Below are 142,450 nucleotides of genomic sequence, written 5' to 3'. Positions count from 1 at the left end.
CTCTACCATGATGTTCATAGAGGCTGCTATTTCCAATCCCAGCTCCCCTGGCTCCAGTTCGGGCGCCCATTTTGGCCCTTCACCTGAACTGCTGTGATAGCGATGTAAAAACCAACACTCCCCAGCAGTGTTACGAGCAGAGTCCGCTAACAAGTTGTAGTTATAGTTAGAGGACACTCTGAAAATAACAGTTAAGGGCAGAGCAGCTGGAGGACATCAGAGAGAAAACCAGAAAACATTTTTTCCAGAAACAAGGGTTGTTCATGAAAATTGACTGAAAAGATGAATTGGTTATCAAAATTGTTGGCAACTAATTTTCTTGTGATCGACTAATTGATTCATCGACTGATCGTTGCAGCTCTGTTTTGACTGTCAGTAAAAGTACCTTCATTTGACTCTGCGCTGTAGTAATGGTGCTGTAGCCCGAGAGCACATCACATAAATTAGCCTGTAGGTTAGTCTACAGGTAGGTTCTACCTGTGATGTTTCCTCTTATTCATTTAGACTCCATTGATATGTTTTCCGCTCAGCTATTTTTGGCATGTTGGATGTTGGCATGCATCATACCTTGACGGTCCCACAACATGACAAACTCCTGTCGACCCTCGTCACACCCACACAGGAAGCAATGAGTAAATAAGATGATGATGATGATGATGATGGCTTTGCTTCTGCCTGCCGGTGTTCTGCTATTCATCAGAACACATTTTTTAAACAGTGCTTTGGTTCATTGTATAAAACATGAGGGAAAGCTACATATTAGTTATTCATCATTTAAATTGAAAATAGTATTCTGACATCAGGGATGAGTGATTTCACTCTTCAGGGGTATATTTGACTACTAAGTACTACAGGGCAGAAGCCTACAGGGAGAACTGGTTACATTTCCATCTGTCATCACATTAAAGGTTTGTTGGTGTCCCTTTAGTGTTTTGATTTTTCTTTCTGTTTGCTAAGACACACTTTATTCTAGTTTGGGACCAGATTTAATGCATAAAACATGAAGGGAAAGTGAATAATAAAATGTGACTTGTCCTCATTCACACACAATGAAAAAGAGAAAACTGAACAAACTTAGTGTCACCGTTTACCAAAAATGATTGCTTCTTCTCCTGCATAAAAAAAAATCACCCCTGTCGCATATTTCTCCCTTCTGGTGGCTTTAATTTTACCCTTCTCTCTCAGAAAACTTCCAGAGACAATAGTATTCGGATTGTTTGTAATGCTGGCATATTTAGAAATTACCTTACTACTTCTATTAATTAAGACTTTTTCTCTTTCCCTGTCAGTCTTTTGTGGTAGTTGTAGACTCAAAAAGTCACCAGCAGATTTTAAAAAAAAAATATACTGGTCACGTCTCTTTTGCAACACATCCTCATACCTAAACGACTGAATAGGTTGATTGTCAGCATCTCCCAAATGACATATATTTCACTGTTTCAAAAACAACATGACCTTTGCAGTGCAACAGCGTCAGGCCACTGACCTCCATTGTATGGTCGCAGTTTGGTAAGGCTTAGGCACTAAAACTACTTGGTTAGGTTTGGGTATTAAAGTACTTGGTTAGGTCGCTTGTTTAACCCAACTGTCCATCCCCAACTTCCTCCCTATACAGACTTTTCACTTTGCATACAACTTCTCCTCACATCCTCCTTCCCCGCTGTAATAATTACTACAGCTGCTAGAGGGCGCCTAAAAACAAATGTAAAGACTAAGCCCCTTTCACAGTCGACCTATATGGTCGTTTTTCTGATGAAGACAGGTTGCTCTTTTAGCCCCAGCTGATTCAACTCTGCTGAAGGTGTTGAATCGAGCCTTCAGCCACTTGATGCTTATCATTTTTCTATCCCTAACGTGCAGGAAGACAAACAATACACCATCATCAGTCCTGGAGGCTGCAGCTCTGCAGGTTGGAGAGCAGTTTGGTGTTAGCAGAGGTTTGCGCTCAGTTGACTGCCTTATTGTTTAATCGTCAGGTAGCTTTGGGAGCACTCAGACTAAAACTAAAATATGCAAAATGTTTAATGAAACGCAGTTAGCCCATGAAATGCTAAACATAAACTAGAGGCTTATTTACATCTTTGTCTGATAAAAAATAAATCTCTGTGAGCCTTGAGGCCTTGAGTCTTGAATTGTTCTCACCCTCATTAATATCTCTTAACTTCTTTGAGTCCTAATTCATCCAAATCTGAAGGAACATACATGATTCAGGTCTGTCTGAATCAGTGCAAATGAAACTTTCCACATATATGAATATCTGCCATAAATCTGCTTGGAAATCATTGAAAATGGACACTCCTTATAACTACAGATCTTACTTGACATGCCTTGCTAAAACATGTGTAAAGGCTTCTTTGAATAAAGTGAGTAAAAAAGCCAATAATCATTAATAATCATCATTAATAAGCGCTAAATTTAAAGTTAATTAAACTTTGGTTCATAGTTGTTTCACTGTTAACAAATAACGAGATAAGTTTACACCCCTGATGTGGTGATCACAGAGGAAGGAGCTCAGACCTGCTAATATTTGCACTTGGCTCACTGTGAGGGCTTAATGTGCGCCCAGTCGTAAAAGATAAAGAATAAAAATTGATCAGCAATATTTTCAGTAATGGCTGCTGGCAAGAGAAACTAGTTGAAACATTTTGGAGCTGTACAGTAGAGTCATAAAACTTTACAGCAACATCATTATCTCTCTTCTATCCTCCTCCTCTTTCTCCTCCTCGTATTCCTTTCGTTTTCCTGCTTGACTTCCCTCACCTCTTCCTCTTTGCACTCTTTTCTCTCCCATGAATCCTCTAATCCTTGCTTCTTTTCTTCTTGTTTCTTATTCGTTACTCACTTTTTCTCTCGTCTTATTTTCCTTCCTCTTCCTCCATCACCCCTATCTCTGTCACAGTACTCTCTCCTCTCCGCACCCATTTTCCTTATCTCTTTGTCATCTTTTTCCTCTTCCCCTCTCCCTGACCTTCTTCCATCTGTTCCTCCATCTCTCTCCTTACTGACCCGTGTCTCCCTCTCTCCTCTTTCTCTTTCCTCATCTTCTCCCTCACTCCTTCTTTATTTTCCCTCTCATCCTCCTCTTTACTCTTCTCTTCTCTTGCCCCGTTTCTTCTCTTATGTCCCTCCCTTGTTTCCTCTTATTTTTTTCCTCCTCGTCCTTATTTTCCTCCTTGTCATCCTCATCTTTTACTTTCCTCCTTTCTGTCCCCGTCCTCCTTGTCCTCCTCATCCGTCCTGCAGGCTGTTGATGGAGAGGATTTCGAATGTCAGCCGGGACAGTGGTCATCGCAGGAGGAATTCTGGCTACAGTCATCTTACTGACCATCGTCGCTGTACTGTGTTTATGTAGGTTGCAGGTATGACTATTTTACTGTTGACTATTTCAGTGACTATGCAGCCTTTCCAGGCTGCTGAATGTATGTAACAGTAGGTTAGACTTTCATCCTTTCAATCAGAAACACCTTGCTATAAAAATACAAAAACACAAAGTACAATGAGCATTTAACTGAAAAGAGTCTATACCCATAGTCACTGTGCCTAGGCACAGCTGTGCTTTGAGCTCAATGCTAATATGCTCAGAATGATTGTCAGTGTTAAAGTGGAAATAGACAACTTTTTAACTTTCCCCACTCCGAGCATTTTCTTGTGGTATTACTGTTAGCGCTGCTGTCACTAACACATCGTTAGCAACATGGCAACAGCTAGTAGCCCGGCTACTGTCCAAAGCAAAAAACAACTGTAAGAATCCCAGTTTAACCTAGAAATCGGATCTCTTGTATCATTCAATATCATGTAGTAGAAAGAATGCCAGTTTTGAACCGTCTCATGTCCCACTGCTAAGGGGGAACACAGTGAATACCCGTCCTATCACTCGTGTTTTACCTCGATTTCTATCGCTCTCAGCATGGTTCTGTTTCTTTACCTGGGGATAGCGACTGGGGAACAATTCCACTTCCTGTTCTGGTTGTGCAATGGCAACGGCTTCTTTTGTGCTGTAATGCCACCTTCATTTCGGCAGGAAAAATCGAGCTTGGTGGGCAGGCCGAATAGCATTGTAAAAAGCGAGGTTTATAGGAAACCAATCTATATGCAGATGATGTCATTTTATTTACAGCCATAGAGTGCAGCAGGGATGATGTATTTTTGTAGGCTAACCTGGAAGTTAGCATCCCCCTGGTTCCCTCATTTATGATACCTACATGTTTTGTTCAGCAAGATAATCTCAATGAACACCATTTGAATGATTTTTTTATGCGTAAATGAAATCGCCAGAAGTAAAAAGCTAATGTTAGGCTACAAACAAAGTACACTGCGGTCGCATTACTTCAACGTCACCACCACTAAGTGTCTCACTACATAGCTACTACACACACTTTACTATACATTGACCAATCTACAAGTTGTAAAGTTAGTTAGAATAGTTTGTAACTAAAGTCCGCCTGCAAAGACGGAATAGTGAGTAGATGAGTCTCCATGTTAGGTATCATGACGACCTCTGTAGTGACATTTATCCACTTGTTAGCTTGTTAGCAAGCCATTTTTAAGACACGTTATCATTTTTTAATTTAAACATTCTTATTTCCGGGTTATAAGAATCATTCCTGTGGCACTATATTACTCTTTCCAATCAGTATTTACTTCAGAATGACAAGTAGCAGCATAAAAGTTGTCTATTGTCAGTTTAACATTAAAATAACTTGTCCTAACTTTGACAATGACTCTGACCTGCAGTTCTCTCTTATTGTGATTGACCACTCAAGTATTACTGCTGTAAGAGGGAGGAGTCTGAGAAGGGGGAAGAGGAGGAACCAGAGCTCGCCACCATGTCTCCGACCCGCCCTCTGGCTCTGTCCGCTCCCCCTTCGCCTCCGACGCCTGAGCACTTTGGCGAGGAACCGGAGACCTACCCCCCCACCTTCCTCACCGAGGCCAACGGGCCTGCCAGCTACTCCCCCACACCGCCGTCGCGCAGGTGCCACCGCTCACACGCCTTCTGCCCGTCCTGCGCCCGCTGCTCGCTGCCTTTCTACCTGCAGCACCCCGAGAGGCTGTGCAACGGCGGACGCAGGATCAGCTACAGGACTGTGCAGCAGCATGACCTGGATCTGCCAATGGACCTGGCCAGCTTCTACCACAAGCTCAACCTCATCCGCTCCGTCACCATGAGGGAGGTGTACACCCACAGTGTCAGCACCGATGTCTAGGAGCAGACAGTGTGGAAGCAGCGCCGCCCTTATGGCCCGGAGGAGAGGTTGATTAATACAAACTAACTGAACTAACATTTTACGTGTTGCCTGGAATGCAGCTTTAAAACTGTGCTGTACTGACGCACTGCAATACTGAGGGCTTTTGGGTGATGTAATCAATCCCCTGGCAGCCATATTGGAGGTCTGCATCTCCGGAGCAACTGCTAACAGCTGAATGCATGTCTGAACATAAACATTTGTTTCTGACAGACATGAAGAGACTAACTTTTGTCAGTTTTGACTTAAAACTGATCATTTTGTGACCATTACATATGACTTTGTGTGTAGATAATTAGCTAATTAGCTAGTTAAATAGCCAACCAATATATGTGTTTTAAAGTATAACAAAGACAATTAATAATTTGAGCGTTTGTGAGTGAATTGAACACAGGTTTTGTTTGTTTGAATGATCCACAAAAGAGACAGAAATGGATGGGGGGAAAAAATCACAAATTAAAATCAAGTTCAAATAGGCTGGTTCCCGAATGACACTAATGCCTAGTTAACAGTTTGTTCAGGCTAACTGAGTCTCTTTTAAAGGGTGAGTCTGTTCAAATTTTCAACAAATCCCATGTGCAGACCAAAACCATTAATGAATGTATCTATTAACGAGTACTGTGTGTGTATCAACTTGATATGTCTTCTTCCCCTGTGCCATAGAGCTCCATTACTGTCCAAAAACTATTAAAAACACATCAATGAACCACACTGTTGCACTGGGTGACATGTTCCTTCATTACCATGAACTCACACAACATAGTTTATAGTGTCTCAATCGCACTCGTCCTGTGTATATTTTATGAAAATTTTATGAAAATTACAGTGACCAGCTGTTTACGTAAATTACCGGGCGTTATAGTTGAAACTACCGTATGTATTTTTGAGGTGCTATATAGATTTATGTCTTCAGTAAGAGCCAGTGGGCTCAGAGGAAGTTTTGAGAGACAGGCCAACACATTATTGGTTTTGGTCTTTTCATGGGATTTGTTCAGAAGAAAAATATAGAGTAAAACTCACCCTTTAAGCTCCAAATCAAGAGAGCTTTGGAGAAGAAAACAAAGCTAAAGACACGTCTGTTTCCTGAGTCAGTAGCTTCCATTTGTACACTGTTCACATTTAATGAGACTGACCTCACATACAGTCACAAAGACCTTTTTTAATAGAAAACCAATATTTGTGCACAACCCATTCTACAACAGACCAGTACTCTGCTCCATACTGAACATCCAGTAAACAATATATGTGTACTATTATAGTGTACTTATAATACCACTTGACTGTGATACATTCATGCAGTGGAAAAAATATACAAGTGGATGTGCCCATAAACAAAATGTTTTTCTATTTGTTTGTGTGGCAGCAACTGTATAGTGTCCAATAACTGTTACGTTTCACATTTCTTTCTTTCACAGTGGAATTCGTTCACTTAACAATTCATTAGAGACAGATAGACTTTTTTAATATTTGAATGCAGGTGTGAGAGGCTTTTCAAGGTGCAATATGTAAGAACTGGCATCCTGTTGAATTCTCAAAACAAATAGGGGGCAGCGTATCAACTGAACAACTAACTGTAGCTAACATTAGCTAGTTAGCTCAGTTAGCCGTGCAGCTAGCAGTCCATGATGGGGGCTCGGAGTAGCGGGGGAGTGTTGCTGTTTTCACTGCTAGCACATGAGCTTTGGACCAGGATGGGCCAGGGCTAGCTGGTTAGCATGCTGACTTTTGTATATCACCGCAACGCAGTACATAGATGTCAAAAAGTCTGTCGATGATTTAAGATCATTTTTGAAATTTTTCAACAAAAATTCTTACATATCGCACCTTTAAGGTTTAAAATGAATGCCGAGCACATGAGAAGAAGAATTTTTCCTAGATATTAACAATTCAGTTTCTCTGAGTTCGGCAGGTTTCCTGGGGAATGAAAACTATTTTCTTACACAAATGAATTCGAGAGCAGAAATTACAAACTTGTACACTCATCAAAATATCATGCACATAAATGAGAATTTAAAGGGCAACTCCACCAAATTGACACATTAAAGTATGTTTACAGGTCTTGGGGAATACTTCTGCAAATATGGAAAAAGTACCAAAAAGTAAAGCCTTTTGTGCCTCTGATAAATTGCCTCCAGTAATGCATTATGGGTAATGTAGGCAGGTCTTGAAAAGGAACAATGCGTAGAATAAAAAGGGCGATATTTCTGGTTCTGCTGTATCAATTTAGATCATCTGTTTTCAAACTGTCCATAATGAGTCCAACAGTTTTATAAGTGTGCAATGCTAAACCAAAAGCAATGCTGCTTTTGGAAACCTGGAAACTCAGTGGCTAAGTAGCATTGTGGGTAATGTTGCTTACATTACCCACAATGCTACTTAGCCACTGAGTGACATCACTGGAGGAAATTTATCAGATAACATGCAGCTTCCTCTGGAGCCACAAAATCCTTTTTACTGCTTTTTCCACATATGCAGTAGTACACCCCAAGACCTGTAAACACACTTTTCAATGCGTAAAATTGCCAAATTGGTGGAGTTACCCTTTAAGTGCACTAAGTAGTATTTTGTGCCAGCACATTAGTTTTAGTTTTAGACACTTACCAAGCTCAGCATAACTTGTTAAAATCAGAATTTTTACTTTAAATCAACATTCAATATCAAAACATTTGGTCAAAATTTTCCATGACATCCAAAACAGGAATTTTGACCAAAGAAAATTGAATTATTGGTGTCAAGAATGGCATTTTTCATATTCAACAATTAGAATATGCATGTACTCAGCTTTAAATGATAAAAATACATTCCCCATTTGTTTCAAAACCAGGTGAAACATCATCAAGTCAGTAATTGAATGGATATCATCCAAAATTGGGCTCTAAAGTAGTTTTATCCTTGGGTCTATAAAATGAATGAAAAAAAAAAGGCTTCACACACAAACATTACATGAAGCTTCAGTTTAACTAATGTTTGTGTTCACTAAGTAGATTTGTCAGCACAACGCTGTATTTTTTCGCCTGTATTGATTATAATTGAGACGGTGGAGAGCAGCTGGTGATACTGTCAGTATGTGAGTGTTTCAGTGTGTGAATTCCTGTTTGTTTGCCACGGTGCAGAAAAACAAATAACATTTTAAAGGGCTTTTCTGAAGCATTCAATGGTCCAATGACTGTGATTCCTGGAGGACATTTATTTCCTGTTGTCACCCTGCTGTAGATAGACGCTGTGCTGTGGGCGACGGTTTGGGCTTTTCACCAGATATTGAGCATTTAAGACAAAATACAAAATAACTGATCGCACATTTGGGTATTTATTAATGATAGTACAGTAGATGAGTATTTGGTATTTTACAAATGTCACATCAGAAGAAAAAACAGCTTCTCCAGGAGCTGCAGATTGTTTTTTCCTTAATCCCAAAATGAACATTCAGATGGATTTAAAAATTCTCATTTGGAGCAAACTTAAGTTTAACATGTATGACAAAATAATACACTGCTTAAAAATGACATAAGCTCTGTTTATTGTTGTAGAATGTTTTTGTTTTTTTCTGTCATGTGAGATTTTTCCCTCTGAGTGTTTCATGAAGTTTGTTAAGCCTTCTGTAGCAACACGTCGTCTTCAGCTAACACTGATCACGAGTGTGTCAGATGGATGGCAGTTGGCGTGTCTGCCCTCTAAAGCTGGGAGGTTGTGGGTTCAACAAAGAGCTGAACATTAATATTTGTAAGAATATAAATGACTAACATCCAGTCCTGAAACATGACCTCACTCAACATATTGACGCTTAAAGTGTACCAGCTTGTTAATAAATTAAATCTCTGCTAACTAATGTTGTAATGTTACTCATGACCTCTGACCTCTCAGAGAAAAGAGGCTTTTTGCCTTGAACTGAGTCTTCCAGGTGGTGCATCCTGCAAGGCAGAGTACAGCCCTGAAAAATGTCTATCAATACAATTGTTGGATGAAAAGGAAATGGAGAAGGTGCTCAATGGTGTGAAAGAATACATATAACATTGGTGAAACAAAAGAGAAATGAGGTTGTTGGTGCTGTGAGGTGGAACTGTGTTTTTCTGTCTTTTTTTAGGCTTCTCACACAACAAGAAAGTATCAGTACCAGTGCCAGAATCATCCGCACCACATATTGCTATAACTGCCTGGTCTGAGACAGTGACCAACGTAAGAGACAAAAGCATTGTAGTCTGAACCCGCCATTACAGTGATGGGAAATAGAAAATGTATTTAAAAAATGATAATTTGGTAACACTTTCTACGAAGCTCGTGTTTGTAATGCATTATAATGTATTATGAACATATATATAACGTGTTATGATGCACCTAAACGGCTATATAACTGTAATTATAAGCTCTCATGAATTCTTTATAAAAACAACCATAACTCATTATCATACCAATATCTATAATGCATCATAAACATTAGTATAATGTATGTTAGTGCCTGTTAAAAATACATCATCAGTGTGCTTGAATCTATTTTTTTCACTTTTTCACTTTGCCAGCAACCAATAGCAATTTACCGTAACATTATAACATTAACATTATAATACATCATAACAGTGATTAAAATGTGTTATGAATTCATTTCATGTATTCTAACAAGGAGAAGTTTAATACACTGTGATCTTTGCAAAAATAGCGAGTGACCAAAAGTCATAATAAAATGCTTTATAATTTATGATTATTGTTATGAAGCATTCTCAATATATATTTATATAACTTATAACTATAGGCACACTATAACGCATTAAAAGTACGTTTCTGATACATTATAGACATTGCCAAGTCTCAAATTTTGAGTTTTCCCTTTACTGTTTATAAAGCATCATGAAAGGTGCAATGTGTGTTTTTGATTAAAGATTCAAAAAAATGACTGAAATTATCAACAGATTCTGAAGAAATGACAGTTTCGACGTTATGCCACTTACGTTTATGTATTGTGTATTGTGTTGCAGACAAATCTATTGAAGTTAGCATGCTAACCAGCTAGCCTGTAGCTATGGGAAAGATAGTGAATGACTCAGTCCATGCAGTCAGCTAATACAACCACTAGCTGCATGGCTAACTGAGCTTACTTGCTAACAGCAGCTACAGTTAGCAGCCGTTAGTGGTTATTCTGATTATGTGCTGCCCCCTATTTGTTTGGGGTATGAATTTGACTGGTAGCCAATTTTCACACATTGCACCTTTAATATTCATGAGAGCTGATAACAATGATTTTACAGCGCTATAGGTGCATCATAATGCATTACAGTGATGGGCTTCATAGTGTTACCACTTATTCTTCAGTTGAATGACTTATTACAGACATTTCAATACCTTGAACAGGACATATGTAATGCTTTATATTCTTTTCTTGTACTGCCTTCAGTGGCACAAAATTGGAGAGCACACAGTAACTTCAATATATAACCACAGAGATACGATCATGATTGGAGCAAACCACTTTATAAAATTGAGCAATAAGAATATTGTAACATTTGTGAGCTTTACTTGGGTATATTAAAACTTCTGTTTCTACTACACTTGTGGTGAAAGATTACCTTTTGTTTCTGGTCGTTTCCTTCTTTATTCTCCACCAGTCCGTATCTTAAAATACACAAAATGATGCTGCATGAAGTCAGTTATTTCTATCTCTTGACAATTTGATGTTTACTGCAATTTTTAGATACTAACTTCATGCTTCTACTGATCTTAGAGAGGACTTTGCGCTGCGCTCAGTCTACCAGGCAGTAATTCTGCTCAGGCAAAGTTCTGCCTGCAGCAAGCTCCGACTATTAAATGTTTTAGGTTACAGAAGTAGCTGGGGTTACAGTTTGCATGTAGCCACGGAGGAAACACATCCTGGGACTCCCAACTCAGGGCAAATAGGTCTCTGACATATAAATATCCACCCCACTGATAAGTAAAGCCTCAGACATGAATCCATTCAGGGCGTTTTGGGGGATTGAGCTGCAGGATCTACACTTTTAAAGTTCCTCAAGAAGAATGAGTGCAGAACCACTTTGTTATTCAGTGAGTAGACTGAAATAGCTGCATTTGTTTCCTCTCTGCTTCAGTAGTTCATGTGTTTCTGTTATCCTGCGGTTCATAGGACGAGAGGTTTGATGCTGTCACACTGGCCAGCAGGGGGCGTCAGCTGCAAACCTGAGTCTACTGTCGCTGCTCTGTGTGTGAAAGTGACTTCATTTACAGTGTTAATAAAATGATGCAAATCTCTTTGGTATCTGTGTTCTACCTTCTGGGGGACATTAAATAAAGAGCAGCAGAGAGGGAGTTCATTCAGGACAGATTTTGTTCTGTTTGGTTGTTTTTTTAATTTTCTTTTATCAGTTTCAACCCTCATTAAATTAAAAGTCAACTTGTTTGCATGAGAGGGAGCCTGGGGGAAGAGAGTGGAGGTCACTGGAGAAGGATGCACAGATTACAGTCATTACAGCGTTTTAATGGATTCATAGCTGTGATGCACCGCCACAATTATCTTGACATTTTCATCATCGCAGCCTCCACTTTCAACAGGAGCCTGAAGTACAGTTATAAAAAAATACATGACTGAATGACACAACACAATTTCATACTGTTTTACTTTGTTTATATGTGGCGGACCCTGCCACCTTTCTAGTTTCAAATAGTGTTCTGGGGACCTTATTTTCCTCTGAGTTTGAATTATCACCTCATTAATATTGTAACTATTATTATGAGTTTGAATTACACTACACAGTGCCCCTTTAATGTGTGTTTACAGGTCTTGGGAGTACTACCAGGGTTGAAAGTAGTTTTAAGTTCTTGCCAGTACTTCTACGTCAACCTTCATCACTTAATATTTGAAATAAGCCAATAATGTGTCAGTTGTTGGATTCACTGTTATTTGTCCTTTGCCCAGTGTAAATTACATCAATATAGTACTTTCAAGCGCTGTGTGTTTAGGGAGCAAGGATGCGAATGCACAGTTGTGTTACAGAACAACCCTTCAGTGTCACACAGCTTGTCTGACCTGCTGTCCGTGTTGTCAGAATAAAACAGAACATCATGAAACATCAGAGCTTATTTTGTATGAAATATTAGTAAGGAGATTTTTGCAGGAAAACAACCCCACAGCATTTGATATCAGACAGCTGCGGCAGTGTTGACATAAGCTAGCGTAACTACAACTAGTTATAGAAAAGCAGCAGGGTTCCCTCCAGCACAGATTAAAAACAAAAACATGGAGGGGGAGAAGCAATTTAGAATCAATGTATAAGGAAAGTACACGTTGTTTGAGTTGATATAACGTAAGCAGATGTGTTTTCTTGTTGGAAATGCGATCGTGACTGGTTTTGAAGGTGCACGCGGCCCTTTTGCATACTGGCACTCAACCTTTTAGTGGTACTGAGTACCTGACAGTACCAGCCTATTTTCACGCGAGTACTCCTGCATGTGTGAAAAAAGTGGTATAAGGCCTGCAGAGGAAGCTGCATGAAATCTGATAAATTGCCCCCGGTGGTTCTGTAAAGCAGTCCACTTGGGTAGCATTGCAGTCCTATAACACTGTCAGAGTCATTATGGACAGTTTATAAACAAATGATCAACACTGAGACAACAAAAGCAGAGATATCACCTTTTTTATTCAACAATTTTATTCTTCCTAATCAAAACCTGGTGCCTATAATACCCACAATACAATTAGCCACTGAGTGACATCACTGGAGGCAATTTCTCAGATTGCATGCGACTTCCTGTGGAGCCACAACAGGCTTTATAGGACTTTTCACTTCTACTTCTACTCCCCAAGACCTGTAAACACACTTAAATTGTGTTGAATTGGAGGAGTAACCCTTTAAGGGAGCGCTGGTGGCCTGGGCATCAGGGCGCCACACCCAGGCCTGTCATCTCTTTATTGTTTGCTATGAAATAGAATTGTAAAGTGCCCCCCCAAAAAATTTATATTATAATTTATATGCCTTTTGTGCCTGTTTTTCTGTTTCATTTGTGTTTTTTTGTGGTTTTGTCTTCCTTCTCCTCATTTACACTTCATTCTTTAGTGTCTCAGTTGGTTTGTGTATCATTATCTGTTTTCACTTTTCAAGGAGATTTACATGTCGAGAGCATCCTGCTTAAACAACTGTCAATGTGCCTTTGAGAAAGCATGTATGGGGTTACGTGATAAAGTTTATGTTTTTCTTTTCTCTGAATAAATCTATGACTTTATATAAAAATGACAGGGGCAGATACGTTCATTTACTGTTATTTAATTGAAATACAAGTCAGTACCATTAGGACTTCAGTTTATTATCAACAGTACACAATACTTTGTTTTGTACAAAGAGGTATCAGTTATATAAAAACACAGTACGCAATAGTTAAAAATGAGACATACATGTACACGTCTGAATACATTTCAACCATACTTCAAGTGTCAGGAATGTTTCTCTCTGTGTCTGTATGAACTCTCTCCTCCCCTGCCACACACACAGACCAGAGCTGGCATCAGTTGACCCGATGAATAACCATCGGCTGGCATCAGGAGCGTCACGATAAATGAAAATGTGCTATGACTAATAAATATGCTTCCATATCCTCCAGGCGAACTGGCGTAGCGCCAAGTAGCAGGGGGTGAAATGGAAATAGGAACTTTTTACATGCCAGACACCAGACTGAAACATAATTAAATAATATTTCATAAACAGTATCTGTATTAAATATTCTAGTCATGCAGTATATTCTGTTGAGAAATAATTTAATACATCTTGTCATTGCAGCGATGAACACAACAAGAGAACACTGTTAACTGATGGTGGGGGTCTGTAAGACCGTTTGAGTGTTGACTCCACTTTGTCTCCAACTCCATATGTTGTTAGAGGAAGATGAATGATCAATGACAGCTGATAACAACTGGTTTTATGGGTGAGACACAGTTAAATCGTAATGAGAATTGTGATTATGATCATGTTATACTTTATGATGGCGTGGAGAAGTGATAGGAGGGGCAGCTGTGGGGCTCAAAATGTGAATAGTTTTTAAGAAAAAAAAGTCATTTTCTCAACTAAATGTACAGTTTGGTTCCTGAATCTGTTTTCAAATGTTTCTGAGGTCTTGAGACGAAAGGCTGCTGCAGGTTTTTTCATGTTTTACTAAAGACCCAAACACACCGTTATGTTTAATATGTTAGAAATTCTCTCCACTCAAGAAGTAACTAATCAAATCTCAAATATCTAAACTGAGTGTTAGAAAAGTTTTGCTCAAAACGAAAACAGCTTTTTGCCTGATTCTCTATTTATTCCAGAAACACATCATATTCGGAAAGTTTGGAAAGAGAAAATGGAAAAGAAATAAGAAAAGGAATAAATAAATGACAAAAGTGTTTTTGTTTTATGTGTAAATATTGCAGTTAATGTTGCATAAACAGGACTGACTGACCCTATTTCATTTAAACTATCCAACTCACAAAGTCAGTTTCTTAAAAACAGGTAAGAGCCTCCAACTTTCAGCTTCCTCTCACTGTTTCATAGTGACTGTCGTACCACGTGCACGTAAACGTACCCATTTCTTTCCTCGTGCTGGAGTTAGAGCCGGGTGGAGCGGGGCAGTGCTGTCCTGAACTAGGAGATTGGAGGTCGTATGGCGCGGCAGGAGTGGCAGCAGGCCTTGCTGTAGTACCAGTGGCTGCACAGGTTGACCTTCAGCGCCAGCAGGCAGTTGGTGGAGGGACGATCCTGGCAGCTCTCATCTGTGACACAGTTCACAGATGGTGGAGCTCATGTTAGCAATTTAAATTGGTTAAATCTTAACCCAAGCTAGGTGAAGATAGCCAAAACAATACTGTTTCTGATTGCTTACCTTGTTCTTTTTAAAACAAAAGCCTTCATCATTTAGCAAAAGAAGCCAAAGATCTCAATCTTAAAGTGAAACTACACTACTTTTTAACCTGCATCTTACGGTGTGTCTACACAGGAGGCGTTACAGCCATGTTTTTTAGTTGTCCGTCTCAAGCATGTCTGAGGGAACAGATACAGATCTGTCTGCAGGGCCCAAGTTATGTTCTCATGTATTCCACAAGATGCGGGTCAACACAACCAGAAGCGTTTCAAGTCTATTTTATTCTTATTTTTTTACACACATAACTATAGTGATTATGTGTTGTGTGCTCTGAGTGCTGTCAAAACACAGGTAACCTACACTCAATACTGTGCCTGAACACATCCTGCGTAGACACAGTGTTAGTCTCGTATTTGTGGCCATTCTGACTATGATTCATGCTAGCTTTGCACTCGCCACCACAACTGTAGGCATAGACATAAACATCAATTTGACATAAATCTTTGGCTCCTGTTGAAATTGAACATAAATAAGCTTCCTGGATGAGCAACTGTAGCTAACTGCATATGGATCTACTTCCTGGGCAGGTTGCTGGCCAACCAAACCTCTTTTGACTGCACTTGGACTGAGACAAACTGACAGTTCACAGTGACTGATTTTCATTGGTGGCTCGAATAATCTGTTTCTGAAATAGGTCGATGCTGTTTTCTAATATAAACTAAAGCATTATGGAACAAAATCCACCAGTGTACAGTATGTGTGTGTTCCTGTTCCTGAGGTGTTACCTGGCGGCTCAGTGGGGCAGGCCTGCAGGGTGCAGGTCTGTTTGGCCACCGGTTTGGTGAGGGGGTCGCAGCCTCGGACCAGCTCCCTACCCTGGTAACACTTGACGTCCCTCATCCTCACACCCACACCGCACGTCTTCGTGCACTGAGGAAACGCAGGAGCAGAAACACAGTCTTTAAACACTATAGATGAGCTTTAATTTGTCTGTTCTACGTTGAGATTGGATAAACATAACAAAGATGTACGAACGCAAACTTAGAAGAGAGAGGGAGTAAGTATCATTTTGCGATGTAAACTAGTGATTTTTATTTTACTTGAACAAGAAGCTGACCAGAAGCCAGTCAGGATTTTTACTATTCACACTAGTAAAAATTGAGTATTAGTGACCAAAAACATTGACCAATATTATTTCCTAATAATGTCACAACCTTTCTATGCAGGCAAACTTCAATGGTGTAGAAGTGGTGTGACTGGTCCTGCATTCCAGTGACAAAAAGGTAAATATCTTTCAAACAAAAAAAACATACACGGCTCACCATGCCAGCGACAAACATAAACTATTTGGCCATAATTTGGTGAAATTCTGAGCGTTTGGATCACAGTGAACATACAGACATGGAGTGGATGATGCTGCAGCGATTGTTTGAAAGGTTTCTGTGGATGTTTTTGTACTTTTTCCTGTTTTTCTGAATCTCATTATTGTAATTGCTGCGGATCCAAGTCCCCATTAAGGAGCAAGATAACAACTTTGACAAAAACACCTGTCAAGACTAAAGGTTGTGAGTATTTGACACTCAGAAGATTTAGGTGGAGCTTTCCTTTAACATATTGAGCCAAATGACTCCATCCCTTAGGAGCAGCATGTCTTCACCCAGTTTTATATGGAAATACACAAGAGCCACTATCCATATCACGCGTGAAGGTGCGTGTTTTGCATCGACCTCACCTCAGACCAGGGGGTGGTGTACCATTTGAAGCACGGCCTCTCAAAGCAGGTGTTTTCCTCTTCAGGCTTCTCGCTGCCTCCACACGCCTCTTCATCAAAGATCTGGAACTTTCCTCCACTGATGCCGACACACAGGACGGTCCTTCGCTTCACGCCTCGACCACAGGTCGTGTTACACTACAGACGAAAACAGAGAGCTCCCTGTATTCAGCTCTGACTTTGTTTATATCTAGACAACTGAAGAGCCTTTCTGCATTTCAAGGTTTCTTCACAAGGCAGTTACCAGCAAAGTGCTCTCCTGCTGATGTGTCTGCTTTTGTTGTAGACCGATAAACAGTTAAATCTTAATTTCAGTACTGTGACAAAGCCTCACCATCTCCCAGTCTTGGCTCAGCCAGTGTGGAGCACAGTCTCTCTCCCCACAGGGGTGGATGGCCAGCGGCTTGTCCTCTGCAGAACACTGGTTCTCAGGAACCACGCGACCCTCCGGAGCCTTACAGTACACATGACGCACCATCTTGCCCTGGCCGCACGACCCCGAGCACTGCAAAAAAAAAGAAGTTCAAACTGAATGATTCATAATCAAGAGGGGGCGTTCCTGTTGTCATTACCGCCGCTTCAGCCAAGTCACGAAGCTCAGAGTCAAATGTGTTTGTCACATGAAGTCAGATCAGGTCGCCTCACATCATATTAAATAAAATAAATTTCACATCAAATGAAATGGCATCATGTCATGTCACCAAAATACCTCTGGTTTTAAGATAATTATACTTTTACATATCAGTGGATCTTTTCTTTTCCTCCACTGAGTTGTGTTGGAGGCAGAACTGTCTTTTAAAAAACACCTGGACAGATAAATTCCAGGTTGTATTTTAAATTGCTTCTGATGTCTATCCATGCAGATCGTTTTGGTTTTCTCTTATTTTTGTATATAATTTGATCAAACCGGCTCTTTAATGTTAAATCAAACAATGCATGTTCCTCGGTGGAGTAACAACACTCAAATGCTGTCCATCTTTGAGGACGCCGGTAGCTTAATCATTTAAATGAGAAGGTCATGATATCGCAAACACCTCTTGATGAAATAAATAGTAAAGCAGAGTACATTAAACATGCAAAGGGTACATGTGCTCACAGTTGGTTAGCCGAGAATAATACTTTTCTTTGTGCGAAGAAAATTTCCCATTCGTGCATATTTGTGTCTGGTTGGACTTTCCAGGCTTTAACTTTGGAACGTTAAGAACTACATTTGTCTGTACAACACAATGTCAACCATAAATTCACACTGTGGTACTGAGAACAGTTTCTCACTGAAGTAGAAACAGCTGGGACAGGCAAGGTGTTCTTTTGTAACAGCTAGATGTTTTTGATTCAGAGCAGGGATGGTGATAAAACACAAAACACACATATAGACATACTGTCTATGTTACTGTCACTCATGTATACTGACATGCAGTGGCATGTTTATGGAGAGTAAAGACACTCACAGGCCCCCACTCAGACACGGTCCAGTGGCGTTCGCAGGGTGGACCGGTGCAGTTTTTGATGTTTGGTGGTTTGGTCATCACGTCACACAGTCTGGTCTCATCGGAGCAGCGGACGTCACGTGTCACCTGGGCTTTACGGCCACATTTAGCAGGACACTGGAGAGGGAGAGAATCATGATGAACGTTTAACGACTAACAACACAAGTGACTCCAGATGTTTATCTATAAAGAATGTAGCAAGGAAATATACAGGAAAATGTATTAAAAATACTGCTTTAAAAATGCACTGAGAGCCGCTGATTTATTTGATTGTATAGCTGTTTAAATACTGTTATTTTCCAAAGAGGAGGAATGATCAGTGAGATTTACATTTCACTCATTTCTCTGTGTTTTTCAAAACCTGCTGGCTCAAATCACATCAAGGTTTTTTGGTGTCTGGAGAGTGTCACTGGAGAATCAATCAGTGACCACAATCAGACCACAAGACTGCAGCAGACAGCTGCTAAACCTGAGATTGACAAGAGCAAGACAGAGATGTCTGTCCTGCAAGAAAATGCGCTCTTGATGATGGAGGTTTGTCAAAAACAATTAACACAAAGAACAAAGAGAAAAGTGTGAAAAACTAAATAACTGACGGTTCAGTCACAAAACTTTATCAACTGTGAGCAGACAAAGCTACGAGGACTGTGAGAAACACACGCCTCCTCTCCTTGCAGTCTTGCTCCTTATGTTTTAAACGTTTTCTGTGTTTTATTCTCAGCAGGGCAAATCTTTACAGACGTCTCATACCTCGCTCCACTCGGCCACCTCCCACTGTGGGCCACAGGCGGGGCTCTTGCAGGGCCGTCTCTCCACAGGTCTCTCCAGGTCAGCCATGGTGCAGAGGTCACTGTAGACCGAGCTGTCCAGGCCCGGCGAGAGCATCTTCCAACAGCGAACTTGTCGAAACTGGAAACCCTCCCCGCAGGTTCTGGAGCACTCGCTCCAGCTGCTCGCCTCCCATCTGAAAGACAAGACATGCATTGCACAATGTAGTGTTACGCAGCTTGAATAATTTCGGCTTCCATGAAATGTTTTTCCAGTGGATCGTACCTGGGCTGACATTCTCTCCCAATACAGAAGTCGTGGACTGGCTCCGGTCGGGTCAGAGCATCGCAGTACATGTCGTGCACCTCGACGCCATCATAACGAATGCATGTGACAAAGGACTTTGACACTCCTGGGGAGTGAGCAACAAACAAGGCAAACTTTTTCAAGAACATTTGAAACATAAGAGAGGTGTTTTTTATGAATGAAAGAAAAAATGAAAGATGTTATTGAAGAAATGAAGCAAACAGTTAGATTGTTACAGCACACAAGTCTTTCTGATGCCAATTCCAGAAGAGTTGGGACGCTTTGAAAAATGTAAGTAAAAACAGAATGCAATCATTTGCAAGCTAACTGTGTTTACCAATATGACAGGTGGCTGTCAAAGAAATGAAACTTGTTTGTATGTACCTATAGAGCAGGTCATGCTGCAGGGCTCCTGAGAGGACAGTTTCCAGCGGTACATGTCAGCAGGACTCAGCTTCAGGTTCTGCTTCCTTTGATTTACCCTGTTACCACAAACAAAACATACAAGGAAAGGAAAAATGATACTGCAGGAGTGGTGTGAAAAGTTTCTGTAGAAGCTTTGATACCTTTTACACCAATAACATGAACTTAGTGTTGTGAGCAAAACCCTCACAGACTACTACGTTTTCTACAGATGCATTTTCTATAAAATATTCTTCAAAGGACATTTAAGGATACCCTGTTGTATAGACCATTTAACACACACACACGCACGCACGCACGCACACACACACACACACACACACACACACACACACACACACACACACACACACACACACACACACACACACACACACACACACTGTCTCCCAGGCCTCAGACGACCACAGTGTGACAGCTGATTCACAGCCTGCATCCTGGCAGACTCACTTTGTTTTTTCATCACATCACATAAAAGTCATGTGCACATTCTTGTCATAACACCGGTCGTTCCCTCCGCCTCGGCCAGACGTTTATTTGAAAATCACAGGCACTTTGAGTTATACCTCGCCGGCATCCCTCCATGTAAGCCAGACTGATTCCTGCACATTATTTTCTCCCCAGAGGTGACTCCAGTCTGACCGCACACTTTCCCCCCTTTGCATCATATTTTTCACTTTTCTTGCAAATACCTTGAATTATTTGTTTCTAAGTGTGGCTATACCCCCCCTCCCCTCTGTGCTCCTCTGCTCCGCTCGTTTCCTCTCCTCTCTCTGTCTCTCAGAGGAAAGGGCGTGTCATCATGTGTTTTATAGCTGCTGGCTACAGAACTGGTGAAGCCATGTTTGGACACAGAGCTGGGAAGCCAACATGAATTATAAATATGATGAATGCAAAACCTGCCAGGTCTACCTGTCTAACTGCCTTACTGCCTGTATACCTACCTGTCTGCCTGCCTTGCACCCCATATATCTACCAGTCTGCCTTACTGCCTGTCTGTCTCACTACCCTACCGCTTGTCACTTAACCTGTCTAAACGCTAACTGCCTGTAAGTCTGCCTGTCTTACTGCTTTACTACCTTTCCATCTGCCTGTCTACATGAGTTATTGCATGTCGGTCAACCTGTCTGTCTATCCACCTGACAAACTGCTTTATTGCCTGTCAGTCCTACTTTCTGCATCTTTATTTACCCGTCTAACTGCGTAACTGACTGCGTAACTGCGCCTAACTGCTTTACGCATGTATATCTACTGTCTGACGGCTTTACAACCTGTCTGTCTGCCTGTCTGTCCACCTGCTGATTCCTCTGGGGACGTCTTTAGAGGGAAAATGAAAATGAGTGTCCAAGCCACACAGCCTGCTTCTCATCCAGCCTGCAGTGTATTTACCTGAGCCAGCAACAGACCTGGGGCTTGACACTGTCTGAACATTCAGGCCCACTGTGACCCGAACCTGAACACATTCAGGCAGGACTCGATCCAGCCTGAGGGGAAACAGCCAAACCTGGCTGAAGCAGAGTGGACCTCTGCTGTACATCATCTTAAAATTAATTTGACTCATCTTACCTGTCTGTGTAAGTTTACCTGGTTCTGTTGGTGCGGCCGGTCGTCCTCCCTCCACCCTGCACTGTTTTGTTCTGGTTGGAACCATCTCCGCTGTCGTTGCGTTTGCGACCCAGTGTGAATTCCAGCGTATCGTTGAGACCAAACGACCCGTCTTGCTCCAGGGTGCTCAGGTCCACCTCTGCTGGTCCCACCTCTGATGAAAACAAACCGTCTCCCTCTGTCAGCAGCTGATTGGTTGAGATGTTGATAAGCAGCTCATCGGGGACAATTCGGCCGTCCAGCAGGACCCTCCAGATGAGGTTTGGGGAGTCTGGCCCCGTATCCAGGGGCCCACCAGCAGGGGCAGGGATGGCAGTGCTGCCTGGGTAGCTGCTGTTTCCTTCTGATGGATCAAAGTGGAAAAATGTTGCTATTCTTGGAGAGCAATTTATTTATTTTATTCAAGCACAATCTGTGATGGAGCTTTAGGTCATTTTTGCACATTTTTAGCTCAGATTGGAAAACTTTGCAGCCGTTTTCTGTGGGGATGAACACAAGCAAAATTCTAGTTTAAAAAAAAATTGAGCAATATAAGCATCACAAAGATAAGATTTAGACACAGGCTGCTGCATCCCGTTTACTATATTCAATGCAGTAAGTGTAGCTAAGCTGGCAATTCAGTGTATAGAAGGCAACAAAATGTAGCACTTCAGTTTCAGTCAGCGCTCAGTATGGGGTCTGTAGTATGACGTCAGCCTGTGCAGAAAGTGTATGTTGAGCCTCTCAACCACCTCCCCATCTCATCTCACCAACCAAAGCGGTGGTGTAATGGACTCAACAGTCAGCTGAGCGAGCCGAGAGCCCACAGGAAGGCCATTACCGCTCATGTTTGTGATGCAGCCATTTTTCAAAGGGAGAAAACACCACGAAACTCTGAATTTTTCATCTGCCGCTGATCCTCTTTATGTGTCTGTACCATGAATAATGCAGAGCTCCAAAGGGCCATCTCACAGACACACAGATAAAGAGAGCTAGATAGAGGATCAGCTGTAAAATCTGACCTATTTTGTCTCATCTGCCAATGGGCCACTGAACCACCTTCTGATTTATTCTCTATCTTACTTTCTCTTCCTTTCAGCTTTTTTTCCTTTCTCACACAGTTTATATCTCTCTTTTTCTTTCCCTTAGAGCCGAGGCATATGTCAGCATGGATGATATCATCCTAAATCAGATATACTGGTCTTGGCATACACATATGTCAGTTACTAAGTAATAAGAACATTTTTAAGGTAATTAAACATGTAAAAATCTGAACACAACTTGGCCACAAGTCTTAAAAAACAAACTTCATGCCATGGGTTTGTGTAAGAAAAAAGGAATCTGATGAAGACTGTTATCTAAGACATTATCAATATCAACGTTAAATCTCTACTCTCCTTTTTTTAATACGAACATTCCTGCTGTCTCCCTGTTACCACGAGCCTATAAATGTCATCACTTGGCAAGAGCAGAAAAAGCCACTATGGATGAAGAATGGAAAAATGTTTTTTCTCAGACAAAATGCTCCACTTTCCTGCTGTTTATTGGCCCTAATCTTCACTGTATTAGTATTCTGGTGTTACCAAGTATCTGGTTGTGTTAAAAACAAAAGCAATGACATTTGTGTCAAAGTCAGTGGGCTTTTGAATAGGTTTTCTGTTAGACGCCTGAAATAAGGTCTGTGGTTAAGAGAAGCTTCACACTCTGTGCTACAGTACAACACGAAATAAATCACTAAAGACCTTGCTTTTGAATTTTGAAGCTTTTACATGTAATAAAAAGTGTCTAAATGAGACTACAGAGGTTGTCATGGACATTAAACGTCATCACAGCAAACACAGAAACTCGTCTACTCACTAGTCCACTTTTATAGGCAGACTTTACTTGTAGACTATTGTAACTCAAACTTTCCAACTTGTAGATTGATCAATTTATAGTAAAGTGTGTAAAGTACAGTCTAGTAGGAGACTTAGTGGTGGCGACATTAAAGTCATGCGACCGCAGTGTAGTTCCTTCATAGCCAAACATTAGCTTTTTATAAGTTTTATAAACTCTTGTTTGTCACAAAGCTTATTTCCTGCAATAATCTGAAAGCCAATGGAAAAATTCCATTTGGCATCGAAAAATATGTCATCCTCGCCACACTCTACTGTAAGTCGTCTAAACAGTTGTAGATTCCTTTGGTCTAATCAAATGCGACTTTGACCCGGAAAATAGGTCATAAGTGATTATGAACAAAGACGAATATCTTCAGCTTTATCTTGACCACTGACCATCGGTGGGTCTATCTCAAGACTTCATAAACCTGAGTGATTGCAGAATGTTTGAACCGAGCATTGCATCACATCTTTTAGCTTGGGTTTGAAGTAGAAACATCTCCAATAGGGACTTTTCATATAGCACCATCTAGTCCTAAATAGACTAGCAAATCAAACAGTTAGTCGATTGGCAGGAAGTCTGATATTCAATTAATTGTTTCAGCCATTTTTCCAAACAAAATCCCAATGATTGTCTTATTACAGATTCTTGAAAGTGATGACTTACTGCTGTTCTGTTTGATATCATTGTAAATTGAATATCTTTTGTTTTTGGACTGCAGGTCAGACAAAACAAGAAATTAGAAGACATCAAAGTGGGCTCTAGGAAGTGCCATTGAATGATTAATCAATGAAAATAATTGTTAGTTGCTGCCCAGATCTAAGGTGTCACAAACAGTCCCTACCTGAAAATTTTGGGACAGCTGCTCCATCCTGGTCGCAGTCGATGGCCGCTGACTCCTCATACACCTCATTGGTCTCTTGGCCCTTCTGCCCCTCTGCACCTCCTGGCAACTGGCCCTCAGGGCCTGCCTGGTCATAAACGCTGCTGTTAGGGGCCAGCTGACCCCCGACCTCCACGGACACCTCTCCGGCTGAGGTGTCTGAACCGGTGTAGACAGGAGGAGGTGGGACGGGTGGCAGGGAGTCTCGGAGGACGGTGTATTCGTAGGTGATATACGGTGTACGACCGTTCTGGTTCCACACCTGAGTGACGAGAGTAGAGTCAGGTTAAGGCCAGGTTACTTTATACAGGATACACACAGACATAACCAGGAGGAGGATCTCTGTGTTCCAGCTGGCCTGTGACATCAACGCTGTTTGGGATTCATGGACACTGTCAGAACTCATGTCCTGTACTCAGTCAACCCGAATCTTGTTGGCAGGAACCACACTGAATGTCACCTCAGTGACCTTGGAATCAAACCTGTGATGTTGCGGTGAGTTTCTTTGGCCATTGCATGTATGATTATATACCATCCACATGCTATATAAAACAGTTACAGGTGAGTCTGGAGGAGAAGTTCAAATGAGAGAGGCGGATTGAGAAAGGCGAGTTGTACCAGAATATTAATGGCCTGGTCGATGGGACCTTTGGCGACAATGTACTCGATCCCGGTCTCGTACACATCCATGGGCCGGCGGTACTTGAAAACGGTTCCTGCTGCGTGGAAGTTCTGGGGAGTGTCTACTTTGTAGGCGCCATTAAAGAAGAAGTTTCCCGCCTGGTCGGTCACAGCTGGAGAACGAGATAGATTGAAAACAAAACACACAAGGAAAATTCCTGCAAGTTAAAGTTTCCATTAAACATTTGAAAGAGAGTTTATAGTTTGACACTTGTCTTTTGGATCAGGAGAAGAGGAAATACCCACCTAGAACATCGGCCGACTTCTTCCTCTCAATGATCTGGATGTCCCATGATCCTTCCGGGATTTGAGTGATAAACGAGTAACCTTGATGACAGGAAGTAAAAAGTAGTCAGTGTCACCTCATGCTTTTTTATTTAGCCTTTTCATTTTGATTTTATGTTGTTTATTTAACCAATAATATTGTTCTGATCAATCCTCACAACTTCAATCATTTCAATTCCTCAAGTTTTTGTGTTAATATCACATAAACTCATATGTAGAAATAAGACACAATTAGACAGCTGAACTCAGAGGCTCACCCAGAGTCATGGCCCCGCGGCGGAAGTTTCCGGTGACTCTGCTGCAGCTGCTGCCGTCCCCCTGACAGACCCCACACTTATCCAAGGTGTTGGAGGAAAACAGTACTCCGTCACATCCGATTGGCTGAGCAGCAAAGCAGGAAGTGGAAGAGGAAATGATAACATTTAGCAAAATCTTCAATAAATTAAATCATGAGTAATATGGTAATGATGCAGAAGCTAACAAATATCGGAGGTTCAGATTCTTCTGGTGGGTGATCCAAAAAAGAGTTAAGTTTTAATGAATTATCTATTTATATGATGCACTTATTCAAACTCATGTTTACCATCCACATTCATTTTTTTATTGGGTTTTAGTCCAATCCTCAATTCATTCATCAACCTTAATGTGAAAAGCAACAGTTAATGAAGAAGTTCCTGGTGTTACATCAGCGGTAACTACATTCTCTGCCACCTACGAACCTAAAAATTAACAACAGCAAAATCTTAAAAGGATAAAATGACTAATATGTTATGTAAAAATAGTGCTGATGGAGCACAACAACAGAAGAATTATGTGTCCATAAAACAAAACACTCATTTTCACAAGAGTCAAAAAACAGCAGTGTCCATTTACACTGTTTAGTGCATTTGAATTTGGAAATGTCATCGCCCTGTGGCAGCTACATTTGTATTTCTGGCTGAAAATGCTCAACACTAAGTCATTTTCATGATTTATTTTTTAACTTTACACCTCAAACACTTTTACTTTTTTTAAGAAAGTTGAGATGCTACTGCAGCAGCTTCCTCACTGAGGGGTTTGTCGTTCATACAAACTTGGTGCTGTCAGTGCTGCTAAAAAACTGATAGTGGAGTGAAAGTGTTTGAGGAGCAGTAAAGCAGGGATAAAGTAAAGAAGATGCTGGACTCACCTCACACTTACCGTCCACGCAGACACCGCGGTAACTGCTGTACTTGCAGGAAGTGCCGTCTCGTGCTGTCACCATCAGCTGCCTCTGGCCGTCAGTGGTGGTGCAGTGGAGGTCGCAGGGGTTACTGGAGATGTGAACGTAGTCGTCTGGAGAGGAAACAAGTCAACGGTCGCTGTCTCATAACCAATAACACTGGAAATAAGACAGTTTCTGCTTTTTCCCAAATATTTCTAATCATCATTATTTGGTTAAGCAACAGCCTTATTATAACCTTGTTTAGTTGTTGTGGTAAATGTCCAACAGCTGCTACCTGTTTTTGTCATTTGGTGCTGAGCAGGTATTGTACAGTGGGTTTATCTGAGCTTGTTTGTTGAAAACAGCTGCCTGCTGCTGCATGAAACAGTAAATGTGCTGTAAGACCAAACATTTGTGCTGAATGAAAAAGGGTTAAGCACTGTGACCACTTCCTTTGATTGTTGCTTTTAATGTAAAAAATAAATGAATAAATTAGATTAATACAAATGAACACATTAAAGACACTTCCAGATATTAATTAGGACCAGGTTTTAAAACAACACACTATATCAGAAGGGAGGTTACTTCTGGAAAGATTTGAAGATTTGAGAAACTAAAATCATCAACAGAAGGTGAAGAAATGAGTTTTGTCATCATGACATCTTTGTATTGAGTTGCAGAGACGTTAGCATGCTAACCAGCTAGTACCAGCTCGTCCCGTGCTAATGCTCCTGTGCCTAGCTGTGTAAACACCAACACACATCTGGTCCCTGAGCTCCCAGTAAGGACCGGCTCACTGAGCTAACTAGATAACAGCAGCTACAGTTAGCAGCAGTTAGCTGTTTTTCTGGTGCTATGCTGCCCCCTATATGCTTCGAGTATGAATTCGACAGGTGGCCAATTCTTACATATTGCACCTTTAAAGCACATCAAACAACAGCGTTTCCTTCATGAAGTCAAAAAAAGGATGCTACTGTTTTAAGTTTTACTGTTTTGAAGCTCAGCAGCTCACACAGCCAAGACCTCAGTCACCTCTGGTCTGTTTAACAGGGCAATGAGAAGTTGTTAAGGCGTTTTATGGGCGTCATTACCGGGATACAAAGGTTTCCAATGGTAGTTCCTCCCATTGTAAAGCTGCGAGTTGAAGGACCAGCACTGCTCCTCTCTGAAGCTCCTCCCAGTGGCAGGACATTCCTGCAGCGCAGAGAAACAGCACGGATCATTAAAAGAGCTCTGTTTCACACTTGTTAAGACTCGGTTTTAGAGTATGTTGTACAAATAAATTCTTTTTAAGCGTTTATTAGTGCAGGGATGGTCTTGTGAGAATGCTCGATCGTTCTGAGCCGCGCCCGGCTTCACTTTCAAACAGCTACATACAGTCACGCCTGGAGGCTGCCTGCCACCACCACAGTCCTCTACTGTCAGCCAGTCAGAGGGACTGTGTTTGTTTTAATAAAGATGTGAAATAAAATAATGAGAAATTAACTGGAAGTCTGTGACTCACTTTAGTGTTGCAGAGATGATATTTCTTAGCAGTTCCTGTACAGGTCATGTTGTCCTTCCCAGCAGCAGCTTTCTTTCTTTGGACAGAAAACAAACATTTGGACAACAAATTAAAAAAATAAAAAGATGAGATATGAATCATGATGAAACATAATAAGATATCAGGTGGAGCAAATATTAACCTACTAAATTAATCTATTATTATTACTATTCTTTGACTGCCAGCACAGGTTTGTATTTAAGCCTGTGCTGTTCCCTCACTCTTTGTTGGTTCGTCTGTTGCCCGACGCCAGTCCCTTGTCTCCTGTGCTCATTGTGTCCCCCGAGCTTCTGGTTTGTCCTTCTTTTGGTTTTTGATTTCTCTTTGGTTTTATTGTGGATTTTTGTGCCTGTTTTGATAGTTTAGTTGCTTGCTTTTTGGATTTTTTGTTGTTGTTTCAACCTGCCTGCCTGTTCGTCTGCATTTGGGCCCCTTTGTGTTTAATCTATCAGTCGTGAGGACAACAAGCTAGTCCCTACAAACCTCACCTGTCATCTGTTAGGGTTAAGACTTGGTTTTATGGTTAGAGTTTGAATGATTAGACCAAATAAATCATTAGAACGTTTAAGAAATACACTTTTTTATTTTCTTACTAAGATTTACAGTAGATGAGAAAACCTGTGCAAGCTCTTATTTCTCATAATGTCAAACGATTCCTTTAAGGAATAATCTATCATGTCGTTTGGGACTTTCCAAAGTTTGAACCAAGTTCAGGATTGGAGCCAAACTGCAAATCAATTCAGACTGGATCATGTGTCATAGAAATATATATTTATTTTATTCATTTATTTTTACCTTTTGCGAGTGTGACTGAACATGCTCACATTATTATTGGTGTGCTTCGTTAAGTGTTTGTGACACAGTTGCATATTGTGACACTACAGAGTTCCCATCAAAACTTACCTCAGTATCAACTCATTGTTCAGTAGATACTGATGCAGGTCCCCTCATTGCTCCACACAGATCTGATGTTTTTATCTCTTCAGCAGAAACTGAAGTGGACTTTAAAGTTGCATGCTTCATGTACCTCAAGATTTATTCACAGAATCTGTTTCCGTTGCACTTAGTCTTACTCTCTTCTTGTCACAATTTTTCCTCCTCACCTAAGCTAAGAAACATTTTTTGCACTATTTGATTTTTGTTCCAAATTTTCAGTGTTTCTTACGCCCTGGTGACAGAATATTGCGTTTAGTGTTAATTAAATGTAAATAAGTAACTCCACTTATACAATTGTGACTTAAACTTTACAATGAAGAACTAATGTGATACAAAGTGTGTATGCTGGACGGCTGAACTCGGACCTTCTATTCTGTTATATGCTCTGATGTAGATCCTAAAATGTATAGTAGTACAAATCTGTGTGTGTGTGTGTGTGCACGCAGACAGACTGACCTCTGCTTCAGGCAGTGTCTCTCCTGTGACATCACTCCCCCTCCACAGGTACGAGTGCAGGCTGTCCACTTGGCCCACTCCCCCCACCAGTACGTGGTCCCCTCCAGCTCCTCCTCGAGACTGTTGGACGCCACACCGTCCTCCTGAGAACAGACACACACAGACATTTGTGGTTCAGTTGGTACGTGTAGTAGCAGCATTAGTCATATTTATCAGTATTAAGACGTGATGGACAAGCAGTGGTTTGTGTTTACAGTGAATATGAATCTGCCAACACACCAAACTTCTTACGTATGGAATCAAATCAGATGACTGTTACTATTATACTCTTATCTTTCTCCATAGTTGTGCACTCTCAATTGTGATTTTGTGAGAAGGAGGTCATTAAAAAAGATTTTGTTTGAGTCCATTTGTCCCACACACCACCAGCGACTCTGTGATGAATCCATCAGAATGTAGCTGCGCCACCATGAGGTCTGAGGTCGGGTTTTACGTGGGCCACAACTTAGGCTTTCTATAACCAGGCTTGTTTCCCTCAAAGCAGATTACATTTGATTTGTTGCCTGTGGTTGATATTTGGTCCAGAACTTCAACACTGTTGTAATCCCAATAATAAATCTTACTTGCTGGTTAATTTCTTTTTTAAACCTCTATTTCTCCACTGAGACTTTAACTTCGTATTGAGTCACTTAGAGCCACATCTGGGCCGTACGTTCCTAAACTCAACCATATTTGGAACATCTGCCCAAGTGGTTACACAAGCTAAACACAAGCTAAAGTAGCAGTAGCATCAGAGACAGCAGCAGTTAGTATTTGTCATAGGATTAATGGGAGAGGTACAAATACAGTAGTGGTAATTACCTTTCGCCAGATTCTGTTTTTGCCCGTGTCTGTCTATTTGTTGGCTGGTTGGTTTATAACCAGCATTACGCAAAAACTAGTGAATGAATTTCAACAAATCTTGGCTGGAGGATGGGTCTCGGCCCGGAGCAGACCCCAAAATCTTTTGGTGTGGATTTGGATAAAAGGACGGATCCAGGAATTTTCTGATCACTTTCTTTAACATTGGGACATGTTTTTCGACATTTTTGTGAATTTCTCAGGGAATAGTACATGTTTTTAAAAAATCTGCCATAATAAGGTGGCTGGTACCTATAAGTGAGTAAAATTTGATGCACATCCAAATAAAAAAATATCCTAAATATGTTTTAATTGATATTGGATTAGGCTTGATTGAATTAAAAGGGACTGTTTGGCCTTGGCAGAGTTATGCACTCTATTGAATGCCATTCTACAGTAGTTGCAGCTGCAGTCGCAGGTTAATAGTCATGGACAAGTGATAATAGCGACAGTATCTGCAGTCGCAGTAACTGTAATAGTTTAAGTAGTACTGTTTTTTCCACTGCGTACAACTGCTGTGCAAACGATTTGGCTGTCAGAACCGAGTGCGTCAGAACCACATAGGATGACTGCAAATGAGCATCAGAGTGTTTTGCACTCCACCGTGTGAAGACGGTCAGCATTTCACACATTCCTGATGTGCAGGAGCAGCATTAACTCGGGCCGATGGCTGCGTCCCTTCATTCAGACAGATTCATCAGAGTGACTGCTGGAATGTGCACCGAGCGCCTTGTAAAGGTGTGACATAGAGCAGCTGTGAGAGAGGGCGAGAGACACTGGAAATACCAGACAGAGAGCGTAAGTGAGAGAGAGACAGGGAGAGATAGATGGGTACAGAGAGAGACAGACAGATCAGTTTGATAGCAACTTCAGAAAACTTTTTAAAGTTGGTATTTGCACTTTGCATGTTGTTTCTTTTTTAGTTTTAAATCAGTTATACTTTGGATCTTTACCATTTTTCATTAATTCATTTTTGTTTTGTGAGGGCAGTTTCATTCAAAAAAATTGCCAATTTTAGTCCTGAAATTGGCTGTGTTTGAATTAATTTACCATGAAGACATCACTGTGTCTGTTATTGACATGTGTCTTTTTAGCTTCATATACTTTATCTGCTGGGCAGCGGCTGAATTCCCCCCCAGAATCAGTTTTATCTTAATATTTTACCTTAAAATAAGAGATTCAAAATCATTTTCATTTCTACTAAATGCCCCAAATGACTGTTCTTGCACTACATAACTTTGGTGAGTGGGTATCTCCCATGAGAAGTGCGTAACGGTATTACGTCACACACTACAAGGACATTGTAAATCACCACTCCTACCTTCGACAAGCATCATCTGACTGATTCACTCCTAATCAGTCCAGTTAACAGTCCAGATGTAGTTGACTGAGTATGTCACGGAGTTTCTTTCATTAGTGTAATAACCTGATAAATATATATAATATATAAAATAGTTTTTTCTCTCTTTTGAAAGGTGTGGTTATGCCCGAATAATATTCAGTTGTCATGGTTAAGTTCATGTTAAGGAGGTACATTTGAATTAAATAAGAAGTTAAACTACAAAAATAATTTACAGTTATATATGTGCCTTTAAAAAGACATTTCATGGTTTGTTATGTATTTTGAAAAGCTAAAAGTAACTACTGTTACGTTTGAGAAAGGATGAAAGAGTTGTATTTCCGTTTCACCTGTCTGTGAAGAGGAAGAAGAAAGTGCGCTGCAGGAGGACGGTGGTGTAGAGCAAGAGCCAAGGGACAGACACATGTGAGAGTTGTGCTGTGTTTATCTTTTTTCTTTCCTGCTGGATTGTGAACTATTCGTTAGTTGATCACACGATCAAGTGAGTGAGTGTGGGACTGGTTGCTGCATTTATTCCTCTTCAAAGGGAGCTAGCTGTGTTAGCCTAGCTGTCGCCATCGTGGGACAGACATCGCTCGCACTCTTCCCCTGTATGGACTTGGATGGGTTGTTCCAGCTGCTGAGAATGGACTTTTCCTGCTGGTTTGCTGAGGCTGCAGATCCAGCTGCTCAGTGCTGTGGTGCTGCTTCAGACTAAGGGCGCACTCACTAATTATTCAAGAGAGTGAGAGTCATAGTTACCCTAAAGAAGTTTATTTACACTGAGATGTCTCTTCTACAATATGCTAACTTATTTGAGTTTTAAGGGGATTAATATCTTATTCAGTGCTACATAAAGTGAATTCATATTTCATGAGCCAATGGTGAAAAGGTTGCATTAGCTTTTGTAAAGATTTAAACAGGAGCAAGTGTGTTAAATTTGCTTATGGCTTATTTGCTGAAGCATCAACACAAATCAATGCTGGTAATTCAATAGTAGTGGATAGCAGTAATAGACACTAGCTGAGGACATGAACAAAATCCCAGTATGATGCTTTGGCTCTTCAGAAAGAGCAATGGGAAAATACTTCTATGTGATCACTCATTGGCTGTTGTAGGTCCTTTGGTTGGCATAGAAGCTCCTAACTGGTCAAATGAGGTGTCAATCGAACAGCTGCCATCTCAGGATCTCTGGTTTGGAGGGATACTGGCATTATGGATTGAATCTAAGGGGTCTTTGGACATAAAAAAGGCTATAAAAACGTACACATTTGAGTTTGTTGCTATTTTGTCGCAGTTAAAGCATCAAATACTGTGTTTTGGACTAAATATTTCACTGAAATGGATCGACTGGACTTTTGTGAATAAGAGAAGACTGAGATTGATTCAGTACTGAAACACCAAGAGGGTTCATAAGTGAGTTTCCAAAACTTTGTAAATGCTATGAGTTAGTGAAGTTGCTTAGCTGTGCTTCTATTGTCACGCGAATGAGACGTGCGTTATATTATGTTAATTTGGTTGGAAACACAAAGGTTTGAAAGATGTCTAGCCCACCTGGACATCAGGAGTTTTGCTGGAGAAAAGCTTTAGACCCAGTCTGCTTTCCTTCAATCATCAATACAATGCTTGGTGGGCTGATAAGACAGCAAACTAACATACTTCCCAAAATGTCAGAATACTAATTTGAAATAATGCAGCTCAGTCTGTCAGGTGTCATCATAATTCATGCTGAAATTTTGTTGGACAACTAAATACACACACTTGATGTGTGACGTGTACCTGCAGCCCCCTGGTGGACAGGTTCCCAACGGACACAGCCAGCGTCAGGAAGCCCAGCAGGACCACGCCAGTCTCCCCACACTGTTCCCATGACCACACCCTCATCCTGGTTCATCAGAGAGAGATAAAACAAGACAGAAAGACGGGTTTAATATCTGTAACAAATAAATATGTGAAGAATGTATACATTATATACTTATAAAGTATACAGTTATATAAAGAATACTATGATATAATTCCTGGCCTGAATTATAAGCAAAACAACCCTGCTGTCTTAGCAAAAAGTAGTATCACCCAGATTTCTACAGATTGCATTTGATTCTGGATGTGTAGTAGTTAGTTTATAAATGTTGGGAAAACTGCAACTGCAACAAATCAGCAGTCTCTAGTACTCAACACTCAATACGTGACAGTTTTCACCAAACACACAGCAGCCAACCTTATAATAAATCGAGGGAAACTGGGCCAGAAATCTGTCTCTGTTTCTAGATGGAAGCACCCAGCGAGGACTCTTTGACAAAGGCTGAAGAGTATGAAGGGAAATATCATGACCGCTAATGAGTTCTCGTGGCATCAAAAAGCCACGTCCAGGCACTTATGCGAATTGTGGATTAAAGCATATTGCAGAGACGTGTGGGTGTTTTTTCATGTCTTCTCCCCCTCCAAATTGAGGCCTCTCAGTTTTCCAACCCACAGAAGGGCCTGAAGTTGGATTGCTTTACACCACGAGAACACATTTGTGGTCCTAATATTTCCTTTCTGACTCTGCTGTGAAATCCCTCGCCTTCCAGAACATCTGTGGTAGTTTAAGGGGGATACCTGAAGTGCGGCTGCTGTCTTCCACCTTTGCACAGAGAGGAGGGTGTTTAACAGTAAATCACGTCAGTGCTGGTCCAAGATCCAACACTCAAGAGCACATAGCAGTAGTAACATAGACAATTTCAAATAGCAGAAAGTGGACACACAGCCAACACTTAATGAGGAGCAGAAAGCAAAGTTGCTGCATCTCACTTATTTTACGACATAAATTTACATTTTGGCGGCTTGATGAAGGTATTTGTACTGAAGCTTTTATATGGTTTGATAATAGCAATCCTCATGATTCACATTTAACATGACAACAAAAATACATGAAAAAAAATAACCCTGACCTTCATGAACAACTAGAAATAATTATACTTGATTTATTTTAGATGAGAACACGAGATTACTCTCATGTCATGTACTGTGCATTAAGTATGGAGCTTGAGTAAGGACATGGTTACGTAGCTTAGCATGAAGACTGGAAACGGGAAAAAACAGTTCAAAAACACACTACCAACACCTCTGAAGCGCTCCAATTTGTTTTACGTTGTTTGTTTGTTTGACCGTTCGATGGCTCGAGCTGTTTACTCCAACCCTTCATACTGAATCTCTGTACAGAGATTCTTCCTGTCTTACAGCGTCCTAAATGCATTTACCTAAACAATGTAAGTAAGTGTTTATAAAGCGCCTGCCTGACTCACATTTTTGCCTTAATCGAATTAGAGTTGTGTCTTGTAAGTGCGAATAAAGCCGGTAGCTTAAATATGTTCCGGATTACAGCATCAAGTAGGTCTGCTTCAAATGTAAACCAGTACGCTCTGTCACGTTTCCAAGCACGTCAGAGAAACGCCGGCTAAACAACAGCACCGACAAGTGCAAAAGGGCATTTTCTCAGACAATGCGCGCTCAAGTCAAAACCAGCGTGCCAGCTGCAGGTATTTGAATGTGCTGGCAGTCAGTGGCAGGCTGGCACTGGCATGTGGAGGGTGACACAGACAGGCTGTTGAGAGGCCACAGGTGTTGGAGACGGGAGTTGGACAGCGGAGGGGCCCGCGTAAAAGTTAAACAAGCCCCAATATGCTGGAAGGACGAAGGTAAGTTTCCTAGAACTTTACACAGGTAGGCCTTTGTTTGGCCTGTCAGACTATAAGGAAATGTAGATGTCTGTATGTAAAGGCTAGCATGAACAGGCACAGACACATAGGAAAAGGAGGCTACTTCAAGAACCCTCCTTTTCCTGTGGAGGGTAGTTGTATATATGACTTTAATGACTCAATGAAGCCTTTGATTGAAAGGAATACTGAACCCAAATCCTGGAGTATAAAACTTCTGAAGCAGCAGTCTGCAGAATGGCGGCACTGAAGAGTTTGTATCTTGCTCCTTAACAGACGCTAGGATTCGCTCCTATTGAACAAAACCAGCCATTTTATAGAAATTTTACAAATCCTTCCTGCAGCATAATACATTATCTTTTGTCATTTTGTGTGATCAGTGTGTGAAAATACAGTTTATTATCACTGTTAGCTGGCTAACTTTATCGCACAAAACTATATTACACTTATAAAGATACTATTTACCATCAGAAAAAAAAGATGTGCCGTTTCACCAGGATAAATATTTTAAGGTCACGGAATATCTAAAATTTAGGCCATCATCTATAAACTAAACTGATTTCAAGATGAGTTGCATCGGGATTTTTTTAGAGAAACCCTATAAATATATATATATATATGTGTGTATATATGTATGTATATACATATATATATGTATATATATATATATATGTATTGAAAATCCGGAGTGACATCAGGCAGGAATGACTTCAAGGTAAATCAACATATTTGATAACACATTAGCTTCTGTTGACAACATATAACGTTAGCATTATACCACTTCCTGGATAACATTTCCGTTTGATAGTATTCTGCGATAAGATAGGAAAAGCTTAAATTAATTCTATATTATCAACAAACATCTTGGAAACATTCATTTAAGCCTGGAAGTAAAACGCGTTAAACGAGTGTAACCAAACGGTAATGCTAGCTAGGAAGTGGCTGAATGCTAATGTTAGCTAGCAGGTTATCAAATATGCTTTTTTTTACCTTGAAATATGGCCGATGTCCCCCAGATTTTCACTATCCATCATCTTTTCAGTTCCTGATCGATCGGGAAGTGGTGAAATGAAAATGATTTGTCAGATTCTCTACGTTTATACGACTTGCAACCGAGAAAACAGCAGCATTACATTATCCCAGCATTGGAGCTTCCCATCAGAGGAAAATGCGCGGCGTGTGAAAATGGGCTATTGCGTTTATTTCTCAACAAATGATAAATGACAAAGCAAATATATTCTGAAATGGAAATTCCTGCAAATTTGATGAAATTAGAAAACACAAATCCTTTTAATATTCAACCTTTTTGAGTCAAAACTTCAGGGAAACACTCTTAGTCGCAATGTCTGAATCAGCAAAAGTCGTGAGGGCTAAATGATTTCTGGAGGCTCCATGCTGCACATATGCTCACATATACTTACGCACATACCTATACATGCACACACAGACAGAGCTTCTAGGAAAGGGTTCATAGTACATCCCGTGTCCTCAGGTCTAGTTAGGCAGCCTTGTTAAAATAAGCAAACAGCTCGTCTCGCCCTGTTTGCAGTCTGGCTTTCTCTGGCACTAAATATTGGTGACAGGTGTCTTAAAGCAGGCGCAGCAGCACCTGGACTTCATTATCCAACCAGACACAGCTGGAGCCCGGCCAGCTGCCAAACACACACACACGCACGCACACACACACACACACACAGGAGAGGGACACTCAGTCAGACACAGCTGCACATGTGTATACACTCAGCCAGTGGCGTGACTGAGCACACACACTCACACATACACGTTGCCCACTGTGCACACTCATGCTTAAGCTGGAGCCATGTGCACATACAGGTATGCAAATGCCCTTGCATGAATGTACAGACTCAAAAACACACACAGCCATACACTTGCCATACTGTTAACACAGAGACTTCTGTCTCTGCTGCTTACACTTGTATGACTATGCTTGAGCGCGCCACCATTGACACAATCTGATGCTTTCCCTGTCTCATAACCCTAACCAGGGCTGTCACAGGTGCCTTACCTGCGACCAAACCTCAACCCGCAACTGAGCAGTTGCCCTCAAATGGCCCCTCGACTGCGTGGACTGGACAAAATGTCTTTGATGTTGCTATAATGTCCTCTATTTGATAACCCACCTTATTCTGTCACTTGGCTGAAACATCATCATTTTTTACGCAATGTCCTCACTTTGTCTAAAGGTCCTCATGTTGCAGCAATGCCCTCACTTCACCAGTGTCCCCATTTTGCCAAAAAGCATTCTTATTTTGCCATTTTCCTCAATTTGCTTAAACACTGTTACTTCGGCTTATTGTCCTAATTTTGCTTTAATCACCAAAATGTCCTGACTTTGCCGAAATGCCCGTATAATGGTACAAATCTTCACTTTGCTGTAATGTCCCCACTTTACTAAAATGGCCTAATTTTGCAGAAATGTCTTCATTTTGCCAACATGTCCTTACTTGGCTGAAACTTCCTCACTTCCAACAAAGTTTACTTTGGTCAACTATTCTCATTTTGCCACGATGTCCTCATTTGCCAAAGTGCATTCAATTTATTACAATGTCTTCACTTTGCCAAAATGTCCTCACTTTATTTCTTTATTTTCTTCACTTTGCCAAACTTTCCCCAATTTACTACAATGTTCTTACTCTTCCAGAGTGTCTTCAGTTGGTTGAAGCATCCTGACTTCACCTAACATCCTAACCAAACAGTTTGGTCTCACAAAGACAGAAGGGCTCCCACATGTTGAAGCTCCTGCACCCAAAGCAAAACACATCCAAAACTTCTGCCCCTTTTTATCTCATGCTTTCTTTAGGTCTCTCTCTCTCTCTCTCTCTCTCTCTCTCAAACACACACACACACACACACACACACCAGAATCAGCCTGTTGCCTCTTGCTCGTCCAGACAGGGTCTTCCTCCTTCCTCCTCCCCTTTGCTGTCATTTCCCAGCCAGTCGGGCCGGGCAGGCACAGAGGACAAAAGTAAACACAGTCCCCTCATCCTCACTGTCTCCCTCTCCCTCACCCCTTTGCCGTCCCCACCCTGACGGCCCCCTAGGGCCCCTCGCCTCGCCGTCTTGTTTTTCTAGTGCTGGCAGCCTCTGCAGACAGACAGCAGTAGTCTGTCCCCTGGGAGGCTGGACTGGAGCAGAGCAGTCAGACCGATATATCAGACCAATACTGGACATTATTATCCAATACTGGATATCAGCCAGGCATGCTTGGCCATCTGTAAAGTGAATATCATTGAATTTAAATTAAAATGTTTTTCACAGGTTTAGAATAAGGTAGTGCTTATTTCCTACAGTGAATTTATCAACTTTGATGACAGATTCATTGTTTCATTCATTTTTCCAGCAAAAAAAAATGTCTGCTGAATCAATGACTGTATCTCAAATATTTTTCACTTTTGGAAAAGTGATCAGACAAAACAGGCAATTTGAAAACCTCAACCTGGACTCCGGCTGCTTGTGAGAGCTTCTTTTTTCAAAACTTGTTTTAACTTTTATGTTATCCATAAAATGATAAACAGATTAACTGATAACTAAAAAATCATTAGTTACAGCGCCACAGTAAGGCATCATTACATCCTAAAAGCTCACTTTAAAACCAGGTAAAGTGAGCTTTACAATTCACCTCTAATTCACCCATTCACACACTCACTCAACCACATATGGCAGCAAGCTACATTGCAGGTGCTGGTCTACCCGTCTGGAGATATTCGGGATTCAGTGTCTTTCCCTAGGACACTGACATGTGGACAGAAGTAGTCTTTGATCAGTGGACAACACCCTCTACCTGCTGAGCCTTGCCCCAGTGTTTCAAATTTGAGAGGCACATGTTAGCTCCACATGCAAGCCACAATTATTTAACATATGCTAAAGCACGTCCGATGGGATGAACATCACCTACACAGCTTTACCTCTATTCCTAAACAGATAACTACTGAAAACAAATTAGGCAGTTCACAGGAGGAAAGACAAAATGGCAGCCTTAAACCCAGGCGACTGCTGTCTCATTGTGGTTATGTAAAGACGCAATAGTTAAAAGCATAGTTTCATTTGAGAGATTGATGCTTAGATGGTTGAGACAATTTTGTTGATTAGATATGTTTGAAAACCACTACATAGTTTTAACTTTTTAAATATTTGTGACATTGAAAATTGGTATGACATATTGGTGATTAGTGTTGCTGCCTGCCATATCGGTCAAACTTGGAGAAGGAGTGTGGTGTGGTTGTGGATGTCTGCTTGTCAGCGGGCAGACTCATCCCTTCTGCCTTTTAGCTCCATCAGCCAACTCTCTTCTTTTTACTCAGCAGCGGTCCCCTATCAAGTACACATGCAAAGTGGAAAATGGATCAGGGCCCTCCTTGGCCTCTTGTATACTAGAAAGACTAAGAGAACAGAGGGACAGACAGACAAAGGGATGGAGAGTAATGATTATGCATAAATAGACAAGATAAGAAGGACATAGAAGCCAAGACTCAGTGGACAAGTAAGCAGGGCAGGCTGAGAAGAAGCAGAGTTTAGTTTGCCCTTGGGCAAACAGAAGCCAGGGTAGATTGCTCACACTTGAACCCTGACCTATTTATTGACGCTCTCCTCAGAGCTGGCTTTCCCAGGGAAACGACCAGGCTCAGTTCATCTGTATCACATTCACTCACAATGAAACAAAAAGTAAAAGACTCCCGTGCAGGTTTTTGTGAAGGCAAGTGAGCCCATTAGTGGTTTGTCTCACCACTAAACTCCTTGGAGCAAGTCTGTGCAGTTAAGAGCCACGCTGGTCAAGTACACAATGCTGCTGATGTTGCTAAGAAAGCTTGCTTTATCAGTTTCCAAAGTGCAAAATCACTGCTGTCTTTAAGTATATTCAGTATGAAAACGGTTTTGTTCACAGACATATGATGGAATCATATTATTGAGAGCATAATATGTAATAATTACAGACTTAATAAAGGTAAAGGCTTAACAGGTAAAGGGGCAGAACTTCAGCAACAGAAAATCCAAAGAGAAAATAGTGCTTCTGTCCTCTACATATAATGAATAGTTTCATACTAAAAAGAGTTTGGGTAGTGTATGTGCTTGGGATGTCAGAATAGCATTTGATTTACTTGGAAGTTCACCACTGTTTAATCACAAGTAGACCTAATAACAATTAATAATAATTAGACGCAGCGTAATAATTCAAAATGTTGCTGTAAAGTTTGTAGCCACATTTAGACTAGAGTTTGATCTGAGATATGGGACTGAAGATGACACTGAATCCCATGAAAAGACCTATCAGAGATACAAGCATACGACCATACAAAGTGTTTTGCAAATTGATGACCCAAATACAATTAATGCTGGAAAGTATGTGAATAAGCTGAGCAAATCCTGAACAATTCTTCAAATAATAATTGTAAGCCTCAAGATTTAAACATGATTATAAGTTCTGAAATGGTTCTGAATGTGTAAACTTTAAAATGACCTGACATGAAACTGACATCTAGGTCTCTAACAGGTGTTTTTTAGCTGCATTTAAATGGCTGTTTGTCCATTATATTTATATCAGTGATTGTAGAATAATTATTAGCAATGCCTCTCAGTATAATAGGGGTGTGGATTTCAATTCTAATCACGATGTGGACGTGAAAGCTTCTACATCGATGCATAGATGGAGCATAATTGGGAGTTTGCAGCCCATGTTGATTGGCCACATATCGGAGTTTATGAACTTGCAGGGAAAAAAAACAAACTGGACAACACTCACACTGTGTGTAAAATCTGCCTCACAACAATTACTGATGACGTAAGCCATTTTCACCTGAAGCTAACGTCTAGCCTTAAACAATGCAGCGAGCCCAGGAATCAGCAGAGAATCATCCAACTCAGAGAGGTGTGTGCAGCGGAGTCATGTTTTTGCCCTGGCCTAAAGCTGCTATGTAAAAACAATATTTTTACAGATCACAGCACACTTGTAAGGCACTCGACTGTAGACAGATTTATGTTTTGTTTTTGTGACGTTAATGTACTGAGGTGGGTCACACTGGTTCTGAAAATAGGTAACTTGATATTGTAGACTGGCTTTTTACATAAAAAGGGAATTTAGATTTATCTTGAAAATAGAGGATCAAGGATACATTGAGATGAGGATGCATCAAGCATCGTGGGCTTAATAAAATAAATACTCTGGAAATACACAATTAATACACTGGGCTTAATACAAGAAAAGACGCTGGCTAACTGTAGAACGCTGAGTACCGTTAATGTACTGCTAATACACACCAAACATTTCCTACAGCTGCAGCTTCAAATTTTAAGCATTTGACTGGGCGAAACACAAGTTCACTCTCATAATGAAGTAGGTGAGTCACAGGAAATGCAATGTGTTCAGTGAGTTTAACACTTACAGGGCAAAACAATGATCATTTTCGATATTTGCTGACAGCGGATCAGTTTGAGGTAACAACAAAATAAGTTCTACGATGAAGATCTGCAGGTGCTGGGATGCACACCTCCAACTTCTCAGTGAGGTAGCCAACTACATTTCCCTCATTTACATTATCAAGAACAGGATTGCATGAGGTTTAAATCTGAAATAATGGTTTATAGGTGCCAGGATGTAAGGTGTGTTCTTTACTGTGAACACAAATCCTCCGTCTGCAGCAGTTTAGAGCTGTAGCATCCGCCGTCCTACTAAACTGTGACACATGCATAGTAGAAGTAAAACATGTATAGACTTCTATTTTTTTAATCATAAATAACTACCCGGGGGCATTGCCAAGGTGGCGTCTGAGTGGCAAGACTGGCCTATAACTTTGCTCTACCACCAAACATCTCAAGTGACTCTACCTTTAATACTGACCATAAATGTGCCCGATGCACCACCAGGACTCCATCTGTGTGAGTAGATGTCTTTTTTACATTATTTAGAGTAAATTTAATGAGTTTAGAAAGTAAAACTCAACAGGCGAAATGTGGTGAGACACATCCTGTCATTCTCTGCAACAGTTTAGAGCCACAAAAACCAGAATCCACAGTTTGACAAGTAGCACTGGCACGAATGTTAGCCTCTACCTCACCAGTTTACATACACACACATACTCTCTTACCCACACACATCTCCCAACAGCTGACAAGTTTCCAGACAGACTGGCCTCTCCAGGCGCACACACACACACACACACTCACACACACATGCATGCCTGCACAAAAACACACACACTTCTGAGAGAGAGAGAGACTCAGCATTATTTTGTGGATTTGTTTTGGTCTAGTGCAAAACACAAGTCTCATTGGCTCTGGTGTACCTCGTAAAATACATACACACACACACACACACACACACACACACACACACACACACACACACACACACACAAAGCACATTGCAAACCACACCAGAACATGCAGACATGCAAACAGCCAGAACCCACACACACACTTATGAACACACATCAACACAAACTGAATCACAGACTACACAATGAAGCACACAAAAACTTAACACAACTTACACAAACTCTAACACAAGATTCTGTAAACACAGTCACACTCAAACACAGCATGCACAAACACACAAACATACACACACACTCACAGAGGAGGTTTCAAATATTTACCCACTCACCTCGCCTGCAGCAGTCCAAGGGCGTCTCGGTCTGTGTTGAGGATGCCTCTCAGTGTGTTTGTGTGTATATGTGTGTGTGCGTGTGTGTGGGTGTGTGTGTGTGCGTGTGGTGTGTGTGTGTGTGTGTGTGTGTGTGTGTGTTAGCGTGCCAGCGACAGCGGTGGTGTGTTGTGGTGTGTTGGTGAGGTGCTGCTGTTGCTGTGGAGTGCAGAGGGAGAGACAGACAGAGGGAGGAAGAAAGAGAGGAAGGGAGGGAGGTAAGGTGTGCTCTCCCTGCATCCCTCTTCTTCTTCCTCCTCCTCCTCCTCCTCCTCCTCCTCAGTCAGCAGGAGCAGCAGAGTGGCAGCAGAGGGAGAAGGTGGGAGGATCAGAGGAGTTAGAGAAAAAAAAAAGAAGGAGCAACCCGGCTGGTTGCTCTGCTTTCATTCTCTCTGAGCGTTTGTTTTCTCTAAATCAGACAGGGTTTATTACCGTAGCATCTCAAGTCTGCTGGATTTTAAAAAAAAAGTGCAAATATAAACTTTACATACTGATATTAAACCCATATCTACATTACACCTTCCTACTGTCTGCCTCCATCCTTTTCTAATGAATCTGCTGTTCTGGATCAAGAATATCACTCTGGGAAACAGACAAACAAATGGACAAAGACAGAGACAGACAGACAGATTAGAGACAGAGGGGAACTATAACCTATTTCCCACAGTGCTCTCCTCCCCTGGGTCCTCTGCCTGTACACTGAGCTGAAACATCAGTTTCCCAGAAGAAATGTCCTCATTCGTTTTTCTCAGGTTGGACTGGTATTTTTTTGTAATCTGATAAAGGAGAGTATTAATATAGTAGACACAAAAACCAAACACTCTAGTATGTAAGGGGAAATTCTCCTTGGTGAAGTTTGAGCGACTTGTGATGAATCAGATCTCTTTAATACATGCAGCATGGACAGAAGACCCAAGTAGAAGGTTCTCTGTCGACCATAGACTGTCTTGACTTATATACTGTCAGGTAACAAGAGGACAACAGATGCAGACCTCATGACAGGTGTTAATGTTTGGTGTTGATCACGCCCTCCCCAGTGCATTGACCCTTTGATGCTTTGCAAGACGATGATTGTCAGCTAATCTGACTTCCTGACAACACCCCACACCTCAGCCGGACAGAATTTCAACCAATACATTCTGATGATCGCAACAGGTGGCAGATGCAATCACAAAAAGAAGTAGGATTACTTTAGGTAGAATATACATGATTCACTGCCACTATATATCGCACAAGAGCACCAGCATCTCAGACCAAAAAAAAATCCACATTGGAGAAGATGGCATCTGATGATACACTGCTCGCGAAACTCTGATCAAACTATAAAATTAGCTAGCGCTGATTACATATCTCATAGTTGTTTGCTGCTGTATCGAACCTCAAACCCTTAACCTTTAAAGAGTAACAGAAGTGGAGTAAGAAGAAAGAAGATAGAGGGACAAGATGCCAGAAACAACCTGAAGGTGCTGTATTTTTCATGAGCTGAAAGCGATTATGTTGCCACTAGAAAAGCTACATCACAAGCACAAATTCGAAAAATATGCAACTATTTACGCGCAGGCGTCCACATGTTAATGCATACAATTGCACACAACATCACAAACACAGACCTCCATGGCATATTTCAGCCTCATAGATAGAAAGTTGCGGTTGCGCACACAGCTTTGTGGCCCACTGAACAGATGTGCTTAGTCCAATGATGAGCGTGTGTGTGTGTGTGTGTGTATGTATGGCTGGCAGACGAAGGGATGGGGAGTAATGATTATGCATAAATAGACAAGATAAGAAGGACAAAGACGCCAAGACTCAGTGGACAAGTAAGCAGGGCAGGCTGAGAAGAAGCAGAGTTTAGCAGCTCTCATCCAAGAGGTTTTCTTCATGAAAGTCTGAAACAAAGCCTGAAACAAGTCCACTTATATAGCATATAGAATTACCATGAACCTGGAAACCTGAGAGTCTTCACCAACGTTTTCAATACCAAGTGAAATCCTCCTTTAAGTGATGGTGAATCGGGATTCCTCCTTCTCTGAAACACGCTGAGAAAGACAGGGGAAGCCAAAAACAGATGGGAGGACAGCGATTCAGACAGAGGAATGAGAGGCGAGGAGAGAAGAGTGAATGATGAGAGGAGGACAAGCAGACGTCTGAGGACCACCAAGTCTGCCCACCATGTCGTCTTCCCCTCCTTTTCCTCATCTGTCTGTCTCACTCGCTCTGGCTTTAGTCAGATTTCTTCTCTTCTCTTGTGTTTTTTCTTCCTCTGCTGTTATTTCTCACCCCTCCCTCCCTTTCTCTCTGTGTTTCTTTCTCTCCTCTTTCGGTCACACTCCTTTCTTCACATCTGTCTGTTTCTACAGCTGTCTCTTTGCAGCTTTGCACTTGTTCTCTCGATTAGTCTCTCTTTTCTCTATCTTGATCTCTCATTTAATTCTGTTCATGTAAACTGCCCAGTACATATTCACACAGATTTAGTGTATCACGTTAAGGTTTTAATCCTTATGAACTCAGTCCTTCATGATTTGGCAACACTTGTAGTTTCTGGTGCATTTTAATAATCCAGGTCCTGGAGTTTCGCTGGAAAAGCCACATGTATCTCTTAGACTTTATCTCGTTCTCCATCCCTTCATGGCCTCTTATCCTCCTCCATCCATTTCTCCCCTTCTTCTAAGTCTGCTGCCGGTGTGTCTGTTGGCTACATTAGTCGTCGCTCTGCTCCATCGCCAGATTTATAAGCAGATAGACAAAGTTCAGGGAGGCTGCTAGACCAGGGGAATAAGGCCCGCCCACCACCACCGCCAATTAAAGCCCACCACCCTCCACACAACAACAGAAAAAAAAACGCTTTCTATAGAGAAAACGTGTTGCACGAGGACTACAACACTCCCATGGGTGTGTTTTTTGCTGGTGCCCATTTGCAGCACGCCAAACAAAGTCTGGAGTCATTATGGTTGGCACATGCAGACAAAAGAGCAATTAAAGGCGTTATAAACACGACCACAGAAGGAGGGAAAAATGAAATAAAAAAAGGTTCACTCTCGAATGTGTGAAAGAAAACATGCTTCTTCCTGAAAACAATTGGATGGAAAAACAGATTAAAAAAAATATGTACAGAAAGAGGAAAACCTGGAAGTTCAGCTGAGTTTGAGGCAGTATAGTAGAGTAGTTTTTCTCTCTCTCTAATGGGCAACAAACACCAGCTACTAATTATGTGAATATAAACACCAGAACTCATTGTTTCTATGTATGCACACACACCACTGGCGTCCTGACTAATCACAGCATCAGTATTTGATGACCTGGGATGAGAACGTGTTGGTAACTTGGTAACATCTATGGCAGACTACATCGACTCTTAGGTGTGTTAAGTGTTGCTCCTGGCTTTGGATGCATACATGGGCATTCAAACCTGACTTGTCCTCGACCACTTTGGGGTCCATTGTGAAAATCTTTTGTTTATTCTCCCGTAGATGAGTCAGAACACGCTAAACTAGCTCTGGTTTTTAAAAATGGTTGTCATGAGTAGTTTCAGTTGGTCCTTGGTCACAATAACCCTGCTCCCACTGCCTGACGTAAGCAGTTCTGTTTTCTAGCCCAGCAAAGTGTCGGTGCCACTCTGGAACATGTTTTCCAAATGCAAAGAACTGGTTCCAGAGTTGGCACTAGCTCCAAACCAGCACCTGAACCACCCTGGTCGAAAAGGGATACACACCACAAACGATGTTGGCCAAACCAGTTTACATTTTATGGAGAAAATGTTTTCTGGTTTCTCTGATGTCCTCCGGCCGATCTGCCTCAACTCTCTGTGGTTCTGATGAACAGATAGCTTTAATTGTTGCTTAAGTAGCCACTAATTGCTGCGAACCGCAGACTAGCTGACTCTGTCCGTACCAAACTATGAGCCGGGGGCACCGGGGTATTGCTGATGTTTACACTGCTAGCACAGGAGCTTTCAACCGCCGACAGGTTTTCAGGCCCAGAGCTGTGAATGCTGGCAGGAAGCTGCGCCGGAGCAGGCAATGGAGGCTCAGCAGCCGCTACGAACTTCATGACAGGGTCAAAAAGACGAAAGAGGACATTGACGCAACAGTTTGTAGCTAGTTATCTGATGTAAGTTTGGTGTAGCAGGGCCTTTAGTCTTTTATTTTAGCAAAGTATCTGAAAATAACTGATCACTGCTTTGGTATTTTGCTTTTGATATCATCACTGAATTGACATTTTGTACTAAAAATCTACTCACTGTACACTCTGCTAGCTTGTTACACTTTCTTTTTTACCCTCTTAAACTTTATTCAAATAACCAGGAGTTTGATGAAACACATCAGGTCCTGTACCGCTCAGAAATGTTCCTGGGAAACAGGGAGATTTTCCAAAGCATTAACAGTGGAAGACATCATGAAATGCAGCCCGGCTGAATCACTACAGAATGTGACTATGTGATCGATGCAAACTTTTTCCTTCGTCACCACTGTCACAATTTAAAACATTACTTTTTAATTAATTCTATTGCACTTTTACTTCATCCTGTCTCACTTTTAAGTATTCTGAATTAGCATGTTTAACTGAAGTAATATTTAACTAAAAAAAAAGTAGTATGTTATGCTTTCCTCGACCATACTGCAAATATTCCTTGAAAAGGAAAATATCGCTCTCGATGAAAGTATTACTTTGTTGTCAACACCTGAATTGACTTAACGTGCGACTTGATTTAGTCTTAATTTTGCACTAGGAACTGTTTTCTTTTAAAAACGTCTTAAACATTATCTCACTCATGTGCAGTATTTTTTTGTGCACAGCTGCTTTTGGTCTGAGAGTTTCTGAAACTATCCTTCAAATGACAGCATCCATGAGAGAAACAAGGCTTAGCTTTTAATTAAAGTTTGATGAAGGACGAGAACGGCCAAAAGTCTCTGAAAGGAACTGAAGGAAAAAAATAATTTCCTGCTTATTAAGTTGTTTTATATAATTACAAGAGCTAATAAGACATTTTAATCAAAACAAAGAATGGAAATAAAATATCTGATGAATTAAAAACAACAACAAAAATCACGGCCAAAATGACTTTTTACTGACGAGGTAAAATAACATCATAGCTGAGGTGAAGCGCTCCAGTTTGTCCTTGGTGACTGGCTGGCTGAAACATAAGCACTGCCCTCCAATTATTTGTGAAAGAAGGCCCAAGGGTCAGAGGTCACGGCTATTTATTACTGAATCAAAAGGAAGCCCAGTGTTTTTTCAGATGCATCCAGGAAGTCTGCTCTACATTCCCACACTAACCCGCCGTGTTTAGACTGAGGGGTCCTGAGGTGAAAGTCACCACAGGCCACAAACTCTCCTGGACAAGAAGAATCGAGAGGCCTCAAATTTCACACAAAATCCAGATTAGCAAGATGTACAGTGAGACTAAAAGCTGCACTACAGGAGCTTTTCTTATAAAAATATCCAAGATCTCTCAGTGACTGAGATGCTACAAATTAATTCACTGTCCATGTCTGTGACTGTTGTGGACGACGTTAGGGCCTTCTAGCCTTTCTCCCACTTTCACATGGTACATTCCAGTACAGCCAGGACCTGACGTCTTTGACCAGGTCTTGCAGGGTGAGTATGTGGGGTCATCTAAGGTCATCTGACTCATGCTGCCAATGACAGTGGTATGGATGAAGACTTGCTGACCTGCATCAGTTTACCTCACTGTAGCAAATTACTTTTCACCCACAGGTGGGGAGGACACATGCACATTCTTCTCACAGAAAGTGGCCAACCCCCTGCTGGGTGCTGTGGTGGGTCACTGACGGTGACCTGCAACAGTTACAAGAATGACACTTATTTCACTATGCTGAGTTAAGTGTTTTATATGTGCACGTTACATAATACAACGTCTTTACAAACTGTCTTCTTCTGCTATATGCAGCTTTAGATGGGAACAAAAAAGGTTTTAGACCCCTTTTGAACACACCAGCAGGGTTCAATCTGCAGAGGAGTTCCCGGCAGAGGGCGTGGTGAGGCCACGCTAGCGTTTCCAAAACCATCAGGCCTGAGAGTTTGTTTCCAGCCCTGGCCCCGGCAGCTCAGGTTACTGAAACACTCCGAGAATCTGAGGCGTGGGGTGAAACCCCTCAGCAATACTGCACCCTTTGTGCCATTGCCTCAAGCCCTTGAGCAGGTGTAACAGCTGAGAGGAGGGCAGAGGAGGGCAACTGCTGCTTCACCACCATCATGGGACCACTGAAGACATTCATACAGAGATCCTTTCTGGGAACAACAGTGTAGTGCAGAGTCAAATATGGTTTTTCTAAGAGGATACAGAGATTAGCCTGACATGGCACAAGAGCACTGTTTATGTAAAGCCTATGACTTTCTGCTTTGATTACACATTCAACTCACATACTGTTTTGACTCAGCTAAGCTTTAAAAAGCTGCTTGCTAACTGGTGGATCATCGCACCACTGCCAGTGATGCTGTTCAACATTTTTGAGATCTTATTTGGGTTCTGTCTTATTGTACTTTTCAAATCAGGTTCTTTAATTATCAGTTATTAATTTACCTACGTCAGAACTGAAGAGGTTTTCCACAGGTATTTAAGTCTTCTTTTATGTTGCCACAAAGATCATTTTAGTTCTATTTGTCCAGGTCTTGAGGGTTTTGTCACTGTAATACAATGGAAGTGAATGAAAATGACATCAAAAAATGTACTACGATGCGTCGCTCCAGACACAAGTTTCCAAGTTTCTCTGGGATGTGTGATGTGTAGATCCCTTTTTATTATTTTATTTCATATTGACAATCTCAGCTGTTGTACCCACACCTTCTCATCCCAGGTCGTCAAATACCGACACCATTTCGACACGCCCTCAGCCTCCCATATAATGTGCCACGCGCCAGAAAGCATGTGGTTGATGTGAAGCGGTACTTGATTAGGGTTAGCCAGTAAAAAACTACTTGGTTAGGTTTAGTGAAAAGATGTCTGCTTTCACATGGGACATGAACCCCAATCTCCTGGGTGATGGTCAAAGCTGACTAGAGAATAATTGAAACTACATAACTGGGCTGTCCTCCATAAGGAGATCACGGGACAGGTGTAAACAGCATTTTTGGATTCAGTGTCCAAAACACCAAACAAGCAGTTCACCAAAGTCCTTCAGCACTTCCAATTACATTTTCAAATGACCGTAATTTAATTATCATAAATGCTGCAACAGAAAAGTATTTTCTTTGGAATCCACTATGATAAAAGACATTGCTGACAGGACATCTACAACAACACGCAAAATCTTTGTGTTACATGTTTTTTAATCACCAACATGCATTTCAGAATCATTTAGTATGAACAAGCCAAGCATAATAATAATATGGAGACTGGACTGTGGTCAGTTTCCTGCTTAAGGCTGGATGGCTACAATATGGCATGCTTGCCCTTGCCCTGCCTGCAGCCCCTCCCATGTCACACTGGTATGCAAACAGCTGCCCAACCGTGACAGTGCACATACAAGCCTCCGTGGACCTGCCAGCCTGGGGGACATTTAAACTTTAAAGGGCCAAAAAGGACAGCTGGGTGTGTTCATGCAGCATGGGAGTGTATGTGTGCTGTAAAGGCATTTTCTAGCAAATCTACTCACAAGTCACACACGTTCAGGACTAAGGGGCCTGAGGACATCTACTTTCTAGTTGATACCACATTGTTTACACAGCTTATACTCTATCCTCTTTACTCCTTCATAAGATAATTTCAAAGACTGAGGAACTTCTGGAGCACAAAGGATAATTTCTCATCAATAAGCCTTCACTGTTTCTATTTGAGTTGTGTCTACTGGTCCTCCACCATGGGTGCGTTTATTGCCAAGATGCTGCTTCCTACAGTCAGCAGCCTCGTGTTCCTGCCTGCAGCCAGCGTGGCCGCGAAGAGGGGCTTCCACATGGAGGCCATGGTCTACTTCTTCACAATGTTCTTCACTGCGGTGAGAATGCACTTATGGTTCTGTTTTGATGTCACAGATTGAAAATGTGTTGCTTGATTGTGATGTTTGAGTGTTCTAAGTAACTGAACATGCAGGAAGCTGACAACATTGATGTTTCGAGTTTGGATCAGAAGATTATATCACTTTAAATACTGCTTTCATTTTTATGTTTTTGCACTCGCTGCTTTTAATTTGATCAGCATAAGTATCAAGAAAGTTGTAAAGAATTTATACAATCAGAAGTAAGGATGGGGCTCGATAGCATTTTAGTAAATATGAATGCACTATAAGATCTGTTTATATATCCTTTATTGAATCTATTTAAGCTTTGCTTTGACTTAATTGTAAGTAAAAGAAATTCTAAATAAAATCCTATCTAAGAGCTACCAACTCAAACTTCTTACTTGCTATCTCTTTAATTGACAGCATCTATAGTTTGTGCATCCCTCTTTGCTTATAAAAACTTTGACTCAAAGCTTTTTATAATTTGTCCGTTTCAAATCCAAACAGACAACCCAATTCACACATTGTGTTCTGTATATACTTATTTTAATCAAATCAAAAATGACCTATTAGTGATTACACACTTTCTATAAGCGCAACCCGTTGTGATATTAAAACTGGGACTGTGTGTAAAGGTCTTTAATAACCTCCCAGATACTCCTGCTGTCTGTTTGACTTGAACTTGTATGTCTTTCTGTAGATTTACCACGCATGTGATGGACCAGGCCTCTCCATCCTGTGTTTCATGAAATATGACATTCTGGAGTACTTCAGTGTTTACAGCACAGCTCTCTCTATGTGGGTCACACTTATAGGTAAGTACAGTCTGTCGTACTCTATATACAGCAAAAGCTTGTGATTCGTCATCTCGAACGCGCCGGAAAGACAGGGAACAGTAGAAGAACAGTACATACCGAGCAATACCGATCAGGCAGCTGACTAGGCTCAGACCACACAGAAGCCACAAACAACAGTTATTTTTTAAATATCTTTAACTTCAGTCTCTCATACTCAGCCCGGCTAAAGGTAGTGCTGCTTGACAGAGACGGATGGAAAGATATTAACACGCCAACAGCCTTAATGTCTACACGCGTTATAGCATAGCTCCTGAAAAGGGGAGTAAATTAGCATGTTCACCCAGATGTCGTGCCGTGCCAGAGCGATAAATACCCGTGTTTGTGGGTTTTGTGGCATCATTCCACAACATATTTTTTTCCAAAGGTTTTGTTTATCGACCTTTCTGAACAACTGGAACTTACTACTAGGGTGTAATTGTGTAAACTCAAACTAGCGAGCACTGGCTAAAAAAGAACATTTCATAAAAGGAAATAATGACTTTTAGTTCATACCTGACAATTACACTACCCAAGCATAAGTTTAAGAAATAAAAATCCAGCTCTGGCTGCAACAGTTGTTGATAGCATATGTTGTGTCTTTGAGTTCATCTCACATGTGCTCCGACATGCCTGCTCTAATATGATCACACACAGACACACACGTACACACACACAAATACATTTGTTCCTCTCCCATCTACCAATTTAAGCCCCTGAGGTTTTGCAACAAGGCTTTTAAATCACGTGCTGTGAGGGGCCAAATGCTTCGACAGCTGACTTTACTGATTGGTCTGCTCTCTTTGTCGGGTGGTGTAAGCCTTCAGGATATTTGGCGATGGCGATGGCGATGTGTGTCTTCCTCATGGAAGACACCAGAATGCAAACTCTGAGAAGGTCCTGGTGTCATTTTTAGCCCAACTGAAAACCTACAGACTCTCTGGCATTACGGTGGATTTATAGGATTTCTGAGTGCTTTTGGATCCCTGGATAAGAAAGCACTAATGTATTTTGGTCTACATTTAATAAAAATTAGCCTGCCTGTTAGAGTAACATAAATGTATGTGTGTCCTTGTTCCAGCTCTGGGCGACTTTGATGAGCCCCAGCGCTCCAGTATAACCATGTTTGGAGTGCTGACGACCGCTGTGAGGATCTACCAGGATCGCTGGGGCTATGGGATCTACTCCGGACCCATTGGATCAGCTGTCTTCATCATCACTGTCAAATGGGTGAGTGGCCTTACAATACGCAGGTTCCTCTCCATGGTCAGGTTAGAGTTGGTGTTAAGAATACGGTCATATATGTGGATATTTCTGTGATATCTGATCCAAATCCTGCAGTCTTTCATCTACTCCAACTCCTCCTTATAAACTTCCATCTCCTTCATAATATTCTTCTTTACCATCTTCTCCTTCATGATCTCAACCGTTGGACATTTTTACTTTTGTCGTCACCTCTGTTATCATCTTTTTGTTCTTCTGTTGTTTTCTGCACTCTCTTCTAATTTTTTTTCTTGTTAACTTCTCTTTATTGAATTATGTGCCTTATCTGTATCATTGTCATTTCAGCTGCAGAAGATGAAGGAGTTGAGGGCGGTGTATCCAGAGAAGAAAGTGTACACGCAGCAGGTCGGCCCAGGCTGCTGCTTCGGTGCTCTCGCTCTGATGCTGCGTTTCTACTTTGAGGTGACAATCATCAACATAAAACTAACCCAAACAAAGAAATATTAGAAAATTATCATTCGTGGGCAGTGAGATTGTTTCTTGCACAAGACTACATTACTTATATTTACTTTGTTTAACTAGTTCATCAATTTCTACCATTTTTGGTATCTTTTACACAATTTTAATTTCTACTTAGAGAGTCTGAATTTGATCATTCATTAATATGCAATTATTAAAAAAGGAGGCCAGCTGTCTGGTTACATATCTTAATATGTTGAAATAAATGAACATTATAGGGGCACTATGTCGTTTTGGAGAAGAAATTCAAACTCAGAATTTTAATATTTACAATATTAATGAGATAATAATACAAACTCAGAAATATTTTTTTGTTTTCATAACTGAATAAACAAGCTGTTCTCAGAGAAAAATAAGGTCCCTAGAACAGTGTTTTAAGCTAGAAAGTTGGCAGGGTCCGCCACATATAAACGAAGTAAACAGTATGAAATTGAGTTGTCATTTAAAGTCAGAATGTTTATTCGGTTATAGAGTGACGAAAACGAAGAGAGTTTGTTTATTTAATTTGTTTAGGCTTCCCCAAAACTACGTATTACACCTTTAATAAATGATATCAGTCTGAATAGAATGTGCTATATTCTCTTTACTGCAGGAGTGGGACTACGCCTATGTTCACAGCTTCTACCATCTGTCTCTGGCTGTGTCCTTCGTCCTGCTACTGCCAAAGAAGAACCGCTACGCAGGGACGGGACGAAATGCTGCTAAGCTCAGCTGCTTCACTCTCTGCTGCTGTGTAAGTTACATTTACTATATCTGTACAAGAAAAGGGAGCTGAAGCTGAAGGCAACTGGGCAGGTCATATGAGGGCAGGATAGACTTAGAGCAGTAGATTGCATGGACTAGAGAAAGCAAGGACTCCGGACTGGAAAGTGAAATAAAAATAATTTAGGGAGTAACCTGACTTTGTAATAAATCAGCATCATTCACTGTCAAGTCAAGCACCTTTATGTTGTCCTAATCCTGCTTCCTCACTGTTCCATCTCCAGTCAATGTCCCCTGCTACTTCTAAAGAGAAGAAAGACAAGTCAAAGAAGAAATCGTCTCGGACCGTGTGGACAATCCCCACTGAAAAGCTGTGGACACGAGGCTGTAGCACCCCCACTCTGCCTCTTTACAACCCCCCGCCCTCCACACCAATCAAAGGGCCCAGCATCAGCAAACTCAAAGAGATGAATGGCTGGAAGTGAACCCAAAAACATTGACTGTCAGGTCTAACGTAGGAGGACTTCATCCTGATGAACAGGCAGAGATAGTGGTCGGCTACAAGCGGGAAACGGGAAAATCACCAAATAACTGTCAGCCAAATGCTGATAAACTTGTATGTGGCTGGTAAGTTAATCTACTTCAGCAGGAAACCAACCATCATGTGGAAGTTCCTTTCTACTCCAAAAAAATCAGTTTTGGCTGGTAGAATATTTAAGGTCGGCAGCGACTTTAGGAATCCACCAGCTACTGTAGCCAGCAGGTAAAAAAGCAAAGGCACCCTGATGTGGTTCTAAACTTTAAGGACGGGAGCAAAAGGCGAATCAGGCCTCTGGTGCCCTCAAAGACCCAATAAGAACACAGCTGTCTGAAGCACTCGTGTAAAGTTGAGGACAGGCAGCGCGCTACGAAAGAACACACACAGCACGAACAGGGAGACGGTGGCTGAGACAAGCCAGTAAAACTGACTGGAAAATTTATGAGAAGAACAAACAGGCAGATGTTTTATCTCTCCAAAATATATAAATTGTCTTTAGAAATGTTCCTCAGGGGAGACCCTTCGTCTGCTCGCCTCTGTCTGTCCGTCCCCCCGCCGCTTGCTCTTTCCCGTCTCTCTCAGGGAAAGGAACCACGCGGCTGAATTCATTTATAAGAATTACAAGACTGTAAAGCAAATTTTACCGTTTTTATACGTCCTTGAGGAGCCAAATGTGTCATGTGGAGCATCAGACATTCGAGCGAGGCGAAACGGCGGCCGAGACGTCAGCCTGTAGCCCGACGGAAGCATCTTGATGTGTTTCAGGATCTGCAGGTGGACTCCTCTGTCTGTTACCTCTGGTTCACTGACAGAGCAGCTTTGGCCATGACCACTGTCTCTTTTGTGCATTATTCAGACTGTGTCATTTTCTGGTGAAAACTTTAATTTATATTGTTATTTATTGCACTATGAAAGATTATATATTCAGTACAGTTTGTATTTGTTTTTGATAATTTTGTAATGTTTTGAAAATAAAATGAAATGTTTTTGTGACCCTGTTTTTAACTGGTCAGTAGGGACGGGATGGAATTTTAAGAGTCCCGACCCTCCAAACCATTACCATAATGCAGTGATATGTACTTTGCAGAAGCCGACCATTGACAAAAACCCTGACTGGCACATACTTCAAGGCCCACTCCAGTCTAGCAACACTAATCCAATTCTAAACCCACATATCCCCTTCCACTTTCACTTCAGGAAGACATGGAGTTGTGCGTCCACGCACGTCACCTGCCCCGAACACTACCCAAAGACTACAAACGTGTTCTGCATATCTTAGACAAAACAATCTCCAGCCAAAACGTGAATGAACCTCCCCTCCACCAGGGAATGTTTTGAGTCAGGGCCAAGCCGCCAGCTCATGTGCCCAGAGAAAGGTGTTTTTGTCTGGCCTCAGAAACCTGGCTGGCTGGGCCACCAGCACCACCCGGCTGGCTGCGCCTCCCAGCCCTGACAGGACGGTAACTTGAGCTTTTTATTGCACAAGTGTGAAACACTTTTCAGCTCCTTTACGACCACTGTCTATCCCACAGCACTCTGCTAAGGGGCTAAAGCCCACACACATTTAGGACTGTATTACTATATTTGTGAAGACTTTCTACTGTCTGTGACTCCTGATCTAACCGTAAACTTACTGAAATCTAATACCAAAACTAATGACGCTAACTTCAAAGCCCTAACCTAAAAAGAGCCGTTGTGAGGCCTAGCAAGATGCCCTCAGAAGTTTCACGATCAACTGACCCTAAGGATGACATGTGGTCCTCAAAAGAGCAGAAAAATAGAATCACACAAACACATCATCTGAGGGTCTGAACCTGGGCCTGTTCGCTGTAGGTCGCAGTGCTCAGCTGACAACGACAGTGTCAACATAATAAGCCTTGATTAACTCAGTGGTAGTCTGCACCTGCATCCCAGGGCGGCGTGGAATTTCAGTAGGTATCAAATAAAAAAATATGACTTGTACACCACAAAAGAGTGCTGTCTCCCAATATTTCACATGTGGCGGCCTCTTCAGAGCAGCAAAGAGAAAATGTGCTGAATCCATTTTCATTAGAGTTAATTAAGCACCAACGTGCACAATGTGAAGTGACTGTGACAGACTCTGGTATGTTTGGTATGTTTGTGCTTTTAGCTATGTGCTGTGGGTACTTTCTATGGTGAGACAGCAGCCAGTGTGCCACAGGTCCTTTCTCTATGTATCAGCTGTTGCCACAGCTGGTGTTAATGCTGTGAATTCAGCTGACTCTCAGAGAACACCACAGAGCTGCAGCCACAACACATCTTCACTGCCGACACTGATTACCTGTGATATACTTGAACCACCAATCAGATTCACTAATTCTGCTGAACAGGGTCACTGGAGAGGAATCATAAAGGTATAACCCATTTTGTAATTTAAAAGAAGGAAGAAATCTTGTCATTTTCTTAAATGTTTTCGTAAATGTAGATTTTATATCTGGTTAAATGTAATATTATCAGGGTAACAGGCTACCTTTGTTTGAGTATGTGAGTAGGGAACAATAGTTTCACTTAAGGTCCACTTATTAGCTTTTTCCTGAGCTTTCAACCACATCTCTGTATTCACATGCTCCAGAAATAGCTAGTAAGTGGACCTTTAGTTAAGATTAGTACTTTTGGATAGTTTAAACCAACTGAACTATCTAAGCAGACATGAAAAGACAACACATGGCTCACTTTCCCATAATTCACAGCCTACTCATGGCTAATTTATCATAGGGACATGGGCATCGCAGCCATTCTATGAGTTTTTCAAATTATTAGTGTCGTCCAACTTTTACCATATTGAAAATGCGTTGGTCTATTCACTTGGTGCTTCATTAGCTATTAAATCCATGCCGTTTATTGAGAGAATGCCCAAATTAATGAAACTCCATACCGTGTTTTCACTGCTGCCTTGCACCAAGGCAGATTGGCACACAGACTGACACAGAGCACATGCACACACACACACACGAATGCGCCGCAAACATTAACTAATCATTGAAGTGCCAATGCCAAGCAGCCGAGTTAAGGTGTCACTGTCACCACAAAAAGCCTTCAACAAAGAGAGAATACGAGGTAGGGAGAAGGTAAATATGACAGGAAAGAGGAAAGGAAGACAGCAAATGAGACTAAAACAGAGAAAGAGAAAGAAAGGGATGAAATGAAGACATGAAGAAGGAACAGGTGAACTAAACAAAAAGGGATGAAGGATTGATACAACTGGGTACTTTATAATGGTGTGAGGTCATGGCATTTATAAAACAGAAAAAGTAATTGTTGGTGATTAATTGTGTCACATTACGTTAGATATTTCAATTGTTTTTTTTTACTTTTAGGTTTTTACTAACTATAGTCAAATAAAGAATCAAACCACCAGCATCCAAAGATTTGCTCATCTGTCAGGACATAATATTTTATGGCATTGTAATAAAATATTTGTTCAACAACAACAAAAAACTTAATTTTTCCTTCCTATAAGGGTTGTTAATAATTATAATGTTACAAGATATACTGTGAAAGTTTTTGAGATGGTTATTGTTCAACTGCAACAGTACTGTCATAAAAAAATATTTATTACCACGGCATTTCTCAATAGAGCATCCTGAGAAACGCCACCAAGCTAAAATTGGGCCTTTGCTGCCACCTGTTGGACTACAGTGCATAATAACATCCAAATTAAAGGATAATACCACAGCGCTTAAAAAGGTAAAAATAAAAAAGTGTTGCTACTGTTGATTTGGACTCTGCATCCTTACTGTTCTTTCTTGTGTATAAAGGAATTTAGGACATTTAGACAGGTCTAACATGTACTATTTGTCTTTATAGTTGGTTCACATGTAAGAGTTTGTTTCCTGTGCTGAATGATTTTCCTCTACTGTGATTCACAATGTGTAAAGCAAATGTTTAAGCACAATAAATGCACACTAAGATTATTTTACCAGCTGAACACCCCTCGTCTCACCCTTCCCTAGGGTTGCAGCCAAAACATGACAAACGCAAAAGGTCCTAACTAGAGCCAGTGTTTAGTTTGTCTGTTTTGGGCTACTGGATGGCGGTGCAACATGCCGGACTCCATGGAAGAGGACTTGCTTCCTCTGTAGATAAAAAAAGGCTCATTCTGAGGTTATGGACACACAACAACTCTTTGTTTCAGACGATTGATGAAATGTATTCAGGATTTTTATCTTCAATTTTTGCCAATAGAACACTGGGTAATGCTTATAAAAAACAAAACGCAGATGAAGCAAAAAACATTTATTTAAGATTTTTTACCCCCTGAGCATAATTACTCCATCACAACTGAGAAAGACTTCCCAGGACACCCCAAATCTCTTGTTGTAGTAGGACCTCCTCTCAAATGAGGGCAAACTGTTCCAGTTCTGTGTGAATGGTGGTGGTGGGTGGTGTGTGGTGAGGCGTGGCCCAGTGTGGTGCACAGTTTGACGGTCATGGAGGAACAAGAGAAAATGTTTCCATAACCTGCCACAGTCAAGATAGAGGAACAGCTGTAATTCAGCATAACGACAACACCGCTTTACATTTCGAACATCCTCAGCATCCACTCTGTAGCTGTTGCTATGGGAAATGACAGAAGCATCTCATCTTTCTGTTTTTAATTTGTTTTTAGCATTTTCTTCTTGTTTTAATCAAAAGAGAAAGATCTTCATTGACTGATTTTTTATGCCTAAACAAACTAAATAAACAATTTTTCTTTGTTTATATCTGGTGGACCCTGAGCTTAAAAAAGTGTTCTGGGGACCTTATTCTGGAGAACAGCCTTATTATTATATCATATAAATAATATATTATACTATTACTACTATTATTACTCCTGCTTGGCTCGATTGCTTTGTATGATTTCACATAGATTTTAAAAGAGTTGTCAATGATTTCTGTGTATGAATATTTTATTTCTAGTATTATTTCTACCTTGATCAGCTGTTGAGGATATTTTGTTTTATATTTAAACACACTTTCCAGTCAGTACCTGCAGAAGACTTCTTACAGTTATCTGCATCTCCTGTTGGTTTGCACACAACTTCAGCTCCGTTCCTGTTTCAGATGGCTCTTCTGATTGGCTTGCTGTGTTCTCATTGGTCAGAGTCATCTTCTGGAGCTTCTCACTCAGCCTAAAAACACATTACAAAACAAGATTCACTCTGCTGGTTGCATGCAGTCCTTATGTGGAAAGTTGTATCTTAATACACTGTCAACGAGTCAAGTGTCATTTCAGTCGATGAAAAACATAGAAAAAAATCTGTCTCATATACAGTTGTATACAACAAGTGAGTGAGTATTATTTATGTGGTTTCACATGTTTAAGTTTGTTGTTTTGCTGCTGATTCAGTGCAGGGAGGTTGTTCAAGAGAAATTAGAGAATTACATTCAATGTAAATGAGAGACTAACAGCATTAAGACTAACAATTACCGTCTAGCTGCTTGGTTGGCACCAGCAGCTAACTGGCTGCACCTTGAACATCGCACATACGGAAGACACATCATTATTTTTTAACTCACGTGTGAAGCTGCAGTGAGTCTGTTCTAATGTCTGCCAGGCGTTCCACAGTAGTGTAAAGCAGTGTGATGCTGACCTTTGTTGATTAGAGCGGAGGCTGTAGGCGTGGATGGTGTCCATCAGCTGAACTCTGACTGCTCGTCCTTCTGGACTGGACAAAACATTAGACATGCTTTTGCCAGGAAACAGATTCATGAGCATAGGAGGCAGCTACAAAAAAAAAAAAACACACAGAGACACAATTTACTAACTTTACTTTTTATCCACAGAAACTTTAAAAATATTAATAGCAACTTCATTGACTTCTAAGAGGATCACACAAAATGTCTAGACATTGTCTATGAGAAAAATAATTACTCATACTGTAATACCGTGATAACTGACACAGCAGCGTCGCTATGTTGTTGTGTTGTATTTACTGACAGACTTAAAATAACAAGGAAATGCTCCACTTATGTTGTTCTGATTGGCTGAAAACATTGCACAATGACCAAAATCCTTTTAAAAAATGTCTCTGCTCTGACCTCCTCATTGGATGGATCCAGGATCAGCATGCAGATGAAGTCCTGTCTGGCACTCTTCAAGTTCAGGAGCTTTCGGTAGGCCTTTGATCTGTTCTCATAGTACTGACTGGCTGTGGGGTTGTACTTGATAGCCAGAGAAAACCTGTCAGCTGCCTCCTGGGACTTCCTGCAGATGCAGATGCGGAAACGTACTCACAAATTTGACAGCATCTGAACAAGATGGATGGCCGTTCTCTCTAGGTGTTAATGTGTTTGTGTGGCTGTTAATTTGTGTGGTTCTGACCCATCCTGGAAGCAGAAAGAGCCCAGCGTGTTGTGGAGGACAGCGAGGCGGAGCCGTATAGCAGGATCATCAGGCTGCATCATCTCCTCAGCCTGCTGGTAGTCAGCCAGAGCAAAACACCACTCACCCTGCTTGAAGAAACAGTCTAACACACACACACACACACACACACAATGCATGCCCATAAACAAATAAAAAGATCCTTTCAACTAATGTAATTCAGCATTAAGTTCACAGTTTGCTGATTTCTTAAAACAGGTGTGCAAGCTTGTGCAATGTTTTTGGCCTGTAAAACTTAAGAAGACAATGAAAAATCCCCATCATATTCTTCCAGAGCCCGAGGTATTAACTTCAAATGTTTTGTCAAACCAACAGTCCACAACCAAAAGATATTCAGTTTACAATCATTTCAAACAGTGAAAATCAGCAAATTATCACATATAACTACTTATTCTGCACCAGTGCATTTAGAAATAAGAAAATCAACACTGCTGAAGGTTCGTTCAGAAAGCAACTTAAAATTTTAATCTAAAACAAATTAGTGTATACACAACAAATATATTCAGCTGTATAGTGGGGAGTGGTGACACCATTTAAACTGGACATAAATTGTGTCTGGAGAAGCTCTTCAGCTTTTAAAACTTAGTAAGTATTTTCTGCTCCAAAGCAGCAGACAACAATTAGATTAACAGAATTTTTGATCCATAGGGATGACTTTATTTCCAGCTTTTCAACCCACATTCTGACCTGAAAGAAAATATTCTCCACTGAAGTTACAATATACACAAAATGATTTTGTTTGTGTGCACAGTAAACAAAGAGATGCACACACACACACACACACACACACACACACACACACACACACACATTCCAATACTCTCATCCACAGACCAAGCATCTATGGTCTCACCTCCACGGTTCAGGTACAGACCCGCCTGGCCCTTCTCCTCATCGATGGCCTTGTTAAGAAGCAGAGTGGCCTCAGCGTAGAGGCCTTTGCTGAAGCACTGAACAGCGAAATCATTGTAGGTGAGAACCAGCTGGAATTGCACCTCGTCTTGCACAGAGTCACTCCCATCCTTCTCGTCATTGGCCTTCGCCTGACCACCAACCTCCTTCTCCTCCTCCTCGCTCAGCTCCACAGCTTGGACAAGATCCTCGATGGCTGCAGTGAAGTCCTTCAGGCGTCGGTACAGAATCCCTCTGGACGACAGAGAATTGGTGTGAATAAAATTAAATTGATTCTGATTGAAACAAAGTAAATATGAGCAAATAAAACAGAATCAATTTTAGCTCAACGGGATTGAGTTGAAAAGAATTTGAAAGAATTGATTAAGCTGAACTGTTCTGACTTAAACCAAAGTACAGTAGAAGTTTCTCTTAGAAGTCTCTCTGTTTCATATTGTTACAAAGTCAATAACTTTGGCTACTGGTCAGACTAAATAGCCTTAAACTAATTTATTCACTCAGGTGCCCTGGTTTCCTTCCACAGTAAAAACAAACACGCAACTCATCACTAAAATGTCAAACTTTGTTATGTCAACTTGTACATTTCGTTGACTTACTTTACAGCACCTTTGTAACTGAGAGATGTGTTCGACAGGTTTCATTACTCTATTACTTACTTACTCGCAGCTCACCTGAGTGTGTCATATTGGTCAGACTCACCTGAACAGATAGAGACGGGCATTTTGTGGGCTGATATCCAGAGCAATATTGATCATGCAGAGGGCTTCGGGCAGCTGGCCAGTCAAAGTTAAGTCTGCTGCCTTTTGTCTGGCCCGCTCACTGGCTTCCTGTAGCTGCAGACGCAGGGCTCTAGCCTGCGGACACGTCGGGTTCAACGCCAACGCTGACTTTACGTCTCGATTACATTGGGATGTCTGGACAGAAGAGAAAGCCATCGATTGTAGGTTTACAGTAGGTGCAGTATATTTAAGACAATATTTGCAACTTCATACAGTATGAGTGTTCTTTAATCCATGTCTAATGTTTAGATACACCAGTTATTCATTTCATCATGTCATCAGACTATATTGCGAGATGCTTATTCCCTGCACTAGATTCCTTGATGAAGCTTGTGATTTAAATGTTTCCTTCTGTTTATACACTTCGTGAGACCTTAGTTATTTTGCTTCAACTGTGTAACATGATAAACATCTTCTTGCTCTGCAGTAAGTGTTAAGTGTTGTTCAGAGGTCTCTGGAGTTGTAACCTGGTTAAGGAGTTTGTACAGTCTGGCTCTCATGACGTAAAGGTCGGCGGTGGGACCATCTGACACCATCCAGTCGTTTACCATCTTGAGACAGTCAGAGTGACGACCTGCAGCTGTCAGACAAGCCAGACTGGGACACAAGGTGCAAACTTCAATAATGAACAATGTGTGTGAATTAGAAACAAAACTAGAATGAGAACCATAAAAGAACAAAACTGTAGATTGTAAATATTACATCTGATGTCTCAAGTACTTGTAAATTAATGAAATGTTTGGCTCTTTTGCATTTTAGTATGCAGGTTCCTGACCGTTTGACCTCATAGGCCCTGCAGCCAGGCTTCACCTCAACAGCTTTGCTGAAGGCCTCCAGCGCCTCCATTAAAAGGCCTCGGTCAAACAAACACTGGCCCTGAGAGCAACAGGAAAGACAAATATCAGCGTTCAATTATTTTATGTCCATGCATTAATCTGACATTTTTATGAAAGTGTCTTATAATCAGTGACACAGCAGAATAAACCAGAATTACACAGTGAATTATATATTAAACATGCATGACAGAGAAACACCAGATAACATCAACAGTAACAGTAACATTAAACCCCAGTCAGAAACTCTTACCTGGAGATAGTAGATGAAGGCCAACCGGGTGCTAAAGGCTCTGGGCTCCAAGAGACATGCCCGTTTATAACAAGCTGCTGCTGACTGGAAGTCACAGAGCTGCAGGTAGGCCTCCCCCTGGCTCACATGCAGCTGAGTCTAAAACACACAACAGCAGTCGTTATCGGTTATCACACTGAGAAGAAGAGAGATGAATTAATACAAACAGTGTGTCCGAAACTTACTGAAACATCTCACACCAGCAGACAGTGGCAATAATACTAAGAAAGTAAACACACAGGTGAAATTAAACCACCAGGTGGGTAAAAAGTATGTGTCAACGGTCAGTTGAGTTTTGCGTATAAAGATTTTTGGGGTAGTTTGATCAGTTTGATCATTATAATCAGTTATTGCAACATATGATGACAACCTTATTCATTACATGTTTGCCTCTCTAATAAACATTTGATCTATTTAACATCGAAGTTAATCAAAATATCAAAATAAAAAATAGCATAAGTTTTAAAAAGGGTAACTTTGCGTCCTTGTTAGTAAAGCACCTGTTCTGGCTGCAGTGTGATGGCTTTGGAGAAGCATAACACAGCCTTCTCATACTGGGACTTTCCCATCGCCTCTGTTCCATTTTTGTAACTGCAAAGAAAGACATCAGAAGCATTATTGAACCTGGAAAAGGCACACGCTGGATTTCACGTTCCAACTGTGCATATAAGTTCAGCAAAGATCACTTCTATTTGGTTTTCCAATATTTGTAACATAGAGATGAGCTTCGCTTCTCTTGAAGAAAACACTTGAATATCATTTCAGTAATGTAAAATACTACAGAATATATTCACAGCACATGGCTGTAGGTGAGGCTAAAGTACAACTCCTTCATGACAGGTGTCCATCAAATGATGTAATTTATCATTGTCCATTTATGTCCCTTTTTGCCACCTCATTCAAAGGTGCTGTGATGTAGTTGGTGAAAAGGGAGAAATAGTGAAAAATTAAGAATGTAAAATGTCTGAGAGGACATTAGATTCTTTGGTTCAGGGGCAGGACTTCTGGTGGGCGGGACATTTGATTGACACCTGACAAAACGTATTTGATGACAGGTGGTTTCTTTATTCTCTCTTTCACTCCTGCAAATGTGTCATTCATGATTCTCACTGCTCTGCAGCCTTGCTCTGAATGATGAGGCTCCACTGTAGCTCTGGTCTTCGGGGATGTTCCTCCTCTGGTGCCAGAATGATTTTACCAAAAAGCTGCTTGAATGGGTTTTTTCTCCTCGCCTCATCCAGCTTCTCCTCTGACACAGCAGTGGGAAATAAACTGCTCTCTCCTTCTTGCTGGTGGACAATTAAGTGACAGAGATTTGACATTAAATATACAAAATAATTCAGTTTTCCTGAGGTGTTGTAAACTCAAACACCACTCAGTTTGTTTGATGGGCTACTATTAAGTTAGTATGATTACAAATTTAATACATTTCGAGACTTTATGTAAAAAAAAAAAAAACATAAAACAAAATCAAACTCGTAAAAATTAGACTTATGCCTAATCTTTTAAGAGACTCTATGTCATTATTTATAGACGATTTCCTGTACTTTTGACCTTTTTGGTGCTTGTGTTGTGTGAGTTAATGTTACAAGCTAACGCTAGCTTAGTCCAGATGCTATGCGAAAACAATGTTCACTTTTTCATAAAAGCATTAAACTTCAGAGATGGAGCCATCGCAAAAACGCCACGTGGCAGCCATGGCGGCCATTTTACTTTCCACCAGAACTTAATTATGTATTTTGCATCAAATCAAACATGATAGATAAAATGATGTCTGCCCCCATGTTTTGATGGTCAGGGATTACAATGATACTATATACTACATCATAAATTGTTCAGATTTACAGTTAATGGTGAATTCAGGTACTTTGTGATTTTGAAACTAGATAGATCAAATTATATGTCAAAAACTCTTTCACTTTTTCATAGAAGCTTGAAACTTGGTACGACTACATAGTTTGGGGTCCTGAACATTATAAGATATGGAGCCATTGCAAAAATGCCATGGGCCCCAAACTGTACAAGTGTACAAAGTTTCACGCTTTTATGAGAAAGTGGATGAATCACCTGAAATTCGTGGCTTATCACCTGGACTAGTTGGCTAACTTTTGAGAATCAAAAGCTGCTCTAGGTGGGTGAATACCTTTATGACAAAGGTTATTTCATAATGTTGACTTGGCTGGCATTATTATACTGAAAATAAAAACAATTCAGCTGGTTAGGTATCTTCAGACTATAAGCTTTAACCTAAACTCCTTTTAAATATAAGATAGCTATCCTTTTACCTTATAGATGCAATAAGAACTGTAGCTAGCTACCATTAACTGGCTAACGTTTTGCCGCCAGGTACTAGCTTTAGCTAACTAGCTAGTTGTAACTTCTCGCTAGCTACTTTTGCTATTGCTTTTTCAACAAACATTTCTTTACCAACTGGTCATTTCTCTCCTCAGAAGTGTCCATTGAGTCGTTCAAATAGCTGATATAAGTTTTATATCAGCTCAGTCACTTTGGCTCTGTGTATTTTTTCACTTTGACTGGCTGGTAATGTTAAAAATCAGGAAGTCGCCATGGAAACCAACTTCAACACTCCGCGCTTTTATTTTCTAAACGAAGAGTTTCTACTTTGAGCGAGAGGCTTCCCGTCGTACCACTTCCGGCTTCCGTTTCGGACCGTGTAAAATTGAGTGTCCACCAATATTAATATTAAAAGATTACCTCCGTGATACTGCTCACAAAGAATAACGTCGTGGCAAATAGTTAATTAACTGCTATAGGAGGAGACAGCCCTTTAGCTTTAGCTTTAGCCTTATCTTCGACAGCCCAGCGTTTCAGTTTGACAGTGGCTAAACCTCTGTGGTCCCCACCGGTATGTAACATGTTACACGACAGTCTTTGGCTGAGCGCGCAACTATCTTTTCCCACTGCTACATGAAGACTTTTATTTTGAAAACGGGAAATGACAGGCACGCACGATGATCAGCTGACTGAAATGTTGACAAAGCAAGTTCGTGGCCGGTGGAGGAAGCAAAATCTCTGACAGAACAGCTTCGGCGATGGTGAGATTCCAACTAAAATGACCGATGTTTACTTCACATACTGTGTAGCTTATTTTTTCGATTCCGCCATCGCGTGACTGCACGGTTCCTAGTTTGTACACGAGCTACTGTTGCTTTTCTCCAGACTCTCTCCTGAGCCGTGATCCATGTAAAAGGCGAACAAGAGAAGAAGGTAAAACGCCAGATAACATCACTGCTGTCGGTATGGACATCCAGAACGAGAGGAGAAGGCTGCTGGAGGCGGAGGGTGGAGATGAGGATCCTACAGGTCTCATGTCTGAGCAGGATGCTTATCTGAGGTCAGTTAACGCACAACTCGTTTGTATATTGCAGAATTAACTGGAAGAGTCACTGCTGATGTCGCTACAGTGGCTAATGATGACCTAAACAAAACAAACACACACAGAGAGGGATTGTTAAAGATGTGTTACAGGGGTTTTACATGTCTTAGCCAATTCACTATAAAGGACATACTTCACGTCACATCTGTGTGTTTCACACACACACACACACACACACACACACACACACACACACACACACACACACAGAGGCCCCCATTTCCACTGATTTCTGAACAATATTAAAATCAGTTAGTAGACATCAATCTATCAAAGTCAACATCAAGCGTGGATTCATGTAAGTTGCCTTAGTGACATCGTCATTGATGTAATCAGTCTACACTATGCAGTTGCTTTATCAGCAGCAGTAATGTAATTGTTTAACAATGGAGAAGCCAGAGTCAGGCCAGGTTTATCAAGATTTTCACTTGATTACTTAAATGATGAAACAGTCTTCAGAGTTATTGTCAGCTAATTTCATTCTAGTCAAATGAATGACCTGTTGTATCGTGTGTGTGTGTGTGTCATTTCCTACAGAGGGAATCAAAGACATCAGAACATGTAGTATATATTGTAAATCTAAAATCTATAACTGTACAACCTGCGTTCATACATTGTCAGCAAAAATCAACAACAAGCAAAAAGGCTTGGTATAATTTGTTGTTCCTGTGCTGAGGTGCTTGAAATGCTGCGTAGTCGCACACTCCTAATCCTTTTCCACCACATCGTCAGTGTGTTGATTTACTTCTTCACTGCTCTACCTCTTAACCTCAGACAATGCCATAAACATTTTGATTAAACCGTGTTTTGATCATTCAGAAAATGTTTATTAGAAGTCACTTTGCTTGAGTCAATATGACTTATCTCACTGTACATGTATGTCATTACCAAGCATTAAGAACATGCCGCACTGAATATAAATTACATTAATTTATTTCTTAAAAATGACACAATTTGCAGATTCCCTGCAGTGTTCTACTCTTTAACTAGGGGCATTATAATGTTCAAACATAGTTATATAAGCAGCTGAACTGTCCTTTGGTCATGCTTGATACACTGACCCTTGAGTGGTTTTGACCTTTACCTCCTACAGTCCGCTCTGTTCCTCTTTTCTCTCCACAGTAAAGTGAAGAACAATAAGTTGTACCTGGCGACGTTTGCATCTGTTCTGGGTCCCATGAGCTTCGGGTTCGTGCTGGGGTACAGCTCTCCTGCCCTCCCTGAACTCACCAGAATCGCTGACCCTCGGCTGCGACTGGACAGCATCCAGGCCTCCTGGTTTGGGGTACGATGGCAGCCGTGATGATTTAATATCACATGCCTCAAAGCAGAACCGTTTTTAGAGAGTGTGTTACGAACTTGTCAGCAGTTTTATGCCATCACATGTTGTCACAACACACCTTTTGGGCTGTTGGATTAACTTGAGCTCCAAAAATTGTATGAAGTGAAACATGTTTAGAGCTGAATATCAGGGATTACTTCCTCAAAATATACAGAAGTTGTTTACAATTTATTTCATTCCATTGTGACATTGTTAAGGGCACTATATAGGGCCTTAATTTGACACTCAGACTTCAGACACTGACATAAAAAGACAGACAGTAAATATAGTGTACTATATAGAAAATAGGGCATCATTTCAGACAGACACAGGTCACAGACAGTTAAATGTCAGTTAAAATCATTAAAATGTCAAGTCTGTGGACAATACTGAAGGAGTGAAGTCAACTACGACTCCGAAGGTGCATTTCAGTAAGAAACGTAATTACAGAACTTTTTATTTAATTTAACATTTGCTGCTTCTTTCTGGTAGTTCAGTGTGTCTAATTCTTCTTGTTAAATAAGTATGTGTGTGTGTAAACGTGCCGGTTTGGTTTTATATATTGAAATCAGCATCACAGATAAACATGACTCAGTCGTTTAAGTAGCAAAGTCAGCAAAAAGTACAGATTTGAACAAAATGGCAATAATTTACTAATTTGTTAAATTTTCTAGGTCTCACTTAACTGAGAGTGTTATAGTTTGTCAAGTACATGGTCAAATGAAAATAAAATGACTGAGGTTATGTCCTGAATCTGTGTGTTGTTTATTTTTCAGTCCATAGTGACGGTGGGAGCAGCCCTTGGTGGCCTGCTGGGCGGATGGATGGTGGGGAAGATCGGCAGGAAGCTCAGTCTGATGTTCTGCTCGCTGCCGTTCGTCTTTGGCTTCACCATCATCATCGCAGCACAGAACGTGTGGATGCTTTACGTCGGCAGAGTGCTCACCGGCGTCGCCAGCGGAATCACGTCACTGGTCGTACCGGTAGGAAGCACCTCATCCTCTTTTTCAGTTTTATCTGTATAAATGTAAGATTTGTTGAAACATTCAAAAATGAACTAAAACTGTCAACATAATGTGAAGAAATAACAGTTTTGACAGTTGGCCAATTCTTTCATATCACACCTTTACGTTAACTTACATGTTCATAAAACATGAAATATATCTGTATTTTTTCCGACTAATTGTTAATCTCTTGAATGTATTTTTTGATAAATTAATTACTATGGAGCTTAAACAGTTAAACAGATAATTAATCAATTGACATTGAATGAAATGGCAATAATTTTGATGGACAAATCAATCACAGATGTATTTTAAACAACACTTTCTGTGGTTTTAGCTTCTCAAATATGAAAATCAGCTGTATCTCCCTATTTCGTATAATTGTAAATTGAATATGTTAGGTTTGAGACTATATAAAGGGCAAAACAAGCAGTTTGACCACACAATTTGTGAAGGTCAAAACAAGGAGTTTGTGAAGCACATCTTTCTCTATTTGCTGCGGTTTTATACACCAAACGATGAATCAATCAATAAGGAAAGTAAGCAGCGTTTTAATCCATAATAAAACAAAAACTCATTATTAGAGGCAGAGTTAAACAATTAATCAGTAATAGTAATAGGCTAATTGTTTTGGCACTGCCTGGAAAGTCCCGAGCTAATTCACTATCACGTTTCTATGGATAAATATCAGTAACTCTGATGTTTAACCTGTGTCATTTTTTGTTTTTCTCTCTTCATGCAGCTTTACATCTCCGAGATGGCACACGAGCGGGTACGAGGGTTTTTAGGCACCTGTGTGCAACTCATGGTGGTGCTAGGCATCCTGGGAGTGTATCTTGCAGGTATGTAAAAACTGGTCATTAAAACTGGTTGAGGTTTAGATGAACATAACACAGGCGTTTACAAGCTGTAAATCATTGAGAGTTTTATGTGATGTAACTTAACATCCACCAGCTACATACTGCAGAGCTACACATCTGCCCTTTCTGGTTCTTATGTGTTTTAATTCACTTTGCTGCTCTGTCCAACACTTATTTAAAGGGCTTCTTTATGCATCTGCGCCGGCCACAGCTGCAGCTGGTGGCATCATGTTTTCATGTTTTCCGTCCGTCTATTTGTTTATTGTCATGGCTACAACTTTGTTCTCTATCAGATTCAGCTCTCAATGAACTTACACACTAATAGACTTCCAGAAGTGGTCCTACATGAGCTTGTTGGTTTTGCTGATATTGAGCTTCAGATAAAGCCATGACGAGTTGGCAGAGATACTCAACTGTGAAGCAGTAATTCTAGTTGCAGGTTATACCGCTGTTTCAAAGGTTATAAAGAAGAGATGACCCTAACCTCGCCGTCATGTGATTTGATCATCCTCAGTTATGATCAGAGAGAGTCATGTTCTGCCTCTTCGACAGCAGCCTCGACACTAATTGACCTGAATGAAAATAGCTGCCTCTTGCTAATCTAGTTAGCTGCATGCCATTTACGTTGTCTCAGTAGAAGCTGGTGTGTCACATGAGGTGGGTTTGTCTCGTGTTAGAGGTCAGTGAAAAATATGATCGTTAAATGATTTAAGTTGAGCTGCCCTTCTAATGTAAAGCAAATGTGGTATTTACTTGGTTTACATCATGAAGGAAGAGTGTAAAAAAAGCATCAGGTTACAAAATAGACGATTCCATCAGCTAGAGATCTGTTTACAGTTTCTAAATGTTAGGGCACATTTTTATCTTAGTCACAATAAAGAGAAATGAATCACCAGATGGATCAACATAAAGTGGAATGAGGAAATGCTCTCAATGTAATCATGTTTTTTAGAGGAATAATTTGTTTGAGCTTACAAGCATTAAAAAAAAACATTTTTGTCACAAACAAGCTGCTGTTTAGCGAAAAGGTCGACAATGTGATCTTTGTAGAAAAATCAGTGGAACAATCAGATCAGTAGAGAGGTATATTTTTAGATACTGCAGATGAAGACATTCATGTGGAAACCTGGCCTTGACAAAGCTCCACTGTGTCCCGCAGCCTGTGGTCTGTCTCGGACACTTCAGTGCTTGGCATGTTAAGAACACAGCTGGGGAAAAACTCAAATCTTCCTGGGTCACACATTTAAAAATGGGGACGAATTTCCTTGTCTTCTCCCCAAAGGGGAAAAAGGTGAGAATTTAAACCACTGGAGGTCAGTGAAGAGTGTGAAGTAACTCTTTAGGAACTTACATACTGACTGTCCTAAATTTGGATTACAAAGTGAGTGATTAGTTGAAACTTACTATTGAGCAGAGGTTAAAGATAAGTAGCGTCATAGTTAGCATGAAATTACACACTGGCCATTTGTAATGGTGTCGTTGCTAGTTTCAAATCGACGCAGTTTTCATTTTCACGCCCAGCGCCCACATTGAGTAAATAGCAAATGTACTTGTGCCCACCTGTGTGCCCCTGGGCGTGTTGGTTTCAAAGGCGCACTGATGGCACATTGCCTTCTCCAGGCAAAATCGACATAGACCATCAAAAAGCTGCTCTAAACTTAAAGGTTACTGCTATTTAAAGGGACAATATTCAGATAGTAAAATGCACCTAAAAATTTATTTTTTTCATATGCAGTCAAGCAGTTAGCAGAGGACCACATTCCTGTCCCTCAGGTGAAATGAGTACCACTGCTTAATATACGCCTGGTCCTGGTGCACCTGGCTCTTAAAGGGAATGGGAGATGACACTCAAAACACACCCATGAATAATTCAGAGTCTAAATACAACCCCTTGGCACCATGCGCCTCCCTTTGCACCCAGATTATCCACCGTTTAACTAGCAAAATGGACTTGGACACTCGGTGGCACTCTTTTGTCTGTGTTGTATTTGTTGTTTTTACGACCCAAAGGTAATATGATCCAGTGTTAATGTCTATATCTGAGTCACATATTGTTGTGTGATGGATGGATAGAATGAGTCTGTCCTGGATAGAGCTGAAACAATTGTTCAATTAATCAAGCAACCAAAAATTATTCTGCAACTACTTTGATAATCGAGAATTATTGAACACTAATTTCAGCTTCTCACTCTGAGCACTGTGAACTCATCCTGCAGGTCTCTTCCTTGACTGGCGCTGGTTGGCGATCTGCAGCTCCATCCCTCCGACGCTGCTGATGGTCTGCATGTGCTTCATGCCAGAGACACCCCGGTTCCTGCTGTCACAGGGCAAGAGGCGGGAGGCTGAGGAGGCACTTCGCTTCCTGAGAGGACCTGACGCCCCCGTCGAATGGGAGTGCGCCCGCATCGAGGACGCCTGTGATGAGCAGGTAAGTCTGTGGTTGGTTGGCCTGGCTGTGATGTGATGTGATGGACAGTGAGGGCCAGTGAGAAGCAATAACAGAGAGAAACATAATCCTCCAATCAACAAATGATCAGAACATTTTAAGATGGCACCAGCCTCTTCAGTGCTAGTGGGACCACTGTCGGAAATGTTGAGTAAATACATAGACTGTTTAGGTCAAAGTGTCAAACAGTGAAGTGTGAGTCTGTCCTTTTTCTATTTTCTCTCAGGGCTCCAGTTTTAACATGTCTGACCTGAAGGATCCTGGTGTCTACAAGCCTCTGGTGATCGGTTTCATGCTGATGCTTTTTCAGCAGTTGACGGGGATCAATGCTATCATGTTCTACGCTGAGAACATATTTGAACAGGCACATTTTAAGGTAATTAGCACAGAGGTCTCGGCTCTCTATTCAATTACAAATGTGTTCAATTTAGCACAACTCCTGTCCAGTACTCTCAATTAATATGGATTTATTACTATATGATAATTGAAATGATAATTGACCTTTTCCTACATTGTTTTTTGAGTGATGCAGAATCTACTGTTATAAAGTCATAACATACAATATCATCCATTGAAAAAGTGAGGTTCAATTTTCTGTTTGATTTACACAAATACCTGTTCTGACCCATTGTTAAACTTTTAAGAAAATACAATCTCTGGCACAAAAACATCCCTACAATCCAATCTAAATGCAAATAAAACCTTATTTAAATCTAGGACATTTCAGCAAGGAATCACACTGAATTGTAATTTCATGTATGTACGAATCAGAAAGGTAAAGCAAGTTTTGTAATTTTTCAGTGTAAACAATTTTATCTTGTTGAAAGAACAGCTGTGAATGTTTGGTTTTATTTCAGGAGAGTGACCTGGCTTCGGTCATCGTGGGTCTGATTCAGGTCGTCTTCACAGGAGTGGCAGCGGTGATCATGGACAAAGCAGGAAGGAAAATCCTTCTCATCATCTCAGGTATTTCCAATATCAAATTTAATATTTGAAACAAATGTTTTTACTTTTTATTAATATAAACATTTGTATGGGGCACTGACGATGAACTGCAATGTCTAGTTTGTTGCATGTCGTTCCGTTTCTCTCCACTTTCATTTATTGCTATCTCTTAACTATTTAGGCATAAAATGGTCGAGAAAATACAAGAAAAAAGATTTGAAGTATTTTATTATTCAATGGGAGAGTTGTTTGGTGTTTTGGAATGAAATCATTTAATCAGTTCAGCTCTTTCTGTAGCATTAGACAGAACTGCGAGGTCATGACAGATTTTGTTTGTTTTTCAATTAATAATCAAGGTGTTGCCATGGCAATCAGCACCACAGCGTTCGGGGTTTACTTTTACCTGACGTCCAAGCTTCACACCCCCACTGTGTCACTGAGCGTCTTGATGCTGGACATCCAGAGCAAGGCTGGTGAAGAACCCCATGCTAACTTGGCCTGGCTGGCCTTGGCCAGCATGGCTGTCTTCATCACAGGTGAGCTCCTCAGTCAAAGTCATTGAAGCTAGCTTAAGAGCAGCATGAAATAATTTATCTATAATTGTTAAGATCAAAAAGATGAATCAAGATACCAAAGATGTAGTGAAATAATTGTGTTTCCCAAATTAACCCGACAACAATACAGTGTTAAAAATACTTAGCCCTGGCACTCTTCATTCATCTCTCTAAGTCCTTTTCCCTACATCTCCCACCAACTTTTAATGATACCCCCATCCCACAGATACACCCCCCCTTTTCCCCTATATCTATCTCATGTTCTTTGTAGTATTCTTTTTGTGAAATGTTAAGTATAATATGTAACATATTTAGTCTCTAAAGGCTAAGTAAATGAACAGAAAGCTATTGTTGTGTGGCAGTCAGGGACAGTGCTCTTGAAGCTGTAGAATTTACTTCAGTTACCAGCTGATAAGCAGATTATTTTGCACCTGCTTTATTTTGTGTCTGGATATTGTGAGATATTGCACCACAAATTCATAGATTTAATCAACTTAGAAAATGATGGAGATTTTCAAGAACATAAGGATTGTGCCATATTATTAATTGTTGTTGTGTTCAGGTTTTGCTCTTGGTTGGGGTCCAATCCCATGGCTGGTCATGTCGGAGATTTTCCCCGCTAAAGCGAGAGGGTTTGCCAGTGCTGTCTGCGTCCTCACCAACTGGGGCATGGCATTCGTCGTCACCAAAACATTCCAAGACATGATGGTGAGTGCTCAACAGGATACAATTAAAACGGTTTTGATTATATAAAACAAGCATAGTTTTTTATATGACATTGGGAAAAGTAATGGCTTTCTCTCGATTTAGTTCTTGCTGTGATCGACTTAAAACAAATGTTGTCTTGGGATCACAAACCAATTTCTCACAATGGCAACATGCAGTATAAATAGGTATTACATTAATGTGGCATAACATCCTGTAGATCACAGAGCAAATAACCTATTTCATCAACTCGACATGTCATTTATTTCATGTTTACAGGAAAACAAACTGACTGATGTCAAGACCTTGACCATTATTATTATCAAAAAGCACAACATAAAAAACATCCCATACATGTATTCACTGACTTTCCGTATTTTTGGATGCTTTAGTGGCATCATTTTTTGTATCTGTCCGTGTCCATTCAGTTTGAAGTTACTCTACTGCTTTGATTGAAATTAGAGCTTAAACAATTACTTGATTAGAGCAACATTATGTAGAAACTGGCATTTTGGGCGATTTGGCGACCCCCATAGTTTCTGAGAGCAACACCACTGTCGTAAATACAAATCCCAGGTCTGCGACAATTTGTTACATGTAATGTAGGTGCCAACTACAAACAAAACTCATTACGTCATAACAATGTCATGTCATTCTCTCCATTATAAAACACTGCCCCATCAAAATAATTTTAAAAACTGTTATTTTAAGATTAAAAAAAACTACATAATGTTGCTTTAATGAGCTTATTGATTGGCAAGATTCATTGAATTAATTTCAGCAATCTATTTAAAAAACTATTCAAACTATTCTCTGTTTCCAGTTTCTCCAACATGAGAAAATATCTGCTTTTCACTGTTTTTTTAGCATTAAAAACAGAATATCTTTGGCTTTTGGACTGTCTGAAAAAATCAGCAATTTGAGGACATATTATTATGCACCATAGGAAATTGTGATTTCCTAAAAAATTAAATGAGCAATTTTTTAAAAATCGACTAATGGTTTGATAATTAATAATGATCCTTACGCTGTGTGTTCTGTTGCCTTTTTGTCTGTTGTGGACTATTTTTTTAACTTATGAAACCTTCATCTATGGCCTTTCCGACATAACTTAGACATCCATGTCTAAATAATTACAAATAAAGAAATAAATAAAACTGTGACCTCTTCCAGACTCTTCTAACCAGCGCTGGAACCTTCTGGCTGTTCGCCTCTATGTGCGTCCTCAACGTCATCTTCACTATCGCCTTCATCCCAGAAACTAAGGGCAAGACACTGGAGCAGATTGAAGCCACTTTCAGAGGGACATCAGGTCCATGAAGCCCCCTTCCTTGCCAAAAAAACATCACACATGTCAAAAACTGAAACATCTCTGACCTCATATTTCAGAACTGACTTGTCCTGGCGACACTGTGTGGGCATTTGTAAATCTTTGTGAAACCTTGAAAGCTATGAAGCTGTTCAAAACACATTCATTAGTTTATATCACAGACACTGCTCAACCTAATGCATACTAATACAACAGCACTGTAATGATGCTGCCTTCATGAAGGTAATGCTGTTCTTTTTTTTTTTTTTTTTTGTGATTTAACTGTATGATCCTATTGGAGGCTGTGGTTTATGGTGCTGTTGAACTGATGGGTGTTTCTCATATTTTGTCCACCCCATGTGTATCAACAGGAGGCCTGACCTTCAGCATTGAAAAATGTGATAATCAGGCTTTTAAATACAGTTTTCATTCTTTAAATTGTATGTTGTGCTGAGAAACAAACATGTTTAACACAATAACAAAATAATCAGAGAAGTGTTTTGAAAACTGGACTAAAGTGCACCTTTAAACACTGTGTTGCAGAGTGACCACAAGCGAGTAGATTCAGCAAAGGTTTAGTTTAGCACTGACTGTGGTGGAGCGACTACCTCCTGTAAGACAACTCTACACTGCCCTCTGCAGGTGTCACTGTTGTAGCTCACCTCTGAGTACACAAATAAGATTTCCTTTCCTGGGGCAGACTTATTGAAAGCTACAAAACTGAAAATCATGTACATAGTTAAAGCTATATATAAAACTGGGGTCTTAACACTTTCAGTCTGGGATTCTCTACTGTGAAGTATCAGAGTGAAATTGATGCTGAAGGTTTGCTACACCCCAAATTTTTCTTTAGGTGAGACTTTTTTTCAAGGAGAAAAGAGGCTGTGGTAAGCTTAAATAAATATCAGGTATAAAATATTCAAATTAGGTTGTTTTTTTTGTGTGGAAAAGACATAGTGAAATCTCTGTAGATGTTTCTCAAACCAGTGCTGCAGCATAATCTTTTTTACTCCAGTTTTTGTCAATTATGGCATAAAACAGAGAATCTGTCTTAATCCTCATTTGAAACCCTTTTGAGATTTCAGCAGGTTCCTAAACAGATGTTAGTTTCCTACACTGAGAGTATGTTCGGTTAAAATGTAAGAAATACTCTCTGGGTTTTTGGACTTTTTTCCACATTCATTTCTATTTGACAGAAGCTGTTACAATGCTGGAGCAGAGTGTAGGGAATACAGGTACTTTTTGAAACAATGTCAGTGTTTAGTTTTTTTAAAGTTACCTTTACTAGGTAAAAATAATATCTGGTGTCCTGGTGTTCCTCCTTAAACTCTAAATGTCTCTTGAAAGAATTATGAAGGTTTTTTGTACTGATGATTTGGGAAGTGAGTCTGCTGTTTACAATGACTGTGCTGACTGTTAATCTAACTGTGCAGTTAGTATCATCAGAGAAATGAAGTGAAACTAAACCGATTCCCTGATGCAAAACTTGTTTAACCTTTATCATCAAAAACTGACAACTGTAAACTCTTTTATAGAAAGAATACGGGCGTGTTTTTGTAATGTTTTTGCAATAATTTTCTCTTGGGATATTCTACATGACATGTTGTGAACATGACTTATATACAGTTGGGATGGTGATGATATTTGATTTCAGACTGATGTTTTGTTACAGTTTTTAAGGATTTTACATTTTTCTCTTTTTTAAGATAATTCTTCTCTATATGAATAAAGACCTGTTTTGGTGTTTGTTTGCTATGAGCTCAGTGAAGGTATAAAATAAATAAATTATTCCACTCTTTAAACCATTTCTCCACTGGCTGTATGTTTGCATATAGTTTATAAATTCACTCAATATTTAGTTTTAACAGGATCAAATGACACTCTTTGTCACAGTGTAATTATCCCATTAATGCACCATTAACTGTGCCTGTGAAGAAAATATGATTGTGTTTCGTGTCATTCAGTAATGATTTAAGGATCATCAGCTTTATTGGAGTTTTAAATTCCAGCCTCCATTTGTCAAATGTTGATATGTGATTATGGACAGGGCAGAAAGTCATGCAAATACTGAATTCTGGCAGGATGATATATTTATCTAGACTGGATGTATTTCTAAAAGAAATTCTTTGTAAACAGTTAAACTTTAATTCCAGGTGTTAAATTGTTTTTTTATGGTGCCATAAAAACCATCATTGTTTGAGAATATATTGAAAGGACAAATGACAAAATATTTCTGAGGCTGAGAATAAAAAGTGTTTGTTTGTGCAAAGAAACATTTGATTTTATTCATTACAAACTAAGTCACCATATCTCAAGGGCTGCAATAGAAACAGATGCATAATGTATTTTTGTTAACATGACACAGTCTGCTAGCAGGCATTTTAAACATTTGAAATCAACATGAATTATTCTGCACTTTGTAGTTGACTGTTTAAATTCAGAGTTTGCGCACTGAAACTTATACGGCTTTTCAAAATAAAATCCGTATCAGGAAAAGTTTAAACCGATGTGAGAAACTTGACAATATTTTGGTCTTAATTTTGAAATGTTTCCGTAAAAAATTTAATTAAATTCATTAAAACATGTTTCCATCTATTTTCTTTGATTATATCCTTGAAAGTATACAAAGTTCATCCCCAGCGGAACTATTGTGACAGCTGCTCTCCACGCTTTTCCGGTCCGCGGTCAAAACTAACGGAAACACTTCCTGAACTGCCTGGTGTCACCTCGCCTGTCGTCCGGGGGCCGCCTGTCTGCCGCTGAGACTGGGGATGCTGCTGCAGAGATGGAGTTGAATCACAAAAACAACAAAGTGTCGGTCAGAGTTTGAGACAAAGGGAGGGGGGTTAGCGTTAGTTCTCCAACTGAACTGATCGCTGGATGGATTATTTGTTCGAAATAAGATAGGAGGAAATTTGAAAAATCAGGTTGAAAAATGAAGCTGCTGAAGCCGAGCTGGGTGAGCCACAACGGTAAGCTTGTGCAGGAATCTGTTGGACCAAGTTGGGCTTTTGTTGTCGGAGGGGGGTGAATTGATAAGGAGGCATGATGGTGGTGGTCGACACTTGTGTGACTTGTTCGTGACTTAATAGTCAACCACACGCCAGACTTAATTCAACAGCTGGACACACACAGCGGGTGTTTTTGTCATTATCAGTATCTCCCCTCGCTGTTACAAATGCATTAATGTTTGCTAACCGTAGCTAGCTAGCTAGCTTGTTAGCCCCCTGGCTAGCTCAGATTCCCTGACGCTAGCTGACTTTACCTGCCAATTGACCCATGTCGAAGTTGCTGTCTCAAAGTGACTTCTTGTTTCATGTTTTTGAGGTCGCAAACGGCATTTTGGTAGAGACAACTTATTTTAATGACAGTGAACAAGCTCAACATGGAGCTAAAAAAAGTGTGTGTTGGTGAAATGTTGGTGAAGCTGTCAGTTGGGAAAGTTAACCGTTGGGGAGATGGCCTGAATTTCGGGTGCAGCTAACGACTGTTGTCATTACAGCAGCGTTAGGTAGCTCACAAGATAAGTCACTGAGTCTGTGAAACATGCCACAAAACCACAAGAGATACATTCATTTTTACCTTAACTAACGGTGGCAAGGTTTAAAGTCATCTGAGACTGAGAGAGAAAGAAAATCCAGCAGATGTTTGGCGTATCTTGTTGTAACGCTTTTAGTGCCTTTGACGCTCAAAATAATAAAGTACCAAGAGTTAGCTGCTTCTTCCAGTCTGCACAAGTGAAAATGTGTTATTTTAACATGTAAGGAGCCAGTAGACACATAACATTCGTCAAAAAATGAGAACTGAAATAACAAAAGCAGCAGTAAAATATTACAATTAGGCATTGAGTGTGTTTTTTTTATTATCAGTTAATCTGTTGATACTTTGCACTATGACAATATTGTAAACAATCAGTTAAACTTTATGTTAATTAAAGGTGCACTATGTAGTTTTGGGGAAGAAATTTTAATCAGAAGAGAAAGAAGGACAACATAATTTCATACTGTTTTACTTTGTTTATATGTGGCGGACCCTGCCACCTTTCTAGCTTTAAACAGTGTTCTGGGGACCTTATTTTCATCTGAGAACAGCTTGTTTATTCAGTTATGTAAAAAATAAATATTTCTGAGTTTGTATTATTACCTCATTAAATTTTTGTTTTAATTTCTTCGCCAAAATAACATAGTGCCCCTCTAAGTAGTGAGACAGGCTCTTCACAGTTTCTCAGCCTCCGAGGTGATTTTTTTTTTTTTTTGGTCCAACACAGAAATTAGCTGGAATCAGTCTGTTTTTGCCTGCTTAAATCGACTACTAATTTTATGCACTGAAAACATGTAGAGAGACACACGAGCAAACATCAAGGGGTACTTGTATAAGAAAATATAAGTTGTATAAAAGCTGGTTTGATTCTTTTTTTTTATCACTGAATTTAGCTGCATAAAGACAGAGTCAAGGGAATTAAATATTGTATTTTAGTGATTTCAGAGGATTTCACAAATCGGGCCCTATACAAAAAAATCCTAGAATACATGTTGAACTAATCCACAGTCACGAACACAGCCAACATGTTGAGATCATGGGCATGCTCTGACTTAGCTGTGGAAAATCACAGAAAAGTTGAGGAATTTTCCATCAGGTCAAGAGTCCGAAGCCTGATGTAGAAACAGTGAGGTCACTGTGATTTTCCTGCGTTGTATGAAAATGTGTCCCGTATCATGTTTTTACCCTGAACAACTTCATTCTCAGTTATTATTTATTATCTTACTACAACATCAGTCTAAAGTTTGATTTAAAAAATATGATTAAATGTTTCTAATGTGTTTCACAGGCAAACCCATATTTTCAGTTGACATCCACCCTGATGGGACAAAATTTGCAACTGGTGGCCAAGGTAAGACCAGTACCACCGTTTACATCCTCTGGCACTGAACCTGCTTTGGGTTTCTTTGGGGTATTTTATTGAAATACTGCATTTTCCTTAAATGTTGTACTTGAATTGGATTTTTGTTTTCAGGAGAGGACTCTGGCAAGGTGATGATATGGAACATGGCGCCAGTCCTCAGAGAGGAGGACGAGAAGAATGAGAATATTCCCAAAATGCTTTGCCAGATGGACAATCACCTAGGTAACCAGCCTTATCTGTAGTCGTTTTAATATTGAATCAAATAAGCCTGTTGAATGTAGGAATGCTTGGTTAAATTATATATTTGTTGGTGAATACACCCACGTAGACAACTGTACTATCAACAGTACTGGTGGTATGGAGAGTTATTTCCTCTCACGCGAGCATGGACTGTACAAGCTAGTTGGCTGTCAGCTGTAGTCTTCTCGGTGTGTTCAACTGCAGCTTAAGGTGCGTTCACACCGGACCTTTTATTTTTGTTGCTGGCGACAAGTTTACATATTAAGTCAATGCAAACGAGCGACTGAGCGATTAATCGCTCAGGCGAAATATCGCTGGGGCTCCGAGCGACAGCGACCGAGCGACGGAGCGAAAAAGCGCTCAATCGCTCTGTCGCTCGAGATGAGAAATCCCAAGTCTCTGGCCGTCAGTCGCTTGTCGCTCAGCGCTGATAGGCTGCCGTAATCTATGTGCAACTATGACAACTACTAAAACCATGGTCGTAATACAACTCCACCGGTCCGGAAGTGCAAAGCCGGCTTTACGTTGACACGCACACACGCACACACAACCACTCGCCGGACACCAACTACAGGCGCTCCTCAGCTGGGATGGAGCGCCTGTAGTTGGTGTCCAACCGGGCAATCCTGCCTCCGATTCTCGCCAACAGCTCGTCAAACTGTCAGCCATGCTGGACCAATACAAACGGGAAGAAATGAGCGCCTCCGAGCGACGTGAAATTCACTGGAATCGCTTGAATGACGTCATCAGAGTGATCTGTTGAATTGTGCCGACGAGCGACTGCAGCTGAGCGACAGAGCGATTTTTTTGGAGCGACACGAGCGACAGCGACAAAAATAAAAAGTCCGGTGTGAACGCACCTTTATTGGACGAGACACAGGCAATGGTCTGGTGTGTCTGGGCTCTAAGTTAGACTTCACACCAGGTGTGGCATGTTAGTAACATGTAGCACTACTGAAGTATCCGTCTGTCCAATATTCACTGGGTCCGACCTCTGTTATGGCGTTACTGTTTTTATAACCAGCCGTCCTCTCAAAGGCACAGACAGAAGCTGCAGGCTGATTGATATCAGAAAATGAATGGAGCATCCATGAGATTAAAAACACTTGGAAGGCCACCGGTGTTTATTGAGACAAGTTTTATAAAAAAAAAAACATATGTTACATTTCTTTTTTCCATCTTCGTGTTGACATCATCAGTCCCTGGTACTGACTGATTCTGCCCTTCCAAATATGACGGCCAACTCATGATGTTTCTTTTGGTTTCAAATCCCGCTTAAATCCCGCTTGACTTCCTTTTCTCAGTGGACAAAGTGGTAGATGGATACTGCTTCTCTGTTTTCTACAACTCCTGCTCCTGTATATGCATAAATGTTTGTACTTCTTCTGTGAATAGTAACAGTAGTTAAAGGTTGGAGAAGTCAGATTCTGATGAAATAGTCACTGGTTTGATTCTTTTTCCTCATTTATATTCTCCACGGGCAACTGCTGCTGTGCACATAATAGTTCTCCCTAGACAAACAGATTAAAATAACCTCCTCTGTCCTACACTACCTCTGACGAAAAACACAAGCTGCTGCAGTGTGAAAGGACCGAGTAAATGTGCCAGCAGTCATTTTAATAATAAGAACGTTTTGCACTGCAGGTACCATTAATGCCCGCTATAACCGACAGCTTTATCAACACAAAGCCATACAAGGTACATTTATAAAAAGAGTCAGCAGGCGTGTTTGTTTTTCTCTGCAGCGTGTGTGAACTGTGTGCGTTGGTCCAACAACGGGCTGTACCTGGCGTCAGGAGGAGATGACAAGCTGGTCATGGTGTGGAAGAGAGCTGCGTATGTACACACAAATACACACAATGCGCAAGTACACGTGATGTTTTTTAGAAGGTAAAACTGTGATTTTTAGACGAGCTTCTTGATTATTTTCAGCCACAGAATGTTTTCCAAATTTAAATGAAATGTTTGATGTTTGTGTGCTCAACAGTCAGAGCTGGCGATAGTATGATATTGACCACGTGTGTGTTTTCTCTGTAGATTCATCGGCCCGAGCACAGTGTTTGGGTCGAGCAGTAAGCTGGCCAATGTGGAGCAGTGGAGGTGTGTCACTATCCTGAGGAACCACACAGGAGGTAAGACACACACAGTGAACTTATTGGACAAGATAAATAAAACAGGGACTGAGTCATGGATAAAAACACTCAAAAACTGCACTGGGAACCTTTAACTGGTGACACATCTCTAAACCTTGTGTGTATGTGTTTCATTTGCAGATGTGATGGACGTGGCGTGGTCTCCTCATGACGTGTGGCTGGCCTCCTGCAGCGTGGACAACACCATCGTCATCTGGAATGCTCGCAAATTTCCAGGTAGGAGGAATAGAAACCAGAGCGTCCCCTGCCTGTAGCACCACAGCTGGAACATAGATCGATAGATGAGACGCTGAATGGAAGTTTGAATGAATCCAAACTTGCTGTTCTGGAATTAAAAAAAAATAATGAAATGTAGCATTTGCAATAATTGTCATTTTAAACATTTTGCACAGTTCCACTTGACTTCATGTAATTTCATTAACCAGAAGCAGAATTTAAAGGATACTTTGCAGAAGGGCTACATTATTAAATGAAAAGTTCAACATTTGATGAGATAAACTTTAATTATATCTTAGGAATAGTTGAAATGTCAATTCAGAAAGATATTTGTCTCTTGTCAACTCGTCATCCATGTCTTTGTCTTCTTTGTGTATCTCCAGAAATGGTGATGTGTCTGCGAGGACACACTGGGCTGGTCAAAGGTCTGACGTGGGATCCAGTGGGGAAGTACATCGCCTCCCAGGCCGACGACCACAGCCTCAAAGTGTGGAGGACGGTGGACTGGCAGATGGAGGCTAACATCACAAAACCGTTCAGCGAGGTACAAAAACACTGTCGCTGTCAGCTGTGTGATGATGCTGTGGAAACATCTGGATTGGTTATGTGTTTCAGCTTTTTCTTTTATAGGTCCCATCTGTTGATGCACCTGTCAGTTCTGTCACATGCACTGTTTCACCAATAAAGGTTTTATTAATTTTCTCTCTTCTCTCTCTGTGTCTTAGTGTGGCGGGACGACCCACGTCCTCCGTCTGTCCTGGTCTCCAGACGGTCAGTACCTGGTGTCAGCTCATGCCATGAACAACTCTGGTCCCACTGCTCAGATCGTGGAGAGAGACGGCTGGAAGACTAATATGGACTTTGTGGGCCACCGTAAAGCTGTCACTGTGGTGGTGAGGAAGTTTCAACCACATGTTCAGTCTTTAAATGAACACTTCACCCAAAATGTGTCTGTGTACCGATGGATCTGGTTTCTTTCTCTGTAGAAATTCAACCCAAAGATCTTTAAGAAGAAGCAGAAGAACGGCAGCTCTCCAAAACCCAGCTGTCCGTATTGCTGCTGCGCTGTCGGCAGCAAAGACCGATCGCTCTCCGTCTGGGTCAGTTCACACTTTGACAGAGAATCGAAAATAGTAAAACATATGAGTTAGTACCAGTGATGCAGGTTCCTGAGTGAAGTTTCAGATTTCACACTTTGGTTGTTCATGGTGTTTGTATTTGTTGCTTCTTTTGACTGTGAGCAGCTGCCTCAGAGATAATCCATCTAAGTAAATATAACGACTGCCTCATTTGTCTTTACTTCATTTGAGTGTCATTGAGTCATTTTTTTGTTTAATATTTGTGGAGACAAAAAAACATTGCCCTTAAATGACTGCTCAGTAGAAACGTTTCTGTTTAGTTAGGCTAAACAAATGAAGGAGTCCTGACAATACTAACATCTGTTTCCTCTCCTCAGCTGACCTCGCTGAAACGCCCCCTGGTGGTCATCCATGATCTGTTTGATAAATCAATCATGGACATTTCCTGGTGAGTTTTTGACCGGCAGTGTGTAGCCTACCACACAAGTACATTTGGCCATGTTCAGACTGCCAGCACCAAATTAGTTTTTTGGCGCATCCAGATGGATTATTGTAAGTCGGGACAGCAAAAAACCATATGAAATTTGTATATTGCAAATCGGATCCATCAGATTTCAAAGTGTCTTTTGTGTCATTTGCAATTCGACACACAACAACGACAGCAGCAGAGCAGAATCCATGTCGTTACTAGCAGAGCGGGTCAACAGTCTTAGGACAGTCAGACTGAAATGAATTGTTTGCTCCACAGCTTGACAGTGTGATTGTTTGAAGAGTGAGATAATGGATGAATGATTTCTCATGCTTCCCTGTTGGAAGCATACATAGTGACCGATGCCTACGCCATCACCATAGCAACCCATGCAGATAGGCTGGTGATGTCTGGACACAGGAATCCAATATGATCTGTTGCTAATTAATGTGTGGTCTCTCTCTAAAAGTCTGATTTGACAAACAAATCTCTGATTTGCCTGCAGTCTGAACTTAGCCTTAGTGTCTCTCTCCCTTAGCTTGCTGACCTGTCACAAAGTCAAACATTGAGGTGACATCACTCACATAAAGTTGAACCATTTTCATGGTTTAATTCATTCAGAATAGAAAAAGTCTGTCTGACCTTGGTATCCTGTCAGCCAGTCTTACAAATGTTTTTTTTAATAATAAAATCTTTGGAAAAATGCCTTTTGACGTCAGGGGATTTTTTGTTGCGACGCCACACCTCAGAGAAGGCTGACTGCCATAATTTATCCAGTTCTCTTCCATACTCTTATATCCACACAGTATGAGAAGCCATCACTGTACACCCTGCTGTGTTTGTGTATTTGTCAGGACCCTTACAGGTCTGGGGATGTTGGTGTGTTCGATGGACGGCACTGTGGCCTACCTGGACTTCTCACTGGATGAACTGGGAGACCCGCTTAACGAGGAGGAGAAGGTAAGACACACCTCATGAAATCCCATCTGGCATCTCATCACGTTCTGATCCTCTGACTGTGTGTTTGTTTGCAACACAACAGAAAATTGTTATTTACCTCGTGAAGCAAAACAAATTACTACCAAACTAAAATTAGATTCTGTTTGCACTCTTGTTTTAGCTACATTAACCTCAAGTCGTTCCACTCTTATACTATTACCCAACCAGTATGTTATGTGTAAACTTTGCTGCATTGGTGTTTTCTTTTTTCATTTCACTTCTTCAAATTATTGTTCTTTCAGAGAAAGAGGGTTTGATTTTTAAGAGCTTGGTGTTGCCCAAATTACATATCTTGTCTTCCAGGAGAACTTCAGTGCATTTTGTTAGTTATTAGAACAAACTCTAAAGCAGCTGTTGGACACCACGATTTATTTATAAGATTAGACAAATATTCACCTCTGTTATCTAGTTAGTAGTGTATTTTGCTTTAAAGTTGACTTGAAACCAGCTGGTTTTTCAACTGTTCTCACCTGATATTGCCACTAGTGAGAAAATGCAGGACAAGACTGCTATAAGTCTGTTTTTTATGTTTTTTTTTTTTTTTTTGGTAGCCAAGCTTTTTCTTTCCATCATTCCATCAAGAGCACTATGAACCCAAATCACATTTCTTCTCTCTCTCTGTCTGTCGTACAGAACAGCATCCATCAGAACATCTACGGTAAGAGTCTGGCTATAACCAGCACCGAGGCTCAGCTGTCCACCACCATCATCGAGAACCCAGAGATGCTCAAATACCAGCAGGAGCGACAAAACTCGGCCCAGGCCAACTCTGGACCGGGCAGTGCTGGGCCCGAATCCTCAGCCCCCAAACTCAACAGTGTGATGAACGGAGAGTCTCTGGAGGACATCAGGAAGGTGGGAAACTGAAATACAACATCCAACAGGCAGCACAAAGCGTTGAACTGCTGTTGTTTAGGTTCAGGACAAATACTGAGTTCTGATGCATTTGATAATGAATCAGAATGTTGTCAATCAGTGTGTGTATGTGTGATATTTTTGTTTTTAAATACACATATTTGCATTTTAAAATCACTTAATATGCTCAGATGAAAAATGCAGGCTGGCTGTTCTGGCTAATAAATGTTACATAGATAAATGTAATTTAAACTGTTGATAATTTATTATAGATATTTTGACGATAGCAACTGACAATAGATATTTTAAATGAAACCGTTTTAGAAATACAAGTCAACATAGGAAAGCAAATGATGTATACCAACTTGGAAACAGCACAAAAATTATGTTTTCTACTTTTTTCAGAGGTTAAATTTCTTGGCTGTTTTATTTTGTTGTCCTGCAGAACCTTCTGAAGAAGCAGGTTGAGACGAGAACCGCAGATGGCAGAAGAAGAATCACACCGCTCTGTATCGCTCAGCTGGACACTGGGTAAGAAAACATGGAACAGTCTGATTTTCACTGGTGGACAGATTCAATACCTTCAATTACAAGATAACTGACAGCAAAGAAACCTTACAAACTAGGTTCAGATTCCAAAGGTAGAGGCTTAAATATTGTATATTTCTTCTAAAAGTGCATTTGTTTGTGTGGAAACAAGACAATAAAAGCTGAATCAATAAGTTACAACATAGATTAATATAATACTGATATAAAAGATTTATCAAATGGTTAGTTTAACTTAAACAATCTTAGGTATTTTTCCCTGAGAAATGCACGAAATGTTGTGATTGTGAAGAAAAGAGAAGTTGTTTCATCCCTCGTGCAGCTTATTTTTTCAGCCAGAAAGAGGCTGTCATTTAATTAAATGTTACAGTGTTAAATGTTGTTGCATAATAATCCTTTGTGAGGTTGACTAAAATGGGGTGAAAGGGGGGAAAAAACACTTTACAAACGTAAAATCCCAGAAGAGAGACCTGGCTGAACCACTAAAAACAGATAAAAAGTCAAACCTCTCCACCGGAAAAAGGCAACAGCACAACAGGTCCGATATTCCCTCAATGACAATTAGACCAGATCCAAAATGTGGCCTCAACAAACAGAACAGAGAGAGCGAGAACACCAGCAGTGGCAGCAGCATGATGCACCACCAATTAATGTGCAGCTGAGGTGAAAGCAGCAGGAATACATGTCATTTTCCCTGGACTTCACAGTTCACTCTGCTTCAAAAAAACATATTTTCCTCTTGATGATGATGACGCACCACGTGATCAGAGTTGATAGAGATTGGATCTACTGTAGTATTGGACATTTTGACACACAGACCCCAAGACTGGATCCTACCAGATCTGATTAGACTTAATATTATTTTGATCTCTGCCAGACTTGGGTTGCACAGTGAGTCTCTGCTAGTTACTGAGAGGATTCGTGAAGACCTCTGGTTGAGTCAAAGTGACCCCCAGCTCATTAGTAGCTGTAGAATTAATAGTAGCACCAGTATTAATGATTATAGAAACACTGATCACTGTCTGTCTTTCTCTGCAGGGATTTTTCGCCAGCTCTGTTCAACAGTGCTCCCATCCTGCCCTCTGGCTCCTCCATGTCCAACCAGCTCTCCTCCCAGCTCAGCTCTGACTCCAGCCCTGGACCGGCCTCTTCTCTGGGGCTCAGGCCCAGCCACGACCCCATGCTCACCTCGCCTCCACCCAGCGGCGCCGTCAAGGGCCTGGAGGACAACAAGGACGGGTACAAGCTGATATCAAGCTGTTAATTTTCTGTTCTACCCTCACCGTTTTCTTTTTCTATGATCTTTCATTCTGTCTGTGCATGTTTACCTCTCCTCAGTCTCTTCCTGTCTTTCTTATTGTATGATGTCCTTATGTTCCAGTGTGAAACCGTGTCTGCTGCTCACATCTGCCTCCAAGATCGAACCAATGAAAGCTTTGGACTCCAGGTTCACAGAAAGGTCAAAGGCCACGCCGGGGGTCACAGCCGCCATCACCTCCACTGCTGGACTCACGCCTCTGGACAGGTGATTGACTCAGTATAAGTGAAGTTGTTAAGGAGTGTGAGGTGAAGCAAAGCCCTAAAAGAGAACAAACTGTCCCCAAAACAAACTTTTCTGTCTGTCCAGCAGGCCAAAAGACGGCATCTCCGCCCTGAAAGATGTAAAATCGAAAGAAGACACCAGCAGCGACAGCGAGGACAAGATGGCCACCATAAATAAAAACCTGTCATTTAGCAAGCGGAAACCCGAGCTGTTGATGGACGGTGGAGAGGTGGTGGAGAAGAGGAAGAAGGGACGGCCCAGGAAAGACAAGATGGCCGCTCCCATCGCCCAACCCTTCCCTCAGGTAAACAGATGGAGAGAAAAGATGTACGGTTGATGGATAAATAGAGGTCCTAATGATATTTTACTAGGGGTGTCACGGTTCTTCAAATCCTCGATTCAATTTGATTTTTGATTTTAAGGTCACAATTCGTTTGATTCTCTATTTTCTTTTTTTCTTTTAGCACAGATGGCTATGCCATTTTTAGATTGGACTCGTTCAGGATCATTGGTTTTTATGCCGTGATAATTAATTTTTAAATTCTTAATTTTAAAGATGGTCATGAGTGATATAATCTCCATTATTCGTTTGCAATGTACCACACTAAGGCCTAATATTAAAATTTAAATAGTTCATTAACAATATAAATGTAACAATAACTTGTTTCACCAGTCAATTGGAAACTAACTGTAAACAAAAGAAGAGAAGTCATAGAGGGTACCTGCCATCTAGTGACTCTTTTGTTACTGCAGTGTGCACTCTTCATAGCAGATGTCATTCAAGTTCACAACAAAACATCAAATATGGCGCAGCCAAAAGGGACTACTGTCATTAAAATGAATAGGAAAATCTGCGTTTTCGCCACAACGCCGGATCCAATGTGAATCCACTCGCAGCGCTACGACATGCTGTGTGTGTTTTGTTTCTTCCCCCCCCCCCCCCTTGGCACACCTGTTGGATGTGCACTGGGGGCGTGGCTAAATCGTTGTTTCCACCTTTGATTTCGAAGGTTGAGATCGTGGCGTCATTTCGATCGATATCCGACTTACAATCAAGATCGTGACACCCCTATAATTTACATCTAGATATTCATTCTTTTTTCTTTTTTTTTTTTTTAAACATTAATCAACCAAAAAAGAGTTATTTAGAAAATATATTTAGATTGTGGAGACATGTATTAGCTCTGTATTTAAAGAAAAGTCAGTCAAAGATTTGAAATATCTCAAAAATTAAATGGCAAGTTGTATTAAAAAGGTGTAGAAAAGCTCCTTTGGTGCAGAAAGTGATAAAAGTTCCTCCTCTTCCTGTCAGATAACTCCTCCAGCAGAGAAGGAGCCCAGCAGGGTAGCAGCTCCTCCCGCTGCTGTAGCTGCTCTCAAGCTACCAACACCAAGTATAAAGAAGGCCTTCAGTCTGCAGGTAACACACTCTGACTGTCTGTGTGGGTGTTTGCAGTTCTCTGAATCTTTTGTGGTGGATTTAACATGTTTCATCCATCAGATAAAACATGTTAAATTTATTTCATTCAGCAGAACCACCTTTATGCACATTGAAGGCAAAAGCCAGATGTATGTGGATGTTTGTGGGTTTTTTGTCCATTATGTAAAGGGTATTAGATGGTCCCAGACTTTATAGAGCTTTTAGTTGATCCTTAAATCCTGAAATATTGGATTTAAAAATCTTGGAGCCATGAATATGCTTTAGACGGTCTCTGTGATCTCCTTTCCACAAGTATTGTGTCCTGTTCTTTGAGTTATTCGGGTTGCAAATGTGATAGCACTTTCTTTGATGTTAGTCATTTTAATATCTTCCCCTTGGACCCAACAATTTCAAACTGCCATCACTAATGCACAGTAGTTTGACTTAATATGTTTTTAATACACTATTCTGCTTTTTATCTCCCCCTATTGGTGCACAAAAGAAAATGAAACACAGTGCTAATAGAACCGATCCTTTCATGATAGTTCTTCATTGTCTCGTTCTACACATAATTGTAGAGGTTCCTATCTAGTTTCTCAGGTGGCAGTTTAACATATGACAAACAAAATTACACTGAACAAGAACAAAAACAATTTTCTTGCATCTCACTGATATTTTTATGTTCCTGCCTATTCTGACCTGCTCAGTACTTTCAAACTAAGGAGAGTAACACAGACCATACAGCGATTTCATTTTGGCCTCATTGTTATTATTATTATATCATTTAGGATAAAACTGTTTTCTTGCATATGTGATAAGCTATAAATAAAAAATGTGTGTGTAGGTGAGCATGGAGCCGTCAGTGTTCCTGGAGGTGGAGAACGAGGTGACGGTGGTTGCAGGTTCAAGGCTCAGCCAGCTGCGATGCTCCAGAGACGGACGAGACTGGAACACACTGCTGCCCAGCTCAGTGGTCACAGCTGCAGGGAGCAGGTAGGAGGCTCCGCTGGCATCTCCTGTGTTGTGACTAAAATTGATAGAGCTTGTCCTTACGCCTTAATTGTTTCACTTGCAATAATGTTGACATTTTTTTCATATTATACATTTGTATTAATAAACAGATCTAAAACACTAAACCACTTCCTCCTGATCTTCCTCCCCCTCAGTGACGTCCTCGCCGTCGCCTGTCAGGACAGGATGTTGTCTGTTTTCTCTTCCTGTGGGCGGCGACTCCTTCCGGCCATCCAGCTGGCCACACCTGTGTCAGCTCTGCACTGCTCCGCCCACTTCGTCATGGTTCTGACTGCTGGAGCAACGCTGTCCGTATGGTCAGTGCTCATGTATTCTGTTAGAAATGTCATGTTGTGGATTTTGTTAGACTTGATCTGTAGTAATTAGGGAAGTTTCCTGTTGTTTCTGAGCTTGTCAGTTATTTTTCCATACATTTTTCAAAACACATTCTATAAGAATAGTTGTACAAATGCAGATACATTATTTAATTTAAAGAGATATTTATATATAGAGAGAAATATAGATTCATGCTGATATATTGTTCAGGGTGTTACAGATTTGTTTTCGTCTGTACTGGTTGATAGAAAAACCGCATCACTCAAGGGTTTTCATGCAGAGCTATACAAAGGCAGTAAAGATTTTGCTGATATTGTTTGTAATAAAATCAGTGTGTTCATTTGTTATCTGTCTGTGCGCAGGGACGTTCAGAAACAGAAGGCTCTGGTGAAGAACGAGTCGCTGCTGACAATTTTAACTGGTGAGACACTGCAGCATGATCCAGCACATACCTCCCTCTGAAGTGATGAATTGTTGTGTTTTCATGTCTGTTGAATATGCGTCACATAAACCGTATTTGTTATTGTCATTAGAGCTGTAAGTAGACATGTTTTTTAACTCTTGACAGGACCAGGCTAGCTGGTTTCCCTCGCTTTCATTCTATATGCTATGCTAAGCTAGGCTAACCCCACCGCACTCGATTTCCATCTCAATCCATTCCTCAAATGTGAAATTATCCTTTTAAAAGTACTTTTAACACATCAGAATGTATAAAAGGGCTCAGTTGAAGGCAGAAATTTGACAAGATTGTTTTGAATCACATTATATTGATGTAGGTAGCTATTTTTATCAGTCCACTCATTTAATTTCCCCTAAGAATTAATTTTATTTGTGTCTGTAGGTGCTGACATCACAGTGTCTCAGTCTCTGCTGACTCAGCAGGGCGTTCCAGTCATTGGACTGTCCAATGGGAAATCTTACTGTTTCAGCTCGTCACTGGAGACATGGTGAGTTGGGTGTCGCTGATCGAATCCATTTTCCATTCAAACTTTTTTTTTTCAGCACTGACAGTTATGCCATTGTTAGACTACTGAGTATTGTTTCTCAAAGATGAACAGATCATTGGTTTTATGCCCTGACAACTGTCATTTACATTTTCAAATGTTTCAAAATCAGTCAGTCATGGAAAAACTACACAGTGCACCTTAAAGTATTGCATTGATTAATTCTACAATGAATGTGTGATTAAACTACACAACACTAAACAATTTTGAATATAAACTTAAACAGTTACACTCTGTCTCTCTTAGGACTCTGATAGCAGATAATGGAGACTCTCTAGTCCAGTGTGCTGACTTCAGGAGCTGCCTACCTACCCATGATGCACCTGTGTCTTCAGGACCGCTGGCTGTCATGCAGGGACGCAACCTCAAGTACGACAGTAATTTTTAACCTTCTTACCACCAGCCTGTCTTACTGCAGATAAAGAGGTAGATAAAATAATGTCTGTGGTCCCTTCAGTGCTGGTCGGCTGGCATCCCGCCTCTCGTCCACCCCTCATCACCTGCAGCAGAGCATGACACTGGCCTTCCTGGAGAATCAGCAGGCGGCTGCTCTGACTCTGCAGTCAGCGCAGGAGTATCGCTACTGGCTGCTCATCTACGCCCGTTTCCTTGTCAACGAAGGTAACAAACTGTCTAATGATTTCACCTTTTCTTCAGACTGATGGGAGAAAAATGATGCTAACAGCTTGATGCTAAGACTTAAGTGCGTGTGTGTGTCTGTGTGTGTTTCCTCCAGGCTCAGAGTATCGCCTCAGAGAACTCTGTAAAGAGCTGCTGGGTCCCGTCCACAAATCAGCAGCTACAGCCTGGGAGCCCACCACTCTGGTACGACACTCGACTGTCTGCTGGTTGAATTAATTTCATCTCCACTTCAAATGTTTTCACAACTTTTGCCTTCCACACTTTAAGTCAATGTCCTCTTCATCTTCCTGTCAAAAGCTGCTTCCTCTCCCACAGCTATAATCTCACTTTGATCCACAGTGATTACTGCGACCAAAGTGAATGGTTATCCCTGGTTAAATCTCATGTTCTGATGCTCATGCAGTTATCTGACAACTGAAATATATTTGTATATATCTCTAATCAGGGAGGCAGCAATCAGTTTTTTGTGGCCTGATCTGCATCCTTTTAATTGGCTGTCAATTTTCACACACTCGAGTCTTCATTTGTGTACATTGTGCAGCAAAATGCTCATTCTTAAAGGACAGCGGAGCTGCAACACCAGCATGTTGACGACAACTTTATTTAGCCAACAGTGATCCTTAAAATAAGCTTTAACATATGTATGTATATATAATGAATTAATGAATTAGAAGATTACTCTTAATACCTGATCAATTATTTTGTCTATAATACATCAGAAAGTAGAGACAGAGGCTATCACAAGTTCCCAAATCCCAACGTGACCTATTCTTCCTTGTTCCTTTTCCGTTCCTTCCTTATTTTGTCTCACAACAGTCCAAACCCCAGAGATCGTTAATTTACAGTGAAGCAAATCAGAGAAACACAATCAGAGAGGCTGAAAGCAGCAATTATTTGGCATTGTGCTTATTAAAGGATTAACTTATTGTCAAAATTAAGGTTGATTAACCTGCTGTCGTTAACTTAATCAAATAACTGTTCTCGCTCTGCTTCATTCTCAACACCTGCTGCGAGAAATGTTGACTCATATTAGGCCATCTTCGTCTCTGCCTCTAATTATTTTCAAACATATAAAATTTCACTGGTTTGTCGTATTATATCGTCCTGTTTTGTTTTGTTTTGCAAACAGCAAATGAGCTGCCAAAGCTAGCTCTGGCAGCTCATCAGCAGGTGCATTCATGCTGCTAACTGTCGTCATGTTTCCTGTGTGTTCAGGGGCTACGTAAGCGGGAGTTGCTGCGTGAGGTTTTGCCCGTCATCGGAGAGAACCTTCGATTCCAGAGACTGTTCACCGAATACCAGGATCAGCTGGAGCTGCTGCGCAACAAATAACACACACTGCTACACACATACACACACACACAGACTGACACAGACACATACTTGGACTCATCATGAAACCAGTCTGATTCGTCCCGGCTTGGTTCGGGTGAACTCCGACTGCTTTCCTCATCTTGGGAAGCTTGAAATGCTGTTCCGGCTGAAAAAACACATCCTGGGTGTTTTGTGAGAACTTGAATAACAGCCGGTCCACAGCTTTTCAAGTGCTTGGATTTTTCAGTGCTGTCACTCACTGGGGAGAAGTGGGTGCTTAAATTTTTTTTAATCACGATTTCAGTTTGAACTCTCGTCTTTTGTCTTTTTTTCCTGCTAAACGTGTTTTTTCTAACCTATGCACCTCTCTCCTGCACTCCTAATCATGAACTTTATAAGATTAACTTAAGAGAGGCGGTGATAGAAAGGTTGCAGGTTTGATTCTTGCCACGTGCAGCATCATCAGCTGTGTGTCCTGTTGAATCGCTCTCAAGTCTGTTTCCCTCCTCAGAGAGAGAGAGAGAGAGCGGAGGTGAGACGCTTATAAAAGAAAAATATAAATCGGAGAGGATGTAAAGGAGCAATATGCTTGTACCAAAGTGATGCCTTCACACGTAGAAATAACCACAAGCCTAAATCTGCAAGGTGAAGGAGATGTAGGGCGTCCAGACAAAGGTTCAACCGGGTTTTTAAAGGCTCATGACGATATTTCTTAACTGAATCTGTCAGGAGGAGAAGCTTTGACAATGTTGGTCTTTAAAAGTGACGATGCTAATACCAAAATGTGAGGTCACAGTGGAAAAAATGAATACATTTAGATCACCACTGGAAATGTAATTTATGTACTGTAAGTACAGGATGGACCTCTGGGAAATGGAGTCAGAAGGGATCTGAGAAAAAAAAGGAGTTTTTGTCACTTTACAGCTGATTCTAACCCTCAGAGACGTTCACAGGCAAGTCGAAGAGCACTTAAAGCAGGTCAGATGTGAGAACATACAGAGAAGCACAGCAGCCACATTTGTATTTTGACTGAATTCTAACAAAGGAACAACAGAAGTCATGAACACAATGTCGGACTGAATAAAAAAGTAAACAACATAATTGTCTGTTAATTAGGTTGTGGCTACGCAGGAATCCAGACGTGTGGATTAGTCGCATCTTGATCTTCAACTATTTACGACATCAATACAAGCCGTCGATCGTAGACGCCATTTTTAAATCTTTGAAATCTCGTCACTAATTGTTCAACACAATGAATACATTTTTTTACTGTAATTTCATCAGCACCTCTAAAATCAAGATAGTCAAATATTTTGAAGCTGTTCTGTCAACCGAGGACTCATCAGTGTGCTTACAAAGTCGCGTCTGTGATGTGTTGGATGAAGGAATTTAGTACCAAACTCAGTCTTCAGGCAGGTCTCATCATGACATCTCAGATTATGTCATATTTACTGAATACCTTAGTGTCGTCTCCTCCGGCCTGTCTGCAAGAAAACACCCAAAAAGGCAGGGAGACAATTATTTTTATTTGACTTTCATTTCATCCTCTGACCTGCAGGTTTTTGAACTTGTCTTCTTACTGTAAACAGGCACCACAGTAACATCCAAATAGAGTAAGTGTAAATATCAGTAGCTGCTCAAGAAACACATGCTGATGTCATCCTTCCTGGGCTCCAGTATCTTATAGTTGTATTTGCAAATCTCCAAGGTATATCAATAAGTAAGTATGTGTATCAAACAGGCCTCCAAGTAATCAAGACAACATGTTCTCTCTTCACAAACACTATCAACTTTGCTCACAACATCTGGTGCAGCTTTTCTACTCATTAAATCCAACAAATAGTTTCTCAGTTACACGTGTGATTGTTGGTTTGTCTTACTGTCCTTGAAATCATGTGAACATTTAATCAGACCAGGCAGAGATCAGAGAGGGCCAGTGGAGAAATGTTTTATATATTATTTGGTCTGTTTCACTTCTTGTGTCTTTTGTAAATAACCAGATTCTCTTTGCTGCAACCCTGTTTATCTCTGCAAAACCACTGCAAAGACATCTGTTTTTCAGGACTGAGAGGGGAAAAGTTTTTTGTTTTTTTTGTCTGACATCCATAAACTTGACATTTTAACAGGTTTCAAAGGTTGTGAAACCCAGCAACACCTCAATGAACTTCAAGAAAAAATACTTGTGTTTAGCCTTTTTGTCTACAGCAGCAGTAATGCACTCCTCTGCCAATTCAGTGTGTGTATATAAATGGAGAGCGTGAGCTTTGAAAGCTTGTTTACTGCTGTAATTCACTGCACAGTGTGAAGAGCAGCACTGAGGCAGAATGAATCCTCTTTCTTTACTAATCTGTACAGCATTTCTTTCTTTTCTTTTTTTTTGTTTGTTCTTTTGCTGTTAGTCATTTTTAAATGTTTGTACAAGGCAAATGTTTTGTTTCCATTTTCTATAAGAAAAAGAAAAAATGAGCGGAGACAAGCTGAAATTTTGCTTTTGGAGAAAGAAAGTGAAAAATAAACAAATGAGGAACCGTTGGGTTTTGGTAATTTCCTGTTCGGTATTTCTTCACTGTGTGTGTGTAAGAACAATTAATGCTTTATACTAAGATCCTTCTAGTAAGCGTTGGTTAATTGGTAGTAAGGCCCTTGTAAACTGCTTTTTTAAAAAATTTTTTGGGGCTTTTTATTGATAGGACAGCTCAGAGATGACAGGAAACTGGATGACAGAGGTGGGGAGACACGCAGCAAAGGGCCACAGGTCAGATTTGAACCCTGGGCTGCTGCAGTGAGGACAAAGCCTCTGCACATACCAACTGAGCTAATGGGCGCCCCGTAAGCTGCTTGTTAACATTAATAGGACTAATTCAACATTAATAACATTGTAAATGTGTTTATTGTTAGTTATAAGACATTTATAAACACTGCACAATCTTAACAGTTTATAGCCTGCTTAAAAACATTGAGTTTGTTATTATTGTTTAAAAAATGTTTGTAAAATTACTTATTTTTATTTTTTATTAAATACCTCATTATTATTGTAAACATTCAAATTCTAAGTTTAATTTTCTTCTTCAAAACTACATAGTGCCCCTTTAACTTACCTACATATACTGTCATTGTTTAACAAGCTTTTTTTGTTGCTTTATTAAGATTAATACAGGAATTGATCTCCCTTTAGATCCAGTATCTGCAAAAATCATAGTTAAAAACAAAATAAGTCATAAGGCTTGTATTCATTTTTTTTTAATTGTCTATAAACTATTAACAAGTTTCTTATAAATCTTATACATGTCTTAAAATCGAACAATTTACATGTTTAGTTTACTATTATTAACACATTAATGTTAATAAGCATCTTATGGACTTAAAAGTGCCTTATTACCTATTAAATAACACTTATTATAAGGACCTTAAAGGTGCAGTATGAAAGAATTTGCGTCTTGTCAAAGTCATACTCAAAACAAAAATGGGGCAGCATATCACCAGATTAACTGCTAACTGCTGCTTACTGTAGCAGCGGGTCTGGAATCGAAGCACAGAGGGAGTGTTGGTTTTTATATGGTTTATATGATGTCATATGGCTAGCACTGGGGCTTGAGAATGCTAACTGCAGATAGACATAATGTAATAACTTGTTTCTTCACGTTCTGTTAATGATTTTAGTTACTTCTTTTCATGCTTTCATGCACATATAGCACCTTCAATATAAAACAATACAGAAGAACCGATTGCCTAACAAACAGATGTGATGTTACTTGTGCAACTCAAAGATGATCTTTGTGTTGCACAAATCACTTTGTATAAAAGGGTAAAAAAAAAATCAAACGATGTGGAACTAAATATGACATAATGTTGATAACCACCAGAGTGACGCTGTGATAGTCAGATATACAAATAATACAAGGGCAAATAAAGGAACAGTAAAAAAATTCTATATACAACATAAAAAAACAATAAAATACTATATACAATATTAAAAAACAATAAAATACTATATACAATATAAAAAACCAATAAAATGCTATATACAATATTAAAAAAACAATAAAATAGGTGCAGTGTTTACAGTAATAATAATTTAAAGCACATTGTTTGTGTGTTATGGAGAGGCTCTTTACTAGAGCTCTGCAGGAGACTTCAACCTGCGTCTGTAAGTGTTTCTGCCTGTTAGACTCACACATTGACCACACTTGTTATCTTTCCTCTGGGTGTTGAATATCAAATTGCCACACATGCTTGAATGGACAAAGATGACTGGCAAAGTCAGAGAGAGAAATGTGAACATTTCCATGCTAAGTCCTGAGGGTAGCACATGGTCCTTTCTCTGAACCATGTTGTTCCTGAATCAGAAGGGTCTGTCCACTGTGTGGTGTCAGGCTCAAGCAGGTTCATTTCATGAAGAGCTGTGTACACGGAAATTTAACACACACTTGATGTGTTGATGGGTGTCACGTACAGGCATGAAGCAATTTCCTGATTCAGTGTGCAGGGAGTTCAGCTGAGGGCTTCCTCACCATTAACACATCAGAGATAATGCTCTAGATGTTCTCTAGAGGTTTTTAAAACTGTCTTCAGTTGATGTAGATGGCAAAAGGGTGTGGGTGTAGGAAATGGATGGTTGTTTTTGGATGTTCAGACTGATCTGATCTTATGAGCATATTGTCATTTTCACCAGTAAGATGGACATTATGTCTCCTAAACTGCACCTAGCAACCTGGACAGTGATGAACCTCCTCTGTGTGTTTTCGCATGGTGAGTTGGACAAAACCCTATCTTCTAAAAGCCACACATTTTTTTAACTGCAATTCTTGCATATTGCACCTTTAATGTGTGGGGTCCTAACTCTTATGGCTGGAGGCTCCTAAATACTAAAACAATGTATACATGTCCCTTGTCACAGGATTAATAGTAACCAAGTGTTTTTTTCCCCTCTAAGAAATGTATGAATTGAATATCAAAGGCTTGAAGGAGTGAAACTACCCAGTATTTTACAAGAAAATAGAAATAAGAAATAAAAGAAATGTTTTTAAAAAGGCTCTATGTGACAATTTACATGTCTTTATCACTTTTTTACGTGGAAAATTTGACCTTCCTCGTCTCTCTCAGTTGTCTATACAAGCCTGTGAACGATTTGTTTAATGCTGCTGGACTGTGGATTTCTTTGTGAAGGACTTGGGTCAGATTTACCATGACAGTCAAAAGGATGTGACTGTGCACGTTCTGGAGTGCCTCGTCTCAGTGCCTCTCTCTGCTGTGCTAAAAAAAGAGCAACAGTAGCTAACATTAGTTGGAAATGGAGTCTGCCCACATAAACTAAAAATAGGCTTCCAGCTCCACACAGAAGTTCCACAGAGCCCCTTTAAGATGCATCTATGATATAAATTTCACACAGGTAGTAACTAAATTAAAGCCTATTCTGTTTTGATTCATAGTTTGCCAGGAAAAAGCAGAATCATCAGGTTTTGTTCTGGTGTCATTTACTGACTGTCACTCTTTTTTTCTGTGTTTGTGTGTCAGAAGTGACGGTGTTGCACTCTGATCTGAAGCGTTGTGAAACAGACAAGCGAGTGTGTGTCACCGACCTCAGAGACTGTGGCCCTCGACGTCCTTCATCTACACAGAGTGAGGACGCACACATGCACAGCAGTCAGATATCTTGATTCTTGGTTTTTCTCATCATTCTAGATTATATCTTGTTTCAGGTGTGATTAAGTTAGACCTAGGTTCAAACCTTACCAAAAAAATAAGTAGTGACATAATTAGTAGGCAATTTGTTTCACATTCTTTAACAGGTCATTAAGTTTTGATTTGAACTCATAGATCAGAGAATATTAGAGATCCAAGACGAAAATGACGGAAAGGCGGGATTCAGAGAAAAAGTTGCAATTACAGATCCATGGCACTGTTCAGCGTCATGAACAGTACCATGGATTTGTCAAAACACAGATCAGTTAGGCTACTGATATTTCAGAGTTGTTGTCGGGCCATAGATTCAGGAATAACACGTTTGTTAGGATCAGCGGCTGGAACAGGCCAACACAGTAGGATCAGGGAAACAACAGATTCACAGGAAACTCAGCAGATGACTCAACAATGACTCAATAAAAGACTGGACTTAAATACAAACTAAACTAACGAGGGGATGAGGTGCAGGTGGAGTAAGGCAGAGAAACACAGGAGAGGGTAATGAATGGAAAAACACTACAAACAGGGAGGAGCTGGAAAAGCACTGGGAAGGGGGAGGACCTCATGAAGGAGATGCAGTGCAGGTGTGGAGGGAAAACCAGGCTGGAGAGGCGCACAAGAAATCAGGAGGAAACAAAACACTGGAAAAGGCCAAAAGACACCACAAAAACCTAGAAAACACACATACAATGAACAAAATGACAAGACCATGACATTTTCCTCCTATTCTGTATCCATATGATGGATAATTTACATTTAAAAAGGCCATAATCATATTAAATCAGGTTTGTGGACATGTTAATTTACATCTTAAATGTTCTGGGTGAGTTTGCACAAGGATAATATGCCACCTTTTTTTTGTTTTTTTATTAAAGTACATTTAAAAAATCTAAAAATTTAACTTCTAATACCTGAGGGCTTTTTTTCCTCACAGGAGAGAATATCAGTGCAAATTTTCTTTGCAAATCACAAGTTGATGTGATTATAGGACTACAACGCCAGAAGCTAGCTATCAAGTCAGCAGCATTACCGAGGTCATTAGCAGGTTTACAAACTTAGCCACTAAAAAATCTATGTATCCGGATTGACTGCAAATTACGTTAACAGTCACAAATCTAATGAGTGCAGTTTCTCAGACACCATCAGTACAACTTTGATGAATCATGGTGGCAAGAATGGTACGTCATGGTAGAGTTTTCCTGCAGGGACCCTGAACATGTCCTGCTACTACCAGATGTCACCCAGCTCCATGGCCTGTGAGTGGATTGAAGAGTCAAACACGGAGTCAGAAGTCTCGCTCATCTTCAGAAGGTAAACACTGACTTTGGTCAGGGTGATGGCTTATAACTGAGGTAATTGTTAAAGTTATACTATAGCTATAGGTTCGGTGTATGGAGCCATACGTTCTATACTCCAGCTTTAACTAAATGCTAATTATTTCATCTTCAACAAAAACATAGAGAAGCCATTCTGTGTTGCTTTTTTCATGAAGTGAAACCTGTAAAGATTAAGCGACTTTGCTTTTTCTTTTATATTCTCTATAGCAAGAATAGAATCTCGTCATGTCAAAGAATCTTCAACCCGGTAGCTGTCCTCAACGTCACAACCAGGACGAAAAACTATATGACGGGGACGGACATCTGGTCCCAACCTCATACTGTGGTTCTTTATAATGCGAGTAAGTGGCCCAGACATGTAATCACTCCACTAACCAATTAAAAGTGTTGTCAGGTGTCTACATCTGCTATTCCCGACATGAATTTTCCAGAAAACTCACAGACCGATCCACAGACTGACTGCTAGACAAACATGAAATTATGATAAAGTATAATAAAAAAATGGTTACATTCTCGTCTCCTCTCCTCAGTCAAACCCTCTCAGCCTGTATTAACTGTACTTGGCTCCACTGCGGACTCTGTGGATGTGTCTTGGAGAAGCAGCAGTGAAGGCAGCTGTCGACTTCGCCACAGAGTTAACCACACTCACACATGGACCCAGGTTAGCATCATACAAACACCATTGTTGATACTTTAGAATATTTTACTGTCTTACATTACCTGGAGGCTTGCCCTGTCCTGAGCTACTGTATAACCAATGAGGTTAAACCTGATGCTCCAAGCATGTGTTTTTGTTTTGTTTTTTTACATTTTTTTGCCACTTATTTGTGACAGGCTCATGAAGTGTGAGGGCCTTTAACCCTAAAATAAAACTAAACTCACAGGTATCAGCTAGTCCCCAGATGCAATAAGTCCGCACAATGTGAATGTGTGATCGAGTCTTAGTCCCCACAACGCTATTAATACAAGAACATACACATTAACATATTGAAAAACACGTCTTAAGTGACCTTTTTCCACTACTTCTCTGAACCCTTTCTCTGTTTCTGTGTTGGCCTTGATTTGGTCATTGGTGCCATCTTTTTCTGGAGCTAATGTGTTTTTGTGAGCCTTCAAACCAAAATGCAACAATCAGATAATCTCTGGAGGAAGTGCAGATAGTTGAACAGTTCCTTCACAGAGCGAAGTTATAAAACTGAGGTTAAATTTAATGTTAACAATCTACAATCAGAGAGTGATAATGTTGAGAAACAGGTTGTTATATCAGAATGTTTTTTTCTTCAAAATGGCTGATGGAGACATGGAGGAAAATGTTCTCATAATGCCCTCAACAAGTAATTGACCACCAAATACCAAATAAAGTCAGCAATTTTTTCATTGCCGACTGTTTTCTTATTTTTCCAGGTTCCAGATTCTTTCCCTGCACATCAAACTCAAATACTGACTTACAGGATCAAAGATCTCCTGCCATTCACCGTCTACAGAGCAGCTGTGGCCTGCAGACTGGAGTCCGGCATCTGGAGCCAATGGAGCAATTGGAGCCCTGACGTCACTGCGAGGACGCTCGACAGGGGTAACAGTTAACTTTCAAACAGAGATAAAAGTTATAGGCTGGGGAGTGAATTTACAAGAACATTTTGAAATATACAAATTCTTTAAAAGCATGTCTGGCACTACAACAGAACAAACCATTGACATTACATTTTTAATTTTGTGCTTTATTTTGCCAGTCCCCTCCAGGCCTCCAGAGGTGTGTTACAGAGTGGAGAAACCCGACTCTGGTGCATCTCTCCACCTTCATCTCATGTGGAAGGTACATTTGAAATACTTGTATACAATTGTCCCTCTTTGGTGCTCCCTCATCTTCAGGGAATCTCAGGGACAACATTTGCAACGATCAGTTGCAAAGACCACTTCCGAGGGAGTAAAATTGCTAAAGTGTACTGTCATGAGAGAAACAGAAGGCGAATTATCTTAACAATTCAACAGTTTCCTCCTTCTGTTTTGTCCCATACAGCAGTCCAGGAAATTTCCCTTAAATCCAGCCCAGTGTCTTAAAATCAAAGGTGCTTCATATTCTTGGCATCAGTGTCAATTTCAAACTAAAACAAGAATGAAAGCTAAATACATTGAATATTTGAAAACAAAAATCTCTAACAAAATGTACATTTTTCTTCAACAAATTTAAACTAAATGATAATATGAAAGACAGACAATATAATAATTATTGATTTAATGCAAAGTCTGAAGGACCTGCATGCATGTGTGGAATCACACTGTAACCTCGCTCTTTTAGTTCACACAAAAAATGCCAATTTTTGGAAGGTGATTCAGCTCTTTGACCTAGCCTTACATTGCACTAACAAGCAGAGTCTCACATTGCAGCAATATTACGTAATAAGACAAAGACTGAAGCTAAATTAAAATATGATGCCAGTCTAAAAACGTCAAACTTATGTCTCCAAATGGTAGAAAATTGATTTTGTAAACGTCCTGTCTCTCTGCAGGACCTTGAAAACCGTAATACTGGAGATCATATCCTTGGATACCAGGTGAGCTACAAGCCAGTGAAGAAGCAGCAGCCGCAGGACAGTTTCATTCAAAATGTCACAGGGGTGACAGCACTGCTGGCGGTGGAGGAGGGGAACTGCAGTGTCACAGTTACGGCCTTAAACACGGCCGGCTATGGACCTGCCGCACATCTCAGCATTGACACACAAAGACAGAACGGTGAGTGGGATGCTGATTATAACACACACACACACACACACACACACACACACACACACAGAACTGTGCTATCTGTTAACTTTCCCTTTCAACTTTTAAACGGATCACTATCAAATGTAAAGCTTGTGCTCTCCACGTGCAATATCCTGTTTATGATTTTGTGATTGTGTCCTCTCTAGCACAGAAGGAAGCAACAGCGGGAGCAGTGACACGATGTTCAGATAAAACTTATTGCGAAACAGCACTTCTCTACAGTCATTAACTTGTAAAAACATCAACAGAAATGCAGCAGCTGAACGGTGCTTGTTTCATGTGTTGAGAGATTCGGCATGAGATGACAGGTTGCTGCAGCCTGCATGGTTATGGCTTAAATCAGAATGATCTAATGAAAGACTCTTAGTCCCTGTGACTCTGCAAAATGATAAGCAGATTGAGATAAGGAGTGTGGGCATCCACAAAACAAGAGATGTGAAAATTGGCAGCAAATTGTGTTTTGTTGGTGTGTTGGTGTTCAGGCTGATTGTGTTGATAAGGATGCAGGTCATTTTGCTCTGTTCAATCACTCAGAGTTGTTGTTTTCTGCAGCTCTCCCCTCGGTCAGAAAATTGTGGGTTTCGAGCTCGTTCCCTGCCGTGAGGGGCCTTTTGGTCCAATGGGAGAACCCCGCAGCTCCTCCCTCTGTCCCGCCTGTCAGTCATTTTGCTGTTGAGTGGTGCCCCGAGACGCTCCCATCCTCCTGCTGCTGGACTACAGTGGATAGCTTCCTCAGCTCCACTGTTATACAAGGTGCAACTAACAACACTGCATGTATTTATTGATTCATTTTTGTTGTCCATTTGGAGAAATATCCAACTATGCCAGAAAAAAATGTTTTTTTGAGTTTTTTTTTCTTTTTTTTAAATAAATGAAACTATATATCTGTGAGCAATATTGTTTTTTTGGGATCTTTTCATCAGATTAATTGACAGTGACAAAAAACAGCCTTCTCCTTTAACTGCATGGATTCTTGATGCATCTCAAAACGTGATGCCTGATGATGCACATCAAAGGAAAGAGCATCAAACTATCGTTTCCTCTGATTTTCTCTGTAATCTAACACCACTGAGATACTGATCTGTTGCCTGAAAGTCATGTGAGCGCTTTCTTATTATGACCGGTTGCTAAATTGCTGTAAGAAGCAGCTGCGACTGTAAGAACCAAACACTTCATGCAGCTGCTTATCTCACCAGAGCAGTTAGACAGCTGCAGGACTAGAGACTATTTAAAAATAAAGGCTCATTTCAAATTAAGGCCTGGTTCATTCAGTCAGCAGGTTTACTGGCAGTGTGTGTTGTTACTTTACAGATGTTGACCCTGATGAGTCTTACCTGATCAGTGTGTTCCCTGTCTACAACCAGCAGTGTGGATCTCCTCAGTCACTGCCTGCCAGTCTGCAGCAGGGAGGTAAACAGGCTCCCAGTCAGAAGACACGAAACATGTGGTGGTGTGATCGCTATCTGTGTTTTTTGTGTCTGACTGCAGATAAGAGAATTTACTTTAAAAGTGCACTTCAGGACAGAAAACATCCACAGAGACGTCTGACAGGACATTTTTGGGGGTGTTTTCTCAGCTCTGATTGAGGTGGTCAATATGAAGGTGGTGGGCATGACCAGAACGACAGTGACAGTCGCATGGGAGTGGCAAACGAAGTCCGGACCAATCAGAGTGAACAGATACAGAGTGATGCTGAGGAAAGACTCAGAAAGACAAAGTAGGTTCACAAAGGAGTTTTATTCTGAAATGTTTAAGTCACAGAATAATAAGACTGCATCACCATAGCTGCCACAGTACTTTTTTTGTGAAATCCCACCACAGTTTCTTGATAAGAAAAATGCTTTTATGTCATATAAAAGATAATAATGACATATGCACATGTGGATGTATTTTCTTACTGCTGTAAGGAAGCTTAAAGTTAATCTCTTGGTCTATTTTGAAATTTTGCCTTCACTATCTGACTGTGAATGTTTTTTCAGTGACATTTGCAATCTGTTTTTTAACATCTGTCTGTAAACACAGAGAATATTCTCTCCTTTCCGTCTCTGTTTTTGTGGCCGGACCAAATGCACAACCACACCTTCCTCAACCTGAACCCCGACACTGAGTATTCTCTTCTCCTGTTGGCTGATAATGTTTCCAGAAACATCATCCCTGTGAGAAAAGACTTTGGTGAGTATAACTGGGTGCTCTAAAGAATATTTTTTGTCTACAAGCAGGCTGTCATTTATAATCCAAGTTTATCCAAATCCAAAGCTCTTGTGCTAGCGGTGTAAACACTAAAACTCCCCTGGTCCCCAAGCTCCCAGTTCAAACCGCTAGCTAGATGGCTAACTGAGCTTAGTAACTAAGGGCAGCTAAATTTAGCAGCAGTTAGTGGTTACTTTGGTGACATGCTAGCCCCTATTTGAGTATGAATTTGACAGCTGGCCAATTCTTGCATATGTAGGAGATACACTAATAATAAACACTCGTTAATGGGGCACCACCTCCGTTATTTTGTCTATTTGAATAATCCGGAGGTAATTAATCAAATTCGACTGGACAAGTTTAACTTGTATCAATTCTAATCAATTTCAGATCAATTTATTCATCTCATATATGAAGCAGTGAGATTCTACACATATCCATCGGTTCTCCACATTAAAAACAAACCTGCACAGACAACGACATACGGTTAATATGTTTATTGACTAAATAATTCAGGTTAAATAAATGAAATGGCAATTTAAATGAATAACAACAGGTAACAGAAAATATGGAATAACTAAGTAATGGGTTATTAGTGGAATATGGGCTGATGGTGAGATTATGAGTTAGGTTGAAGCATTTAAAGATTACGAGAGTAATTTTTAATACTAACGAGACCCTAACCGAATTTCTCTTAAGCTAAAAGATCAGAACCAGAGCCATAAACCATCTCATGTATCATGTGTGAATCCAGCTGTTGTGAGTGATGGAGAGCCTACTTTCTCAGCCGAGTTGCGGGGCCGCGGCAGCGGATTCCCTCGGGTGATTTGCGACTCTAGCTGGCGGTCCGATGGCCGGGGTCAGCTCGTCCGGTAGGCCTATCAGTCGGTTGGGCACCTCGGTCCGTTGTCTTAGGAAGAGGGCAGCTGGTCCCGTACCGATCCGGTGCAGATCTTGGCTCAGTGCCCAGCGGGATGGTACCGCTAGCGAGCGCTGGGGGCTTGTCAAAGAGTCTGTCTTTCGTTGGAAACCGCTTGCACGGTCTCGGACACAGCAAGTTGCTGTAGTCGTGATGATGATTGTGATAAAGATGTCCTTCTTCGTTTCTTCGAGTGGTTTTCAGGCTCTGACTTTGTAAACTAGATTTAACTTCTTGAATAAAATAACTGAGGTCGATACGTTGATCAGGCGGATCTTCCGTTGTTAGTTAATGCAAGATAATCTAAATTAAATTCACTTCTTCAAAAGCGAGTTACGATACTTAACGGTATAAAACAAATTAAAACAGAACTTCGTTCTGGTACAAACTTAATAAAAGAAGCTAATCAATACTGCGAAAAATATAAAATGAGAAAAATCAACGCGTGAGCACTTCTGATGAGATCGCTGTCTTGGAGCGTGTTTCAAAGTAAAGTAAAGAGCTTCAAAATAAGTTTCAAAAGAAAAACTTTAAAACAACTGAAAAAAACAAAACTTTAAAAACAAAACTAAACAAAAACTAAAAAAAACCTAAACCTGTAAACAAAACTAAACTAAACAAAAAAAAAACTTAACCGAGAGACGTGATCTCTCCGTTTTATTACTTGCAAATCGAGGCGTGTCTAGGCGGGGCTTACCGGCTTTTATCTCCAAGATTTAGTGGAGGTGTTAAGATTCACAGAAACTCACTGAACTAAACCGTGCTTCACCTTCTCAGTTTCTCACCATGGCTCAATAGATGTACTTTGTCTATCATGACAAGGATTATGACGTGATTAAACATTAATTATACATATTCAGCTTAATACTTGTTAAAACAAAGACATATCAGAGTCATTTACTGGTTATAACCATGACCATATTAAACAGAATATTTCTCGTCCAACTGTATCAGGACTCACCATCAGGAGGTGCTGTGGTTCCACCGAACACAGTACAGATTAAACATTAAAATTTGATCTCAGTCAATCTTAATCGTAGAGAAACGGGAGAAAGATCAGTTTTATGAGCTTCTCTTACTGTTTCTTAATATGTTAGAAATAAGATTGTGAGATACTGACTTAATGGTTAATTAGACATGGTCTGAAATCTGGAAGAATACAGAGGCCATTTGAATGGAATGTGAGCAGATAGCATCCAGATGTGTCATAAATTTAAAGAAGACAGAGTAACAGCATAGAAAAACACGTCAGAAGGTGTCCGATGTCCACTCTGTGAATGTTTGTGGATCAGAAGTAAGAGAGGAAGAGAGAGAAAGAGGTAGAAAGTGATCAGGCGTGTTACTTAATCTGCAAATGTAAAGACATTGTATTAACACATTCTGAAGACATTCGTTCGTCCTTCCTGGTGAACTGACACAGGTAACTTCATGACCTGTGTGAGGAGGTTCTGGTCAAAGGGAAAAGAGAGTTCAGAAATGGGAGTTTAGTTGTAAATTAATTAAAACTGTCCTCATTTGAAGTCTTTATGGTCCAGGAAACACTATCCTCTCTGCCAGGAGATAAGATGGCACCCCTGTAGCCTGTAAATCGTCTTCATCCAGATGAAAGGGTTAACAAGAAACAACAGGCCTCAATATAATGCAGAGGCGATGGACAGAGGTTCCTACACATATTTCCCCTTTAAGAAAACACACGCAAATAGACAAACCACAGCTGTAAGTGCTTAGGTCTAAGTCTCTCCCATCACTGGTTCACTATGTCTACAATGTGATTTCAGGTACAGAATAAAGACACATTTACACAAAGTAATCCTTTGATCGTGGTTTTAAAATAAATCCTAACTATGAATGCTTCTCGGTTTCTCGTAGGAGGCAGCAGAGGAGTGACTGTGGCTACAGTCATAGCCGCAGTCACTCCTCTGCTGCTGCTGGCTGCCATTGTGTTCATCATCTCCATCCTGTCCAGGACTGTGTGAGTCAACACAGATATGATCACATTTGATGGCTCCAATACAAAACACAGGAATGCATCTACTGTTTTTACTGTAACTGGGGATTGGTAAATTAATGGCTGCTGTTTCCCATAGGATTCCAACCGCATATTGTGTACTACATTATCTCTGTCATTTGGTTTGTTGTTTAAATAATTTGTAGAAGATAGAATAATAACTTCAGTATGTTGAAAAGATTATCAAAACTTACATGATATTTCTTCCAAAAAAAAAGAAAAGAGCTACCTAAAATCCCATCAGTGGGCCAAAACACCTTGACTTCCAACAGTTCAGTTAAACTTCCTCTATCATACCATTACTTTGTAGGTACAAGTCGTACTTCTTCCCGCCCATCTCCAGCCCCCGGGGCAGTACAACGGGTCAGTGGCTGATGGATCCAAACCACCAGGTGATTTCATTTTTACAGGAGGGTTTGGTTTGCTTAACACTGGGGTATTATTGTTGTTTTGGCTCTTGTATTTACGGCTCATCGAGTGTTCTGCTAGACTCAGATTTACAAAGAACATTTAAAAAAAAGTGATTGTAAAAAAATCATCAAAACAAGGTAATTTTATATGATATATCAAACTTAAATAATCTTATCTGATTGGCAGATGGACAAAGTGGATTATTAGATGGGCCATTTTGACTGTATGAACTTTGAGTCGTCATAAAATGTATCGAGTCAATAACAATTTCCCTTGATTCAATTTAACAATATTTAAGCCAGTCGTTATATTTCCTGTCACCTTTCAACCCTGCTCATTGGAACATTTTAGCAGTTATGTTGGTGACAGATTACGGGATCCATCTCTGTAATCAGACATTATTGAAATTTCCAAACCTTTCCAAAATGGCTTGTTTTTAAAGCTGTATCGTTCAATAAATCAAATGAAAAAAAAAAAAAAAATCAACTGCCAAGCAGATATAGCATCTTTGCAAACTTTGGGATTGTCAGTAGTCTATTAAATTTAAAGTGATGTTGTTGTGTGATGTTTTGCTGGTAATGACAGACACAGCAGTAGAACAGTCAGTTTCAGTTTAACTCCAGTGGGAGTCGGCCTGAAATCTAAACTTTTCTTTGTATTTATTAATTAGTCTTTCCACATTGAAATCCATTTAATTGTTCCCTTTTAACAGAAAACTTCAGTGAAAAACGTCCTGAACATAGAGGACTTCCAGGTGACGGATGTTCTCGGAGATCAAAGTGTCATCATGGTTTGTCCGAACTCTCAGCACTCATCAGAGGAGGACCTACATGAAGACACTTCTCTGCTGTCCATCAGTCATTTCATCAGTAAGCTGGCTACCCTCCAACTGGACACAGAGTATGTTTCTGATTCTCCTGTAACCACAGAGCACCAACTGGTTTCTCTTCAGTCCTATCATCCTGACTATGCAGTGAAATACCGCGCAGCAGACATTCCTCTGCTGCATCAGGCACAGAAAGCTAACCGCTGCTTTCTTCAGAAAGAGGAAGAGAGCCAACAGGACAACTTCTCCGAGACATCACATCAGAAAAAAACTGCTGTAAAATTATGTTTTCGTGAATTCATGGCTGACACAAACATTTACGGTGTCTATCAGATGAGCTGTGAGACAGAGTGTATGATTAACTCTTCCTTTCTCTGGAAAAGGGATGTTGAAACAGTGAGTGGACAGACCGACTGTCCTTATCTGATCTGTGAGACTGATTACAAAGCAAACGGCTGCTTTGCAAAGACTGCAGATAATGGATAGAAGTTAGAAACCAACAGCTAGCCTGAACTCTGGGTCAATAACACAGATGGAAAAATAAGAGTAAATGTGCTGGTGACTCCTAGTAGCTGTAATGTCCATTACACAGCAGAAAACAAAGATCACTATGGGTGACACAAAAACACTTATTCTCTGTATGGTGGCCATTTTCTGGAAACGTGGTTGAAGGATTAACGGGTGTTCGGACTGAAATCAGCAATGCGGTTTAAAGTACTCTGACACAACTCCATATAGTCGTTACAGCAGCTACTATTTTATCTTTTGCCATGTGGTAAACAGAAATACATCTCTTCTGAAAGAACTTGCATGAATTTGACAAATGGTTGTGCCGAGTTTGGAATAGTAATATTTTATAAATATATAATATTTTTGATTGGATTTAACTGAGAACCCCAGGACACGCCATTGTAGCGACGTACGGTCATTTTCTCATAAGCTTTCATACAATCATACTTCTTTTTGAAACCAGTGGAATTGCCCCCTGCTGGCCATCAGAAATAAAGCAGGTTTAGGGCTGTTTGTGTGTCAGTTGTTGTCTCTGACCACTTCTGTAGCACTCATTCTGTCCCCTCACATTTCACCTATACTGTATTTTAACTGCTGACCATCAAACATAAGGCAAAAATGCAAAAACATGCTCACAGCTAGCATGTTTACATGCTAATGATTAGTATCTAATGGTTAGCATGTTATCCTGTTACCACACATACATTTACAACAGTAACATATCGGACACAGACAATGAGAATTGGTTATATTTAGCTTTTTAATATTTCCAGTTCATTTAAGTTTATATAAAATTTGCCCATCCATTATTAGTGTCAGTGATCGGCCATTTTGCTGTGTACCTTGACCTGTAATAAAAATTGTACAGGAGGATATCAGGGGAGAATCAAAGTTGTTCAGATCTATAATCAATCAATCAATCATAAATCTGAGCTTGTTAATACTGTATTAGCTACATGTCATACATTTTAAAATTTCATGTACATACATACTAAAATTAAGAATTCTTTTTTAATTATTTGTATTCAAATCGTGCTTCAACATTATGTTGGTTTCATTATGCTTTAAGTATTTGTTGTGTTGGCATGATTTATCTAAGTGTGTGTCGGTGGCTGGTCCACCTGGCTAACTGAACTGTTTCTGAATTAAATAGTCTGTGTCTGTCACAGCTGCGTGACCCAAAGAAAGGTGAAAGCTTTCTGCATTTGTCTGGTATTTTACCTAACACAGCACCTTCACCATTTCCTCCTAACCTTTGCACTGGTGCCTTTTATTTGATCCACTGTCAGACCGCACAAGTGCAGTTTCAAACCTGAGATGTGAAGTGACAAGTAGGGGTGTATTCTGTCTGTCCCCTTCTTTCTTTGCTTTTATGTGTAGGTGAATATGCTGTACCTTTCTACATGCAGGCAGTGCATGTAAATGATGTGGAGTCATTCAACAGTAAGTACAAACTTGTAAATGACTTCCCCGACTAGCAGCCTGTTTGTCACAATAAAGCAGCAATAGTTCAGACAGCTGCTGGTTTTTCAGACCTATCTGACCGTCTGCAGGTCGGCCTGAGCTGGCTTAGAGGTTAGAGTTCATGCCGATCCAGTGTCTGATCAGTTGGTGGGCGATGGTCTGTCTGGGGGGGAAAGTGAAGGCTGGATGCGCTCCTTTGAGCAACGACTCAATCACCTAAACAAAAAAACAAACAAAAAAAAATAGAAAAGCAAAGTTGGCTTTCTGTCTTTAAGGAACAACAATCAGACTGTGACCCCACTGAAAACTAGCACATAAAGATCTCCACTCACAATCTAATTTTTTCCTTCTCTGTTGAGCAGGCTAACCTATTACTTTTTCAAAAGCTCAGTTTTACTCATCCAAACCTAAACATGAGCGTTTTTGTAAAGCTCCACGTTTAGGTGTGAAAAATAGAGCCTCGTTGTAGAAAGTGTGGACGCGTTGTGACTTCTGTAGAAAACATGTTGTCTAAAATTGAAGAAATTCTCACTCAGAATTTTGATATTTACAATATTAATGAGGTAATAATACAAACTCAGAAATATTTATTTTGTCCATAACTGAATAAACAAGCTGTTCTCAGGGGAAAATAAGGTCCCCAGAACACTGTTTGAAGCTAGAAAGGTGGCAGGGTCCGCCACATGTAAACAAAGTGAAACAGTATGAAATGGTGTTGTCCTTTAGTTTGTTTAGGCAAAAAAAAAAACAGCCAATGAAGCTCTTTCTCTTCTGATTAAAATTTCTTCCCCAAAACTACATAGTGCACCTTTAAATTTTAGTGTGATCATTATAACTTACAACTTATATTCTGAATTTGAAATAATACAACATGTATTATGTACTGAACAGCAAAATGTTTTTACTCAATATTATTGTAGAATTTTTACAACCTTACATGTATTGTTATTACCTGCTGTTTACATGTTGTGATATGAATGTAAATGTAATCAAATGTTTCCACCTTATTCTCAAGAAACCTCAAAGCTAACTTGAGGCCATGAGATATGGCTGAAAGCTCTTGTGTTGAGAATTTCCAAATTCAGTCATGAATCTACTCATTCAAATCATTATTCTAACAGTTAAAAGTAGCAGTTTTGTTTTGTATTATTGGTATAAGTCGTAGCTGTGCTACTAGTAGACTTTTTTATGTTTGTACCTGTTGCCGCTGGAACCACCGAGCTTCCTCAATCTCGTTCTCATCCACTTTGATGTCGGTCGATATGGCAACAGCCAGGCAGCCAATCATGAGGTTGGACGGCATCGGCCAGGGCTGACAGGAGACGTACTGAACCGGGCCAACCTTCACACCGCTCTCCTCCTCCACCTCCCTCCTCACCGCATCCTCAATCGTCTCCCCTGTGGGGACACGAGGGGGAGAAGAGGTCACTTTCTTTTCTTTCCATATTTTCATCACAGTGTAGAGAGACTTTAGTTACCTGGCTCTACGAATCCAGCCAGGCACGAGAACATGCGAACTGGAAAGACCTTCTTCCTTCCCAGTAAACACTGGTTTCCATCAGGATGGATCACCAGCATGATGACCACTGGATCTAAACCACACACAGGACAGCGGAAGAAGGTTATTTATTACCACAGACTTTCATAACTTTCAGTCATAACTAACTAATCTTTTAGCAGCTGTTAGTTTCTCCTTTTTGAAGTTGACCTAATAACATTTAATTGCTTAAATTACATATTGTACATTCTGTATCTAAACTATATTATGCTTATGGCAAGTATTCCTTTCAAGACCAGTTAAGATGATTTTAAGATTTAGGGCTGAAAAACAAGCTTTTTTAGCATTTAGCAAGGGCAGATAGGTGAGGTGGGAGTGGAGCCCCGCACCGACTCGTGGATAGCAGGTGTTGTGAACCCCCTTCAGGCTCCTGCAGTCGGAGTTCAGGCAGCTCCTCTTGTATCCTCCCTCCTCCAGCTGGGTGCTGCTGCCACAAGTCGGACAGAAGCTGTAGCGGCTGTGCCAGGCCAACACTGATCGAGCCTGAGCCACAACTCCTGCAGGGCGAAGAGAGGGAACATTCAGTCAGTTTACTTTAGAATATTCAATAAAATAAGGGAGACATGAAAAATCTGTTGTTTTAGTCAAGAAAAAAATACTGTATCTTCCTCACCGGCCTCTTCCTCACTGAACGTCAGCAGGTCTCTGTTGGGTGACTTTGGGAAGGAGCAGTTCTTTTCTCTGCAGCGTTTAAGAAGTTCAGCAGCGTCTTCCTCTGTGCTGATGGCAAACCAAGCAGGAGGCTCCTGGACACCCTCCTCTGCCTGAGGGGAGGAGGAAGAGGAGGGTTTCTCTCTCTTCTCCACTCCCAGGAAGATGAGCACAGTTGCAGGTTTCTGGAGAAGGTCCTTCACAGCCTCATATCTGAACCGGCACAGCTTGGTCTCAACCTGTCCGAGTTAGAATCACAACCATTAGATAACAACTTGACTGTTGGCTGCAGGACGGGAACACCTCTAACCCCTGAAATCCAAAATATCAGCAACATTTGCATTCAGCCACGTACCCCTGTATTGTCGTCCTCCCGGGAGCTGCTGACCATGGGGCTGAGGTTGGAGAACAGGAGGTAGACTGTATCTGGGTTGCTCTGTTTGGCCTCCAACCAAACCTTGTCTGTCCTCTTCCCGCTCAGCCGGTCCAGCGTCTCTCTGCTGAAGTAGTTCTCGTGCTGGTGGAGGTCAGAGTCCGGTAGGACTCGTCGGCAGCCGTCGTCTGTGCGGCCCAGCAGGTCGGAGATGTGTCTGTGGCCCCAGAACTTGGCGATATCGTAGGCCGTCTGTGATGAACTGTTCACTGAGAACTTGTCACAGCTTGGAGATTGAAAACAGAGATTAGAGACGTGATTGAGTCCATCTATCCAAGCGTATAACAATGTTATTAACTGCTTTTTATTCATACACTTTTATTCGAAACTAGCAAATAAGTGATAACAAAAACAATAGGTCAAACAACCACATAATTAAACTGTGAAATAATATGACGTTAGTCCGAATGACTTTTTGAAGTTAATATGTCCGGTTTGCATTTTTTTTTGGAGTTCTTCTGCCCCCTAGTGGCGAAAAAATCTATAAATGCAACTTTAAAGTGAAAACAAAATCTCTCTTCTTTTCACTGACACAAAACATTTTCTTGTCATCTTTTACAACTATAACGGCTGAGTGTAAATACTTAAAATTACATTTTCAATATGTAGTATTTTTTCATCTCAGCTCTCTGTACCCATGTGACAGCAGCAGCTCCGCCACATTGTAGTGTCCGTTGCGAGCAGCGAGCATCAGCGCCGTCCAGCCGCTGTATCCCTTCTGGTTGATGAGCGTTGGGGTGTTGGACAGCAGCGTGGACACCTGGGTCAGGTCTCCTCTGGCAGCGGCATCCAGAAACCTCTCCACCACATCCTCCTTGGCGCTCAGCTGGAGACTCATCATTCTGGCTGCCTGGATAGCAAAAACGAACGTCACATAAGTATGTGATCAGGATTCACGAACAAAAAGGGAGGAAAGTATGATTAGGAAGCAGCATTTTCATATGATACAAGAGTTCCGACAAAAAGTTTGTGTGAATTATATTCAGACATTTTCCAATTATCAGTATCTGTGATTTTTCTGTCAGACTGCAGCTAAAATAAACTAATTTAAAAAAGTGGTACTTTGGCTCTGATGCAGCATCCTCTCAGAAAATGTCCCGCCAGCAACACAATCTGATCGGTCCCGCGTCACAATTTATAGCCTGTAAACACTAAATAATCTGAATCTGCAAAGTAACTAGTAACTAAATGTATCAAATAAATGTAGTAGAGAAGAAGTATAAAGTAACAGAAAAGTAAAGTACCTCAGGATTGTACTTGAGTAAATTCCATCACCGGTTGTTCGAAATTTTGCCACAAAGAGTTTCATTGAATGAATATCGGTCCCAAACATCGGTTTTCAATCTGCTTGATTTCTAATAATCGGGAACGACCCTGAAGAAGCAGATGACCCCTAGTACTTACTCAGGTAAAGGATCTGAATTCTTCTTTCATCACTGAATATTTCTAAATGAAAACATGATAACATCTGTGTTTGATTAACGACTGACAACATATTTCCTGCCATGATGACACCGAGTCCTGCAATTTATTCTTTCTAACTCTTTAGGAGCACATCTGGACATCAAGTCAAACATGATCAACTCACTGACTTACTACTTTCTTCTAATTTATGACTAAATAGTTAAAAACTGTGTTAAGTGTGGCTACCTATAGCTGTATTTTCCTGTCGGGGGGAGGGTCCCTACTCCTTCTTACTGGTGCACTCAGCTGTCAGTCAGTCTTGGGTAACTTTGATTTCTCACTGTTACAAAACGCAGCTTATTTAAACACGTTGTCGCAAAACACGTGTGCTTCGGTTTAAACATTAACACAGGGAGTTATTGAAGTCGTACAGCTTTACGGTGATGTTTTCCACTGTAGCGTAATATATATTTACTATTATATACTGTACACACAGCCGGTAAAGCAGGTTACCTGTTATGTATCTGTCAATCACTGACATCAGTGTGTATCTGCTGACATTACACTGAGCAGGACTGACTAGTAAAGAGGTTTCAGCTCCCCTGAAGCAGCTCTTCACTCATAACAACGTCACTGTTTACTCGTAACTGCGATTAAATCACAACATTTGTCAGTTTCAAGTAAAACATGTTATAAAAGCCTCACCTTGCCTTCAGCTGCGAGCTGCTTCCGTCTGTTCAGGAAGTACTGCTGCGTGCATAGGTGACGAGCTGCGTTCAAGAGCAACAGCTACGCCGAACACAACTGCGCTGCCTTCAAGTGCTCCTTAAACTACCGTATTTTCGGCTCCTACTCCCACAATATGCAGTCTTTTTAAAGTTTTTTTGTGTGAGAAAAATGCCAGCAGGTTAAACAAGACGACATTTGTTGCTGTATGTTTCTGTTTTTGTTGGTTTGTTTTTACCTTTAGTCATGCATGTTTTATTTGAGAACATTTTAAAGGAAAGCTCACAGTCCTTACACAAATGTAGACCAAGGTCTTTGTTATTTCCACACCTGAAATTTTTACATTTAAAAGTAACTAACAAAGAAACAACAATTAAGGTTCTTAATTAAATGTCTGTTGAATGTTGATTTCGTTAATAAAGATGCTAAGTAACCCCTGAATGCAGCACAATTTGCACTTGGCACAGGCTTTGCACATGTTTACTCCTGTCTCTTGTCATTGCTGTTGTTGAACACAGTTTGCAGACTGTTTAAGGTTACAGTAACTAAGCAACTGATTTAAACATACAGAATATATACATATATACATGTAATTTCTGCATTATTAAGCTTCATGTTTTGTTGATCAGGTGTTGTTATCTGTGTGTAAAACTCCTCTCCAGTTTGATATCACTTTATTTAGAATATTTTGGGATCCAGAGAAGCTAAAATGATTCACAATTAATTGTAAAGAATAAGCAAAGTAGAAACAGAGAGAAACATGTGGTTTAGTTAATGTTTTTAATAAAATAATGTAAAAAATAATGTTACCAGATATACAGTATGTCTTGCTACCTTAAACCCATTGAAAAAAAACACTACTTCATAATCACACAGCACTTGAATACCAACAAACTTACTGAAATCATGATTTTATCATTCTAAATAAATAAATTAGACAAAATGAGTTAATATTTACTGTAGTTACTCTCATTCACATGTAACACACAGGAGCCATGGTACATACAGCCTGTTATCGTTGAATCTAAAAGAAAGGGCCGTGTAAATGTTGACTGGGTTGATTAATTTGTTAACGAGAACTGACAGAAATTAAGACGAATGGAAACACAAAATTAGACTTAAACACTTTTTCTTTTCACAGCAGGAGAGTTTCAGATCTGTGACTCTAAACTTGAAGCATGATAATGTTTGTGTTCTTGTGCAGCTGTAGGCAGAGTAATACTGTAATGAATGAAGATGGGTACCAACACACGCCATGCACTGTATGTGTGTGGACACTGCACACTTGTATGTGTGTGTGTGTGTGTTAGGAGTAGAAGGTGAGGACGCTCTGGTGGTTTCCTCGGACGAGCAGCAGAGGCGGGACGTCTTTGGTCAGAGTTTCCAGCCAGCACATGTAGAGGGCGCTCGACACCGTGCCCTTCCTGGCCAAAGGCATACTCCTGCAGACAGACAGAAGACATCTACTTTGTGAGAATAATGAGGAGCGACTGAGAATCACTACTACAGTTTATTCATCATTATTTATCCTGTATTTTAGAAAGCTGGATATACTACCAGGAGTACTCAGATTCAGATCCGATATGGGTATATTTGAGATATTTTACATTTCATAGGGAAATATATAATTATGATAAATACGTGCTTTTCTCTATACTACATTTATCTGACAGCTTTAGTTACTAGTTACTGTTCAGATTAAGATTTTTACATCAAAACATATTAAATTCTTATTAATTTAATGCTTTGTTCAAATTTAAACTACAAAATATTTTATACAAGTACAGCTGAAAAGCCGATTCGTTAATTGACTGAAAAATAAGCAACTATGGTAACACTTTACAATACCCATCATAAATAAATAATTCATTTAAAGCAACATAATTTAACTTTCTGACCCTAAAATAACAGCTTCAAAATCATTTTGATGGCACAGTGTCTTGTAATAGAGTGAATGGTGTACATACATACAAGTTTACTTCGAGATACAAGTTTTAAACACACAACACTGTTATGATGTGATTAGTTTTGTCTGTAGTTAGCACCTACATTACGTCTGACAAATTGTTACAGACCTGGGATTTATATTTATGACAGTGGTGTTGCTCTCAGAAACTGTGGGGGGAGCCAAATTGCGCAAAATGCCAATTTCGACATAATGTTGCCTTCAGGTTATTGAAACTTTAGTTAAAAGTTATTTCATTGTTAACAAACGATTTATAAACCATTTGTTATTGTAAAGTTGCAACTGATGTGTGTTCATCTATAAACATTATTTGGATGTTTGCTGTTATTGCTTGATAATTAGTTACATTTACTCAATATTAATGATGGTTATTATAAAGTGTTACTGCAACTGTGTTGATAATTATCTAAGTCATTTTTCATGCAAAAACATGTCATGCTTCCAGCTTCATTTAATTAATGAATGCACGAGTAATAATTAATAATACTACACTATACCTGTACCCACCGCCATCAGACTCTACCACAGTGGAAGCTACAGTCTGTCATCTCACTGATCACCCCACCCCCAAACAAACACAGACAATCCCCACAGCACCTGTCAGCTCAGGACTCTGACACTCTCACTCATATCATTCTGCACTATTCTGCTATAATTAAGATTAGCGTTTCATATCATACCACACATACTGTACCATGACAATATCTGATATTTGATAGTCTGTCACAGCTGCAGTATTAGACTGTACCCTGCTGTGTACATAACCTTCTGCTACCAATCACACCATGTCACTGTATTTAATCACTTGTCACATTAACTTGCCATTTACTGCACATAATGTCCTAATTGTCCAGTATAGACACTTTACAGTTCATATAAAAATTGTAGTTACCTCCTTTTTTATCTTATTATATGTCTTTATCTATCCTATGATTCTACTTTTAATACTTTAGGCACATTTTCCTGATTAAATTAAATTAAATTAAATATCATATATTATATCACACACTTTTAGTCAATTGCCATTTTCATTGCTGGACTTTTACTTTGTTTTATTACACTGTGGTTTTGGTACTTTTACTTCAGTAAAGAAACTGAATTCTGGTGTCATGTGAATATGTGGTCATGTTTCTGGATGAACAGGTTCATCCTCCTGCTGACAATGCCTGTTTTCAACAATTTCCTTTGATTAATGAATTAATAAAGTTCTATCGTATCTTATTTGAGTTACATTGTAATTAGTGAATAAAACAAAACATTTATTATTCAATGTAATATTCTCCACTGTACAGATTGTAAAGCCGACTCAGGCAATGTGATTGTGATTTTGGGCTATATAAATAAAATTGATTTGCTAATGACATGAAGGTGAACTTTGACATTGATGATGGAGAGGACAAACATAAATGATAAGTTCTTACATGACGATGAGTTTTGCTGCGTTGGAGTGTTCCTTCAGCAGCTCGTTCAGTCGGATCTGACGGTTGGTCTGAAAGTCACATATACAGTTTATTCACATTAACTTCTTCTTGTTAAACAGCTTTAAAGCAGCAGTGTCATTGGTCAGAGTTGATTTGTGTGCAGCGTGTGGGTGGACCTTGGCCTTGTACAGCTCCAGTTCGTTGTCAGTGATCCTCCAGGGTTCCTGAGCCTTCAGCCTCTCTGCAGCTTCCTGCTCCATGTCATCTTCCTTCAGCCTGTACGGCTCGATCAGCTCCTTAAAAGTCAGCTTACTGCAAAACCACAGAGACATCACTGTATTACACCTGTGTTATCAGTTTTATGCTCTCAGCTGTAACAGATCCATCCAAAATCAGCCATCACAGAAAGCTTTTTGCTAAATTTTAAAAGCCATCTAAACCATCCTTTTCTTTTCACTTGCTATGTGTGGTTTTTCCTAAATGTTCAATGTTGATGTGGTCATTGGTTATTGGTTACACCTTCACAATATCATGTCGAAACACTGATTAAAAATAAATCACAATACAGTTCAGTAAACTTTAGAAATTGAGGCAGACTCCATCAGAAGTCGTACTTGTGTTTCTTGGGTTTGGTGTTGATGTCTCCAAGGACGTTGATGTCAGAGAAGTCGATCCTGAACCTGCTGAGCAGCGTGGCCATCCTGACGGGACACACAGACCAGAATAAACATGCGGTATGCAGCACCATGCAAGTTAGTTCAGATGAAGAACAGAAACAGTGTTTTTTCACCGAGGCTTTTTGTGGAAGAAATCAGATCAAAGCTCATATGGACTCACGCTCGGCGGTCGTGGTCGATGCGGTTGATCTTCCCGCCGATGAAGACGCGGATCCTGCAGTCGCCCCACTTGCTCCTGTTGGTCAGCAGGAAGGGAATCAGCAGAGTCAGACCTGCAGACACAAACACACACTTTACTGAGAGAAGTTAATGTTTAGTTTGAATCCTTCTTCTGTTTTTGTTGTTGATGTTGCTGAGCCTGCTGTACACACACCCTGCATATCTCTAATAAAACATGTGTTGGAAAGTAACTAAGTACATTTAGTCAAGTACTGTACTCATTTTGCATTTTGAGGTACGTGTAGTCAAATTTCTTTCTCCATCTCCACCACTGTTTCAGAGTGGATATTGTACTTTTCACTGCTCTTCTCTGACAGCTTTAGTTATTGATTACTTTCTAGATTGTGATTAATACTATACACATTATTAACTAGAATGGCACTCAGTAGAGTGCATACCTCCGCCAAGGCCAAACATACCAGATAGCAAAATTGTTATGGACCAGATCTGGCCCACACCAGACATGTTATACAGCCCACACACCGCGTGGAATGATGGCAGCCAATAGTGAACTTGATAAACCAGAACTGGCCCATGCCTGGCTCAGATCCAGCCCACCAGAATAAACATGACCTCTGGTTTATTGGGTTCAATCTTGGCTGACATTTGGCCTGTTTGTGGCTCAGATCTGGCAAACAGGAGTGCCATCATTCCACGTGGTATGTGGCCTGGATGAGGGTGTCTGGTAACATTTTGCTATCTTGCGTCCCTTTAATTCAAGCAAGCCTGATCCGATATCAAATAAAACATTTAAATCCACTAGATTCTGACTTTTTGCATAATTTCATTTTCATAAATCATTAATAAAATGCAATTAGTTTGAGTTTGTTTCTGGGTCGTATGAAAAAACAGTCTAAGCTTGTTTGTCGATCAAATCGATAATGGTGCCTTTAAGTATTAGACATGAAAAAAGAGCGAAACAATTCAGTTAAGAGACAGTCAAGTATATGCAGGCAATGTAAAAGAATACGAGAGGAAAAACTTCTAAATTTCTTAAAGCCTGTCAGCCTGATGAAGCATTCATTTTTAAGCTGGTCTATAGAGTCCAGCTCTGGTGTGCAGAAAGTCTTCATCTTCACTGTGTTAAACTGACCTCCATCATCAAACAGCCACCAGACATCGATGGTTCCTTTGCCCTGTTTCTTCTTAAACTGCTGGCTGGTCTCCAACAGACGCTGGTCAGTCAGACTCAGAGGAGACTTGGTCTCTGTAGCAGATGATTTCACATGACATGATATGACACAAGGTGAGGTTAAAGACACACGTTGACATTCAGAAATACTCTTGTTCCCTGGTTTCCCCGAGTCAGATAAGAAGGTGGACATCTGTCTTTCCAGGACAGAAACAGCTCAAAATCCAACAACTCCACATCTGCCTGATACAGTCAACTTAGCTGTGTCCATGCTGGCCTGTGTGTCAATGACTGAACTTTACCTCTCATGATGAGTGGGCTGCTCTGGTTGCTGGTGGTCTTGGAAGGACAAGAATCAGAGTCTGGGTCTTTCGGCAGAATAACAGAAACCACCACCTCCTTACTGCCAATGGGAGGCTTCTCGTGAGAAGACAGCAGCTCATCTATGGGGACAAACAGGGAGATGGATACAGTCCACGCAAGCAGATAGATAGAAAGCAGATAAACAAAAAAAAAGACAGGGGTACCTTGTCCCTGGATGTGAGAGATGTCCAGTCCATCCTGCAGTCGAAGGATCACCACTCCAAACTGCAGGTCAAAGGCATCGCTGGAAAAACAGATCAGACCATTGAACTCAGACTTCGCTGTCCTAAACTTCTGCAGCTATGAACCCCAAACATGGCACAAATTTGAAACCTCTACTGGGTTTGGGGCCAAAAACAGTTTCTTAAAGGTTATCAGCTCTTTTTAAAAGACGCATCAGTCCTTACTGTATAGTGTTGATGTAAATCTCCACGTCCCGCATGTCTCCATCACTCCAGTTGTTCTTGTAACCCATGACCAACGTGTTTGGCTTCAGACGACCCAAACCAACAGCCTGAACATCAGAGAACAGAGATGTAACAAACCTCTGACAATGTATCTGTGTCACAGTAACTGCATTGTAATGGTAAGTTATTTGAGGGAGGGGGTTTATATCTCCCTAGTCAGACAAACAGACGTTAACATGACATTCAAAGTGATGACAGGAAACATGGTACAGAATTATCAAAGAACAGGAGCAAAATAAAATAATCCTGACAGAGAAAATGAAATCTTCAGGAAAATTAGACTGTAACAGAAAAAAGTTTGTGTATGAGAAAGTGTGAAGATTCAAAAATATCAATACATTAAAAGTGTATTTAGTTAAAAAGGGAAAGTTTGGGAGGATTTCAGGCAGGTGTGTACCTGCAGGAGGAACTGTGTCCCGTGCCTCAGGTTGTCAGAGAAAACAGTAGTGTAAAAGGCCTTGATGCGTTTTTTATTGAGCCAGCGCTGACAGCGGGCGTGATCCTGCGACAACTCCTTAAAGTTCGGCCGGCGGGTCACCTGAACAGAGGAGAGGCAAAGGACAGGCTCCAGTGGATTTTGATTTCAGAAAAAGTCTCAGCAATCTAAAGAAAACAGTGATCTGATGATCAGGGTGAGACATTTTCTAAAGCAGTTAAAATGTACGTACTGTCCTGATGTGGCCGCAGACCAAGAGGCCGACGTTCTTGGTGAAAGAATGAACCAGTTGAAGCAGAGCGGGGCGAGAGTTTGGATATCCAGTCAGCACCAAACACTGGGGCCTGTAAAGATGGAATCCCAGCAATTAGTCACATCCACTCCTGTAAAATGAGGTAAAACTAGCCTAAAATGCCTATCCTGGGGACGTATCTAAAGTCAGTTGAAAGCTGCTCTTAAACTATTTCGAGTACAGTCATAGTTTTGGTCTCTCTTTCAAACTATGACGACTTTTTCCCCAACAGTTTGAATCACTGATAGTGCTACTTTTAATGAGTCATAGAAGTTTGAACGCACTGAAGTAAAAGGTTTTTATTTCTGCCTGAATATATTTTTGCTAACAGATACCTGGATCAATGTAACAAGACGATATTTGTCAAGATGTTGCTGACGTCTGACAGAGGCATTGATTGTACCTGCTGTTGTGATTGTATCTTGAAGAGGTTCTCAATTGAAACACAAGAATCAGTTATGTACGTTGCATTTGCATAATAAACAGTCGTCTGATTTAAAAGGGGCTTTGAACATCAAACTGAATTACTTTCAGCTTTGTTTCTGATGAAAACCACAAGGTCAAAAGCCCAGATCTAACCCTTGAGCTGACCTGAAGTTTTTAACGTGGTCCTCGACTCCAGTGAGGCTCAGACAGTGAGTCAGAGCCTGGTTGTAGATCAGAGCCTGAGTGGACGAACCCCAGTTCACATCTACAGGAAACAGAGTAGTGAAATGAGGTCATGAGGTTAAGAGTCCATGAAGTGGAACAAACACAATAGCAGGACAGAGGAGAGCAGGTTTGAGCAGAGGTTCCCAACATAATTACTCTATAAATAAATAAAAATACATAAATCATGTTTAAGTTTTCAGACTTTTCTCTAATCTCTGTTATTTTATTGTGAAACTCTTATGTAGAATCGGTGTCACAGATGCTGACCTGATTAAGTGGATCAGGTATCTGCCATACCAGGACCAATCCACATCACTTTCTTTATCAATATCATGATGAAAAAAGCATCATTGACCAATTTTTACCTTAGTTCCACACAGTGTGGTGTACAGGTTTTAAATCTGGTCAAAAGAAATCACTAGTATTGGATCAGTACTCAAGTTAAGGTATTGGAATTGGTTGGAGACGAATCACCAACATTCTTGTGATAATTGTTGTATTGACTTCAACACTGAAGCCAGCAACAAAGTGGGAAACTGCCTGAACTCAATTAGAAAATGAGTGGTTGTGATCAGTTTTAATGTTAGCAGAAAGAAAAGATCAAATGTGAGATCGTTGTGTTCTTACCAGGTTTCTTGTAGCTGACGTAGATGTAGAGAGCGAGGACGATGAGCAGAGTGACCAGAGCTGCCCACCAGTTGATGACAAACATCACCACACAGCACAGGATCGCCCCGGCGAGAGACACCCACATGTTGTAGTACTTGAAGCTGGGGCGCCACCCTGAAGTGAGAGACAAGGATGAGACGAACAGAGCCATGCTAGCAGGACAACAACTGGAGTTTTACACAATGATTGCTAACGCTATCTTTAGCAGAACTAACATTTAAGTTAATACTTTTACATTGTTTTATTTAGACTATTTTACATATATACTGTAGCCTGAAATCACATTTGTTTCATCAATCTGCCTGTCATTTGACAGCCTTTGGACTTATCCTTATAATAATAGATTAATTCAAATAGCTGATAAGCTAACAACTACCTGCTGCTAACTGTAGCTACCGTTAGCTAGTTAGCCTAGTTAGCCGTGCAGCTAGATGTCCAGGCTGGGTGCTCAGAGTACCAGGGGAGTGTTGGTGTTTACACTACTAGCACAGGAGCTTTGGACCAGGATGGGTTTGGGATAGCTGGTTAGCATGCTAACTTTAGTGTATCACCGCACACAATACATAGATGTCATAATGTCAAAACTGTTTTTCATATTCTGTTGATAATTTGAGTTTATTTATTTTATTTTTTTCAACTAATATTCTTAAATATTGTACTTTTAATCAGCAACAATGACAGCTCTTTACTTGAAATAAGAAATACCTTGCTAAAACTGGAATTGTATTTACTGCCAGGTACATGCAAGTAAGTATGAGAATATAGGCCAAATCAACAGAAACAGATCTGTAACCAAAGTGAGTTTCCTTGATTCTTGAGACAAATGTCTGACACAGTGAATCCTGAACCTTGCCATTGTCCAGTACGACAAAGGAAATGTACATATAATATTACAAATTTTGTCATTTCACCTTTATATATTAAAACACTTAGAGACCTTTTCAAGTTTTTAAAGGCCTTTAACATCATTGGAACCCAGCTCAGGGCAAGTCGTAAATACATGTCATCATACAGTATACAGAATCAGTAAAACTGTGACTGTAGTCAGAGTTCAGTTCACAGAGTTTACCTGGAGAGTTGGCCAGTGAGGCGTGGAAGACGGAAAAGTTGATGAGAGCGTATGAGGCCAGGAAGAAGTTGGAGATGATGGGAGCGATGATGTTCAACTCCGCTAACAGACAACAACAGAGAGGTTCAATATTCGAGAAAAATGGAAAAAGTTTATGCTTGGATGGAGAACAACATGAAGCAGCTTACCAATGAGGATGAAGGCGAGGCCAATGCAGAAGGTCAGGACGTAACCACGCAGAGGCTCATTGTTCTTCCCATAACCCTTTGCAAACACACCCAGCCCTGGATAGATGTTGTCCTTACATAGAGCCTGGAATCACATCAGCTTTTATTCATTCAGTCATTTGTGCAGTTGTTCAGAGAGACTTGATGTTAAAACGCTGACTCTTGGTGTTGGATTGGGCCTGAAGGTTGATTCTTCATGACCCAAATGTTGATTAAATTTCGAATTTAGAGTCTCATTATTGGTTTTAGAAACTGTTGTTTGGCAAAAAAAGATTAATTCAAGGTCAACTTGTTATTGTTGTAAATTTCATTCATTGTTGAAGGCCATGAGATAAAATAAGCAGCTCACTTTTCAGTCTGAATTTTTATTGTTGATGATATAACTAAAAGGGGCACTATGTAGATTTGGAGACGAAATTCAAACTCTGAATTTGAATACTTACAATATTAATGAGGCAATAACAAATAAAAACTGAGAAATATTGATTTTTTCCATAACTGAATAAACAAGCTGTTCTCAGAGGAAAATAAGGTCCCAGAACACTGTTTGAAGCTAGAAAGGTGGCAGGGTCTGCCACATATAAAAATATAAAGTTGTTTTTTTAAATTCAGTCATTAAACAAAGTGTTTGTTTATATAGTTTGTTAAGGCATATAATATCAGTCATTGAAGATCTTCAAAATAAGACAAAACAAAATGTGTGGATTTCTGACCTGGAAGACTTTGGGTGCGCTGACCAGCGAGGCCAGAGCCGACGACAGAGTGGCTGAAAAAATCCCTGCAGAGATCAGAGGACCGAAGCCCGACACCAGACTCATCACCTAGACAACACACACACACACACACACACACACACACACACACACACACACACACACACACACACACACACACACACACACACACACACACACATACATGCACACAAACACCTTTAGGTTCACGCTGACCAGTTAGAATACATTCGGGTAAGACTCAAGTAGCTTGTTCATTGGGCTGAATTGTGTTGTGCCAACTAAGACATTATGTGATTTTAGTTGTCTGTGTAGGTGTGAAGGTCATTGTGTTGTTGTACTCCTAACCATTTGCAAAAAGCATGGCAGCAGGTCGAGCAGCTCAGCCAAAAATATCTTATCAAGGATGCAGGAACAAAAACATTGTTTGTTTGTTTCCTGGCACAATCAGATATTGTGTGCAGTTAATAGTATTGTTTTCTAATCCTTTACAAGAATTTGGATTTCATGTTGTGTCACAATCTGCCCTACAGGGACGTGTGTCTTGTTGGTTATCAAGATCAGCTTCAGCTTTATCAGAATGGGACCGCAGTTCTGAGATTTTCAGAGTCATTGTGTCTGAAGCAGTTTTGACTCAACCCACTGAGCTAAGATGATCTTTGGAGTGAACAGTTATAACCCAAAGCAAAATTTAAGACACTTTTAAAATAAAAAAAAACATGTTTTGTTCCAAATCAAGCTGAACATGAAAATCATCTCATAAAAAATATCTGTATTGCTGAATGAATTGAAGGATGGAAGACAACTCTGTTCTCAAACATCATCAATACCTACCGACATTATGTGACGTCTGTCAGCATGTAAGAGGGCGAGAAACACACAAAGGCGTTGGATTTATTCACGTCTGCTCTTCCGTTTGACAGATTTTAGTGACACACATTTTACAGAGCAGAACATTAAATAAACAATTATAATAAATGATAAAGAATAAGTGTTTCTGTCTGAAGCAACAGACAAGACTGTGCACCATGTCAGCGATATCAGTGTCAGTAAGCTGTGTGTGTGTGTGTGTGTGTGTGTGTGTGTGTGTGTGTGTGTAGGTGGATATTGTCAATGCTCTCATTCAGCTCTGGCTCCAACCAGCGAGAACCTTGTGACTCAAAACAACAGTCACTATTATCACGGCTGCACTTTGTTTGGGAACAGCTCCGTCACACACATACACACACACACAGGCACGCGCGCACGCACACACACACACACGCCACACGTACTGTACACACACATGCACAGTGCAGGCATCTATGACCACATGCAGAGAGACAGGATCACAGCAGCAGTCTGATGCGATTCACATTCGTGTTAAACGACCACAATGGAATGTGAGGTTGTTTCTGGGCTTAACTCATTCATCACTTTTCCATTTTTGTCTTTAACACAGAAATATACACCCGGTGAGCAGAAGTGCAATATTTTGGCAAAACGACATATCCTTCGAGAGTAAGCAAAACATGTTTGATCCCACAAAGTAACTTTAAAAAGGAACGTAGAAAGCGTGAAAAAATTAAACAAATGGTTCTTAATACTATATAAACAGCATAAATAGTAACTATAAAGAGTTTGTGGACAAAATCAAAAGTCAAAAGTCTAAAATAAGGGCAACAAACGTCATCCATGTAAAATAGCATCAAGTGATGGCCAATGCAGCGCGAGCTACTTTCACACCTCTACAGAAGATGCTGTTAATGTAAACTGACTGAATATGTTAATCCAGGGTGCGAATGTTATGAAATTCCTGTTCTTGTGGACTTTTGTTGACGTTGGGAAATAGGACAGCGTCGTATCCTGACACTGCATTGTAGCCAATGTGTGGGCTTCCACAGAAAACAATAGCTGTGGGTGTTTTGATGCACGTCACAGTCTGTCCGTGTGTGTTGGCCTTTATGTAACCCAAATTCCTGAGCTTGTCTGAGTTCTTGAAGTTAAATACACAATAGATGCCTTTACCTGATTGCTCATCATGTTCATTGCAACTTATAATTTTTCTACTGAAAGAGTCAAGATCCATATTGACGCCCATCATGGTGTCCTGATGGCTTCATAGTGAAGACACAAACCTTGTACTGAAATATAAACCACAATTAATTTACTGTTACCTCTCTCCTGTCCACTATGTAAGGAAAGGCAAAAATACCTCCAAAATACTGCTACCTGTCATATTACATCAATCTATCATAGTATTTATTTAAAAATATCCGATCTTGTCAGTATTGTGCAAGCAAACTTGGCATGTTAGACCTTAGCATTGCAGATTTCTTTGTCAATGCTAACAATTGTGATAACACTTTAATCACCAACCAAGGCCATTGCTTCCACAAAGTCAAGTAGTACAGGAAGTCAGATGATAAGTTTTCTTCTTCAATTTCAGTCACTAAAGAATCCCTGTAAGCCTCATTCATACATGTTTTTCCCTGGGTTCCTCACAAAACATAAAATGTAGATGACACAACCCAAAATCACATTAAAGTACATCACAAGACCAGCTCATACTCATACACAAAGTCAGACGATGCAGGAAAAAATGCATCAAATGACAAAAATATGAAATTAAGTACCCAGCTTTCCTTTAAAGCTGCCAATAATCAGTTAGATCTTCATCTGCCCAAACTTGATGGATTAATATGCCTTAGTACAGGCGCCACGTTTGAGTGTATTCCAAATGTGTTCAATATGATTGTTGTTAGGTAACTGTTGCAGCGAGGTCACTGATAGGAAAATAGTTCAATTCGATTATTGCACTCAAACCTGGAGAAATTACTTACTGGATTAAATTACCCATCATGCCCTTGGTTGTACACTAAGACCATGGTGGGCTGTTTGGGTATGATATTGACGTTTGCTCTGGCATCAGTGTCCATCTAAATTAATCATATCTTTTTGCTCAATAAATGACTCAAAGAGACAGTTTACCCCAAATTCGAAACCCATCTACATTTTGTTGGTGCGAGTTTAGGAAAAATATTCTTCTTAGAAAATTCACCCCTGAGCTGAGTGTGTGTGATCATGAGCTGCAGTGATACCTGGAAGTCGTTCATTAACCCGAACTGACAGCCTCCTTCCTTGCAGATGGAGAAATCGTAACCGAGCGTGCAGGCAGCATCGGTACAGTTCACTGTGTCGCTCACAGTGTCATTGTGGTCACCTGTGGCATCCCTGACGACACAGGAGCCTGCAGGAGGAGAGGAAGCAACAAAACACTACATAACTGAGACAGTCATTGACAAGGTTCCCTCCTCGTCTTCTACCTATTTGAGCCTTCTGCATGCATTTACACCTAGCATTAAGATGCATTTTTTCAATTCCATTGATAATGAAAATAATAATAACAATGATAGAAAAACAGCCAAAACATTAACACTGTCTTCTAATCTATCTTTTAATAAATGGCTGATATTTACCTTCTGCAGGATTTGTTATAGGTTTCAGACAAAATTTAATGATCTACAACTAAAAAATCAGAATATTAGTAGACCATTAATTGCCAGAGCTGGAAAGAGAAAACATTAAGTGAGACAAAGTGTCTAGGATCAGACATTTTTGAGTCATCAGTTTTCCATCATACAGTTTATGCAACAATTACAATTTTTAAGTCTACATGAATCAGAATTTCAGAAGGTGAGCTACAAAAATAGGAAATGTCAACAAAAATGTATGCAGAATTGACAGAATTGCCTGCAAGTTGATAGGTGTTAAACTCAAGTAAAATATTACCTGCAGAGATGGCAACAAACACATAGGTGATTCCTGTGATGAGGATGGCCAGCAGAGTGCCTTTAGGGATCGCTGACTGAGGGTCCTAAACACAGGGACATGATGAGATTCAGGTTTATTGTCTGTTCAACTCAGAGTGGAAATTTACCTTGAGCCTCAAGTGGTATAAACTGAAGCTGAAAGCATTGTTTCACTGACTTCTTCTGGTTATAGTAATAATAATTTGTATTGCACATTTATATAAAAAGATGCAATATAATGTGCCTTGCAACATATATTACAAATACAGAATACGGACAGATTCAAGAAATATGAGTATTAACAACAACAACAAAGAATAACATTGAATATACTTTTCTTTTAAAAGTTGTAAGTGAGGTGCTTAAATCTACAGAAAGACTGTCCCAGAGTCTGGGGTTGTGAGAACCAAAAGCAGCATCACTTTAGACTTCAGTCTAGCGGTGACTAACAGTTCATGTTCGAGTCAGCAGTGATCTGACCTTAACTGTAGACTACAACACTGACCTGATGTAGTCCAGAGTAAGGCTATTAAAGGGATTTGAAAATGATTAAAAACACCATGAAATCAATTGTATATCTAACAGGCAGCTGATGAAGGAATCTTAGTACAGGGCAAATACCAGAACTGTGTTTAGTTTTGCTGAGGATCCTGGCTGCAGTCTTTTGATTGTGAACGAAAGTGTATGAATTTGTCACAGTTAACCTCACAACGAGTGATATAAGCAATATAAAAGCAATATTTATGATTGTCTCCTGGGCTAAGATCATCAGATGAAGCAGAGATATAGAGTTGTGTGTCATCTGTATATCATATCCGTTGATATGCCATGTTTGCAGGTAATAGAACCTAACTGACCAAAACAAGTCTAGTATAGTAACAAGTATAACTATGGCAGAGAGCCCAATCCAAAGTTTGCTGAAATCGTTGTGTTTCTACACATTTGAGATCATCCAACACTAATCACTACTGAATATCACTGCAGCAAAATGATGATAATATAATGTGCAAAATGTGAAACTCACAGTGAGGTCTCCAGAGATGTTAGCTCCAGCCAGGATCCCAGTAGCTGCTGGGAAAAAGATGGCAAACACAGAGAAGAACGTCTCGTCATCTCTGAAGTCTGGACCCAGGTTCTCTACCAAGATGGCAGCTGGAGGACAAGAGAGCAGACAAAAATATAAGCAAGACTACGAAATACTGCAAATGTTGGGTGACAGACACTTGCAAGAAAGCTGACTGACTGTGGTAGCCGAAGAATCCTTTGGGTTCTTTGCTTTCTGTTGACATGAAGCTTCCTATGAAGTAGTTAGCGATGGCTGCCAGCAGGATCACCAGGAGGACAATCTGAGCCTGAGAGACAGGGACAAAGAAAGAAATATGGAAGGGGGTAGAAATAACAATAGCAATGCAAACAATCTGATGTTCACCATCTTAGTTCAGCTGTTGGCATGCAAACATTTGCTAATTAGTGCTTAAAGCCCCATTCCAGGGTATTCTGAGTCATTTTCTAACAATCTAACATTATTTTTGACAATAACTCAATCATCCCCCTCAGTTATCAAGCCTGAGCAGGTGCGCCGAGAAGATGGTTTATTAAGGTGTAGAAACATTGGCAGTGTGTCCCAAAATGTGAGCCATATTGGCTCAAGGGTACATGGTGTTTAAAGAGTGGAGTGGTTCCTTTAAGGAATGGGGCAGTGCATAGCAAGTGTGTGGTGAGAAATAGCAACAGTGGCTGCAGTCAGAGCAGAGGGAAAGCTTGGCAGTGATGTTGTGTAAAATGTACAGTTCAGGATACATGAATTTGCCCATGAATAATCTCTCCAGCTCCTTAATACCCAAGAAGAACTTACGTTAAAGTGACAGTAATCACTCCATGCTAATATTGTTGATCTCTCTAGAACAGCAGTCTGGTTATGATGGTAATGTCCGACTATAAACCAAACCACATTCTCTGCTTGAAGAAGAATGTTAACTGTTTAACAGGAAGAAACGCTGTTGAAGAGGAGTTTCTTCACAATGCACTGCTGAGGCTGATAGGAACATCATTAGTTTTACAGGCATTTGGTCACAAACCAAATAATTGACAAATTCTGGTGCGGGAGGAAGGTCTGAAGTGAATTTCATGACAATCCATCCAATAGTTGTCAAGATATTTCAGTTAAAACTACTAATGGGAACCTTATGGTGGCGTTAGACAAAAGTCAGGTAATCAACAACATAAGTAGGATTCATCCTCTGGGGACCATGAGTGTCTGTACAAGATTTCATCTAAATACATCTAATAGATGTAGAGAGATGTTTTTTACCCAGCATTGTACACGTAGCAGCTGTTAGCGACTGCAATATTACCTGCAGGACCTCAAAAACTTTCTACGAGCATCATTTGTCAGAATATGAGATATCAGCAGAGGATTCTGGATGTTCACTGTTTTCAGAGAAAATGTGGATTCACAGTCATACCTTGGCTTCCCACTCCATCCCAGCTACAGAGATTCCCAGCAGCAGGATGATGGTCAGAGTCCCGACAATACGAATGTCATTTAGCTCATCAGTCATCAGAGCATCAACATCCTGCAACCAACAACCAAAGAAGGAACAAGAGCAATGTCAGAATCAGTGCTCAGTAGACAGACAGATGGATGTTTGAATGGTTATACCAAAGTATTTCTCACATTAAGCATCTCGACGACTGTCTCTGCGAAGCCTACGACGTACATGGCCACAGCCACGGCGTTGGCGAAGGCAAAGATGAGACCAATGGAACCTCCAAACTCCGGCCCCAGGCTCCTGGAGATCAGGTAGTATGCTCCTCCTGGACAATTATTGTTCATCATTTATTACTGGTTTACTTTAGGCATTGAGTTTATTTCTCAGGAACACTTTATGACAGCCATGATGCAAACACAGCAGGGCTGTAATTTGCTTTAATCTGAAATAATCTGGAAAAGAAATGACTATCAAAGAATGCCGTCTCACTGGAAATATAGGCACACCTTTTCTCAGAACTGTTTTATTGAGCCTTGGTGCAATGGGGGCAATCATTGTTACTTCACATATGAGGTTCACAATGGGACAAATGTGAGTGATTCTCTGAAAAATCTGAATATGTTTTACTTGAACAACTAAACTTTACTGAGGTCAGCTGTTAATGTATCTGTTTTTCAAGGAAAGTGTAATAAACTAACAAAACATCAAATAACACATTTCAAAACAAAGGCTTGTGTAGAGTTGCTGTCTCACCTCCTCGTACAAAGCCATTGGTTGCTATAGCAGAGGTGGACAGACCAGTGATGGTGGTAACCACAGTGGCCATCAGAATGATCGCAATGGTCAGTCCTACAACAAGTAAAAGAAACAAACAAACAAAAACAAACAGTGAAGTTACAGATACAAAGATAAAGATTTTAATGAGAATTGTTAGCTAATTTTAGCAAGTGAGCACATTGTCTTAAAGCTAGTCATTACTCTATATTTTTCTTAATGTGAACATACTCCATGTAAAGTTCAAAAGCAAGAATTCAATCACTCAGTACTTTCAGACTTCCTGTTGTAGTTTGTAACAAACTTTACTCAAATGGGAGGAAATAGTAGATTTGTTGTGGACTATTTGCAGCAGTGGATTAATCCACATTTGGTGCTTTATTGAGTACTGAAGAATCCCAAGTAGTTTTTGGACAACAGTGGAGCTCGATGGCACAGAGGAATAAGATATTTCAGGCTTTGATACAAACACAATACTTGACAAAGAAAAGAATATAGACCCTCATGGATAGAGCCTATAGTTAAAATACTGTGACATCTAAATTATTTATTTATTGAGAAAAGCTTTACCCTGATTGGTTGGACTCTAAGCAGAGAGCCCCTTCAAGGAGACTGAGCTCACATTTCTCTGATGTCAAACTTGATTTATTTGTACCGACCTATTCCAGCCTGTCCGACAATCCAGGACATTCTGATGAAGAGCATCACACCCCAGATATTCAGCATGCAGCGGACCTGCCACACACACACACACACACACACACACACACACACACACACACGGTTAATCTTGTGAGGACCGGCATGTATCCCCTGATGGCAGGTGAGTCCCATAAAAAATAGAATGTGATCCTCTCCCTGATTAATAACCTTCATCTGATCCAATCATCACATCACATTAAACATCACACGGAGGAGTGCTGCTTTAACATCTCTCTCCCTGTAACACTAACCAAGACTCCTTTGATCCAACCGAACTTCACAGTTCCTCCTTTCCCCTCCTTTGCCGCCAAGGCCGCTGCCTCCTCAGCTGCTGATGGCTCCTCTCCATTGGCCAGACCGTCCTCAAACGGCTCCTGACAATCATCAGACAAAGATATAAACAGGTGAAAAACAGAGGGAATGTACCAGAGCTGAAACAAAAAGTTGAATCACTTTGTTGATCAATGGAAAATCAGTATCACGTAGTTTGAACGAAAGTCACAAAGATTTGTTGGTTTTGAAAGATACATTTATCATTATGAGTTCATTATAAACACTGACTGTGGAATTTTAGATAGAATATATACATTTTTAATGAATACGTTTTCTATTTTTTTTTATGATTGCTTGTGATGAGTATTTGCCATTTTTTACTTTTTGTTTAAATCTGTTCACATGCATTTTAGGTGAACAGTGGAGACTGAATGCTATTTTTATTTACAATCCCCAAATGTTTCAACATGATCATGCTGATCATTGTTCCCGTCAAATTAAGGAAATTTAACACTCAAGCCTACTTCTTATCTTAGGTGTATATACTCAGCTAGCCACCAACACTGTTAGACATTGATATTTGGTTGAATGTAGACTGTGACATCGGGTGACCAACCATTGTCAGGACAGCATCTGATGCCAAAGTCATTTGACGTAGAATACTGATGACCTCTGACGTTAATATTTGGTTGATTTTAAAGAAGGCGTTATGTTCATTTGGGAGAGAGGAGCTCCCATTGGTGCAGACTTTGGTCTTTTTACCTCAAGATCTTTTACATTCACAACATCATACATAAAACACTGAAGGAAAGGGAAAAAATGAAAAAGCATTATAGTTCTCCTTTAAGTCGTGGTGTTAAGCGACCGAATTTCAACATTGGAGAAGCTGAAACTGAAGGTCTATTGAAAGAATGAGATGGACAAAAAAGAGATGATCGAGACATTTCCCTTCAACTCAGACCACTCTTGTCAATGTGAACCTGAACTCCCGACACCAACCCTGATTATTAATGGCTTTAGAAAAAGACTCAAACCTCAACTTAACTGTCTCAGAAGTGGTTGAAGTGTCCCTATACCCATAGAAATATGTTGGACTGTATGAAATGTGTCAGTATAATAACACATTAGTGCTCATCATGTCAACCACACATTCATGTTTAATTCATACTGAACTGGAGTCCAGGTTGAGGTCTAAATGAGTTGTATGCAACATTCCTGTCATCAACCAATTAGTTTTAATGGTTGTGCTGAAAATGTCAGTCTGCACATTGTGTTATTTCACCTTCGAAGTCATTGTAACGAGAGCTCAAATGTCATCCAGCGTCCTTCTGTCAGAATAGTTGAACTGCTCACTATCAGTGTACAATGTACGTCTATGTTACAGCTACCTAGTTGTATGAGAGGAGTGGGAGCGTGGCAGGGGATGCCTTCAGGGTCATGAGAGGCAGCATTGTGTATGTGTGTGTGTGTGTGTGTGTGTGTGTGTGTCAGGGTCATGCCTCCAGTGATGTCACTGAACCCACTCAGGGTCTGTTCAGGGTTTTCTGTCTGCTTACTGAGATAAACTGACGAGAAGGATATCAAACTACATACTAATTTCAAACCTCACCTACAGTGACGTCAGGAAAACAGGAAGTAGTGCTGTTGGTTGATTCTTTAAAAAGGACTTACAGTTTACAAAATACTACATCCCTCTCACAAGAATATTTCTGACTGTGTGTGCATGCCGCTCAGTGACATTTTCATACTTAAAGGTGCACTATGTAGTTTTGGGGAATAAATATTAATCAGAAGAGAACGATCTTCATTGACTGATTTTTAAATAAATTAAATAAACTGACTGAATAAACTGAATAAACAAACTGATCTTAAAGGACAACACAATTTCATACTGTTTTACTTTGTTTATATGTGGCGGACCCTGCCACCTTTCTGGCTTCAAACAGTGTTCTGGGGACCTTATTGTCCTCTGAGTACAGCTTGTTCATTCAGTTATGGAAAAAATAAATATTTCTCAGTTTTTATTTGTTATTGCCTCATTAATATTGTAAGTATTACACTTCTTCTCCAAAACTAGATACTGCACCTTTAATTTAAAAAAACCCATCACAAATGTTTATCTCTTTATAGGAACTTATCTTACATATCATCTCCATATTTAAATGTATTTACATACATTTTGCTGATTGAACTCACTAATACTCTAATAATAAAACTCAAGTTAACTTTTTAAATCAGGACTTTTACTTTTGTAAAAAAAACAAAAAAACAAACCAAAAAAAAAAGAGTCTGAGCACTTGTTCCCACTCTTTCTTACTTGTGAGACTCTAATATCCATAATATTCCAATAGTGTTGCTTTTTCTGTGATGTCTGAAGTTATTTAAAGTGAAGAACGTAATGAAAACAGTGTTTTTTTGTTGTTTACTTTATCGAGTTCATCGTGCAGCTCCGACAGCGACGGCCTGCTCAGCTTCTCCCCGAAAGGCGCAGCAGTCTGCCGGTAGAAGTCGATGTTGGGCACAGCGTCTATGGTGTTGTGTCCGAAGGTCCTCATGTAGTAGGTGTTGGAGTGGGAGTCAGAGATGTGCGTGTGTCCCGTGCCTGTTGAATGGAGGCTGACCGAGTCGCTCCTCGCCGTGTCCGGCTCGTGGGACACATCAGGAGGGAGCCCGATGTCCATTGCGCTGCCCAGCGCGCCCGGATCCGTGAACCCCACCACCCTGAACCGGCCTTTGGAGTCGTCAGGTGGCTTGGATCCATCGGTGGAGGCCGGGACAGGTGCAGAAGCCGGAGCCGGGACTGGTGCGGGGGCTGCGGGTGATCCTTCTGTCACTACATCCACCTGGAAGCGGCTCTGAGCGGAGCCGCCGCTCTTCAAGGCCGGTTTCTGTCCAGACATATCCGCCCGGATAGACGATAAAACCCGTCCAAAGAGTCCCTAATGCGCAGTGAGACACGCTGCTACCGTGAAATAAAGACCTGCTCCAAAACCACGAGGAGATCCAGGCAGCAGCGCCGCAGCATTTAGTACCAAGCAGTCAGAGCGGGAGACACAACCGCAGAGACACAGAGAAAGAAGTCAAAAAACTGGAGTCCAGATTTAACGTTTAGATGCAAAAGTTACACACAAACAGTCATTAACTCCTCTGCTGTCCTCCTGCAAACTCTGGCTACTGGATGCACCAGGACGCACTCCAAAGACCTGTGCGTAATGTGCGTAAAGGACACCAACTCTCTCGCTCACACACTCTTTCTCTCTTTCCGTCTGTCTCTCTGTGTCGTTCTCCCTCTCCATCCGTCCATCCATCCACGAGTTGGCGAGCGTATCGCCCCTGAGATGGTGACTCAAACGGTTTATTGTCATCCCTCTCTTTCGCTCCCTCCTCCTCTCTCTGGACTCTCGAGACATCCCAGCATGTCGGGAACGCGGCGGAGAGGAGCAGGAAGGAGAAGTAATGATGGATCGGTGTCCATTACGCACCAAACTTTGGCACGCGTCCCGGCGCATCCAAGTCGAGAGAAAAAGAGAGGAAGGAGACAGAGAGGACATGTGAAAAGATGAGAGAGTGACAGAGATTTAACTCCATAAAGTTTACTGAAACAGAATCTGTTTATTTGTGATATGTGTTGGAGAACAGTGAACCAAACCCGGAGCGTACCAACTGACAGCAGAACTGTCCTGGGACCAAAAACAATTCAGAAAGCTGCAGAAATATCACAAACCACTTGCCATAAAACCATCAGCAATATTAAACCCAATGTCTTAGGTGCGTATCTGTGCGATTTTGTGTTGGTGTGTGTGTGTGTCTGTTTGTGTGGTATAGCATAAAACAAAGATATTTGTCATCACTGCTGGTAACACACTGAGACATTCACACAGAGGCCTAGACTCGCACGCAGGGAAGCAAAGTGTGTGTGTGTGTGTGTGTCATTAGCATAGGGAACAACAGCTGCTTTCTCTGTCAAAGCGCTTGATGCTGAAGCCAAACACTGGACAATAAATACAGGGACAGAATGACAGGAACCAGTTTAACTTAAAAGTAGGGATTGTTTCCATCATGTCACTGGATTACAGTTATGTTACTGGGATACTTAAACTAGTGTGCCACTTGAGTAATTACAAACGTTTTCAGTAGTTAAAAGGTGTCACTTAACAAATAAATCAATTTCAATCAATCACAAATGTGTATTTATTTAAAGGGGTAATATGTAGTTTTGAAGAAATTCAAACTCAGAATTTTAATATTTACAATATTAATGAGGTTATAACTCAAACTCAGAAACATTTATCTTTTCCACAACTGAATAAACAAGCTGTTCTCAGAGGAAAATAAGGTCCCCAGAACACTGTTTGAAGCTAGAAAGGTGGCAGGGTCTGCCACATATAAACAAAGTAACAGAGTATGAAATTGTGTTGTCCTTTAAGGTCAGTTTGACACAAGATTTCAAACTTGATACACCAGGTGCTCTGTCTGTGGTGCTGAAGCTCCTGTGATGGGTTACATTGGTAGACACCACTCCCTGTGGTGAACATGAGAACTACAGGACCAAATTGTGAGCGTTATACCTTGATTTTGAGATACTGTAAGCAAAAAGAATGAAAATAACTAATTGTAACTTGCATATATAATTTGAAATGACACCTACCAATCAGAAACCGGTATTTCCTGAACCAGGGTATCAAAGCTCCTCTGTACTCTTTTTACAGGTTTTAGGACCACATATCACTTTTGCATCTACTTATTCTTGTATGGACGACACTGTTAAGTGTTACCGGTTGTATTTTGTTTCCCCATGCCCATTTTACATATGTTCTCTGTAGTTTTTCCAGTCTCATTCTTACCGATTGATCTGTATTTTCAGCTTTCTGATTTTGGTTCTTGACATCTAAATTTTGACATTTTTATATTGTGTGTAGCTTCCTGGTTATTATTTAAAATGGGATTAATTAATCTCTTGCAAATGGATTTAAGGACCAAATTCTTACCTTTACTGTATCTGCATGAACAAAATTAAATGCACAACTATGATGAAAACCACAGGAAGGTTTATTAGTATTTGTGTGATATGTATTCAAGTTTGGTAGAGCCGCCTGGTCGTCACCACAGAGCTGTTGTACCTGGTGAGAAATGGAGCAAAAAAAGATGTGATCACTTCCACAAGTTAATTTTATTCATGACTGATTTTTATCTCACAACATTCAATAAATCATCAGAAAAGTTAGTTAAAGGAATGCAAACTTGATTTTTCTTGATACACTTGGTTTATTTGCTGACACAACCTGAATGCAGCATCAATCTCTCAGGTGCTTCACCTGGAGAAGTGGGAGGAGTGATGAGCGGTCAGTCCTGTCTGATGGAGAGGAGCAGAAGAAGAAGAAGGAGATGAAGACGAGGAGGAGGAGGATGAAAAGGTGGAGCAGTGGGTGGTGTCCTGATTGTGGCAGAGACGCTCCCGACCACAAAAACACAGAGACTCCTCAAGAGGAACCACAGGGATCCCTGCCAGAGCTGCATTCTGACACGCACACACACACACACACACACACACACACACACACACACACACACACACACACACACACACACACACACACACACACACACACACACACACACAATTAATCGCTTTTCAGTTTTCAATGTGGTGCCTTTGTTTCCTTCCCTGGTATCTACCTTCATCAGGAGCCTCTGGTTCTTCATGTCCTGTTTCCATGGCATCACATACATTTTGGGGATCATGGGATGTCGTGCTGAAAACGTTGGGATGTGGGAGCTGGATCGCCTTGCAGGTAAATATGAGACTAAAGTTAGACAGTGTCAAACAACGTTGGCTTCATTATGTCCATCACTTGAAGCCCAAAAAAACTCTTCTTGTGTCCTTTTTAAAATGAAGTAATTTCAGAATTCTTGGATTTCAGATTTTGTTTTCATTGTTCTTTAGTTGCAAATGTTGCACTGTTGTACTTAGCTGAAGTAGCCAAAAAATAAAGCATATTGGAGAAGAGCAGTGAGGCTGTGTGTGCTGAAATTGAGATTTCACTGCTGTCAAAGTAATCAAACATTCATATTTAGCTAAAGGTCAAATTTGCATTTTCTTCTGTTGAGCCACAGACGTCTCCAGGTTTAAGAGAATCAC

The 142,450-nt window shown here is 40.4% G+C and overlaps 9 protein-coding genes across 13 annotated transcripts; 5 read left to right on the top strand and 4 right to left on the bottom strand.

Moving 5' to 3' along the window:
- The first annotated feature begins 3,266 nt into the window (after positions 1–3,266).
- LOC140995432 (protein FAM163B) lies at positions 3,267–5,207 on the top strand. Its single transcript, XM_073465423.1, has 2 exons — positions 3,267–3,359; positions 4,764–5,207. The coding sequence occupies exons 1-2, from the start codon at positions 3,267–3,269 to the stop codon at positions 5,205–5,207; spliced, it is 537 nt and encodes a 178-aa protein (XP_073321524.1).
- A 9,604-nt stretch (positions 5,208–14,811) lies between these two features.
- adamtsl2 (ADAMTS-like 2) lies at positions 14,812–33,360 on the bottom strand. Its single transcript, XM_073467025.1, has 18 exons — positions 33,256–33,360; positions 29,238–29,380; positions 27,807–27,882; positions 27,394–27,496; positions 26,288–26,433; positions 25,377–25,500; positions 25,081–25,161; positions 24,772–24,947; positions 24,115–24,415; positions 21,393–21,756; positions 19,770–19,867; positions 19,365–19,491; positions 19,062–19,275; positions 18,273–18,428; positions 17,159–17,329; positions 16,786–16,962; positions 15,839–15,983; positions 14,812–14,964 (listed from the first exon to the last, which is right to left on the bottom strand). The coding sequence occupies exons 1-18, from the start codon at positions 33,358–33,360 to the stop codon at positions 14,837–14,839; spliced, it is 2,835 nt and encodes a 944-aa protein (XP_073323126.1). The 3' UTR covers positions 14,812–14,836.
- A 17,288-nt stretch (positions 33,361–50,648) lies between these two features.
- On the top strand, positions 50,649–54,549 carry mymk (myomaker, myoblast fusion factor). The gene is made up of 6 exons (XM_073465398.1): positions 50,649–50,783; positions 51,487–51,601; positions 52,701–52,849; positions 53,189–53,305; positions 53,955–54,095; positions 54,349–54,549. Exons 1-6 carry the CDS (start codon positions 50,649–50,651, stop codon positions 54,547–54,549), a joined length of 858 nt encoding a protein of 285 aa, XP_073321499.1.
- A 4,365-nt stretch (positions 54,550–58,914) lies between these two features.
- Positions 58,915–66,263, bottom strand: ttc16 (tetratricopeptide repeat domain 16). Its single transcript, XM_073465707.1, has 13 exons — positions 66,231–66,263; positions 64,914–65,092; positions 64,304–64,394; positions 63,765–63,902; positions 63,454–63,554; positions 63,146–63,275; positions 62,599–62,813; positions 61,841–62,133; positions 60,928–61,072; positions 60,645–60,810; positions 60,197–60,330; positions 59,593–59,734; positions 58,915–59,084 (listed from the first exon to the last, which is right to left on the bottom strand). The coding sequence occupies exons 1-13, from the start codon at positions 66,261–66,263 to the stop codon at positions 59,052–59,054; spliced, it is 1,800 nt and encodes a 599-aa protein (XP_073321808.1). The 3' UTR covers positions 58,915–59,051.
- A 511-nt stretch (positions 66,264–66,774) lies between these two features.
- On the top strand, positions 66,775–78,146 carry slc2a8 (solute carrier family 2 member 8). Its single transcript, XM_073466976.1, has 11 exons — positions 66,775–66,859; positions 66,984–67,158; positions 68,323–68,485; positions 69,298–69,504; positions 70,268–70,367; positions 72,602–72,813; positions 73,058–73,207; positions 73,689–73,797; positions 74,133–74,312; positions 74,893–75,038; positions 76,209–78,146. The coding sequence occupies exons 2-11, from the start codon at positions 67,064–67,066 to the stop codon at positions 76,353–76,355; spliced, it is 1,509 nt and encodes a 502-aa protein (XP_073323077.1). The 5' UTR covers positions 66,775–66,859; positions 66,984–67,063; the 3' UTR covers positions 76,356–78,146.
- A 960-nt stretch (positions 78,147–79,106) lies between these two features.
- Positions 79,107–97,618, top strand: hira (histone cell cycle regulator a). 2 transcript variants are annotated; one of them, XM_073466417.1, is made up of 25 exons: positions 79,107–79,316; positions 81,173–81,235; positions 81,359–81,469; positions 83,233–83,323; positions 83,525–83,619; positions 83,761–83,856; positions 84,240–84,400; positions 84,582–84,749; positions 84,843–84,956; positions 85,313–85,383; positions 86,259–86,364; positions 87,037–87,258; positions 87,704–87,789; positions 88,843–89,043; positions 89,186–89,329; positions 89,435–89,651; positions 90,660–90,767; positions 91,612–91,760; positions 91,934–92,095; positions 92,477–92,535; positions 92,956–93,061; positions 93,365–93,487; positions 93,576–93,739; positions 93,855–93,943; positions 94,976–97,618. In XM_073466417.1, the coding sequence occupies exons 1-25, from the start codon at positions 79,280–79,282 to the stop codon at positions 95,090–95,092; spliced, it is 3,060 nt and encodes a 1,019-aa protein (XP_073322518.1). In that variant the 5' UTR covers positions 79,107–79,279; the 3' UTR covers positions 95,093–97,618. The 2 variants fall into 2 exon arrangements, with proteins under 2 accessions (XP_073322518.1, XP_073322517.1); XM_073466416.1 differs by having other exon boundaries at positions 79,196–79,316; positions 89,432–89,651.
- A 2,003-nt stretch (positions 97,619–99,621) lies between these two features.
- Positions 99,622–112,374, top strand: LOC140995951 (interleukin-6 receptor subunit beta). Its single transcript, XM_073466127.1, has 15 exons — positions 99,622–99,823; positions 100,589–100,693; positions 101,962–102,067; positions 102,301–102,434; positions 102,624–102,754; positions 103,498–103,666; positions 103,824–103,906; positions 104,601–104,823; positions 105,409–105,609; positions 106,168–106,266; positions 106,433–106,573; positions 106,879–107,028; positions 109,835–109,937; positions 110,284–110,365; positions 111,097–112,374. Exons 1-15 carry the CDS (start codon positions 99,751–99,753, stop codon positions 111,694–111,696), a joined length of 2,400 nt encoding a protein of 799 aa, XP_073322228.1. The 5' UTR covers positions 99,622–99,750; the 3' UTR covers positions 111,697–112,374.
- An 88-nt stretch (positions 112,375–112,462) lies between these two features.
- Positions 112,463–118,004, bottom strand: nudt12 (nudix (nucleoside diphosphate linked moiety X)-type motif 12). Of its 3 annotated transcripts, none has more exons than XM_073466130.1 (8): positions 117,936–118,004; positions 116,462–116,676; positions 115,749–116,052; positions 115,356–115,632; positions 115,072–115,239; positions 114,663–114,776; positions 114,383–114,582; positions 112,463–113,400 (listed from the first exon to the last, which is right to left on the bottom strand). In XM_073466130.1, the coding sequence occupies exons 2-8, from the start codon at positions 116,665–116,667 to the stop codon at positions 113,290–113,292; spliced, it is 1,380 nt and encodes a 459-aa protein (XP_073322231.1). In that variant the 5' UTR covers positions 116,668–116,676; positions 117,936–118,004; the 3' UTR covers positions 112,463–113,289. The 3 variants fall into 3 exon arrangements, with proteins under 3 accessions (XP_073322231.1, XP_073322230.1, XP_073322232.1); XM_073466129.1 differs by lacking the exon at positions 117,936–118,004 and adding an exon at positions 117,744–117,815 and having other exon boundaries at positions 116,421–116,676; XM_073466131.1 differs by lacking the exon at positions 117,936–118,004 and adding an exon at positions 117,744–117,812.
- A 1,222-nt stretch (positions 118,005–119,226) lies between these two features.
- LOC140995865 (solute carrier family 12 member 2-like) lies at positions 119,227–139,211 on the bottom strand. 2 transcript variants are annotated; one of them, XM_073465998.1, is made up of 26 exons: positions 138,738–139,211; positions 136,290–136,412; positions 135,996–136,071; positions 135,316–135,411; positions 134,748–134,887; positions 134,536–134,646; positions 133,314–133,422; positions 133,095–133,222; positions 132,051–132,135; positions 131,360–131,508; positions 128,259–128,366; positions 127,507–127,630; positions 127,319–127,420; positions 126,208–126,363; positions 125,521–125,620; positions 124,870–124,981; positions 124,599–124,739; positions 124,142–124,248; positions 123,899–123,978; positions 123,674–123,814; positions 123,333–123,446; positions 122,181–122,292; positions 121,958–122,044; positions 121,520–121,655; positions 121,344–121,411; positions 119,227–119,398 (listed from the first exon to the last, which is right to left on the bottom strand). In XM_073465998.1, exons 1-26 carry the CDS (start codon positions 139,209–139,211, stop codon positions 119,263–119,265), a joined length of 3,315 nt encoding a protein of 1,104 aa, XP_073322099.1. In that variant the 3' UTR covers positions 119,227–119,262. The 2 variants fall into 2 exon arrangements, with proteins under 2 accessions (XP_073322099.1, XP_073322100.1); XM_073465999.1 differs by having other exon boundaries at positions 123,333–123,543; positions 123,684–123,814; positions 138,738–138,881.
- Positions 139,212–142,450: the final 3,239 nt, after the last annotated feature.

Source organism: Pagrus major, chromosome 5 (assembly GCF_040436345.1).
Source record: "Pagrus major chromosome 5, Pma_NU_1.0".
NCBI classification, from domain to species: Eukaryota; Metazoa; Chordata; class Actinopteri; order Spariformes; family Sparidae; genus Pagrus; species Pagrus major.
This window is presented reverse-complemented; position numbering and strand designations above follow the sequence as displayed.

What these genes read in the sequence shown, in the direction of transcription:
- LOC140995432 (XM_073465423.1), top strand. Translation starts at nt 3,267, where the DNA reads ATGTCAGCCGGGACAGTGGTCATCGCAGGAGGAATTCTGGCTACAGTC. An exon ending in TGTGTTTATGTAGGTTGCAG is followed by an intron (nt 3,360 to 4,763) that starts GTATGACTATTT and finishes TGACCACTCAAG; the next exon opens with TATTACTGCTGTAAGAGGGA.
- adamtsl2 (XM_073467025.1), bottom strand. Translation starts at nt 33,360, where the DNA reads ATGAGGGTGTGGTCATGGGAACAGTGTGGGGAGACTGGCGTGGTCCTG. An exon ending in GGGAGAGAATGTCAGCCCAG is followed by an intron (nt 19,276 to 19,364) that starts GTACGATCCACT and finishes CTTGTCTTTCAG; the next exon opens with ATGGGAGGCGAGCAGCTGGA. An exon ending in TGAGCCAAGACTGGGAGATG is followed by an intron (nt 16,963 to 17,158) that starts GTGAGGCTTTGT and finishes TTTCGTCTGTAG; the next exon opens with TGTAACACGACCTGTGGTCG.
- mymk (XM_073465398.1), top strand. Translation starts at nt 50,649, where the DNA reads ATGGGTGCGTTTATTGCCAAGATGCTGCTTCCTACAGTCAGCAGCCTC. An exon ending in TATGTGGGTCACACTTATAG is followed by an intron (nt 51,602 to 52,700) that starts GTAAGTACAGTC and finishes TCCTTGTTCCAG; the next exon opens with CTCTGGGCGACTTTGATGAG. An exon ending in TCATCATCACTGTCAAATGG is followed by an intron (nt 52,850 to 53,188) that starts GTGAGTGGCCTT and finishes TTGTCATTTCAG; the next exon opens with CTGCAGAAGATGAAGGAGTT.
- ttc16 (XM_073465707.1), bottom strand. Translation starts at nt 66,263, where the DNA reads ATGGACACTTCTGAGGAGAGAAATGACCAGTTG. An exon ending in GCCCGTCTCTATCTGTTCAG is followed by an intron (nt 62,134 to 62,598) that starts GTGAGTCTGACC and finishes TCTGTCGTCCAG; the next exon opens with AGGGATTCTGTACCGACGCC. An exon ending in CTGTAAGAAGTCTTCTGCAG is followed by an intron (nt 59,085 to 59,592) that starts GTACTGACTGGA and finishes TGACTGTGGCAG; the next exon opens with GTTATGGAAACATTTTCTCT.
- slc2a8 (XM_073466976.1), top strand. Translation starts at nt 67,064, where the DNA reads ATGGACATCCAGAACGAGAGGAGAAGGCTGCTGGAGGCGGAGGGTGGA. An exon ending in AGGACGCCTGTGATGAGCAG is followed by an intron (nt 72,814 to 73,057) that starts GTAAGTCTGTGG and finishes ATTTTCTCTCAG; the next exon opens with GGCTCCAGTTTTAACATGTC. An exon ending in CATGGCTGTCTTCATCACAG is followed by an intron (nt 74,313 to 74,892) that starts GTGAGCTCCTCA and finishes TGTTGTGTTCAG; the next exon opens with GTTTTGCTCTTGGTTGGGGT.
- hira (XM_073466416.1), top strand. Translation starts at nt 79,280, where the DNA reads ATGAAGCTGCTGAAGCCGAGCTGGGTGAGCCACAACG. An exon ending in ATGGTGTGGAAGAGAGCTGC is followed by an intron (nt 83,324 to 83,524) that starts GTATGTACACAC and finishes TTTTCTCTGTAG; the next exon opens with ATTCATCGGCCCGAGCACAG. An exon ending in CTCTGGAGGACATCAGGAAG is followed by an intron (nt 87,259 to 87,703) that starts GTGGGAAACTGA and finishes GTTGTCCTGCAG; the next exon opens with AACCTTCTGAAGAAGCAGGT.
- LOC140995951 (XM_073466127.1), top strand. Translation starts at nt 99,751, where the DNA reads ATGGACATTATGTCTCCTAAACTGCACCTAGCAACCTGGACAGTGATG. An exon ending in GAAAGACTCAGAAAGACAAA is followed by an intron (nt 106,574 to 106,878) that starts GTAGGTTCACAA and finishes CTGTAAACACAG; the next exon opens with AGAATATTCTCTCCTTTCCG. An exon ending in CCCTGTGAGAAAAGACTTTG is followed by an intron (nt 107,029 to 109,834) that starts GTGAGTATAACT and finishes GGTTTCTCGTAG; the next exon opens with GAGGCAGCAGAGGAGTGACT.
- nudt12 (XM_073466129.1), bottom strand. Translation starts at nt 117,771, where the DNA reads ATGTCAGTGATTGACAGATACATAACAG. An exon ending in GATTGACAGATACATAACAG is followed by an intron (nt 116,677 to 117,743) that starts GTAACCTGCTTT and finishes TTTGCTATCCAG; the next exon opens with GCAGCCAGAATGATGAGTCT. An exon ending in GGGAGGACGACAATACAGGG is followed by an intron (nt 115,633 to 115,748) that starts GTACGTGGCTGA and finishes TAACTCGGACAG; the next exon opens with GTTGAGACCAAGCTGTGCCG.
- LOC140995865 (XM_073465998.1), bottom strand. Translation starts at nt 139,211, where the DNA reads ATGTCTGGACAGAAACCGGCCTTGAAGAGCGGCGGCTCCGCTCAGAGC. An exon ending in CAATGGCTTTGTACGAGGAG is followed by an intron (nt 134,888 to 135,315) that starts GTGAGACAGCAA and finishes ATAATTGTCCAG; the next exon opens with GAGGAGCATACTACCTGATC. An exon ending in CGTCAGCTACAAGAAACCTG is followed by an intron (nt 125,621 to 126,207) that starts GTAAGAACACAA and finishes TGTTTCCTGTAG; the next exon opens with ATGTGAACTGGGGTTCGTCC.